Genomic DNA, 122,062 nt, shown 5'->3' on the forward strand with positions numbered 1-122,062 from the left:
GGATGAGATGAGGAGGAAATCAGCTGAAAAGGGACTTAAAACAACAGGTGAAGGACTTGAATGGGGTGTTTTGTTTGGTTTTGGACCAGGACTTACCATCGAGACCGTCGTTCTCCACAGTGTCGCAATATAACACCCACACCATGCTCTACCCTATTGTTTCCGCATTGAGATTTTATTTTTGACTTTTTTATCAGATTAATAATTGTATTTATAATACAGAGAGTTATAATATTATAAAAAAATAATTTGTTTTATTGATTTGAAAATTACTTGTGTTCTTACGGGGAAACTTTTTCGTTTTTATCTTGAAACGAACTTTTCGATCTCTAGCTAACAACTTGAATTTTTAGTTACTCGATCAGTTGACTTGAACTATTATTTGGTTATATGGGTTTTGACTCACTTTCATCTATTAGACGTGGATTCACTCTCGGCTGCTCTGGATTTGGGCTTACTTTCGACGGTTGGATTTGGGCTTATTCTCAACCGTTGGATTTAGGCTCACTCTTGACTGCTGGATTTGGGCTTACTCCTGGTTGGGTGGATGTACCTGCAAGGTGCTCCGATGATAAAGTCAGAATCAGTTTGCTTAGGTAATATAAAAAACACTCTACTTACCCAATTAAACAAATCAACTATTTATAATGCTCATTATTGAGTTTTATTAATTTAATTGGGTTTTTACTTTTCACACTTTGCATTTACTAAATATATTTTTAGTGTTTTGGGCTTATTCACTAGGTGTTGATATATTGTTAACTATTTTATTATTTCTTTATAATATTCTAACTTTATTCATCTTTTAATATGTTAACGGTCTTTCGACCTAGTCAGTACAACTTGTGTAAGAAAGCATGTTCCAAATATTTTGTGTGATAGAAAGATTTTATAACTCTAAGGATCACTTACCATTGTAAATGAACTTGGGACAATTTTTGTGTTTTTTTGGTAGACTTTGTTGTAACTAGTTGTTGTTGTGAGTTTATTCTTTTGGAAATTACTACCCTAACTAACTCTAACTAACTTTTTTTTGTATAGAGGTTAAAACATTCCTTAAATGTTTCATATCTTTTTTTCATTGGCAAAGAATAAAATGAATAAAAAATTCCTTAAATGTTTCATATCTTTTTTTCATTGACAATGAATAAAATGAATAAAAAGAGATATTTAAGAGATATCCTAATCCTTATAAAAAAATATTCACAAAGCTTCCAAAACACAATCTAATAAAGAATTGTTACATGAGAACCCGAAAAACAGAATCAACAAGAGCATAGTCCTATCCACAACCTATAACAAAAAAAACCCTTATAGAAGCTTATAAATATCTTCCAAAAAAAATGGCACTCTGAATATACCCAGTCTAATGTTTAAAACACTAAACAAAGACAAATCAAATAACAAAAATACACAAGACTTGTTTCTTTTGGATGTATAATCGTACAAGCGAAACCATCTTTTGGTTCTTCCACAAAACAAACAAATACCTAACCTCCAACACTACAACAAAAAACAAAACATAAGCAGTGACAACACCAACAGAGATAAGGCTTCCGAACTTCATATATGAGCGTCATCCACAAGCTTCATATCTGTTTTTTTTTATCTTTTGTAAAGACATATGCTCCAATTAATTTATTTAATCTTTACCAATAAAGAAAATAACAACCTTGTTACAGCTGCAGATAAAACGGATGTTGATGCATCTAAAAGCATCAACCACTAAGCATCAACCACTAAGCATCAACCACTAGACCAGACAAGTTTTATGATTATATTATCATTTTTATTATACTTATTATTATTAATATAATTTATACATATTAATAATAATAAAAATAAAATAAATTATATTCATATTATTAATATTATATTCATATTATTAATATTATATTAATATTATTGATATTATTAATATTTATTAATATTATTCATATTATTAATATTATTAATAATAATATTATTATTAATATTAATATTAGTAGTATTAATATTCATAATATTCATATTATTAATACTAGCGGGAACACAAGCACTCATGTGCATGTGTATCCGCATTTTTCATTTTTACTATTTTTATATTCATTAATTTTAATAAATATTAAATTATATGAGAAGACATGTAAATGATCTAAATGCACCACTGATAATAGTTTTATTAAGATTTTACATTAATTTTTTTATATTTTTATTTTATTATTTTTTAATATTAAATTTTGATTTAACTTGGGTGTAATGTTAAACTTTGTAAGGTTATCAAGATTAAAATTAAGGTTTAAAAAAATGGAGCAGCAAATAATGTCAAAACATAATGCAAATGGTAATGTTATTCAAGATCTTCCCATTTCAAGTTTAGAATAGTAACTTTCATGTTCATCAAACGTCTTATGCAAGGGTTGTATGTTGGGAAGTTGTAGAATCTATCACCATATCAATTGAATCCACGTCTTCCATGGCAAAGAAGTTGAAAAAAATAAAATAATAAACTAAATACAAATTACCAAACTTTCAACTTATGTAATATCTAATAGATCAAAACATCAATAGACATAAAAACTTTGCCCGCAAAGCTGGGCTTAGGATTCATACAAAAATATAAAAAAAATTAAGAAAGCAATAGAAACAAAAATGTTCAAATCCTATAACAATGAGATGCGTCTCTGCTTCAAACGCTTTGGGAAGTGTGAGAAGGAGGAAGCAATGGTGGTTATTGTTGTACAGTGGTGATTGAAGAGAGACTAAGATGGGTGAGAGTAAGAGAAGAACATGGAGCGTGAAGGAAGAGGGTTCAAGATGTGTCAAAATTTATGAGCATTTTTTTTCTTTGGATGCAACTAGTGAAAACTACTCCTTATAAGGAAGTGAATATAACTGGTGAAAACTACTCATTCGTAAGAAAGTAGATGTAAACGGTGAAAACTATGGAAGAAAGTGATAACCGTTCAACTACTCATTATAAGGGAGTGGATGTAACTTGTGAAAACTACTCATTCATAAGAAAGTGGATGTAAACGGTGGAAACTACTGAAGAAAGTGGTAACCGCTCAGTAATAATAAAATTGTTCATGTTTGGACACTACTCACGTTTCCTAATATTTATTTCTCTCTCATACAATAGACACTCCCTCTCATTATGCAATTAATTTTCAAAATAAATGAGCTCTTTCCATTCAAGACGGTTGCTCCATTTATTTCAAATATTTTATTAAATTTATTTCTCTCTCATAAAACAGACACTCTCTCATTATGCAATTAATTTTCAAAATAAATCATCTTTTTCAATTCATAACCACTCATTCACCTCTCTTTCAATTCATAATCACTCATCCACCCCTCTTTCAATTCATAACTGTTCCTCCACATCTCTTTCAATCCAAAACGCCTCCACTACGTATACCAAATACTGTAGACAAAAATAAGAAATGACACAATGATCATACTACAATAATAAAATTAAATATCAATATAAGGATAAAATGAGAAAAAAAATTAAGAGCAGTTAAGAGGGGAATAAGAAATGACACAATGACCATCATACAATAATAAAATTAAATATTAATATAAGAATAAAATAAGAAACAAAATTAAGAGCAGTTAAGATGAGAATCCCCTTTATATATAGGTATAAATTATATTTATATTATTAATATTATATTAATATTATATTCATATATTGTTAATATTATATTCATATATTGTTAATATTATATTCATATATTGTTAATATTATATTCATATATTGTTAATATTATATTCATATTGTTAATATTATTAATAATAATAAGTATAATAAAAATCATAATAATACTAAAGAATTTGTTTGGTGTAGTGGTTAATTTTTTTTGGTTACTGAAGGAACCTGGGTTCGAATTTCATTCACCGTTTACATACGAAATGTCTACACAATCCCAAAACACCCTGTGCAGAGAGGTAGTAACTAATTATGCGGTTACTAACTCCCTAAGACCCCAAATAAAAGTAAGCATATTTCATTTAATTTACACTACACTCATATTTTTATGCTCTCATTGACTTGACCGTCGTAGTCTTGTCAACAGGTGGAGCTTCTCTCATTGTGATCTTCAAGCATATCGAAACGACAATCTTGAAAGGTTGACCCAGAATCCACCTTCAAGATCCGACTCAGGTTTGTCGATGAGAACATTTGGTGTCCACCGTGGGACAGATAAAATTGATCCCGCTAATACTTATACACTGAATAGTCAGACGATATGAGAAAAACAACACAAGGAAGGCATACACAGATTCATTCCCTGGATACACTTCATTAAGGGAAAGTCCACAATCGACAAAGAAAAAAAAATCTTTTAAACCCTCCTTCAATGATTCCTATATGAGGAAACGTGTCAAACACGACCACCACTACAAAGGATAGAAAGATAAGAGAACAACAAAGGAAGAGGGCAAAAACAAAAGTGTTTTACTTCTTATGTTCAATTTTAACATCCTCATTTTCATTGAGAGTGTTGATCTTGTTGCATATGTGGTCACAGTAACTAAGATAAGAGTGTGTATCCAAATAAAAAATTACATAATAAAATATTAATACAAATAAATTTAATCTTTTAAAAAACAAATTTAAATAAATTACACCGCCAAATATAGTTTTGAAAAACTATTTTTTTTTAAATAACTTTAATTTCTAACATTTTTAATTGTTAATGTTTTTTTCATCAATATCTTTAATTTGATTACTTTATTTAGAACCTGTATATCCAAATAAATAACAGATAACAAGTATATCAAGTGTATATCCAAATATAAATTATAAATAAATAATAGATAACAAGTAAATACTATTGCTTTTAGTTAGTAAGGACATAATTAAAATAATTGTACATATTATTAAGGTGTATGTATTATAGGTATATGATTTCTTTATACTCTAGTTACTTTTGAAAAGCATATTTCTTATTCATTTAGATAAAATGCACTTGAGATGTTTAGGTGATACTCTTATTATCCAGTAAGATCAACAAATATAAAAGAATGTTATCTAAAACTTATATTATAAAGAGAAGATCATCAAGCAAACTACAGATGCTTTAATGGTAGAAAATGGGTAGGTAGCTCCTCAACCTTGACTGTTAAAGAAACAACTTCTTTATTTGAAATATAAGTTACAATATTCAGTTGCCACACTTTTTTATGGGTTTATAATGCTCATTGATGCTTGACCATGACCTGCAATGTAACCAAGTAGAAAACATAAAGTCAAATATAGGAAGAGGTAGTGGTGTGCCATCCAAAACACTGGATAGTCATACACCATGACATGGCGCAACTCTACACATAGATTTTAGTTTCATTTGTTTGTGGCCGTTGATGTAATTTAAGATGCTACCTACCACCACAAGAGCTATACTTTTCTTGCTGCGCTACCAAGGTTGACTCAAACATCACAAACACACAAAAAGATCCAACCAAATAGCTCTGATAGACTAATTTAATAGGGTATAGAGATGCATAAAATATCACCAATGACCAATGAGTTATACGGTGGCTGAGATGGTCTTCTATAACATGCCACCAAACTGATAAAAATGTTTTCAACTAAGATGGCTTTCCTTTTTGCACGTGATACTCACCCACACCCTACTTCCTATCCACTCTTCCATTCATATAAAACGCTAACTCCTCCAACATCTTCAAACACACAACTTCAGCAACCAAACCAACAACCCTCTCTACCATCGAAAACATCACCACTTCATTACTTCTATTCAAGAAAACTGAGATGGTGAGTGTATCCGAGATCCGCCAGGCTCAAAGGGCAGAAGGCCCAGCAACCATCCTTGCCATTGGAACTGCAACCCCATCGAACTGTGTTGATCAGAGCACATATCCTGATTACTACTTCAGAATCACAAACAGTGAGCACATGACCGACCTCAAAGAGAAGTTCCAGCGCATGTGTAAGTCCTCTCATCTTCTCATATCTACAAAAATCAGAAATCTAACAAGTTTATGATGTTGAATGAAGGTGATGATTAACATTGATATTGGTTTACAATGTTTCAGGTGATAAGTCGATGATAAAGAAGAGATATATGCACCTCAACGAGGAGATACTGAAGGAGAATCCTAACATGTGTGCTTACATGGCACCTTCTTTAGATGCGAGGCAAGACATAGTTGTGGTAGAGGTACCAAAGCTAGGGAAAGAGGCTGCAGTGAAGGCCATAAAGGAGTGGGGACAGCCAAAGTCAAAGATTACACACTTGATATTTTGCACCACTAGTGGCGTGGACATGCCTGGTGCTGATTACCAGCTCACAAAACTCTTGGGACTTCGACCCTATGTGAAGAGGTACATGATGTACCAACAAGGGTGCTTTGCAGGAGGCACGGTTCTTCGAATGGCCAAGGATTTGGCTGAGAACAACAAGGGTGCCCGTGTGCTTGTGGTGTGTTCTGAGATCACTGCAGTGACTTTCCGTGGGCCAAGTGACACCCACCTAGACAGTCTTGTGGGACAGGCATTGTTTGGAGATGGAGCAGCTGCAGTGATTGTTGGTTCTGACCCAATTCCACAGATTGAGAAGCCTTTGTTTGAGCTGGTTTGGACTGCACAGACCATTGCTCCAGACAGTGATGGTGCTATTGATGGCCACCTTCGTGAAGTTGGACTCACGTTTCACCTCCTTAAGGATGTTCCTGGGATTGTCTCAAAGAACATTGGAAAGGCACTTTTTGAGGCCTTCAACCCATTGAACATCTCTGATTACAACTCCATCTTCTGGATCGCACACCCTGGTGGACCTGCAATTCTGGACCAAGTTGAGCAAAAGTTGGGTCTGAAACCTGAAAAGATGAAGGCGACTAGAGATGTGCTGAGTGATTATGGGAACATGTCAAGTGCATGTGTGCTATTCATCTTGGATGAGATGAGGAGAAAATCAGCTGAAAAGGGACTTAAAACAACAGGTGAAGGACTTGAATGGGGTGTTTTGTTTGGTTTTGGACCCGGACTTACTATCGAAACAGTCGTTCTCCACAGTGTCGCAATATAACACTCACACCATGCCTTACCATGTTGTTTCCGCATTCAGATTTTATTTTTAACTTTTTTTATGTATTTTTTGAAAATTTTATTTATAATATTGAGAATAATAATTATAAAAATTAAGAATGTATAATTTTTATTTTATTGATTCCAAAATTAATAAAAGATATATGTATTAAAAAAATTATGTCTCTTTTAAGGATTTATAATAATTTAAGGAGATATTCATGGTTTGAAATAAGGGATGCGAACGAAATGAGGAAGAGTGAATTCGTGAAGTGATTTCTCTCCACCTTCCAAGATGCAAAGATTGAAAGGGAAAGTCACTTAGAATGATGATGTTTTTTTGTTTTGACTTTCATGCAATAATATATAATAATACCTTTTGTTTTTATTATTTTCCATTATATTGTATGATATTTCATACTTTGTTTTATATATGTTCTTTTCATTATATTTGTTGGGGATAATTTGGGGTCATCTGACAACAATTATACTATTATCTTTCTGACGTTAGACGGTCTAGTACTAGTTAGACGATTTACATTGGAATAATTTTAATTTGACAGAAAAACTACAACTATTAGACACCTCTATTGCTTAGATTTTCCAATATTGGGATTCTACCTATGATTACTTTCCAAGCAATATGGTGTGTAGATGGTTGAGCCTTTGTTCTCCAAAATAGTTTAAAAAAAATCATTATACTCCCCAATATAAACTCTCACTTACTTTTTGTATGCTGATTTTATTGTGTACTCATCCACCTCATCATCCTTCCACACCAAATCATCACATCCTTCCTTGTGAATGTTGAGTTTGTTTATGTCTTGGATAAACTCTATGCATTATACTTTTTCTCATTCAAACCAAACTCTTATCCATTGTATACTTCATTCTCATTTATTCCTTGTCCATCTCCCAACCTCCTTAATTGTTGCACTTTTGACAACTGCATCCCCATATATTCTAGGATATTTGTGCATAAGGAAGAATTCTCCACACCATCTATCTTCCCAAAAAATATATTAACTCTATCAAACCATTCCACATGCCATTTTTCCACACACCTCTCTCAAGTCTTTCCACCATCATGACTATGCCCTTTTTTCCACACTAATTCAAATTTCTCCACAAGCCATATTTTAATTTTGGAATACTTTTCCAAAGCCCATTATGGTTCGTAGATCCTAACCTCCATTTCCATTTGGCTAATAGTGCTTTATTAAATAATTTTGTCTCTAACTCCTAGACCCCCTTCCTTTGGCTCGCATACATCATCCCACTTGACCCAAACTATCTTTTTGGTATCATATACTCAATCCTATGAAAAATCCTTTCTATGGTTTTAATTCGATTCCTGGTATTTTTTGGAATTTTGAAGAAGGAAATGTAATATAATGGTAGTTAAGAGATTACAGATTTTAACAGACTCACTCTTCCTTCCTGTAAAAGACAAAACTCTCCCTTTCCATCTCCTCAGTCTATTCTTAATTTTATTAACTAGCCCTTGCCATAGACCTGTTTTTCTAGGGTTTCACCCTACAACCATTCCCAAGTATATAAATGGAATATTCATATGACTACAATTTAAATGATTTGAAAAATAATTCATAAAATTGATCTTTAACCCTAAGTGCAAGTTCAAAACATCTTAAAATAACCTTGATAAAAAATATATTCTTAAAATCATCCTTTACCATGAAAATTGTGCCATCAACTGTAATATATATCCTTCTTTCCAATTTTTATCCCTTCTAACATATTCCTCCTAATTTTTTTGTCTAATTATCTCATTTAATCCTTCAGCTGCAATTAAGAATAAGAATTGTAGGCTTAAATTTTGTGGTGGGACTTTCATTGACCATAATTGAAATGGTTGTTGATTCCCAACACCCCTTTCATCCAATTGATCAATGTATCTTGCAATCATAATCGTCTCATCATATCTTAGATAGATTCCCATCTTACAGTATTATATGCATTTTCAAAATCTACTTTAATAATTACGCAACTACCACACTGCTGTGTATCCTTCCTCCTCCCTCAATAAAAGTTGCATGAGATGAATTATGACCTTGTTTAAAATTGCCTTTAACTTGAAGGATAACTCCTTGGCTATAATTTTATGCAAACTTCAAACTAATGAGATTGACTTATATTCATTTAAACCAAAGGGGTTTTTGGTACGAGTGTTAAAAATGTTGCATTTGTTTCCCTTGAAAATATCTCATTATTTTAGAAGAATTGGACCCCTCCATTATTTCATATTTCATAATTTCCCTAAATTTCTTTTAATGAAAGCAAAATTGAATCATTGGGGCTAGAGCTCTTTGTGCTTTCGCACATGTTTCCCTTCATTTTGGATTAAGTCCCTAGATATATATTTATTGTTTCCCTTAATTCTCTTATATATATTTAATGGTATTAACTTTCATTTGTGACATTGGTTCTCCTCTCTTCCGTATTTGTTTTAAGTGTTTTATCCTTCTTCTTTTTTATCACCAATAAGCCAAAATCAAGTGTTCCTTAGTTCCATATTTTCTATTTCTTTAATGACATCTTGTTCCTCCCCGATACATTAAATGTTTTATCTCTTAGTCTCATAGTTTCGATTTCTTTAATGACATCTTGCTGCTCCCATACATGTAAATCCTATTTTTTTACCCAACTCTCATAACTTTGCAAATACTGTTTTTAGGCAACTCTTTGTTCTCATGTATTCTTTTGTTATCTTCCAAATCTGAAATATCTAATTATCTTATTATTATTTTGCTAGATTTAAATAAATAAAAAAACAATTTATTTGTCAACAAACAATTTATTTGTCAACAAACAATTTTTTTAAACCACGTGTATCATTTTAATGCAAATTACAACCTTCAACAAGTTTTAAAATTGGTACATAATAAAACAATAGAATAGGGTACGGTGTGGGTGTTAGACTGCAACACTGTGGAGAACAACAGTCTCGATGGTAAGACCAGGTCCAAAACCAAACAAAACACCCCATTCAAGTCCTTCACCTGTTGTTTTAAGTCCATTTTCAACTGATTTCCTCCTCATCTCATCCAAGATGAAAAGCACACATGCACTTGACATGTTCCCATAATCACTAAGCACATCTCTAGTGGCCTTCATCTTTTCAGGTTTCAGACCCAACTTTTGCTCAACTTGGTCCAGAATTGCAGGTCCACCAGGGTGTGCAATCCAGAAGATGGAGTTGTAATCAGAGATGTTCAATGGGTTGAAGGCCTCAAAAAGTGCCTTTCCAATGTTCTTTGAGACAATCCCAGGAACATCCTTAAGGAGGTGAAACGTGAGTCCAACTTCACGAAGGTGGCCATCAATAGCACCATCACTGTCTGGAGCAATGGTCTGTGCAGTCCAAACCAACTCAAACAAAGGCTTCTCAATCTGTGGAATTGGGTCAGAACCAACAATCACTGCAGCTGCTCCATCTCCAAACAATGCCTGTCCCACAAGACTGTCTAGGTGGGTGTCACTTGGCCCACGGAAGGTCACTGCAGTGATCTCAGAACACACCACAAGCACACGGGCACCCTTGTTGTTCTCAGCCAAATCCTTGGCCATTCGAAGAACCGTGCCTCCTGCAAAGCACCCTTGTTGGTACATCATGTACCTCTTCACATAGGGTCGAAGTCCCAAGAGTTTTGTGAGCTGGTAATCAGCACCAGGCATGTCCACGCCACTAGTGGTGCAAAATATCAAGTGTGTAATCTTTGACTTTGGCTGCCCCCACTCCTTTATGGCCTTGACTGCAGCCTCTTTCCCTAGCTTTGGTACCTCTACCACAACTATGTCTTGCCTCGCATCCAAAGAAGGTGCCATGTAAGCACACATGTTAGGATTCTCCTTCAGTATCTCCTCGTCCAGGTGCATATATCTCTTCTTTATCATCGACTTGTCACCTGAAACATTGTAAACCAATATGAATGTTAATCATCTTCATTCAACATCGTAAACTTGTTAAATTTTGGACTTTGGTAGATATCAAAAGATGAGAGGGACTTACACATGCGCTGGAACTTCTCTTTGAGGTCGGTCATGTGTTCACTGTTTGTGATTCTGAAGTAGTAATCAGGATATGTGCTCTGATCAACACAGTTAGATGGGGTTGCAGTTCCAATGGCAAGGATGGTTGCTGGGCCTTCTGCCCTTTGAGCCTGACGAATCTCGGATACACTCACCATCTCAGTTTTCTTGAATAGAAGTAATGAAGTGGTGATGTTGAGATGGTAGAGAGGGTTCTTTGGTTTGGTTGCTGAAGTTGTGTGTTTGAAGATGTTGGAGGAGTTAGCATTTTATATGCATGCAGGGTGGATGGGAAGAAGAGTAGGTGAGCATCACGTGCAAAAAGAAAGCCATCTTAAGTCGCAACGAGGTAGCGCAGGAAGATATTGGAAGCAACAACGTTGGTAGGTTGCATTTGAAGTCATATGAACGGCCACAATGAAATGCAAATAAAATCAGAAACCACTAAGTTTTCTTATTATTTATTGTATATGAAAACTACTTGGTTACTTCGTTTTGTCGTGTGAAGCAACATTAAGTTCCGTGAACCCATATAAGATTGTGTCCACTGAATATTTAAAATAAAATTCAAAGTGATTATATCTTTCTTTAACGGTCAACCTAATGGAGCTACCTACCCATTGCCAAAGAACCATTTTTAAAATATATACACAGTTTGTGCACGTTGGTGGACGTTAGTTATCGGAGTGAAGAATATCGTATTTGGAATTTTATTCAAACAAATAAGATGATTTTTCTCACAAGTTTGTCTTGTCATTTTATGTATGGTTATTATAAAAAATTTATTAAATAATAATTAAATTTAGAGATAATAAATAATTATTCATTGGGTTGACTAAATTATATATTAATTTAAAGACTAAAAAATTATTGATATCTAATGTAATTTTTATTATTAATAAAATATTATAAAATAGTTTTTAAAATTGGTATTTAAATTAGTTATCAAAATTTTAGTTACTAATATTTTATATTATAAATTAGCCTCTAAAAAAGAGAATAAAAATTAATGTAGAAGATAAGTAGTTAGTAGTTAAAATCTTAGTAACTAACATATCAATTTAGAAATTACTTTATAAATTTTTATTGATAATAGAATATTAATAATTTTTTAGTTTATAAAATTATTTATAATTTAATTAATATAGTAACTAATTATTTTAATTTTTAAAGTTAGTTTTTATTTAATAATTTTTTTTAGTAGCTTTAATATAGGTGTTTCTGCTAATAATAAAAATAGAAATAATAGTAATTGATATTGACTAAATATATAAATAGGTTATTATGAGACCTATTTAGTAATATTTTGAGTTTTTTATTTGTTAAGTTATAAAGTTTATATATAAAAGTGGATTGGAAATAACCTAAGAAAACTTCAGATTACAAGAATAAAATAATAATAAGTCTTGATAAAGTGTTTGGTATACTTACTCAGTTGGGATTTTATAATATGATAATATTATTTAAAACTGATTCACTATTTTGTGTTTCTCGTGTCTCTGAAACTCAGAAGCAGACATCAATGGCGGCCACGAAGAACTGAGATGAAGTTATACGGTGGTGGATCAACTAGTCTACAGAGAAAACATTTTGCAATTTTTTAAAGATTTTTTTAGATATTTAAAACATATACTTAAATTTAAGATTATTAAATAAATCCTGATGCAAAGTAAGTTGTAATAAAGATAATAAGGAACTCAAAGTGACATTTTAACAAACTCAAAGTAACATGTGGGCTTGAACAAGTTCTAAATGGTAATAAGAACAAAAAATTAGGGGAGAGAAATTATTAGTTTGCTGTATTTTGTTAGGGTTATAATACTTTTCAAGACTTTTATTTATTATAATAATATAGAATAATTTCAACCCCTAAATTAAAAGTATTAAAATTTATTTATTTTATTTTACATTTAAATTGTTTTTAATTTTAAAACATATAGATGCATTTTGTTTTTAAGTTATAGATGTATAGTAAAATGAACTAATTTTGACTTTGGTTCATATAAAAAGAGTTAGGTGTTTTCACTCCTTTTGAAATCATTTTTTGTCCCTATAATATCATAAATTTTGGTTTTAATTATTGTAAAATATTATTTTAAAAAGACTTATTTATCTATAATAGGGACTTATATCATTTTTATCCTATGAAGTAACTTTTATTTTCGTTATGAATTTTGTCATATTATTAAACATATTTCCCACTCAAATATGATTTTTATATCTATTTTGCTATTTTACCATGTTACTATGTTACAATATTACTCTTATTTCTAGTAACTATTACCTTAGTTTTTTAGTAACTTTTAAAGCTTATTGTTTTTAGTGTTAAAAATTAAGTGTGAATCTAAGTTTTACAATGAATAAAAAAATATATAAGGAACAAAATACATCAACTTATTGTTTTATATTAATTTCTTATATGAATTTAACTTAATTTAGATCTCATTATGGCTGAATATAGTCTTATATCAATTTCTTATATGAATTTAACTTACTCAAATTTCATTATTGTTAAATATTTCTCGTGAATCTCCCATTTAAAGACCCATCGATGATGATAAGGTATTGATGGAAATAATTATAGTAAGGATAGTCATGGTGAAAGTTAAGTCAACCAAAAGAGTTATCATGATAGTTAGAAAATATCTCGCTAAAACTCATCAGTGTCTCAAGTTCTTTAACAAAGATTTGTCATCAACAAAATCAATAAATACTGCATATCAATAACATGATTAATAAAGCAGTGTAAACATGTATTGAGCAACCAAAAACAAGTTATTTAACCTATTTTTATTCGTACTCTTGAAGCCTTGTCACTTATTTGTAATACGAAGTTGCAATCATAAGCATTAGCTCAAACAGCAATAGCACAGACAAGTTCTTATGCGTGCTTGTAAAATTGAAGTGAACGGTTGTTTTTATGGACTCAAATCATTCACTAGTGTCCCTCGGAGGTATAGAGATGTAAATTGAATTTAGTTGTCAGATCTAGCAGCATCCCAATAGTAGTGTATGCAAGCTTAGGAAAACAAATCGAAAAACAATTTTGTTATGCCTAGAGTCAGAACATTGTGCCGATTATGTGCTACACTTATTATAAGCATGTATTTAACTAGATATACCCTTACCCAATACATACGAGTAATACACATTTGATAACTGAGTTTCATTCATTGGCTAAAAGTGTAATGCTTTAGAAACATTTATTTTCATCGGTAAAACAAGTCTGTCCCTTCTGGAATAAACCTCAAACATTGATGAGACACCCCCACTTTAAAGGGGAAATGATATGCCTCAAACAATAAATCCAAACTTTCTGATCAAAAGGTATGTTTGTTTAAAGCTAATATAAGCGTACAATCCACAGAAGAAAAAGAAAATAAACCAAAATAAATCATTTTTAAGGGGCACTAAGCATTTACAAGATTAGTATCATCACGAATGGCAGTCACATTAAAGCAATGCTGTGATTTTTGTGTTCTCTTCTTCCTATATCTACATTTGACAGTCTCCTCCTGGCATAAACCAGAAATAAACAGCCAACTTATGCTTTTCCATCTTGAATCTCCTCAATATAACCACGAGCAGATCCAGATGAGCAAACGATACTCTTGCCTCTGCTATCTGATGAAGATGTGCCCTCGTCTACACTTCTGTCAGACCTTGTCTTCTGCAGAATCTCAAGCTGATTTTGCAGAATCTGTGGGGGGGACGGGGGGATATGTGTTACAACTACTAATTTCATCTTTCGTTAAGATAATGAAAACCTAATCTTATATCAAACAATTTAAGTACACAGTGATCGAAATCATGTGCATGCAAACTATTTGTATGCATTCATTTGTTACTCAGTTCTTACAATATCAGTATTTTGTGAAAGTTATTTATAACAATAATATCAGTAAAGGCCCCCATTATGGTGGAGCAGAATTTAGTATGCATACAGAAGAAGGGACTATTCATTTGGTGGTCACCATAACTATCAAATGTGACCTTTTATATTTAGGTAAACCTAAGATGACATACCACTTACTGTGCTGGTAAAGAAAAAAGAGAACGCATCATACCTGAATCTGGCATTGAAGGAGTTTTCTATGAGCTTCTAGATGAGAGCTTGGAATATTTGGATCATTTTCAAACCCCTTTCCATAATTCACAAGGGCTGCAGGTGGTTGGGAAGGTAGAAAATGGAAATGTTGCATTTGAGGAAAAGATTCATTTGTTGGTCCACCAGCTGTAAGAAACTGACTTTGTGTATGTTCGCCAGAAGTCTGCCCTCCACTACTATTAGTAGATTCAGCCACCGGAGGGTGAAGAGTGTACCCAGGAGAACTGTCAGTTTAAGAACAGGCCTTATCAATTTAACATTTTTAGACTAGTTCAGTATTATCATTTTTTTTAATGAAGCTAAATATGAATAAGATCACAAAATGGGTACTTTGTCTTGTTAATCAGTCATCTTATAGCAAACGAACTACGAGGAACAATAATGTAATACAACAAACTTCATAGAGAACAATATGATAATTAAACAAATCAGATCTGGAAATACAATTTCTTATACCAGTGATGCAATATATTTCAAACACATTTAGTCAATAATTGCACAGATCACACCTCAATCTCAAAGCAGAAACTCAATTTTTAGAGTCTATATTTTCCAAAATCAGATCAATATTGAATTGGATTCAAGCACAAACCAAGCTATTAAGGGCATGATTGATTATCATTCTTGAAATAGTTTTTTATCCAATTATTTGGCAAACATGTTCTCCATAGTCCGTTTTTTAGAACATAAAATTGAAGACTCGTCTTAGTTATATTCGTTTTCTTGTTTTCTTCAACTAGTTTTCACGAACTCTCTACTCTCACTTCAAGCTAGTCACTTTGGGGATAGCATGGACAATTTTGAAAGAAATCAGAATTCGTATGGAAGTACTCAAACTGTAGCCTTGTCAAAGCAGAACAAAGTTGTCCATGTCCCAGTCTCTCATTCAAAGAATAGCTAAATAACAACCACCATTTTTTCCCTACTATCGGGGTAAATTAAATGATAAAAAGCATTACCATCATTATCATGCCCTGTCAAAGTAATAATTCAGGGCAGTCACTTAGGTCAATGCAAGGAATGGTTCACCTAAAAGATTTCAGGCCCAGCATTCCTTCTTAGTGGAATTAATTTACCTTACAACTTAATATACAATTTTTAGTGCCTAAAAGTGACAACTGGTTTTCATGAAATATTTTGAAGTGTGATCAAACCAACTAAGAAAATGCAATTGGCTTTCATTAGTATGGAGGAGAATGCAATAAATTGGTTCAAATTCTTACGTTAAACAACTAAAGAATTGGAAATGGGGAGGTTTACAGATTTGGAAGATAAAGTTTAGAAAAGTATATCACTATATCAAAAAAGTTTTGAAGAAGAATATATTCAATATTTTCAGGAATTGGTGGCAGAAAGCTCGTCAACTACTGGGGAGAAACCACTAGGATAGTTTTTGAGTGGTTTGTAAGATGTGAAATACAGAGTTAGAACTCCTGATCCCAAAGAGGATTTTAGAGCAATAGGTTCAGAAAGGGATATCAAAGAGGAGTTGACGACTGAGAGCAATTTGTGGCTTTACACCCCCAACAAGGCATTGGTGTGGGTTCAACAAAACTATTGAAGGAAATGGTTCTGCTAGATGTAGCACACTCTCAACTATTGGTTGAAATTGATTGGAAATCATGCAGTTTTGGGCATCCCACATCTTATTTGATGAACCCCACTCATAAATTGGCAGTTCCGACAATTTTAACCATTAGAAAGTTTTAGAGTGTGTTGCTAGAACCCCTCATAATATTAATAACGAGCAAGATACACAGCATAAATGACAAATTGCCTAATTGTCCAAGCAGAAATGCCATACCATACAAAAGAATTTCCAGAAGGGTAGACATAAGACTTCTCATATATGGCAGCAGCAGCAGCAGCAGCTTGGAGTCTGGCTTGATGTCGACTCAAATTATCCGAAGCCCCATTTTGAGCTGTGCTTTCACTGCCTGGCCCAGTTCCTGTTCAAGGTGAAAATAAGCAACATTAAATAATACACAAACATATATGCAGAGTCACAATGTTTACAATTATAGGTGTTACTATGCTTATTTAATCTTACAAATATTACATTCAAAAGAGAAAAAAATGTTTAAGAAAATATAATGCACTGACAATGAAAAATGTTTTTACACCATCTCAATATCATCCAATCACAAACCTGTGTATGATACATTTTTTTTACTTTGATAATAACTACTTTAAAAGTCATACTAAATATGAGTTCTAATTGGTTGACAGATAGTGTACATATACCCATTACACTCATTTTAAATAGTCTAAATTGTATTGGACTCAGGCAGGCAACATAACCACACAAAATTAAAAGAAAACAGGGTTTTAAAAGTTGGCTATTGAGAGGATCTTTACAGGTGAATAAAAAAAATTACACATTACAAAAGTAAACGGTAAAATTAAAATGATTGTAAAAAAATACATTGGAGGATGCAGATGGAAAAGGAAAAGGTGCTGATTAGTCAGAATCATGCTTCCAACTCTACTTTTCCATTTTGGTTTCCAAAGACACTGTACTTCTGGAAATAAGATCAGTACATTTCTGGCCTCACGTACATCACTAAAATGTTTAACAAACAATTTTTAACAATAGTGAGTGATTATCATATGATTACCCTGCCGTTGACCATCTGCCTGTGATCCTTGCGACCCTACAGTTGTTCCATTTTCTGGTGGTACAACCAAGGCTCTGCATGTGGGGCATGTATGCTGCCGCTCCAGCCATGATCGGAGACAATGAACATGAAAAAGATGTCCACATATAAGTTTCTTGGCTGTAGTCATCTCTTCACGACAGATAATGCAGGTTGCATCACTTCTGCATAGCCATTTAAACTATTATATTTAATATGCATAAATATTAAAATAATAAGAGAGATACCACAGCAAGTTTATAACTCACGCATTAAGCTCTTCAGGGGTTGCATCTGGAAATCGATCATTCATATTAGAAGTGATTTTACGATAACGTATGTAATCTGCAACACGGACTTTGAAGTTCCTAAACGTCTCATACAGCTCCCGTATAAGGTGCAAGGGAATACCATAGTTTCTAATAGATCAGCTAAATGTTAGTACAGGAGAAAATATAACCAGTGAAAGTTAATTGGATAATCTAACCAAAATGGCATGACCATGAAAAGCAAATAAATCAAATGTATGCATGTTAATGAAACAGAAACTATAAGTATCATTGTCCTATATGATTGAATCTGTTTCTAAATGCATGAGTGTCAATGAGAGGCATAAAAAAACAGAGTATGACTAGTGACTTGTGTAGTGCATGCATATGAAGACTCCTGTAAATGTATAAAAGAGTTGATTGATCACTTACACAAAAATTACAAGAAAGAAGCACATATACATAGACAAGTGAAGCAAGTCCCTAATGAGTTCCAGATAAAAAGTGAAGACTGGTTTCTTTTCCCATTGTCCCTCCATAAGCATGTCACTAACATAGAAAATATATTTTACAAAAATTGACACAGTGGTGGTTGCCAGTATCATGTACCTGAGATAGAAACAGATAATCAGTCAGATGAATACCCAAGTTTTTACCATTATAAGATAACTATATATATGACTTCTCACCAATCCTTTAGTTATCTTTGTCCAACAAGAAATTCGATTTTTGAGAATTTAACCAAAATGGGAACTTTCATATATCAACATAGACTAATCGGGTTTACGCATGACTGAATCAAATCGAAGTCAAACATAAAAAAACTAAATAAACAGCATTCTCAAATTCATGACTTATCCAACTAGAAGTTCAGCTGCAGAACTCAAAAAAGGAAGAAGAAGACTTACTCGAAACAAAAGAATAGTGAAACTGAAGCCTGCCAAGTTTCTATCAAATGCTTCAAAGAACTGTATAAGAAAAGGCTATCTAAGAGAAGAAGGAACCCCATAAAAGACACAATTCGAACATGCGACAACATGGGCACCGAAGGAGTGGTCTCGATGTACTCGACTCTCTTTTGAGCCAACCAATGCAAAGCCTTAATCAACAACAATGCCGTGACCATTGCAAGAAATGTGACAGAGAAGTCTTGCCTAAAAATGGTGATTGCAAATAGGATTTCCATGACCTCCCTCCACGATTGCTCGTTTAGCCTCTCAACCTCCGCCTCACGGAGGGAACCCAAGAAAATCTTCTTAGTTAATTGCCATAGAATACACATTAGGACCAAACCCATGTTGAGAAGAAGCACCAAGCTGATCTTGGAAGTTGAGAGATACACCATTGCCGGATAAAACTGACCCCTACTGTTAAATGCATGATAGATAATAGCCAGAGTTGCAATGAAACTAAGACCAGCGTATGTTTTCAGCTTCATGATTTTTATCTGCATAAAGCCAATGTAATAATTGAATCATCATCTGAAAACCCCAGTTATCAATTGCACGTCTAATTAATTTAATCTACCCTACATATAATGCATTTGGGACGAAGCAGAAGAATCAAACATCAAAGCTAAAACAATTTACAGAGAGCATGTTGAAAATGAAACCCCAATCAAAGATAAGCCCTAACTTGGAATCAGATCAAGGAGAATTGAAAAAATTAGAGCCAAAAGTAAAAGAAAACACGGAAATGGAATCGCAGAGGAAGAACTAGGGTACCGATTGGGATTGAAGGGTCTGAATTGAAACGGCAAGAATAATCGTCGCTTCCTTCTTCTTCCTAAATTCTTCCTTTTTGCTCTTCCACAGAGCTTCCAAGTTTTGTCTTAAATATTAAATATTAAATAAAAAAGTCACGAAGTAATCTTGGAACAAAATGATGTAACGCTATCCAATCACATTTCGCCACGTCCACTTCTTGTAGATTTTAAATTTTTTATTGCATTAACTATTTTTAATCCTTAGGTTAAAAATTCGTTTTAGTGCTTCTATTAAACAATTTTTTTTATTTTAAATCATTAAAGTGTGGAATTAAGTTTTAATCTCCATCATTTTTTCAATAAAATCACTAGTTTTGATCTTTAAAATTAATTAATATAAATAAATAACAAATTTTAAAAATTAACCTTTTTAAAGACATTATATTGTTGGGATTAGAGATAAAAAATAATGATTTTTATCTAAAAAATAAATAAATTAAATAAACTTACTAGGAAGAAAATCAAAATATACTTATTTTACGTAAACTCAAAACATATTTAAATCTAGCATAGTTTTTTTCGAACATAAGCTCAAATTTTGTAAATAGACTTTTTTTAAAATAAGCAATTTTTATTATTTTGAAAAAATTGTAGTTCCCGATTATTTTTTTAATAAATTGTTTTAGCATCATACACAATTTTTTAATAAAATACTTGTTTTTATTTTAAATGAAAAAACGATTAGTTATTTTTTAAATAAATTTTGAACAAATTGACCAAACTAGAAAACTTATTTAATTGTAATAATAATTATATTACGAGTAAAAAATAGTAACCTTTATTGAAACCAAATAAAAATAGATTGATTTTGCATAAACTCAACAACATATTTAAATCCAAAATCATTTTTTTTTTCGGAAATAAGCTCAAATTTTGTTAATAGCTTCTTTTTTTTTTTATCAAAATAAACTATTTTTATGGTTTTGAAAAATCTGTAGTTTATGATTGTTTTTTAATTACACTTTTAGCTTTACAAATGTTTTTGTACGTAAAAAATATATTTTATTTTAAATAAAAAACAAAAATAACTATTTTTAAACAACTTTTTTACCTTTTTAACAAATTTACACTAGAAAAACTAATTTCATTACAATAATCTATATAATCGATTATTAAAATGATTATATTTTTACCCAGAACTTAAACATGGTTTCTTCCCTGTCAAATGAATTCATCTCAATTTCCTTTCTTATATATTTTTTACTCAAACTTATTTTCATTCAACGTATTTTTATCATCTCTATTAAACAAACATAAATTGATAAATAAATAATTTAGAATATGAAAGTTATAATTATAAGAAATTAATATTTTGAGTGTAAAAATATATTTAAATTTATTTTTAAAATGTTGAAATTCAGTTTAAAATAAAAAATTAGAAAACAAATGTTCTAAACCTTAAAAACTGTTATGATCTATTTCTTAAATAACATGTCCGGATATCGACACTTGTATGACACGTATAGGTGAAGTGTCCAATTAAAAAATATTTATTAGATTTATGACAATTTTAGCATGAGTATAACACAAATTTTTTTAAAAAAAATACATTAGTTTTCTAAAAACTCAAACTTATTATATTAAATTTTATTATGATTATAAAAATAAGAAACAAATTCTTTTAAACCACTCAAAAAAAACATTTAAAAAAAAACTAAAACATATTTAGTGCACATAACTCTTTATTGTCAATTTATATAATAATTTATAATTATATAATGGTTTTTTTTATCATCATGGGGTTATTTTTTTTTATTTTTACCAAAATGGGGTCCGTTTAAAAAAAATTACAAATTTAGGCAAGTCGTGCCAATTCGGCACGACTTCATATGCACAAATCGTCCCAATTAGACACGACTCTGTCATGTCATACTGAAGTCGTGCCAACTTGACATGACTTCTGCCCTGTCATACTGAAGTCGTGCCAAGTTGGCACGACTTCTGCCACGTCATAATTTATTTTATTTTATTATTTATATATTGGGTAGTAAGTTATGTAATGTTAAAAATTAACTTGATACGTAATTTTCTAAGAGTGTTAGTTTTAAGGAATAAAAAATTGGATAATCGTGTATGAATCATGTTTGAATTGAATGAATAAATACATAGATAAAGAAAATGAATGTTTTAAGAGTGTTATGAATAAATACATAGATAAAGAAAATGAACTTTCTCCTTCCGGTACTTTTTTAATTCCACCAAATATATTTGGAACTTCGGCATTCACCCCTCTTTTTGCATATAATTCAACATCATCCATGCACTGTCGACCCACAATGCCCTCACCAGCATCTCATAATGAAGCCAATAACAATGAATGATGAACATGTCGTTGATGATCCTCTTCCACAAAGACCTCGACGAAAAATACGAAGACCACATTGTGGCACGTCTTTCCATAAATAATTTACTTGTAATTTAACTTTATACTTTTTTATTTTATTTATTGTAATGAATCTTACTAATTTGTTTAGTTCTAATTAATCTCTTATCATCATTACGTTTACTTTTCAAGCTATTTATTTTGCAAATTCACAACAATAATTCTCTATTTATTTTCCAAATACAATAAATTTTCATTTATCTATTTATTTTCAAATTCAATAACAATTTTCTTCATTTTTTAATTAATCAAATAATCAAGTTATTGTATTACATTACCGTCAAACATGATCCATACACGATGTATCAAATTAATTTTTAACATTACATAACTTACTACCCAATATATAAACAATAAAATTAAAAAAAATAAAATAAATTATGATGTGGCAGAAGTCGTGCCAAGTTGGCACGACTTCAGCATGACAGGAAATAAGTCGTGTCAAGTTGGCACGACTTCAATATGACAGGACAGAAGTTGTGTCAAGTTGGCACGATTTCAATATGACATGGTAGAGTCGTGTCTAATTGGGACGATTTATGCATATGAAGTCGTGCCGAATTGACACGATTTACCTAAATTTGTAATTTTTTTTTTAAACAGACCCCATTTTGATAAAAAGCAAAAAAAATAACTCCATCATAATCAAAAACCCGTATATAATATATTACTTAAAAAAATATACATATACATATATTTTTATCCGTTTTTTTTGTGTTAGTATATATGCCACATAGGTTATAGGTTATGATTAAGAAAAGTTATAAAATATTATTATTGAAAATAATTCTTAAAAATATTTTCATGTTCTAAATTATATTCTTAGAGGGTTTCTCATGCTATCCCTCCACACAATTCCATCTCTGAATTGGATTTCCATAATTCTCAAAATATCCACAATAATAAAAAACAACGTCAATTTTACAATTTAACAAAAAAAATGTTTTTGTTTGGTAATAACTTTTAATTTATTGATTAAATAATCAAATTATTATTATTATTATTTTTTTTAACCGAGCGAAGATTTGTTTTTTTCTTTCATCTAGATTCTGGGTTGTTTATAGCTTCTCTTTTCTTAGGCGTGATTTATATGTTAATTGTATTTTGGTGTTACCAAACGCAGCCTTAGCAATAGCCCAAGAGGAGGAAGAAGAGCGTGATGGCGTCGGTGGTGAAGAACGTTCTGAAATCGATCAGAGAAAAGGGTTTCGGTACTTTCCTCAGAGAGCTCAAGGATGAAGGCTACCTGTTTGTTCCTTTCTCTTTCGCTTTCAAATTTCCCCAAACATTCGATATGTTACCAATCTCATCGTTTTTTCACTTCCAATTCCGATAATTTGGCTCATATTTCTGTTATTCAACCTTTTTTTTTTCCGCTTCTTGTTAATTTGCCACTGCCTTTCGATTTCTCTTTCTCAGGAAAAAGCAATTTAGGAGATGAAATGAAACTGCGATTTGATTTAATAGCTTTTTGTTAATTTAGTGTTGCGATTGTCAAAGAAACTCTGTAGTGTATTTGTGCCACGCTGATGTTTTTTTACATTATTGAGGGTTTCTTTGATTCCGTGAGCAATGTGGACGTGTGTATTGATGCTGAAGATTGTGCATTTGTACTGTGCTGATATTTTTTACGTTATGGTTTGAATTTTCAGGAGATGCCTTCCGGATGGAAATCTCTTGTAAGTCAGTTGCTTTGCTTGATCTTTTTATTTTTCGTTCCATTTCTGACTCTCTTTGAAAGCCAAATTATTACTTCTCATTTGATGATTGGATGTCTTTCACTGTGTTTTTGGGTCCTGGCCTTTTCTATTGCTTGATGTATATATAAGGTGTAGAAAGACATAGTTGGGTAGTGGATGCAATTGAAGGAGCATTTCCTATTATTCAGGGTGGAGTATGAGAAGGACAAGCATGTGTGAAGAAACATATATACATTAGCTTTGTATCTTCAAATGGCCCTCTTAGAGATAAAAGTAGAAGAGCTTTAGATATAGACGGTTTTACTCTAGGTCGAATTGAGTGGGCTATATATTGTTCGGGGTAGATTTAGATTTATTTTAATTGTATCTTCAAATGGCCCTCTTTGTATTGGTATTTTTTACCGTGAGATCTTAACTCCCTTGCGCTACTAATATTTCTCCTCTTCCAATCTAATTACGTTTTCAATTTTATGCAGGCAAACCAAGATCCACAATATTGGGGCAACGCTTGTTGGTGTTGATAAATTCGGTAACAAGTATTATGAGAAGCTTGGAGAGACACAGTATGGTAAGTGTGTTTCTCATTCTGCATGTATGTGTGGTTTATCTAACAAATTACTCATGGCTAAAAACAGAAAATATAACCCATCCACACGGAAAGCTACCATTAACATCAATCAAGCATTCCAATTATTGCACATGGATATCTCAATATTGACATAATTAATAAGAATTTGATAATGTGAAATGTTATGGCTTTTAAAATGCTGCCACATAACAGTTGCTTATGGGTAGACTACTATGATGTGAATATCTTGCAAGTAAACAATCAAATTTGGAGTTACTACAAGCCTTGCAAGTAAACAATCAACAGACCATACCAACAAACAACATGACGAGAAAGATAAATATTAACATAGCTCTCTATCTGTGCAATTAGGCAAGAGAGTAAAGATCATAGAAGCCAAAATATCAGTAAAGAAAAATAACAAATATAACTACAGTCAAATTGTGAGGATTGTGTGTGTGCGCACACCACACCTGGCCAGGGATGGTCTTGGACAATAAAGGTGCCTGTGGGTATGGTTATGAGTGGAACAGAATGCGACGTTGGATCTGGGTAGGTTAGATGTGCTCATCCTTACTTCTACAAGATGGTGGCTATTTCCAGGACTTGGACCTGTGGCCTCTAGGCTGTAAGGTAGCAGCCTTACTGTTATGGGCTTGCCTGCTTGTTATTGGGTATAATTCTTGCAGGAAAAAGAAACAGCATAAGGAACTGGGGAAGAGTGGAGTTAAATTGGAACATGAAATAATGTGATTTGTTGACAGATTTTAGGGGTTTGGGTAGAAGAGTAAAACTTAACAACTTGACATGCATGTGACATGTGTATATTCAAGTCTATTTTATCACTCAGAGTTCAAATTGGCATAAAAAATATATTATGTCCGTGAAGTTGGTCCGTTTTACCAAAGTTCAACCATGTAGTATACTGTTATAAAACAAATTTTGGGCATTGAATATAAAAAGAATGTGGACGGTGTAAGATCTATTTTACCCTTTAAAATTATTGAAATAAAACCAATTTATTCTAATTTTTCTTTCCTTTTCCCCCATTTGTTTGAATGTATTTGCTTCACTGATTGTGAACATTCAATGTGCTTTTGACATGTACGAATTATATATATTTTTTTATTGATTGATGGTGTCAAGTATCATTCCCTATTATATAAACTTGTAAGTGAGCTATAAGATTCAAACATTGATATTCAGTAATGTGTTTGGATAGAAAATTTTAAGGGAATCCATACTTAAAGAGGCAATTAAATTTTTTAACCAAAGTCCTCATTTGGTTTGGCTATTTAATTTTAAGGTTTAGCAAGTTTTTTCATTCCTAAAAATGAGGAATTTGAAATATGAAATTATGTCGATAGATGGAATTTTAAAATTCCTTAGATCTGTGTCTCTATTCTGTTATAAAGTACCTAGTGCTAGCTTGTAATCCGTTTCTTCTTCTGTAAACATAACACTCCTTATTTTCGAGAGAAATGATCAGCTTTCTGGGAGTGTCGTTTATCCTTTCTTTCTACAATCACTTTCAGTTGTCAAAGTTCCACTGGTTTTTTCTTCATTCTTGCGTTTGATATCTTTCGGGCGTTTCTTTTAAAGCATCTTTGTGTAATTATTTTCATCCAATAGATTGTTTTTCTGAATTTGGGCGAAGTTGATGGATGATTCAAGGGCAATGTCTATAGTCTTTGTTAAAGATCTCACATCGACTAGAAATAAAGTCAATGGTATATAATAAGTATACGAATCGATTTTATAAGGTTGAGTTAGATTTAAAGTCCTCTTTTTAAGATGATATCAGAGTCATTTAGAGTCTATCATAATGAAAGTTCGTTGGGTCTATCGTACCACTCGTTATTAGACTACTATCAAAATATCCATAAATATATAATCACACGTACGAGTTGACTAGTCTCAATGTGAAGAAGATGAGTTAGAGATCACATATCAACTAGAGATAAAGTCAGTTCATAGTATATAAATGGGTACAAACCTCACCTTACAAGCCGATTTTGTAAGTTGAGTTAACCTTAAAGTCCACTGTTTTGGTAAAAATCAATGATATCTTGCAGTAAATAGGGGATTATTACCTTTTAAATTTGGAAATGATTTCCTTTTTACCCTACATTTTAAATTATTATAAATTTGAAAATGCTTTATCCAAACATGAGGTTATCAAATTTGTTAATGTAATGATTTTCTTACTATTTGGCAGGAAGACACAGGTGGGTTGAATATGCAGAGAAAACTAGGTACAATGCCTCCCAGGTTCCGGCTGAATGGCATGGCTGGCTCCACTTCATAACTGATCACACAGGAGATGAGGTAATTATTTTATTTTCCTATTTCCTTCCTTTGTAAAGTCATACAAGAAGAAAATCTCAAGCCCCAAGATGTTAATAATAATAATAATTATGGAATGAAATTGTTGCAGCTTCTTCTACTGAAACCGAAAAGGTATGGTGTTGAACACAAAGAAAATTTGTCTGGAGAAGGTGAACAGTATATCTATCATTCCAAAGGACATGCCCTTAATCCAGGGCAGAGAGATTGGACCAGGTACCAACCATGGGAGTCCAAGCCCAAGGCCTGAGCCGTCAATATGGGGCAGCTGAGTTGCAGATGCCCAGGATGTTTGTTTTTTTAATCCTCAACAATTGTTTTGCCTTCAGTTAATGAGGTGGAAAGCTGGTTTTTTTCTTTTTAACAATTAACAATAAAACGAATTATTTCTGGTGAAAACAAACAAATTCGCATTGACTTTAAAATCTTTTAGTGTAATGTATGCGATCGTGTTAAAAAGGGACTTATTCTTATTTGCAACCATCTTTTACCTAGTCTATTATTTGTAAGTGTATTTTTTTTTTAATTAAACTAACTGATTCTGAGTTTGTAATTGATTATTAAACCAAACACCTTAATGGGAAAGTATGCACACATATTTTTATTTATTTAAGTTTAATAATTGGCTAATTTATCTCAGTAAAATTATATTTTCAAAATAAGGGATCTCTTAATTTTGGTACAGTAGGGCGCAGGCTGGGTAGACCATTTCTCTAAGGCAATTTCTCGTTGCACTAAATCATTTAAAACATGCACCCAACATAAAATTTAAAACTGAAAATAGGAATCCATTTATATTTGCTCTTCAATGTAAAAAGATGATGCACAAGTGCTTAATAAACAATTGCTTTTTCACTCCCATTGGTTACTGCACCTCCAATTACAGAAAATAACTTTTCAAAACCTTAATATTTTCTGAAAACTATTATCCAAAATATATTTGAGATTCAAGGTAATAGGAAATTAAATGTTAACAAGTGATAAAGCAAATACGAGATCAAATGATAATAAGTGATAAATCAAATGGGTCACTTCCTTTAATATTACTTTGTATATATAAAGTCTTCGAATCTTTATATTTAAAAATAAATAAAGAAAAAAAGTATTAAAGATATTTTATTATCTTATTTGTTATTGTATACGTAACTGATTAATTATTATTCCCAACATTACCGCGGGACAGACTTGAGAATACATTTCTCTTCTAAAAACATAGTATCGTAAAGGAATATGTTTTTAACACCCAAAAAGTAAAATACCTACACCTAACAAATTATTATAATAATATAATATTTTTAATTAAAAAATAAATAAAATATAATTAAAATATTAGTTTATTGATATGTGAAGTGTATGTATTTTATAGCAGTATTAACATATCATAACCCCATCGCAAAAGGGAAAAAATAGACCGTAGAACGTTGTGAAAACTGTGTATAAGAACAGTGATCATCCACACTTAAATAAACCGATCTTTTTACAACAATTTCTATAAATAACAAATTGAATTAACCCAATATTATCCCAATTCTTTACCCATTTAAGGTTCAATAGAGTGATGGGAGAAATGAGATGAAAATAAAAAAGAATGAGGGAGAAACAACTAAAAAATTAATAAAATTATTTGGATGAAGAAAGGTAGAAATATAGGAAAACGAGTAAAGAATAATACAATAAATTCTAACATTTTTAAATTATAACTTTTTTTCATCAAACAACTCAAATTAATTTCTGTTTCTCTCTCCCCTTTATTTCTTCAAAACTGAACAAGCCGTCAGAAATAATGTTAGAAGGCCGAAAATTTAAAACAAATTAATGGAGCTAGATGACAATTACTAACTCACCAAAGAAGTTCACAAATAGAAGTTGACAAATAAATTTTCAAATCCTCACTATCATTTTTCATTCTACAGTCACGGTACAATTCACCATTGTGCAGGATAATAAATTTTAATTAGTGAATGATCTCTACATATGAATTTATGTCATCTCACACCAAATTTAATGCTGTAGACTGAATAATAATCTATATGTCAACTTAAGGAATGCTGAATTTGTTATTTTTGTAACTACATACTCTACCAATTGTAAGAGTTACCGGAAAAACATAACAAAATTAAGTTATTAGGAGTTCGTTAAAAAAAAATATGCATACAAGTGTGAATAATTCACCAGCAGCAATAAATTAAGCATAAATAATGTGCAATTGATACATGAATGTTATGATTTTGGGTTTAAAAAGATACACCTTGAAATTAAACTTCACAGATTGTCTTGAATCTTCCCATCCTTCGTAATTATCTCCTATACATACCCGAATGTTGAAGTGTTCTACAATACTCTAATATCGTCGGGGAGTTTTTTACCTGTTCCCATATCTTGGCAGAGTTCTTTAACCATTCCCGCTCTGACACTGATCTCGTGAAAGATGGTGACTTCATGGATAAAATCTGACACGGGAAAACGTATCACGTGTCTTAAATTTTGTTTATTATTAAAACTAAAGGGTCTACAAGAAAGGAAGAAATGTAACAGCAGCAACTAGCAAAGTAAAGAAACTTGACAAATTCTGTACTGTAGTATTTGTGAGGCATTCTTTCGTGTGCATGTTTGTGTATATATATAGAGAGAGAGAAAGAGAGCGGGAGAGAACCTGATCTCGCAATTTCCATAGTGCAGAAACGTAACTTTCATGTTGAGCTCTTGGATTTTCATCTATTTTCTTTAGAGGGATGGCATACAACTTTAACAAGTTAGACTCCATTTGACTGCCACGAACAGTAGAAGATAAAACATGTTCTTCAGGTTTGTTTCCAGCGTGTTGTCTCACAAAAGAAGATGGTCTGAAATATTGCATCAGTGCCTTTTTCAACTGCACAAATTTATTAGGAGAAAAGTCTTGATCTTGCAACCTACAAAAATCAAAATAGCAGACCGATGAGTTCTTCACTATGGAGCAAACTGTTCCAATAAAGGAAAGGAAGCGGATACAAGAAATAACTCTGTCAAACGCACCCTAAAATTATATTTGTGTAGATGGACAATATATTTAAGTCAGCCAAATTTTCTTATATTTTCAAACAATCAATGACACACATGCGGTAGGTGACACAGACCTTGATTTTAAGGGATACTTGAAGGAAATGTAGAGAGAAAATAATAAAAGTCCAGCCAAGATGAAAAATGGCTAGTAGCAAGACTAATAAAGTCAAACATGTTAACCGTTCATCAATTCTCATTCACCAGTTCCCTCTAGATCTAGCCTTGGCTTTTCTTTTTCAAGAACTCTCCTTTGTTTATGATACATTTTAGATTTCATTATTTTGGCTGCATACAATAATTGTAGCATTAAGTAATACTAATAATTTCCTGCCAACATGTTGAGGCAGAAAGATGTTTCTTACTTCGTGTGTACAAACACAGGAGTAGCGACGTATTCTTTATGTTCAGGATGTTTATCTTTCTCAAGCCCTGAACTAGAGCTTTGCGATAGGGATGCTGCCATCAAGGACGGGTCTGAAATGCCGTGCTTCAACAAGTCAACCTACACTATTCAAATATAGTACGATCAGTTTTCAATATATCAGTAGTCTTTACAGAGTAAGTTAACAAAATAATAAAGAGTCTGCACATGGTGTACAAAGACTTTAAAATAAAGAAGGAAGCCTAAAACAAATTTGTTCAATTTGTAGAAATAGGATTTTACAAGAATATGATATTTCTCTTTTATCAATCAATACAATCACGTACTTGTCCTTATAATTGACTGTCATCTTAAATCTACAAAAACACAAATCATTTTATCAAATGATCTCATTATCTGAACTGATGAGCAAAGTTGGAAGTCACATGCTTGAAAAGCATACAAAATTTGAGAGTTCTGGTATTTTGTTAATAATAGCCAAATGTGAACCAAGAAGAGGCTATAATATAAATGTTGAAATTAGTTTAAGTGGTGTCTTGCTTTCTCAAACCAGAATGCATAGAAGAGTTTTTATTCAAAAATAGGAGCCAGTACCATATTAAAATTAAGCAATGCCAATTGCTTCCACAAACAACACAAAATACTTACAGCACACTATCGGATTGCAACTATTCACCATAATGATCATTTGAAACATAATGGTTGCTATAAAACAATGGCCACACAGTGCATATTAGCCGCTGGATTTTATAGCAAAAAACTGAGCTAAGAAAAGGTCCTGCATTCATGTAAGTGACAATAACAGATGGAATCAACGGGAACCACTGCTTCAAATGACTACTTAATTTTGCATAAACACGAAATAGTCATTGATTTATTGAACAGGACTTGAAGCATCTTCTAATAAAAACACACATACCGTCAACATCAATTGCCACATGCTATCATCACGAACTCCCTCTGACACCACCAGCACAATATGACATATGGATGCAAGAAGAACAGCAAGCTAAAAGGATTTCCTTGCAGCAAACCAACATAGTCAAGATAATCAGATATAGGAACAGTTCAAGGAAGAAAAATGACACCGACAACTATCAAGCTAATAAATAATATTTAACTGAAAAGACATTCTCTAATTGGAAGTTACTGTTTACCTGAATACCCATAAGTTCATGAGCTAATTCAGCCGGCATGGTTTCTCCACCTATCACTGAAATCGTTGAAGAGCCATCTGGTCTCATCATCTCAGCTAAAACAGAAGCACTAAATACAGGCTACAGGTAAAAAAGCACAAATAAAACTCAAAATCCCACAAAAATTCAGGGAAAAAAGTCAAACGCAGAAAGCAATAGAAAAGAAACAAAACCTCAAATGAAAAATGAAGCACATGAATGAATGAATATAAAACATGAAAGAGAGGGAAAAAAATGAAGATATTATGGGTAGTGGTACCTGGGTATCGAGAAGAATAATGCGTTCAGTTGAAATCCTTGGTTCAACGCCCGGGGAACAATGCCTTGCCATAGCTCTAGTTTCTTCAGACTGTACGGCAAAAGGTGGTAGCATCCCTGCAGGCTTAGAGATCAAAAGTCAAAATAAAACAAAAAAACATAGTAAAGAAAGAAACTAAGTTTTCTGTTAAATGGTAAAACGAATTTAACTTATGAGTTAAAATCATTTATGCCCTCAACTTCTGTAAAATTGTAGAAATTCCTCCATTATAACTTCTCCAAAAACTGGTGTTTTTATGCTTGTTTAAACATACAGAAGAAGTTTGAAGTGATTTACTTTCTCATTTTCTTCACTAGTGAGAGTTTATGAAAAAAAAAAAATCATCCAAAGAGGACCTAAAATACATGGTGCGAATAAACTGACCAGGGGAACTTGAATCAAAACCATAAAGTTCATTCATAATAGTGGACTTGCCCACTCCAGGTGGCCCAATCACTCCAATCACAGTAAAGTCCGTATTCTCAGTCAAAAACTGCAACATTTTCAAAATCCAATGGCAATCACAGTCAGCATACTTCAGATACAGATAAACGTCTAACCTAATTGCAAACATTTTGGCGGTAAAAAGGAAGGCAGAGAGGTAAAGAGAGATTTAGGTTACGTACGGGGAGAAAGCGATCGATGTGGAAATCCCAGGAATCGGAGAGAAGGTTGAGGGACGCGACGGAAGGGAAACGAGAACGGAGCTGAACGGAATCGTCATCGCCGGCGCCTCCGCGGCCAAATTTACCGGCAACGGGACCTCCGGTGACGAGTCCGGGCTTTGCTAGAAGGATTTTTGGAGAAGGAGAAGGTTCAGAACCCGCCATTGTTTGGTCTGCGCGTGTGAGCGTCAACTTCGGAATTTTGAATCGTTTCACGGAATAGTAATTGGGCTCTTTCTTTTGAAACTTCCTCCAAACACTTTTTTTTATGATTTTTTGACAAAAATACTTTTATAGCAAATTAATTTAATTTGTGTATCTTCATAAGAATTTATCTAGATAACTAATAAAAAATATTTTTTTATTGTATGACTTGTCTTATTATATTCACCTAAAATTTGCTTTTGGATTAGTTTCTACAAATGTTTTTTTTTTTAAAATTCAGATAATGTAAAGGTTAATTCTTTCGGTACTAGACCAATTGTGATTTGCACCCATCATTTTTTTAAAAACTTCAAATTGCTTTTGTCATCATTTCTGAATTTTCGCATCCAGAATAAAAAAAAAACTTCTAAATCTTAACGTCAAGAAGACATTCATGTGTTGTGGATGGTTATATCAGGAAGACATTTCAATTCTAAATTTATATATTTAAAACTGTCTTATTTTGTGTTATAAATAAATATTTTCTGTACTGGCATTGAGTGTAAGGATGCAAATATGATATGATACTTGAAGAATTAGCCTATTATATCGGTGCGATATGCATGAAAATAAAAACAAAATAATATTTTTATATTTTATATATGAAACTAAATAACATACTGATATAATATACTGTTAATTTGAGTAAAATTAGACTTAGCTCTCAAATAAAATCTTTACCTACAATATTGTGACAAGAAAAAGTATAGTTAAAAATCTGTTAAAATGATTTGTTGATTTTTTACCAGATAATCCATTATTAAAATAAATTAATAGCATAATAAATAAATATTAATACTAAAACAGTGTTACTCTACTCAACTTTTGCCAAGTATCACCACTTGAATGGTCTATGTTACAAGCTTATAAAGATAGTAAAATCAAATTGTTTTTTAGGAATAAAAAATTATAGTATCAGCGACAAGAAACATATTTGTCTAGAAAGAGGAAGGAGTTAGTTGCGGCAATATACGATATCTTACTAGTTTTTCCTTTTCACAACACAAAAACCATTATTTATAGTTAACTGATAACTATAATTGCTAAATAGTAGTGTTAGTTACTGTAGCAACTTCTGTTTAATCAATATTCACCACACAACAATGACTGCTGCTTCTTGGATATATTTTGGTACTGCCTCAATACAAATATATTTTTATCTTTTTTTTACCACCTCCATAAGTTTATAAAATCTAAAAACAATTTAAAAAAAAAAATATATTCTAGATCACATATTCTGAAATCTAATATCACATGCAAAATAACTTACAATTATATAATTTAAAACATATTTTAGAAAAATATCTTCCAAATTTCATAATATTATATAATTCAAAAACTAATTACACATTTAAAAAGAAAGCTTTAAATTACATAAAATCTAATTATGTAATCCAAAAACTAATCACGCATTTAAAAAATAACTTTCAAATTACATAACACAGATTCGGAAAAAGACTTTTGAATTAAATAATCCGAAACATTACAGAATAATGCTTTTGAAATACAAAAATTCATGAAGAAAGAGAAAAATATATGGAGGTGCACGAAGCAGTCCACAACAATATATCCTCCAGGGTCATACCCTTTAGAGATTTTTTTCCACGTATCTAAGATTAAATTACAAATTCACGGTACATTTTTTAGATAAATATTCTACATTATTAATGCAAAAATTGAAAAGAAAAAGAAGCCTGGACAATGGAATCAGAGGATGGATGAAAGAATGATTTCACAAAATTTGAGCAGTTAAAAGAATTTCGCACTAACTATTCTGAAAATAAAATTATAAAATAATTTACTTTTCATTCTGTCACTAATAGAGACTTTTATACTCAGTCCATTTTAGAGATTCATCCTCACTGTCATCAGATTTCTCTGGACTCTCAGCTGCCACAGAATCTTCCTGTGCTTTAACATCAGCATCATGCTTAATTGTTGTTGCAACCTCCACAACCTCCTCCTTCATTTAGATAAAACAATTTATGAAAACCAGCAGGGCCAATAAGGAAAATAGAACACTAGAGTATCTTTTTAAGGGTTAAGTTTTCCATAGAGGAACATTTATCCCATTTGTAATAAATATATAATATAATAAATTTTAAAATAAAAGAAATAAACGAGATGGAAATAAATTTAACGTGTAAATATTTTTATATACTTTTGTAGGCATTATACAACTATTTTAATTTTAAAATATTTCCCCTCCCTTCCATTTTCCTCTAAAACCTAACTTCCAAACATATCCTTAGACTTTATAAGGCTACCACTACTAATTGAGGATATTCTCGATGAATAATTGAAAAGTGGAAACTGACAGTTATAATTGCCTTTATCATTCATGTTTCTACTACACCTGTGTTTCTTCCTTTTGCATTTAATCACTCCCACCGAAGATTCATGAACACTACCAAACTTTTTTATTTCTGGTGAATCTGGGATGTGCTGGCAGTTAAGAACTAATTCCTCGAGAAACTATGACTCAATTAAGGGACTGACCTTCCCCAATGTAAATTTTCTATACACACGGCCTGAACTTGATCCTTTGATCATATGCTCAAGGAACAACATTTTCTACCAACCATGTCACAGCATGTAGATGAACACTACCAAACTTGCTAATTGCACAAATAGAGCTAAATTTACTTTATCTTTAAAAAGAAAATAATCAAGGCAAGTTATCTTTCACCCTAGCAGCAATATACTCACGTAACTTGGTCATCTGAGTTTTAAAGCTAACAATATCAGAGTATGGATCTAATGACTTAGGGAAAGAAAAAGATTTAACCCTCACAGACACTTATTTAGGAAATCAATGCCAGAACCAAGTAAAAATGTTCAGTTTTGTTGATGGACTTGCTATGTTCCCCCTTCCCACAGGAAAACATGCTTGTAAGAATATTTCTCTGATAAATAAGCCACTGAAATCATAAACTACGTGCACCAAAAAAGAGATATCAGAAGATAAATTGGAGAGGCAAAAAATGCATACATTAGTTCCCTCTGTTAGGTCCACAACCTCCTCTTCCTTGGTGGAAGCTTGTTGCAGTCGTTCAATCAACAATTTATAATGAGAATGATCTACAAGAAAGAGTATGAGGTTAACCATTTTAAACTTATATTTGTCATGACAAGTTAAAGAAGTCATAGAAGTAATCTTGAGGACCATTACTAAACTGCTTAAACAATAAACACGATCAGTCTATCAGAGAACAGCACAGAGCAATAGCAATTAAAGGGTAAAAACCTTTTGAACGGTTATGTATAGCATCTCTTAACCGTAAATAATGTTCCCGCTCTTCCTTCTTGTATTTCAACTTAATTTGACGGCGAGTTTTATCAGGGAAAAGCTGTTGTATCATAGAAAAATCGGTACCCAACTCCCTAATAGCCTATCTCAAAATAATAATAAATGAATTAGGTAATTTCATGTAATGCTTAAGAGAAATAATAATGTCAGACATCTTGTGCAAATTACACAAATACCTCATAAAACACTTCAGTATCTTGTTTTGACCATTTACCCCTCCTAGGTCTCTTTTCCATTAATGTCTGGTAATTGTATAGAATGGAAGTTGATTCAATCCTTTCATTGTCTTGATCATCATCATATGGGTCTCTACCATCTTCTGAACCTGAGAACTCCTGTTCATTATACGCACCAGCCTCATGAAGAAAATCTCCAGCACTGCAGATAAATATTATGCATACTGAAATTCATTTACTAGTCCTCATGTGACTCAAGATGCAGTAATAACAGCCAGTGGCCTAACAGAATCTCCATCCACTTCAGATAAATATTATGCAAGGTGAAATTCATTTACTAGTCCACAAGGCATCAAGAGACAGTAAAGAGTAACAAAGGCCAGTGGATAATATGAGGTGCAATTTTTATTCAATGTTTGACTTTTCCCTTTTGTCCTCAAATACTGAATGTGAGCCAAAACCACGAAGTACTTTGATGAATACACCATTATATAAAAAAAAATATAAAGTACCTCCCCTTATTTCCCTATATTTACTCAACCTCCAGTACATCCTCAAATCATCATGGACTAGTGGAAAAAGGTACACAATCACATCTACCACCCTCCATGACTCATGCCCTTGGCCCAACAGTAGCCGACAAAAGTAACAATAGAAATAAAGCAGTTTATTGATGGAATGAAAATCCATTCAGTCAACTCATTAGGACAAAATGGTGAAGCAATTCATATAATCATTGAAAGAGAAAAGATATAATTCACATTATGTGATGGATTTTCTGCAGGACTCTCATATGTCTCTAAGGAACATGAAAAACCTTTATTGAACAAGTTTCTCCACTTTTTCAAATATCCCTTAACTCAATAGGATAATACTGTGTAAGAATTAGAGAGACATTGTGTGGTAAAAGGATGTTTGCATCAGTTTACTTTTCAAACTAAGTTGATTTAACAATATAATTATATTATACTATGTTAAAAAAGAACAATATTGACGAGAAAATTAAGTAAAATGTAAACTCTCTTACTTATACTATGTTAAAAAAAGAACAATAATGACGAGAAAATTAAGTAAAATGCAAAATCTTACTAGAGGTGAGTACCTTTGATTCGAGGGAGTCGTATTTGAAGCCATTGCCTCTTTTTTCTACACAGGAAAACAAATGGAACAGCCGGTGAAAATTCAAGTCATAGTGCCATACTAACAACAACTACGAAACTAACAATTGTGAGGAATTGAAATAGAATAAAGTATACACACCGCTTGCCGCTCCCTATGTTCTGCAAGTAAAATAATATCCTTAATAGGCAATGTTCGAGGATCAAGTTCGTCCTCAGGAATTTCCAGCAGAGCCTTGTCCACTGTGAAATAGGAAAAACTTTAGCATAGGTATATCCCTAACAATGAAAATTAAACACAAGCAATAAAGCAATTTTTACCGCATCTTTTCTTTCGTCGGGTTGAATGAGAGAACTTTTTAGGTGGTTCCTTAGTTTTTTGTACATCATCATCAGCCTTCTTACGCTTTTGAGACGTTTTTCCACTTTTAGGCACAGATTTCTTCTGTGAACTCTTTGATCCTCTCTTCTTCTTGGATGAATGATCGACTTCACAGTCATCATCATTTTCTTCAAGTTCGTGTTCATTAGAATGATAAGGAGGGTCAAGGTCATTATCATCTTCAACATCCTCATTCAATGAGCTGTTTGCAGGTTTAGAAGCTGCTAGTTTTCTCCGTTGCCTTAAGGTTTTACCACCATTATCCTCCTCACCAGCAATAGATGATCTTTTGTTCTTCCTCAGAGAACATGAGTCTGTGCCATCCTTTTTTCTCTGATTAGCATCCTGACAAGCATGATAAAAGGAATTAGACAAATTAAAACTTTTATACAATCAGATTTACAAATTAGAAAAATGAAAAAAAAGGAGAAAGAAGTCAAAGTAACCAATATTTACTTCTTTTTCCCTTGAATCATTTGCATGCAAAAAGTCAGCCAATGTGGAACTGTCAGCAGCATTTGTCAAGTCTTCATGCACCAGAATTCCAGAAGTTGGATCTTCACCAGATTTCATGGATTGATAATCAAAGACATCATCTCTTGTATAGGTGGGATTCAAGTCCACAATTTCCTGATACCAATAATAATGATAATCAATATTATTAAATAAAAAAATAAATTAGTTATTTAGCACATACAGACAATTATCATATGCTTGCAATCACATAATCTTCACCTCTGTTTCCGACATTCTATTGTTTGTGTGAGTATCATTCTCATTGAGAATGGTAGCTTCATTGAAGGTTACTGGATCTTGAGGTGTATGATACTCGGGACATCTTTGAACTTGGGTAGTATCACATTCCCCAAAAGAGTTAATAGAACTACAAGCAGGTGCGACAAAATTTTCCTCTGCACCCTTCTCATTGAAAGAATGAAGAGCTGGTTTTCCTACACAAGTTTTCCAATCACCACTGAATAAACCCATGGTCACATACTTGCAAAGTACAGTTGGCTGGGAGCCATTCAACCATAACAGTGAGATATAAAGGCAACAGTACAATACAAGTGATGCTCTTGAAAGCTATAGTGAAGAAGAATGAAGAGAGAGTTGATGCAATTTGGTAAATCAAAAGGAATGTAGTAAGTCACCTGTATCAGTAGTAGCTTGGGCGAGAAAGTCATCAAGGGATTCCAGCCCACAAAAAATGTCTGTAGCCTGTATGTACAAAATCTATCAATATTTAGCAACTTAATGAAATATAAAAACAACAGATACTAATTCTTTCATTACCTCTCCAGATGATTTACCGAAGGCAGAAGGCCAATCTCTAGTACCATTATGAACTGCATCCCCTAAAAGCATAGCATTTAGGGAATCCAATTGGGAAGGAGTTGCTGCTGCCAAGCTCTTACTGTCTTCAGATATTGGAACATTTGAGCTTGTGTCACCAAAATTACTGGGCAAATAATTTGTCGTAAGAATCTCTGAGGTTGGCAAAGGTAAACTGGTTGTTTGGTTTAGTATACCACTAGACTGAAAAGATTGAAAGTCTGTTGTTGAAAAAGTAGGCAACTCAACAGATTTTTCCATCATAACATTTGCTGAAGCAGAAGCCGGCATATTGCCTACTCTAGGTCGTGGCTTAATCTTGGGTTTAAATTTATGAACTACAATAAAAAAAACAAATACAGATAGCTCATCTTTTCCGTGATAGGAAGCATATTTAACTATTTACAAAATCATCAGTATCACTAACCATTCCTAGTGGGAAGATCAGGCAGGATATCGCTGAAAGGATCCAATTCAATCTCTGCAGATACTAACTGAAAAGTATTTTCCCCATAAGTTGATCAAACCCATCTTATAGAGTAGAATTAAACCGAAAAAAAGACACAAAAAAGAAATCCACCTCTGGTTCTTTTCCGAAGTTCGAATTTGAATCAACGGTCTGAACTATTGCAACCTTATTATCTGAAGCACTTTTGAAGCCCAATTCCGTGCCAACTTGCAATGAGTTGTCAATAAGTTCCAAACATTTGTTGCTATCAAGAAATGAACCTTCCCCATTTTTAGGTGGTTCCTTCATCCTATCAATGTTTGAGCAAGTTGTAAATGGAGCAGTCACATTATTCAATTTGGTTTCTACAGCATTGGCAGGGTGAACTGGTTGTGTTATGCCTAAACCACACGATAGACAGAAAAATGAATCATACCAAATTGAATTCAAGTGATGGCTCACACGATGAAGAAAAGTGGTTTCACACAGACAAGCAATGAGAACACATAGCTTACCATTATTGAGGTTGGTCTCAGAAAAGAAGTTAGTGACTGAGTCCCCGTCAAATTCTGTTGGATCAGCCTTAAATTGAAATACAATTTAAAGAAAATGAGATTACATATCATAATAGATAATATTGAATCAATAAAAATGACATTTACCTCACATGCTGATTCTAAAAAGTATGTAGAATTCTGATCAGCATCTGTGAACGTGGAATCGTGCACCGAGGCTGCACCATCTCCCTCAACACTAATTTGTTTAGGAACTTCCCTTTCAGAATTTGGAAATTCTAACTGCGTATGATGAATGGATCCCATAGATTCTTCCGCTGGCACGCTTAGCGTCGAAGCAACTACATTTTGACATTCATTCCCAGTAAGTCCATCTCTAGATGAGGTGGCCTTTTCCGATGAAGGTACTTCCTTTCGCCGCTGTTTCGGTTTGGCCTTCGGAACAAACTTCGCACCCGGCCGAACTACAAAAGAAAATAACAAACCCACTTGACATAAGCACGGCGAATTAAAAAAAAACAGAAAACTTTCCCAGAATCATTGAACTGCAGAACTTACTGCGTTCAACAGAAGCCACAGGTAGAAGATCATCAAAAGGATCCATGAGGCAAACAAAAGCTTACGCTCCCTTGAATGCAACAAACCCAAATCTGGAACCGAATAAGAAATTCCCTGAAAGCAGAAGATTAAGAATTTAGATTATGCTACCGATTAACATTACCCAGGAATTACACTTGGGTGGTCAACAATATACAGTTCACAATTTATATCAATGTAATATTGCGCGTTAATCGCATACCACGGAAAATTTTCGATTAAAGTTGGAGCAATCTATATCTTCTATATAATCTATGATAGAACAAACTTGGTAGAGAGAAAGAGCATGAAAGCTAGCACTGCTCTGAATGTAGAACACAAGAAAAAAAAGAAAGAACCAACAATTTGAGAAAAAGTGTGATATTTATATGCTCGCAAGAGTGCATTTGTAACTGTCAACTCGTGGCTACCAGTGGGACGATCACGACCGGGAATTGGGCCACACCCCATTCAGGCCCAGTCCAACTACAATTTGAAATCAAACGACGCCGTAGGAACTGTTTCGATATTAAAAACCATAACATTTTATAGCCTAAAAAATTAAAAGAGAAAAATAAATTTAAACTTGAAAAAAATAAAAATAAAGATATCTTCTTTGTTTTCTAAAAAAAAAACAGAAAATAAAAATATTTCTAATAATCATCCTATTATTCAGTATCTTCTTTTAATTTTTCTTTTCTATATCTGAAAATAAATTTTAACAATAATAAAATATATCGTAATCTTACATTATATAACACACACATTAAAATATAACATAAAATATGATACAAGATACATGTAATCTTTAAAATAACGGAAATAAAAATTTATATATTATATAATTATATAAATTAACAATAAGAATTATGTATAATTATATTTTAATATTTTTTAGTATAAAGATATTTTTCAGTTTTTAAAAAATTAACATATATATTTTTTAAATTATATTAAAATCATATCAGAATTATCAAAAATTTAATAAATATTTTCTGAATATTATTTCGTTCAATATATATTTAAGTATTTAAGAGACTATTTTCATAACCCTTCGAAGATAATTTCATAAACTGTGATAACAACACTAATTTCCCTCCTTTCTCCACATTCAGCAAATGCAGAGAACTCAAACTAAACTCTTTTCATAACAGTGTCACTCCACAAATTAATCATGTGTTCTAAAGATTTCGTTACACTGTTCATTCAACGATCACAGATCAACCATCAAAAACGATATTCTCGAAGAAAAATCGAGTAAAAAACCAGAAATAAACGATAAAATGCATCACCTGCGGTGTTAATTTTGAAGTGCGGGTTTCGGCGCCGCCGGCGACGGTGCTCTGGTCTCTCGGCGGTGGCAGCACCGTTTCTTAGGGCAAGTGTTGAGAGTCAGAAAACATATCTTAATCTATTTTCGCTTACGCTTCGGATTCGATAAAAATATATTGCTATTTAAAAAAAATTCTCGTGGTTTTTTTTTTACAATGGACCGGTTTACTGAACCGGACCGGGAAGTTTTAGAGCACGTTAAAACCTAAGCATGCTCATATCCTTTGTTCTTTCTCTCGCGCACACGCAAACTTTGTTCCGGTGGTTCCTTTCTCTTTGGTTTCATCTTCAACTTTAGGTTTTCTCTGACTCTGAGGAACACTGTTCAACTCTTTGGTTAGTGTTCGTAGCTTCAATTTGTGAAACTTTTCTATTCATCTGATTGCTTCGGTTTTGATAAGTGGCGTCTACGAGCGCCTAATTTCTCAATTTTATTTTCCTCGTTTTATCGATTATGGATTCTTATATTTCTCAGATTTGTTCTCTTATCATATAACGCTTTAACAAATTGAGAATTGGACAGGTTTGAATCAGTGCATGATTCACGCATTAGGTCTTAGAAAAATTGTCGAGTTTTATTACTTACGATACTTTTTGTTGTGCTAGTGTTTAATTCTAGTCTCTCTTTGCAGTGTCGTCTTATCCAACACTTTTATTGTTGAGCTTTTTCTTTGCTGTACAAATCAATTGAACAAATGCAACTTCTCATTGTTTATGTTTACATTTGGAATAATTAGTTTGCAGTGTGTGTGTTTGTGGAATCGGTTAATGGTTTGTGTACGTTTTGTGCTTGCAATTTGGTGGATGCTGGATTAACTTCTTTTACCCCTGTTATTGCTACACAGTATCTTATGCTGATCTGAAAACACGATTGGTTTGTTCAGAGAGTTGCACTGAGAAGCTCGGCTTCACCTCGAAACTCTTGTTCAATTGAATTCAGTTTCCATTGGTGAGATTTATTTCCAGGCCTTGAGGTAAGCAAATTACCAACATGGGAATACAAACCCAGAAAACATTTCGAGAGGAAGAGGAGGAAGAGCTGCCATGCCGTGGAACTACTATCTCAGGTCAATCAATGTCAACTAGCAGAAGTGTTGGGTCACCGTCCAGCCGGAGTGAGCAGACAATGGCAACACCGGCTAGTGATAACACCTTTCTTAGGTTGAATAATCTTGACATACATGGTGATGACGCTGGATCACAGGGTGCAGTTGCGTGAGTTCTCATTGTCCTTTGAGCTTGGAGAAATGTATAATTATGTGATGTGCTGAGAAGCAGATGCCATTTGACTTGTGAATTTTCTTTTGAAGTTTGTGGGTTTGACATTTCACATGAATGTACCATTTCAAATAAACATTGATTTGGATAATTTTCAACAAACAATTTCTTAAATATTTAGAAAAGGAAAATAGTTAAAACAATCACTCATTTGTTAGATAATCATGAAATATCTTTTGAATCCCAATGAGGGATAAGAGTGGGCCAAATGTTGTCAAACTTTCTCTTTAATTGCAATCTATAAATAATTAGAGTATTTTCTTTTATGTCCTAATAATTTCATCTGCTTCTTTCATTTTTCATTTATGCCCTACAAGCATTCTCATGTAATTTTGTTTTTCTGTCTGTATCTATGACCCATCTAGAGACTTGTTTTCCTCTACAATTGCATTTTGAAGAGCAACCCTGTATGAGCTCAATGTTTTTTTGCAGTAGTCTTAGATGTATAAGTGTGAGGAAATGTTCTGATGTAGTCCTTGATTCTTGATGCATTTCGTGTCTCAATGTGTAGTTTTATTTTGTGACACTCAATTGCCATCACTTTTTTTGTTTGTTTGTTAGTTATTTGCCAAATACGACATGCTGTAGAGTCACCCAAAATTGATTGAGGATTTCTGTTGTTGGCGCAATTTAGAATACGAATGCAGTGGTGGTATAGTATGTATTGTTGTATTGTGATCCTGGCTTTCACAGTTTTTTCTGTACTTTTTCGTTGCTTATTTCTCCTGATATGAGGGGGTTTTTCTTTTATGTCTTATCCTGAGTATGACTGTGAAATCATCTTGGGTTTGTTCAGAGTTATGTAGAGGAATATGAAAGTGTATTTATGCTTAACTTAGAGCTTTTTGGGCAGTAGGAAATATTAATACCTTATGTTTTGTACTTTCTTTTGTAAAATTATCCACTTACTACTTTTTTGAATGATATATGCATGAAGTTCTATCTACTACTTGCTTGTGTCTGTGGTTTCAGAATACCATTATATACTGTATATGATATATATACTGTTATTCTTACCTATTGTGACCTTTTAACCAGTAGCAAGAAGAAAAAGAGGGGCCAACGCACTGTTGGTGGTGATAAGAGTGGAAGAGGTCTCCGCCAATTTAGTATGAAAGGTCTTTAACCTAATCCAATATGACATTTTCTCTTTAACGAAAAGGTTTTTTTACCTTTTCTTGTTAATAGCTTTGGCCTTTCAAAGTTGCATATAGCATGCTGTGCAGATTATGATGTGTTCTGTTTAATTTATTTGAAAAATAGCTGCTCTTTAGCAGCTTTTTCAGTGAACTTTTGTAATATAAATAATATTCTCCCAGAAATAATCTCTTTCCAACGATGTACTGACTCAATCTGCATCTGTGGTATTTAGTTCCTTGTGTTCCTAAGATTGTCATATTTTTGAGGATGTCGTGATTATATATTCCTTACTGTTTTTTTTTTCTCTTTTACTGGCTGTTCAGTCTGTGAGAAGGTAGAAAGCAAGGGAAGAACAACTTACAATGAGGTTAGCTAGCTACTCTAAGTCAGTTTGTGCTAAACTGGAATTAAATTTTAGATTCAATTTTATATGCCATATGCACGTATAATGCATGTATACTACAGCTTCTGCATTTTTTCAATTAATTTTTTAATATATTTTTGTCAATGCATTTGCATGTCCACATGCATGTTTCTAGTTCTAATGTGTTGTACTTCATTTAAATTCTATGCATTGAAAAATTACTTTTGGGTTTGAATAGCGCTTCTCCTCATGCTTTCGTAGTTTTTATCTTCATATTTTCTTGGTTATCCAGCGTAATCATGATCTATATGAGTAGCCTTTGACTTCTTAGATGCCTATATGATGTTAATGAGAATTCTTCAAGAACTATATGGTGTTTTCATGTCACTTTTGTAATTCAACTTGTCAGAAATGCTGCTTTGAATTTCTTAAATGAACCTATTCTTTATTTTTATAGATTTCACATGGACTGTGCTTTTATTCAGGTAGCTGATGAACTTGTAGCTGAATTTGCTGATCCAAGCAATGGTGCCTCAACTCCTGATCAGGTTTTTTCTTTTGTATAAATTGTTACAGACTGAGTGTAAAGATAAATATTATGGACTTAATTTTTGTGGTTAACATTTGACAGCAACAATATGATGAGAAAAACATTCGTCGAAGGGTGTATGATGCTTTGAATGTTCTCATGGCAATGGATATTATTTCTAAGGATAAAAAGGAAATACAATGGAAGGGTCTTCCTCGCACAAGTCTAAGTGATATTGAAGATCTAAAGGTTTGTAAACAGTATTCAGTTGTATTTTTTTGGTACATTATTTCCGTGATGCTCTCTGTTATTCTAAATAATACAATAAAAATGATAATTTTAACTCATAATCAATTCAACAGACGGAACGTCAGGGGCTAAGGAATAGAATTGAAAAGAAAGCATCCTATTTGCAAGAGCTGGAGGACCAAGTAAGGACCACTATCAATATTGGATTTATTCAGAGTTTGAACTCCTGTGCCTAGTTTACGCTTTGAAATTTACAACTGTTTTGTAAGGACCTATGGATTTTTTTCCATAATGATTGATTTCTGTTTGCTAACTTTTGTATTAATTTATGAAGTACATAGGTCTTCAGAAACTTATACAACGAAATGAGCAATTATATAGCTCCGGGAATGCTCCCAATGGAGGTGTATCTTTACCCTTCATTCTGGTGCAGGTGTGCTATGATATACTGTTTTTTGGTTATTTTGTCCACTAGAAATGGTTTCTAATTTTTTGCCCCTTTGGATCTTTGATTTGTTAGATAATGCTTATATCTCCTTGGTCTTAAGTCTGATATAACTAGTCACCATTTACCTAATCTGTTGGCTTAAAGCCTAAAGTTTATATCACAAGTGATCTATATCAATGAGACCTCACTCCTGCTTCTTGGGTAAATTAACTAGAATATTTTTTTCTTCACCATTGTTATGAACATTCTTGGGTAAATTAACTAGAATAATTTTTTCTTCACCATTGTTATGAACATTTGTTAGAATTTGTCAACTGAAAATAAATGTAGTTGGGTATGGTTACTAATAATATTTACACTATTTAGTTCGCTTTTCTCGGGTTAAGTTAGTCACTTTTTTTTTCTCTAGGCTTATGAATGTCCATAGAGGATTTATTATGATAGTTGTAGACTACGAAGGGTTAGGAAGAACCAGCTCACCCTTAAGCAAGAAAGGAACTAACTAAAGGAATATATATAGAGCACCCAATTGCAAATTGCTATGGTGTAGCTTTTCATGGTATTACTTTTAGTTTTTAGTGGGTGTGTGGAAGAACTAATTTGAGCTTATGAACTTCTTATAAGCACTCTTTAACTTGTTAAGTTTCAAGGAAAAACTTTAATATAATATTTTCGTTTTGCTTAAGTTTATGAATAAGTATTCAATTAAGTTGTTTACTCAAGCGTGTTCTTAATTAATGTTATTTCGGACTTGTAGACACGCCCCCATGCAACTGTTGAAGTGGAAATATCAGAAGATATGCAGCTTGTGCATTTTGATTTCAATAGGTAAGTAGGCTTTTATTACACGACTTTGAGTAATGTTTTCATTTTACCCACTTGCTGTCCTGAATGCGATCCTAATTCTCTTGTATTATGCATTCAATCATCCGTGGATACTATTATGGTCCAACAGAGGCTGCATTGGGAAATACATGTCATTTTTATATTTATAAATCCATGAGCCATTTCTCTATCATCATCATTTTGTTATTATAACCTTCTATAATTCAAAATCTTTTTGATGTATGCTTACTTTCTATTTGCTCATTCTCTCTGTATAGCACTCCCTTTGAGTTGCATGATGATAACTATGTTCTCAAGGCAATGAAATTTTGTGAGAGATCTCAGAATGATGACAAACCAGACAATCCTACAGATGGCGGGGAAGGTTCTAGCATGTCAAGTTTGTATCCTGCACAGGTTCCTAGTTCAGTTTCAAACCCTCCGACTAGACCTCCTTCATCTCCACCACTCCCTGGAATATTGAAGGCAAGAGTTAAGAACGAGCATTGATCTGCAATTTTGTACTGCATTGCCTTGTTTAAGCATGTTTGTATATTTTGTAAAGTAATTTGTCGGTAATCGTCCTTCATAATAGTTAATTAGTACAGCCAAGTCACTTAGTGGGTTAGAAGCGAACTGCTCTGCTTGAGTCTATATTCTTCTGAGTTGATTTTGGCAAATTCTTTCCTAACCATATCCGTTATTTACTACCTTTGACCTTAACTGATTTTTCCCCATATTTTTTGTATTTGCCCTTTTTGTACTTATAATAGAAGAATTGGTTTATACTAGTCCATACCGATCATGGAATGCAATACATCAGTGTAGGATTAATTTTGGAACTCAGATTTTTTTGTGTAAATTCTCCCTTCATATGTCAATCTTGATATTTGAGCAAATGCATTGTATGATATCTTGTTGGTCTGTGTTACTTGGGTGACCTTCATGGCCATAATACCTTCATCATGCAAAAATACTCAAACCTATCAGTAAATCTGTAATTGTAATATGAAAAGGATTGAACATATGCATTTTTGTTGATGAATAATTCCTTTTAAAACTTATTCCAACTAAAGGGTTTTTCTTTATCGTGGAAGAGAGGTTTTAGTTATATGGTATTGCATTTTAATTTAACTGTTTTTTAACCATAAATTCCTATGACCGAAAACTGCGCCGATGTATGGGAGAACATGATTATAGGGTTTACAGCATTACTGTTTTCATACTTTCTTTGGTACGGAGATAAAAAAAAAATCTTTGTTGAACCATATATCACACTAATATCCACTTTTTAAAATTATTTTGTAGTGAGAATTTTAGATGTACTGATCTATGTAGCACATACTGATATGTATAGTCTCTACATATCTCTAAAATGTAAGATGTAGATACAAATAAAATGTAGGATACAAAAATTTATATATTATATAATTATAAATTGACAATAAAAATTTATACGTATAAGTGTATGTATCAGTTTTTTTAGTAGAAAAATATTTATCATTGTTTATTCACAAGGATTTGTTCTTTATTTTTGTTGTCATAATAAAAATTTATACAATAAATTTGGGTTTTTAAAAAATTAATGTATTTTTAAAAAAAATGTGTTTAAACTATGCTAGAATTGTTACAAATTCAACAAATATTTTTTGAATTATATATTTCACTGATACGTATTATACAAGTGTTGATATTCAATACGTGTGTCTAACACGGACACACCACTTAAGATATTTTACTATGATTGATGGAAAGGATAGAAAAAAAAGGGCAAAGTGCAATAGTTGCAACAAAATATATGTAACTGGTGAAAGAAAATATGAGACTTCTCATTTAAATCGTCATATTATGAAATGTGTTAAATGAAAAACTAAAGATGTGGGTCAAATGATTTTGGATATGAAGAGAAAGTTAAAGGCAAAAAAAATAGATCAAGTTGTATATCTGACATTGTTGTCTAGTCTAGTTATTAACCACAATTTACCTTAAAAATTTGTTGAGTATCCCGAACTTAGGACTTTGATAAACTACTTGTGTCATGATGCAATTATGATTTCTAGAATACTTTAAAAATACTTTCTGCTAAATATGTTCTCCAAAATACTTTAAAAAGTCAACTTATTTTGCAAAATGGTTTGATATGTGACGGTGAATTCTTTCATGTTCATTGTTGTGCACACATTGAATTTAATTGTTCAAGAAGGATTAAAAATGTTTGGTGATGCAAATATGGGGTTCAAAAAGTAGAATGATGAAATTTAAACAAGTCAACTTGAAACGTTTAGTGATATTGATGCATCAACTAGGTTGTGTCTTGATGTCCCTACAAGATGGAACTCCACTTATTTGATGATTAAAAGTGCTCTTAAATATCAACGTGTTTTTAGAAGTTTGCATTTGGTTGATGAATCTTATAAGTATTGCCCTACAGAAGAATAGTGAGAGAGCTGGAAAAATTTGCATGTTCTTATTACCCTTTTTAAGATATCATTAACTTTCAACTTGTATTTTTTACACGTTTGGAAAATTCAGTGTTTGTTAGATAGAAAATGTGAAGGATGAAGATATAGTAATTAAGAACATAGCTAAATTGATAATAGTAAAATTTGAGAAATACTAGGATGAATATGATGTTGTACTTGCATTTGGTGCAATTTAAGATCCAAGGAAGAAGTTATAAACATTGAGATTTTGCTTTCAAAAAATTGATTCACTTACTTAGGAACCAAAATTGGAAAAGAACAAGGAAATATTATACAAACTTTTTGCTAAAAATTCTATCAGAGGTTTCACAACATCATTAAGTGTTCAAAAGCAAAATCAAGGACAATCTTCATTCTCATTATCTATGTCTAAACCAAGTTTTTTTTATGTAAATTATTTATTTTAATAATATATATTAATGCACTTTAAATTTTTTTTAATTTTTTTTACAGCAGTCCATTATACTAACTTATAACATCATTATAGGAATTAAAAATAGGCAGGCTTTAAGTAGCTACTAAAGTTGAAAGATCACAACTTGACATATATTTGGATGAACCAACTTCGAATATTGACAAGTTAGAGGAGATGGATGTGTTAGATTGATGGAAAAATAATAGTCAACGTTTTTTTATCTTCCTTTAATGGATAGAGATGTTTTAGGGGCAGGCCTATGCGGGGCGGGGAGACCGCTTTGCCACCCCTACCATATATTGATGGCAGGAGCCACCGGAAGAAGCCCACTTTAGTTTCTCCTTTCGATCTACTTGTTGAGTACTCAACTAACTTGTTCCACAGATCCCCAACTGTCCATCCCTGTGACAAAATCCATTGAGCAACCTGCCACAACATCAATCAAAGTACCTAATAAGAAATTTTCAATGCATGGGGGATCGATAGTGTTACTACAAAAAGAAAATCAAATTACCTCATCTAGGCTCTGTAATACCTTCAAGCGAAATGAGTAGTATGCTATGAAAGGTCTTAGAGCCTGTTAGGAAAGAACCAAGAAAAAATTGGTTTTCGAGCATGATAATTCAAAGGTAAACAGAATTACAGAGAATGATTAATCCACCACATGTTTGACCCAATTCCTCACCACCTCATCTTAACCATCACATTCCCACTACACAAAACCATCAATAGTTTGAGTAATCCACCACACCATATCTATGTTGGTGAGCAAGCAAACCACAAAGACAAACCTCCATACCCAACCACCCTCTTGTCTGTCTGCATTTCATACTCTGTTTCCTTTCTTTTGAGAAATAAGTTTAAAACTATTTATGAAATAGATAGAAAATATCTGACCGTTAATATCTATATTATCCTCTCTTCTGTTATTATCTCTTAGGATTTGCTACTGTATTTCCTAATGTTATATTTTAGCTTTAGTTATCGCATTTCCTTATATCATGATCTGTTTCCCTAATTAGCTGGATTCAAATCAGTATATATAAGGGTTAGTATTCTAGGCTTTGTGAACATATCAAACAAAATAATACATCGATACATCCCAATTAATATCAATACAGTTTTTCATTCTCTTCAATCTTTCCTCCCAAGCCTAAAATCACATAATTTCATGTATCAACACAAATGGTTAGCATAATTAATCACAACCTTTTGTCAATATGGTGATTTTAGTGATCCTCCGGTGATCAAAATTTCAACACTACAATCGTGTTATTGATCATCCAAAAAAGAGAAAAAAACAAAAATACGGAAAGTATTTGAATCAAACATAAGCTGCATGGCCACAACATTTACAACAAGAACTTATAACAAATTTACCACAAAAAAGGGCCCAAAACGGTGGTATAAAATTGAGCATGGATAACTAAGGGTAGAGGGATTCCAAAATGTCAACTCTAGCCTAGCAAATATTTCAACTCTTACTGAAAAATAAGAGGGAAAATAAGTAGTTTTCCATAATATAAGGGTAAACACACAAGAATTTATAATGCATTCAGAACACTCACAGTTATAACTGTCTCATTCTCATACAAAAATATAAAATTACCTGAGAAGTTGCAAGCCACTGAATTATGGTCTTTATTTCAGGATCTCCTCCAAAGACGCCACATCCCCAGTTTCCAGTTGCAACCCCAATATTATTACCCTGGTCCATCCTCTGGTAATCGTTTTGAGAATTTGTAGTTTTATGATTTGAAAATTTTCCTTCACTTGTTTCCATAGATGTTGAGGTGGCAGCTTCAGACTGTGAATAAAAGAGTGTTCAAAGAAGATAAATGAAAAAAGAGTAATGGATACCTGAATCCTAATAAATAAATAAAGTTGGTTAACCTAAATACACTAATACAGTATCATTGTTTACATAAAAACATTGGACAAGACTAACCAGTGCAGATGAACATCCATACTCTTGCAACTTTTTCTGATATAGTTGATATTCACATTGGTACAGAAAACCACAGAATGCCTTATTGATCTCACTGCAGAAATGAACGAGTTAAGTTTAGATTTTATTTTACAAAACCACCATGAACAGTGTTAAATAATTAAAAGGGTAAATTAATACTAAATTAGGAATAATTTTCCCAGTAATTCCTTTTTCAAAGTCTCTAAATTTTAGGGTATAAAACTGAACAAACATAAAAAAAAGAGCTTTGTTTTCATGAATGAACAAATATTACGGATACTATAATAGCTACTCTATGTAGTAAAACAGGCACATTGTTCAAAAGGATGGAGAAAAAGAAACCAAAGGCAATTCTCAAAAGTGTTTCCACCTTCCAGGGAATGCATGCGAGTAAAACACACCTTTTACAAAGGTTTTATGCCGTTTATAAACAATCGCAAATTTCAAAGTCTAAACATCAAACATACTGAATTCAAGATTATATTCTCATAGTCCATAAATAACTGTCATTTTGCATCCATAAAAGCAGTAGCCACATAAACCAATATTAACATACCGGAGGAGAAATTCTGCCCTGAACTGTCTCGTCCCTGCTTTACGTAATGCATCGATTGCAACAATCCTGGTTTTCTGTCTTCCAAGAGTGTCTACTCCCCTTTTATCCACATAATCACCAGAAAATCGAAATGATGAATTGTACCTAAAGAATCAGAAAATACTATCACCATTAGAATATGAAGAAAGCAACCAGCAATTAAAGCAATGAGTAAAGTAAACAGCTGAAAAACATATTAAGTGACATCATATCAGAATAAGTATTCTTTTAAATTTCCCCGTCATATGCATACTGTATAAACATCATCACAAATTTAAAGTAAAATGTCCAATATTTATATTCTTGGGATGATATAAACTTAAGTATTAAAAATGGGTCATACACAAGTGTGCAAACAAACAAGGAGAAGAAAAATAAACACAAAACTTGAATCTTTCAGGCTACAGCAAACTATTGGCCATCATATCATAGACAGATAAAAAACGAGAAAATTCACCATGCAAAGCATAACAATCAATAAACATGTTTTTCTTCCTCCATATTCAAATAGAAATTGAAAAAATTTATCCAATCACAATTTTTAAGTAAATAAATCTAGTAGTAGGCATCAACAATTACAATTTCTTATACAAGTTCATATCCATTAAGTAGCACTAACCCTTTATAACTTGAGAACCTTTCCACCCCAACAACTTCTATAGCCTCGTTATCTGCCATGGCTGGCAAGAAAAGCATCCCAACAATCAATTCTGGACAGATCAGGAAGCGGATTTCCTCCTACACGTTACATTTACGACCAAATTTATCAAACATCATCAATATAACAAATGTTCACGTGACAATAATATCTCAACTTAAGAATCTAAAAAATAAAGAAAGGTGATAAATACAATATGTACACAAAGACTACACGAATATGCTTATACCAGGAACTATGGTATAAAAGCTATTATAATCACCAAAAGGTTATAGAAGGTGGAAATAAAAGCATCTTGTACCTGTACACACCCCCAACCAAGAGTTAATCCCCCAAGATATTGATCTGCAAAATCGACTTCAACAGCTTCATTTGATTGATTTTCTATGAGCCCTGAACTGTGAACCTATTTAAAATGCCAAAGGATTACCTATTACAAACCAAATGGATAATTTAAAAAAATACTAAAATATATTAATTTTCTAAAGTTACAAATACATTTCCTTCAATTACCTTAAATCTGCACAAAGGTACAGAAGACGTGCTCCAAAAGTTGGCATCTGGACAAGAAATCTGAGTAGAATGATTTTTTAAGTGAAGTACTTTTCGCTCAAATGAGACAATTCCCTTGGGCATTTTATCACTTATCCTTTGAAAATAGTGAACGATGCACCAAATCTTATTTTCCTGTTTTTGATTGTAATCTTCATACAGAATCCTGAAAACATAAAAAACAGATCCTTGGATTTCAAAAAATAATAATAACGACATATGAAACAAGAAAATAACTCTTTCATACAGAATAGGCCAATATCAATTCTAGCACAGGCACTCTCACACACAAGCACGCGTCTAAGATATATCAAGTGCCACAGCATCTTGACACCGCTAGGATATCTAAATTACTACTAAAACAAGCAACCGAATAGGTGGATACGAATACTTGGAGGTAAAAAAAACAAATGACCAAAGTTTCTTACGAAAACAATTGATCAAAGTTGATCTTCTTCGGAAAATGCTTCACAAGTCTGCCTTGGACTGGGAATACACAAAATAATGAGCAGCAGAGAAGAGCAGCAATCAACTCCTGAAAAGCCAGAAATTGGTGATATAATATTAACCATAACCATCTTCATCATGTATGAATGCATGTTAAAATCATGCATCGTACCATAAGATCGCTGGCAGTAGAAATTGACAGTGTTAACCATCTCGAGCATGCATGCACGCATGTGACAATCAAGAGTAACATTCAAGAAAGTAACCTGGCTAAGGAAGATTATTCCCGGCTGCTGTGTATCCAATAAGCGAAGAGCAGTTGTTGTAAGCATAGCATTGTTAGGGTTTTTATAATGCGTTTCCAACAAAGAGGGCAATCTCAAGAGTAAATTGGCCAACACAGGAACCACCTCCTGAAACCACTTCTTAGATTCCTCTCCAGACATAACCTGAAACAAATCCTTGCAACTCACGCAATTGAAATGGTGAAATTGAAAAGTGAGGGAGAAAAAGTAGCGTTACCTCGTCGAAGAAGAGTGCGTAACCAAGCGAAGTGGAAAGGGATAAGGGTTTGGAAGAGATGGAAAGAGCCTTTCTGAGGTCAGTAATTGCTTGGAAGAAGAGGTGGCCCGAGTCAACTCGGCCTCCGGCGAGTTCTTTGAGCGTCTCCGCCGCTTGGGAGGGCCAAACCAGTGAAGAGGAACGCAAGAGCAGTGGTAGGTATGGCAGAATCGATCGCAACTCTTCGCTTTTTTCCATTTTCTGCACTCAAATCCTAAACCAAAGAAACAACACCGTCTTTCAAATCAAAACAATGTATAAGACAAAGAGAGAGAATAGTATGAAACATTTTCATTCCATTATATAAAATATCTAAAAGAATTCTTAGTTATAACCATTTTTTTTTTATTCTCCATAAATCTTTCTCGATACTATCTTTATTTATTATATTTTATTTTATTAATATAATTAAATATTTTGTTATTTTATATAAATTATTTAATATTTTTACACATTTTTTGCTACACAAATTTTTTTATTCTATCTTTATTTAATATATATTATTTTATTAGAAGTATTTTGTCAATTCATATGAATTACTTAAAAAATAAAAAATTTAATTTTTTAAATTAATATTAATGAACAGTTTTTATATGACTCTCACTCTTTTCTTAGTTCCTTATTTTTAGGCGAGGATAGAACATACTCTCACACATTCTCACTCCATTATATAAAAGGAATTCTCCATTATAACCGTTTTATGGTGTACACAAATCTTTTTTTTATTTATTTAATTTAATATATATCATTTTATTAATACAATGAAGTATTTTGTCATTTCATATTAATTATTTAAAAAATAAAATTATTTTATAATTTTTTAAATTAATATTAATGTACAATTTTTATATTTCTATCACCCTTCCCTTAGTTTCTTATTTTAAGAAAAAACATACTCTCACACATTTTCACTCTGTTATATAAAGGGAAATCTTCATTATAACTGTTTTTTGGTGTACACAATTTTTTTTATTCTATCTTTATTTAATATATCTCATTTTATTATTACAATGGAATATTTTGTCATTTCATATTAATTACTTAAAAAATAAAATTATTTTTTATTTTTTAAATTAATATTAATGTACAGTTTTGGATATGTAAGGAGAGTTAAAGGGAAAAAAATATATTAAGTTGTACATTGGGAATTGTTATCCAATCTAGTTATTAGCCACAATTTGCCTTACAAATTTTTTAAGTATCCCTAACTTAAGACTTGGATATGCAATTATGATTTCTAGAAACACGATTAAGGCTGATATTGGAAGAATGTATATGAAAGAAAAAAAATAATGTTTAAGGAATTGCTTGCTTCCATTCCTAGTAGGATATGCTTAACTTCTTATTTATGACATCTATTAATACTGAGGGTTTCATATCATTGACTGCACATTTTGTTGACTAGAATTGGAAGTCAAATTCCAAGCTACTAAACTTTTGTCATATGTCTCCCCCTTACACAGGTTTTGAGTTATCTAAGAAAATTAATGAATTTTTACAAGATTGGGAACTAGAGAAAAATGTGTTTTCTATGACTTTGGATAATGCTTCTATTAATTATGTTCTCTAAAATACTTTAAAAAGTCAACTTATTTTGCAAAATGGTTTGATATGTGGTGGGTGAATTCTTTCACGTTCGTTGTTGTGCACACATGTTGAATTTAATTGTTCAAGAAGGATTAAAGGTGTTTGGTGATGCTTTGGACCAAATTAGAAATAACATCAAATATGTGAGGGGTTCGAAAAGTAGAATGGTGAAATTTAAACAAGTCAACTTGAAACGTTTAGTGATATTGATGCATCATAAGGATTGTGTCTTGATGTCCCTACAAGATGGAACTCCACTTATTTGGTGATTAATAGTACTCTTAAATATCAACGTGTTTTTGGAAGCTTGCATTTGGTTGATGAATCTTATAAATATTGTCCTACAGAGGAAGAGTGTGAGAGAGCTGAAAAAATTTGCAAGTTCTTGTTACCCTTTTATGATATCACTAACTTGATTCTGCCACAAGTTATCCTACTTCCAACTTGTATCTTTTACAAGTTTGGAAAATTCAATGTTTGTTGATGGAAAATGTGAAAGATGAAGATGTACTAATTAAGAACATGACTAAATTGATGATAGTAAAGTTTGAGAAATATTGGGATGAATATAGTGTTGTACTTGCATTTGGTGAAAGTTTAGACTCAATGATGAAGTTAGAAACATTGAGATTTTGCTTTGAAAAAATTGATTCATTTACATGGGAACCAAAATTAGAAAAGATCAAGAAAAAAATATACAAACTTTTTGCTAAATATTCTACCAAAGGTTTGACAACACCATCAAGTGTTCAAAAGCAAAAGCAAGGACAATTTTCATTCTCATCATCTATGTCTAAACCAAGTCTTTTTATGCAAGTTACTTACTTTAATAACATTTATTAAAGCACTTTAATTCATTTTTAATTTTTTTTTGCAACAGTCCATCATATTAACTTATTACATCAATATAGAAATTAAAAATGCACAAGCTTCAAGTAGCTAATAAAGTTGGAAGGTCACAACTTAGACACTTATTTGAATTAACCAACTTTGGATTTTGACTATTTAGAGCATATGGATGTGTTGAATTGGTAGAAAAATAATAGTCAATGTTTTTCTAATCTTGCTTTAATGGCTAGAGATTTGTTGAGCATCCCTATAATCAGAGTCGCATCAAAATATGCATTTAGCATTGGTTCTCGAATTCTTAACAAGTATAGGAATTGACTTTTGTCTGAAAACATGAAAGCAATAATTTGTACTTCTAGTTGGAAACATGGATTTTCTAAGGATAATTCAATTATTTTAATTTATCTTATTTTTATTGCATTACTTTTATGAAAAAATAATTAATTCATTATCATTGTTTTAATATATGTAGATGACGGAAAAGATTATAATTATGAAAAAATTGATGAAAGTTCTTCAAAAAGTCGCATCCAATTTTATTATTGAAATGGGAAGAAAACAAATTTCATAAAAAAAAATATCAAAAATGAATGCGGCGGGCGCCAGCCTTTATGCGGGGCAGGATGGAAATTCTAGATTGCGATAACTCTGCAGGGCGGGCCAAGTGCGGAGCAGGCGGGACGGGCTGACCCGCTTTGCCAACCCTATCATATATTGATGGCCGGAGCCATTGGAAGAAGCCCACATTGGTTTCTCCTTTCGATCTCCTTGTTGAGTACTTAACTAACTTGTTCCATAGATCCCCAACTGTCCATCTCTGTGACAAAGTCCATTGAGCAACCTGCCACAACATCAATCAAAGTACCTAGTAAGAAATTTTCAAATGCATGGGGATCGATAGTGTTGCTACAAAAGGAAGATCAAATTACCTCATCTAGGCTCTGTAATGCCTTCAAGTCAAATGTGTAGTATGCTACGGAAGGTCTTAGACCCTGTTAGGAAAGAACCAAGAAAAAATTGGTTTTCAAGCATGATAATTCAAAGGTAAACAGAATTACAGAGAATGATTAATCCACCACGTGTTTGACCCAATTCCTCACCACCTCATCTTAACCATCACATTCCCACTACACAAAACCATCAATAGTTTGAGTAATCCACCACACCATATCTATGTTGGTGAGCAAGCAAACCACAAGGACAAACCTCCATACCCAACCACCCTCTTGTCTGTCTGCATTTCATACTCTGTTTCCTTTTCTTTTGAGAAATAAGTTTAAAACTATTTATGAAATAGATAGAATACATCCCAATTAATATCAATACAGTTTTTCATTCTCTTCAATCTTTCTTCCCCCTCCCAAGCCTAAAATCACATAATTTCATGTATCAACAAATGGTTAGCATAATTAATCACAACCTTTTGTCAATATGGTGATTTTAGTGATCCTCCGGTGATCAAAATTTCAACACTACAATCATGTTATTGATCATCCAAAAAAGAGAAAAAAATCAAATACGGAAACTATTTGAATCAAACATAAGCGGTATGGCCACAACATTTACAACAAGAACTTTAACAAAATTTACCACAAAAAAGGGCCCAAAACGGTGGTATATAATTGAGCATGGATAACTAAGGGTAGAGGGATTCCAAAATGTCAACTCTAGCCTAGCAAATATTTCAACTCTTACTGAAAAATAAGAGGGAAAATAAGTAGTTTTCCATAATATAAGGGTAAACACACAAGAATTTATAATGCATTCAGAACACTCACAGTTATAACTGTCTCTTTCTCATACAATGATGGCTAAAAGTATAAAATTACCTGAGAAGCTGCAAGCCACTGAATTATGGTCTTTACTTCAGGATCTCCTCCAAAGACACCACATCCCCAGTTTCCAGTTGCAACCCCAATATTATTACCCTGGTCCATCCTCTGGTAATCGTTTTGAGAATTTGTAGTTTTATGATTTGAAAATTTTCCTTCACTTGTTTCCATAGATGTTGAGGTGGCAGCTTCAGACTGTGAATAAAAGAGTGTTCAAAGAAGATAAATGAAAAAAGAGTAATGGATACCTGAATCCTAATAAATAAATAAAGTTGGTTAACCTAAATACACTAATACAGTATCATTGTTTACATAAAAACATTGGACAAGACTAACCAGTGCAGATGAACATCCATACTCTTGCAACTTTTTCTGATATAGTTGATATTCACATTGGTACAGAAAACCACAGAATGCCTTATTGATCTCACTGCAGAAATGAACGAGTTAAGTTTAGATTTTATTTTATAAAACCACCAAGAACAGTGTTAAATACTTAAAAGGGTAAATTAATACTAAATTAGGAATAATTTTCCCAGTAATTCCTTTTTCAAAGTCTCTAAATTTTAGGGTATAAAACTGAACAAACATAAAAAAAAAGAGCTTTGTTTTCGGGAATGCATAAGAGTTTATAAAGGTTTTATGCCTTTTATAAACAATCGCAAATTTCAAAGTCTAAATAAACATCAAACATAATGAATTCAAGATTATGTTCTCATAGTCCATAAATAACTGTGATTTTGCATCCATAAAAGCAGTAGCCACATAAACCAATATTAACATACCGGAGGAGAAAATCTGCCCTGTACTGTCTCATCCCTGGTTTACGCAATGCATCGATTGCAACAATCCTGGTTTTCCGTCTTCCAAGAGTGTCTACTTCCCTTTCATCCACATAATCACCAGAAAATCGAAATGATGTATTGTACCTAAAGAATCAGAAAATATTATCACCATTAGAATATGAAGAAAGCAACCAGCAATTAAAGCAATGAGTAAAGTAAGTAAACAGCTGAAAAACATATTAAGTGACATCATATCAGAATAAGTATTCTTTTAAATTTCCCCGTCATATGCATACTGTATAAACATCATCACAAATTCAAAGTAAAATGTTCAATATTTATATTCTTGGGATGATATAAACTTAAGTATTAAAAATGGGTCATACACAAGTGTGCAAACAAACAAGGAGAAGAAAAATAAACACAAAACTTGAATCTTTCAGGCTACAGCAAACTATTGGCCATCATATCATAGACAGATAAAAAACGAGAAAAACCACCATGCAAAGCATAACAATCCATAAACATGTTTTTCTTCCTCCATATTCAAATAGAAATTGAAAAAAATTATACTATCACAATTTTTAAGTAAATAAATCTAGTAGTAGGCATCAACAATTACAATTTCTTATACAAGTTCATATCCATTAAGCAGCACTAACCCTGTGTAACTTGAGAACCTTTCCACCCCAACAACTTCTATAGCCTCGTTATCTGCCATGACTGGCAAGAAAAGCATCCCAACAATCAATTCTGGACAGATCGCGAAGCGGATTTCCTCCTATACGGTACATTTAGGACCAAATTTATCAAACATCAATACAACAAATGTTCATGTGACAATAAATATTTCAACTTAAGAATCTAAAAAATAAAGAAAGGTGATAAATACAATATGTACACAAAGACTACACGAATATGCTTATACCAGGAACTCTAGTATAAAAGCTATTATAATCACCAAAAGGTTATAGAAGGTGGAAATAAAAGCATATTGTACCTGTACAACCCCAAAACCAAGAATTAATCCCCCAAGATATGGATCTGCAAAATCGACTTCAAGAGCTTCAGTTGTTGTATCCTCTATGAGCCCTGAACTGTGAACCTATTTAAAATGCCAAAGGATTACCTATTACAAACCAAATGGATAATTTAAAAAAATACTAAAATATATTAATTTTCTAAAGTTACAAATACATTTCCTTCAATTACCTCAAATCTGCACAGAGGTACAGAAGAAGTGCTCCAAAAGTTGGCATCTGGGCAAGAAATCTGAGTAGAATGATTTTTTAAGTGAAGTACTTTTCGCTCAAATGAGACAATTCCCTTGGGCATTTTATCACTTATCCTTTGAAAATAGTGAATGATGCACCGAATCTTATTTTCCATTTTTTTAGTGTATTTTGTATGCAGAATCCTGAAAACATAAAGAACTGATCTTTGGATTTCAAAAAATAATAATAACGACTTATGAAACAAGAAAATAACTCTTTCATACAGAATAGGCCAATATCAATTCTAGCTCTCTCACTCCCACAGGCTCTCTCGCACACAAGCACGCGTCTAAGATATATCAAGTGCCACAGCATCTTGACACCGCTAGGATATCTAAATTACTACTAAAACAAGCAACCGAATAGGTGGATACGAATACTTGGAGGTAAAAAAAAACATAAATATATATAGCTAAAGTTTCTTACGAAAACAATTTATCAAAGTTGATCGGCTTCGGAAGATGCTTCGCATATCTGCCTTGGACTGGGAATACACAAAATAATGAGCAGCAGAGAAGAGCAGCAATCAACTCCTGAAAAGCCAGAAATTGGTGATATAATATTAACAATAACCATCTTCATCATGCATGAATGCATGTTAAAATCATGCATCATACAATAAGATCGCTGGCAGTAGAAATTGACAGTGTTAACCATCTCGAGCATGCATGCACGCATGTGACAATCAAATATCATACAATAAATCGGCATCCCAGGAGAAGCAGCCTTAGTCATGCAAGCAACAGTTATGACAGCGGTGGCCGCCTCAAATCAATGGCAATAGCAATATCAGTATATTGTGTGAGTGATTTGATAACTGTTACTTTTTTAAAGTGAAAAACACAAAAGAGTAACATTCAAGAAAGTAACCTGGCTAAGGAAGACTATTCCCGTCTCCTGTGTATCCAATAAGCGAAGAGCAGTTGTTGTGGGCATAGCATTGTTAGGGTTTTGATAATGCGTTTCCAACAAAGAGGGCAATCTCAAGAGCAAATTGGCCAACACAGGAACCACCTCCTGAAACCACTTCCTAGATTCCTCTGGAGACATAACCTGAAACAAATCCATGCAATTCACGCAATTGAAATGGAGAAATTGAAAAATGAGGGAGAAAAGTAGCGTTACCTCGTCGAAGAAGACTGCGTAACCAAGCGAAGTGGAGGGGGAAAAGGGTTCGGAAGAGAGAGAAAGAGCGCTTCTGAGACGAGAAATTGCTTGGAAGAACTGGTGGCCCGAGTCAACTCGGCCTCCGGCGAGTTCACTGAGCGTCTCCGCCGCTTGGGAGGGCCAAAACAGAGAAGAGGAAAGCAAGCGCAGTGGTAGGTATGGCAGAATCGATCGCAACTCTTTGCTTTCTTCCATTTTCTGCACTCAAACCCTCAACCAAACAAACAACACCGTTTCAAATCAAAACAAACTTACAAGAAGAAGAGAGTATATAGTGTCACACATTTTCAAGGAATTGTCCATATCTTTTTGGATTTTATCTTTAACTCAATTTTATTTTAACTCAATTTTATTAATATGATGGATTATTTTGTAATTTTATACATATTACTTAAAAAATAATTTTTTTTTTAATTTCTTTAATTAACATTAATGTACAGTTTTTATATGACTCTTTGTTCTTTTCTTAGTTTCTTATTTTAAGGTAAAGAGAGATAGAGCATACTCTCATCCATTTTCACTGCATTATATAAAGGGAAATTCGCATTGTAACTGCTTTTTGTTGTACACAAATCATTTTTTATTCTATCTTTATTTAATTTAATATATCTCATTTTATTAATATAATGGAGTATTTCGTCACTTATCCCTTAGTTCCTTATTTTAAGACAAAGAGAGGCATACTCACACATTTTCACTACATTATATAAAGGGAATTTTCTATTATAACCGTATGGTGTACACAAATCTTTTTTTATTCTATCTTTATTTCATATATCTCATTTGATTAATGCAGTGAAATATTTTGTCATTTCATATGAATTACTTAATAAATAAAATTATTTTTTAATTTTTTAAATTAATATTAATGTGTCGTTTTTATATGACTTCTCACTCTTCTCTCGAATATTTATTTTAAGATAAAGAGACAGCCTACTCTCACACATTTCCATATCAAATCTCACTATGAAATAAAATAACCTCCATTTTTAATCACTCTCTACACTTTATATTTGACTTTTCAATTTCGACTTATCCAAAAATATTTTAGTATATATTATTTATGTATATATATATATATATTACATTTTTATCATCGTAAAAATTGAGTAAAAGATGAAAATGTGGATATACAGATGCAATTGCGCCGATATAAAAATTATTTTTGTAATTAAATAATATAAAATATATTAGAATTATAATATTGTTAATGTACTCTTTCCTTAAATATCACCAAATGTAACTAATATTCGTTTACAAATATATTTAAATTCATTTTTTTCTATACTCATTTTATCATTCTTAATATTATTATTTTAATTATTTTTCATATTATTTAATTATAAATTTGTTTTTTATTATACATTATTTTGTTAAAACTGTCACATTAAAATTATATATAATTCCCTTGTTGTCAAATCACAATTTTTTTAACTTTTTTTTATACTTTTGTTTATTCCAAATTAGGTAACCATGAGGGTGGAGAGTGTATTTTCTTGTGCAGGCCTTTCCAAACAAAGTCCAGAAATAGCCAATAAAAAAAAGTGGAAATTGAAAAGTACAATACAACAACAATTTGAATGGTTTTCTAAAAGTAGGGTAATCAACTAACACTAATTAAGCATCATATAATTTTTTTTAATGATCTCTCATTTTGTTAAATACCAAACATTTTATTTGATTTTTTAATTAAAAATATTATTATATTATTATAAATAAAATCAAATGTATATTATTTAATGTTTACAGTGTTAACAAAACTCTTTTTTTTTCCTAGATGAGTAGTTTCCTTCCTCTGATAGGAAAGTTAAGGATATTTTTTTGGATGGACAACAGGTCGTCGGTAACTAACTACCCGAGTCAAATAACATTTACAACTAAATAAATAAACAGTTACAAATAATGTTGAATGAGTTAAATGAACACTCCGAAATATCAGGGAAATATCCCAATTGACAAAACCGAAATATACACTTCCTCCATGAAATCAGAAAATCATTATGTATGTTAGTTGTTAACTGATTATCCAGCTCACATAGGTAAAAGTCCATGAGTAAACATTATAAATAGAACTTTTTGTGAGTAAATGAATTAAATTTTTATATTATAGAAGAACACACTTAAATTATAGCGTCGATGATTTAAGCATCGAAGTATAATCACAGGTACCCGACCGGCAGAACACCAGAAAAAACACATACCCTCTACTCATTAAGTTACAAGATCTAACAAAGAAGTTAACCATTTGAATACCTGAAGTTTCCATTTTTTTTATTTTCTAATGATATATTTATAATTCATATTTTCTATACAACCGTAATATAATTCTAAATATTATTATTTTAATATTTTTGTTACATTATTTAATTATAATTTATTTTTTACTATATATTTTTTTATAAAAATTCATAAAATAAATTATAGACATCTTTAAAGATTCTCAAAACATCATTTTCATAAAAAAAACAGAACGCTTTCCCAGAATCATTGGAGTGCAGGACTTACTGCGTTCAACAGAAGCACACGTACAAGTTTGTTTTATCCAACTATAATTTTCCCTAAAATCACGGACAGAATAGACACTGCCCTTATGACAAATTTGTTGATGTGGAAAGAATAATTTAGTAAATATAATAATGTAAACTTTGAAAATTAAATTTATGAATAAGATAATGTGGCATACGAAGAATGAAATGGAATGGAATAAGGTCCATGTAATTTTAGGTAATTTATATTTTCATAAATTTCTGAATAAGACCACGTGATATATTTTTGAGATAAAAGTTATAGATACATTGACCTCTGATATGTGATGTTTATCGAAAGCTATTTGACTTGTTTACCAAAGTCAAAATAAATTATCCTATTTTAATTATAAATTAAAAATAATAATATAATATATAATGTATTTATGTGGATGACGAGACCTAACTAATATTGATTCTTTCAATACATAATTTGTCGTCGTAGTAATAGTACGTGAATTATTAAAAAAAATTCGTACATACAGAATAACTGCACCATAAATATTCTAAAATGGAAATAAATAACTAATATTTTTTATGTACAATTACTTGTGTATCATAGGCTTATATATAATTTAGAGTTGAGGTTTTATATGAAAGTGTAAGAGAAAATAAAATAAATATAACATATGATTTAATTTATATAAGTTTTAGTATGAGAATAATAAATTTAAACTAAATTGTGAGTTGTAGATGGTGTGATTTATGATGGGTAGGAGAAGAAAATGGGAAAATGTGATAGCAGAAATAATATAATATTGATCTAAAATTACAATACCCGGAGAAGCTCAGGCAATGGACATAAGAATACAGTGATTCAAGCATTGACACGTGAGTTACACGTGTTAACCCAGTAATAATTTAAATAAAAAATCTGGAGAAAAAAAAGAGGAGGTTCTGGCGTGCTGGCCTTAAGGCGTGGGAGTGGCGGCGGCGGCGGCGGCGGCTTCCAGCTTTGCTCTCAGGTCTTTCCTTAATATCTTTCCTGATGGAGACTTGGGAATGGCATGAACAAAATAAACTTTGTGCAGTCTTTTGTAAAACACTACCTGTTCAGAACAAATTCAATTACACTAATCAAAACCCTCTTCAAGATTAAGCTCTCATGAAATTTCTCAAACACTTGATGAGACATAAATGAAGTTAGATTTATCGTCACACTCATACCTGTTTAGCTATAAACTCTTTTACAGCCTCTTCTGTCAGATCAAAGCCGTTTGATCTCACAACGAAAGCAACGGGAAGTTCACCAGCAACAACATCCTTTTGTCTGTTCAAATCGATCAAATTAATGGTCAGTTATATACATACATACATACATATATATATATATATGCACAATGTAAGTCATTCAAATTCAGAAGATTAAGAAGCTTACGGGACAACTGCTGCGTCTGCAATGGAGGGATGGCTTACAAGAAGCCCTTCAAGTTCTGCAGGGGGCACCTGGCAAAAACAAAATCACTTGTCATTGTCACAATTTTTTTTTCTCTGAAACTTTTAGGCAAATTTAACTTAGATGTTTATATATGTGTGTGTATATATATATATACCTGGAAGCCTTTAAATTTGATGAGTTCTTTGACCCTGTCAACGATGAAAATTTCATCGTCATCGTCTACATAGCCAACATCACCGGTGTGAAGCCAACCCTCTGCATCGATGGTGGATGCTGTGGCTTGATCATCGTTCAGATATCCTTTCATGATCTGTAGCCCTCGGATGCAAATTTCACCGGGCTGATTGTAGCCGAGAGAACGACCAGTTTCAGGGTCAACAACCTTTAGTTCTGCATTTCTCACAACAGTTCCACAAGATCCCGATTTTGTTGGAAATGGTTGCTTTGCAAACCCCAAACACATGGAAAGCACTGGTCCTGCTTCTGTCATCCCGTAACCCTGTAACATACATGCATTTTAAAGTCAACAACATAAGATCCATAAATTATTTTAAATTAATCATGAGAAATATTATTTTCCTAAAAAAAATTGAAATATATTTATATAATTTATTATTAATTTATAATTATATAATATATAAACTTATATTTATATTGAGATTTCATATATCATGTATCTGTGTGCTACTTGATTTTTTAAAAAAATATTTAAAATGAAAGGAATTAGGTTGCAGAGGGAGGTGCAGTGAATTGTTGACTGGTCCACTGTTAGTTTGGCTTACGTCACGTGTGCCAAATGGCAATGAAAATGAAGGTGTCAAGTTGTACACGTCACTAAAAGTCTTGTTTGGATGCTTGTGCTTCTATTTCACCGTTTTGGTTTCGGTGTTTGGTGTGGGGTGGTTGGTGAGCTAACTACCATAAAAACTTGCATGCACACACTCAAGTAAAGATTTTAATATTTTTTTAACAGCTATAATGAAATATTTTAATGATTTATTTAGACGTATATTCTTAAAAGTCTGCACCTATATATAAAGAAAATATGTTTATATTCTTAATTAGTAACAGTCAGTGGAGGAGAAGGTGACACGTGTCCATGGTATTCTTAATTAATATACAACTTCATATATGCCCATTATCGCATGCAAAAGGTTGATGAGAAATAAATAATGAAAACGACCATTTGTATTCTTATAAATTTTCCCCTAACGTAATATTAAATAATTTTAACTATATTAATAAAAATAAACTTTAAATTTAATTTAATCTCATAAAATTACTAAATTCCCATCTACTTATATATCATAAAATATTTTAACTTTTAATTAATATTATTTTTTAATGGTTCTTATATGCTATAATTTCTAATTGATATTATTTTTTAATAGTATAGTGATAATTTTTAATTATTATTTTTATCATTTAAATTAGAGTTTTACGTAGATAATAATAATAATAATTAGTTTTGGTGTAATTATTTACCTGTCCCAAAACAGCGTGAGGCACCCTGCTGTGGAGAGCCTCTTCGAGTTCCTTACCCAAGGGAGCGGCGCCGGAGAGAACTAACCGTATTGAACTGAGGTCAAAGTTCGCCACCATCGGATTCTTGGCCAGCGCCAGCACCAGCGGCGGCACCACCATCGCCACCGACACGCGGTAGCGCTGTATAAGCTCCAGCAGCGTCCCAATCTCGAACTTCTGCATAAGCAAAACGCCGCTCCCGGCTCTAAGCGCGCATAACAGCACGCTGTTGAGCGAGAATATGTGAAACAGCGGAAGCACGCAGAGGAGCACGTCCTCAGTGGTGAGGTAGAGATTAGGATTCTCCCCGTCAACCTGCTGCGCCACGCTCGTGGTCAAACTCTTGTGCGTGAGGATCACTCCCTTCGGCAGGCCCGTGGTGCCGGAGGAAAACGGCAGCGCCACGGCGTCGTCCGGATGAATCTCCACCTCGGGAGCGTCGCTCTCGTTCGCCTCAGAGAGCACGGAGAAGTGGAGGCAATTCTCCGGCGGATCGTCGACGGTCACGACCTTGAAGTCCTCGCCGAGGCTCCATCCGGCGTCGTGGCTGCGGAGCTTTTCCACGTACATTGCCTGCGTTATGATCAGCTTCGCCTTGGAGGCGGTGAACTGCTTGAAGATCTCGGCGGCGGTGTAGAACGGGTTGGCGGTGGTGGCTACAGCTCCGACCATGGAGGCGGCGAGGAAGGAGAGGACGAACTCGGCGGAGTTCTGGAGGAGGATCATGACGACGTCGCCCTTGCGGATTCCGAGATTCGAGAATCCGGCAGCGATCTTGCGCGAAATAAGGTACGTCTGTGCGTAGGTGTAGGTTTTGGAGGCGGAGCCGACGATGAGGCAGGGACGGTCTGCAAATTGGGAGAGGTTTTGGAAGCAGTAATCATGGAGGGATAGGTGGTTGGAGATTGGTATGTCTGGTAATTTAGACTTGAAAACATGGGTAGTTTGGGGAATTTGAGTTTGGTCTGTTTTGGTGTTGGTATCAAGAGAAGGAGCAACACTTAGCATGGTGAATGGGGTGTGTTAGTTAGAGTGGAATGAAGAGTTTAAGGAGAGAGAGAGAGAGAGAGAGAGTGAGGAGAGGGAAACATGTGAAGAAGGTAATATAGAGAAGGGAAGGGAAAGGGTGTTAGGTGAGAATGAGTGAGTGAGTGAATGAATGATGGAGAAGGAGCAGCCACACATTGGATCACGTTTTCAGAACAAGCGTTCTTCTTTCAGCCACTCTTACTTACCTACCTACCCCCAACTCTAACATTTTCTTTCAGCCTACCTTTGTGGATTATCTACAAAAACTATTCTATTCAATTCCAACCTCACCCAACCCAAACTAAATAATTAATTACTCCAATTACACTCTCTTTTATTATTCTATTTTTTCCATCTACAATTTCAATCCAAATATTTCAATATTTCTCTATCTTTTTAAATACTTCAATTACACTCTTTTTTTTTATATATCTAACTCTTTTTTTTTATATATCTAACATTATAAATTGTGTTCATGTGAGGAAGATAACCTAAAATATTATTGAAGTCTTCGTCTTCCTTCTTCGGTCGGACAGGTTGCTAGGATTTCACTGGGCTTAATTGGACAGGTTGCTATGACGTACATTTCTCCTTAAAAATTGCGTTATTTATATTATTTTAATAGACTTGTCTTGTTGGACCTGATTAGTGGAATGAATCACACTTGTGATTATATTACCTAATCCTTAATGACAAATTAACTTCACTGACCTTGATTTGAGCATTAATGAATATTTATGTCCCGTCCGTAATGGTTTCCCTTGTCTCGGCCAAGTTTCTCTGATCTGGAAGATCGAATCTACCATTACATGAACTTATTAGATCATGCTTATAATAGGGTTAATTGGTATTCTAGAGATGGATTGTGTTTACTTTGATGAGTTATATAATGAATAATATTTATATATTTTATAGTACATACTAATGTTTTGTGCCATTTTTTTAATAACAATTGTTCATAGTTACTTGCTTAGAATTGGTACATCAAACTTAAATTATAGGTTAAATTTGATAGTGAAGTGTGTTAATGTGTTTGGAGGCATGAGAATTGGGAATGAGCTGTTAGTATTTATTTATAATTGACAAAGGAAATAGGGATAGATGGTCCTATGTCCAAGTGGATATTGCCTTTAATTCTCGTCACTGTCCTTACTTGCTGTGTATTTAGTTACCCTGCATTTTTTTAATGCATTCAAATCAAATTATAGTTACATTGCTTCTTTCATTTTTATGTGTAAAACATTTTCATTTCTCTCATCCACCTATTATTTCAATCCCTTTTTTACTTCTTGGGTGGAAGATTAAAAGTAATTAAAAATAGTGTGTATAAAAGACTAACAATATTTTTAGAGTATATAAACAAAAAAGGGATAATTTTGCAACTTATAGGTATATTTTAAAAACATCTCATTCTCTCAACGTTTTCACTACTACCAATGAAAATGCAACTAAAATAATAAAAATCAAAATTATAACTTTTTTAGAAAATAAACAACACCCAGAAGTATTTTACCAAAACTTTTAATTTTACATTCTGAAAAGTAGATTTTTTATCGATAAAAAGAAACATATTCTCCCTTCTTAAGTTAGATTGTCAAATAAAATAAAACATGGTTTGTTTGACTTCAACACTACCGTTAGTCCTCAATTAATAATTCATGATTATTTTCAAACAAAAGGTGTAAATTGTTTATGTGAATTCTACTCAATTTTATTTTTTTAAGAGAAAACTATCAATTTAATATTTAAAATTGTAACGGTTAATCAGTTTAGTCAGTGAAATAAACAAAAATGACAAAGGTAAATCCTGAAACAGTTCATCGTCAACTATTTAATTGTTATTAAAATTATAATGATTGACTGTATCCATTCCTAAAGTAAATAAAATAGCAAAATTATGCATGAAATTTAAAATTATTAATAATTTAGTTATTGAAATTACAATAATAGAACTATGAAAAAAAGTACTTGAAGTATGAATTAAATTCATACTGTAGTTAGTTTTTATACATATTAAAAATAAAAAATATAATTTATTGAGTCTAAGTTAAGAAAAAATAAATTTATAGACGACCTGGTCAACGAACACATGACCAGATGGTGGCGAATTATCTTTTTTTCTTTATTTAAGAAAATTAATAAATACTTAAAATAAAATGTTGACCAGATGGTTCATCTGGTTTCCGGCAGTTTCTGAGGTTCAGTCTCTTCTTAATCTGTTTTAAGATATTAATTTTTTTTTTTCTGAAAAAAGTAAAATTAAGAATACTAAGTAGGTATAAGTTTTGAATAAATATTTATAAAATGATTGATTTTTGAAAATATAAATTGTTCTAACCTACTGTTCAAAAGATATGTATTATCTATTTTGTTTTTAAAAGGTATCTTAACTTATGTAGACTGACATGGAAATTGACATAAATTGTGTTAGAACCGTATTTGAACAATTTATGGATAGGTGTTCTACATGTGTCATAAGTATAACATTGGATGAGGAACGAGTATATAAATTGTTTTTAATTTTGATTCATAAGTTATGTGAAACTATATTGACAGTACCATGAAATAGAATTATATTAACGATACCGCGATATGAAATTATATTGACAGTACCGAAACAAGGAAAAAATTATGATGGAACACCAATCTCCAAAACGGACAATACCTTAAATGTGTTGATTGACCCTAACGATTGTGGCACTATAAATAATTATATTTTTTTGTTTTTTCTATAACAAAAAATGGTTGTTTTAGAATAAAAAAGATAATATAAACCAAAGAGTGATTATGAGTTGGACGGCACACCAACCAATCACGAGTATTTCATTTTAAATGGATGGTCAACTCTGTTTGATTTTTTAATAAAAAATTCTCCAAATAACTAAAACTGTAAATTCATTATTTAATAGCTTGGGATTTGTGTAGCATATACAATGAATTTTAAAATTATGAATGTTAATTTATTATATTATATTTCGTTATTTAAATGTTCATTAAATTTTAAATTAATTTTTTCATCAGAATGATTTAGTGTGGATTTGACTAACCTTGAAGACAATAATATTTAAAATAAATATTTTATAATTCTAAATAAAGAGTCATGTATTTAGTTATATTTTAATATTTTACAAGTACAAAACACTTTACCATTATTTCTTCTTCTTCAATACATATAAAAAACGAATGAATAATTAGAGAAAATAAAATAAATTAAGTCGAATCAAAATATAAATTTCATTAAAGAATAATTAGAAAATGTCCATTTTTTATTTTGTGGAGGTTGACTTCTTCCTTAATAAGAAAAAAGACTTCCTTTTCAGTAGAAGAAAGACTTTTATCTTGTTGAGGAAAGAAAAGTAATAGAAATATATATATATATATATATATAATTTTGTAAGAGATAAATTATGAATTCTCATTGATGTAAACTACTTTTACACAATTTTATAGTATATAAAAGTAGCATTGTATAAATCGATATTAATTTAAATAAGTATTAAAAAATTATACTATTATAAATTAAATTAATGCGAATTTAAATAAATATTAAAAAGATAAGATTAAGATAAGTTTAATCGACACTAAACTATATAAATATAAATATTAAAAATAACTAAAATGAATATCGAGACTTAAACTAATTTTAATAATTATGAAAATATATTAAATTAATGTCAATCTAATTTCTCATAACTTAAGAATCTTCAAATAAAATGCAACAAATATTTATTATCTGAACTATGTATAGTGTGTACTTGTCAATTTTAATCTGATTTAATGGAAAAAAAAGTGCACGAACCTAACATTAGTGTTTTTTTATAGATGCTTATCTATTTGAATATGTCCTTTTTTATTTTAGTTTAAATTAATTTTAATATGGATTTTAAAAGAGCTTCTACAGTTAACATAACCTAACATTACAAAATAAATTATTTATGAAAACCCTAAAATATAATTTGTATAACTTTGAAATATTTATTTATTACGAATTTTAATGTACCCCCGTATAATTCATCCAAATTAAAAATACAGAAGAATAATTTTTAAAATAAGAGCAATTTGTGTATTTCTTATAATATTTTTTACTAAAAAAATATTAAATAAAAACTAATTTTAAAGATAAAAACAATTACTATAGTGATTAAATTAAAAATTATTTTAGAGACTAAATAAATTATTAATTTTTAAATTAATTTAAATAATTATTAAATTGTTATCGTATTAGGTTTTAACTACAAATTATTTAGATTATAAATTTAGTAGAAAAAATTTGATAGCTAATTATATACTAATTTAAAAACTATTTATTAATAATAGAAACTAATTTAAAATTAATAATTTTTTAGTATATAAAATAATTTTAATTTAATTAATATAATAATTATTTATTTTTATTTTAAAATTGATTTTTATTTAATGATGTATTTAATGAATTTTTATAGTATTAAAAAAGAGTATATTTATCCCATACGTTTGGAAGAACTAGGTTATCACAACTATATTCTCTTAGTTTCTGACATTCAATTATAAACGGCTACGTAATTATTTGGACCATCTTTTAAGAACTCAATATCATTTATGATTTAAATTAGCAATAATAAAAAGGGTTGTTATTGAGTTTATTCTTTATTGTATTTTACTTTTTCTTAATTCTTTTTACAGGTAAAAAAAATTATTTCACTTCATAAACACAATTTGTAGGACTATTTGTAATATTTTTTTTATTACACGTCTATGTGTGCTGGTCGTTGGTGTTAGATTTCTATCTTTTGTGAGTATTTTATAAGTGTTTTCATTATTTTTTATAAGACCTAAATTATATTTTAATAATATATTTTAAAAATAAATATAAAATAAAGTCTATAAATAGAAGTTAGAATTTGTTTATTAGTTCACTACAAAAATTTAAATTTTTTAAAATATATTTCGCTCTTCAACAAAATATATGTCTAACCATCAAATCTTTATTATATGAGGAGTTGGTGAAGAACAAATTTATTTTAATCGATCAAATATTATTTTTTATGAGCATAATAAATCTTATATAAGTTTTAGTCATTTTTTCTTCTCTTTTTAGAATATGTTAAAGGAGATGTTATTGATGTTGGACTAAACTTCTGGAGACTTACCTGCATTGGTAGAGTATATTTGAAAACTACGAAAAGATTGTTGGCTAAGAATCATAAAAGATGGTAGTTATTTTATTGAATGGAAAACATGAGATTGAATGATAGATGAACTATATACGTGAATATTTGATTCAAGTTGAGAGTGATTATTAATATATTTGATGTCATAATTGTTGGTGGACCTAGGAAGAGAATGAATCATTTTAAGTTATGAGAAATTTGTGAAAACAATTTGTTTTAGTGGTTTGATGTGATCCTAAATATGGTTAAAGTACGTTAATTACACTAATCGTCTTACATCTCTCAAGTGATAAGTTGGTCGTTTTGTTGATCATTAAGTGAATTCTTGCAAAATCATATGACTTGTGGTTCATTATTAAACCCTAAATCCTAAATTCAAAGTGGTTCATTATTAAACCCTAAATCCTAAATTCAAAACGCTTAAGCACAATGTGAGGCAATATACATATAACAGATTTATTTCACAGATAGGGAGAGAAAGCGAGCAAGCTTTTAAATAATTTATTAGTTTTATTTTATTTTAAGTTAATTAATGCATGTTATTCTAAAGATCTGTATGTCCTAAATCAATTAATTACTTAATTCAGTATAATAAATTAAAATGGAATAGCTTTGACCAGATCAATTCATACATTTTAAAAAATATTAGTTTTAATTTTAAAATAATTTATTTTTATTAAACTATATATTTGAGATTTTCTCAAAATTAAACACATTATAGTGTAACACACATGCATTTAACAATTAAAACCAATAACGGGTGCATAATTAAAAGCGAACGTTACCAAATCATTAAAATATTAAAATACCGTAGATATGGTTCAGTTTATATGGTTTTTATACACAATTTATGCAGCCATAATTTAATTATTCATTTTTTGTTATCTAGTCCCAATTTGATTTCTTCTGAACAAAAAATTAAAATAGCTACGGTGAATTTAAACTTTTTTTAAATGGTTATGGTGCAGTTAAACTAGGGAGAGTACCAAAAAATTAAAAAAAAATAAATAATTTTTTACTAAATATACTAAAAATGCTGTTTGATAAAATAAAAGAGTAGAAATTATTATCTTGTGAAAATATTAATTGGAGCTGAATCAATTAATTAGAAGAGTGTTAAGATAAATTAAGGGTTGTTTCTTCTTCTACTTTCATACCTTCTTGTGTCATCTCTATATGTTTTTTTATTCCAAAAATACCTTTTTTTAATATTCTGAATTACATAATCCAGAAGTCTTTTTCTATATCCAAAATCAACTTTCGGATTATGTAATTCGGAAGCCTTTTGTAATTAACTTCCATATTACATAATCCAGAAGTCTATTTTATCCATACGATTAGTTTCTGGATTTTGTAATCTGGAAGTCTTTTTCAAATGTGTGATTAGCTTCCGGATTACCTAATCCGGAAGTCTTTTCTAAATATGAAATTGACTTTTGAATTATGTAAACCGGGATATATCCAGATTACATAATTCATAGGCTTATTTCAAAATTCAAGGGGTGGTGCAAAAAAAAAGACAAAACGGTATTTTCACATTTAATATGGGGTGGCACAAGAAGATATGAAAGTGTAGGAAGAAAGAGTCTAAATTAAATTGAATGGGTTAGTGTTAAATTAGATTGAGATAAAAAAATAGACTTTTTCTTCTTGCATCTCCATAATTTTTAATTGGACCTCCATAATATTTAAAATGGTCATTTTATCCTTCATAAAATGACTTTCCGATTTGTAATTTGACTTTAAACTTTTCAGATAACTCTTATTCCTTTTTCTCTATTATTTTATGCTGTTAGTTCTTGAATAGGACAATGGAAGTCTTCTTTCACAGTTATAAATAGTTTTATATCGTTTAGAAGTTAAAACACACTTTAAATTTTAAAACGAACAATATCTCAAATACAATAATTAATCATAATGACATTATCTCAACAAGTTGGAAATATCTTTCTTATTTTTCAATTAAAATTTAAAAATTGGATATAACTCTCATGCAAAAATTAAATAAATATAAACTTTTAATATTTTTCCTTTTTCCTTATCTCTCATTTAATGTACTTCCAACATTTTACTTTTGACATTTTTGAAAATTAAGACCTTTAAAAATAATATATCCATTTTTCAATAAACTTGACTTTCCACAAATTACAATCTGATATTAAAAAATAATTAAAAAAACATAACAATGTTTATTTAAATAATTTAGAATTAACATTTAAAAAAATATATGTTTTAAACCTTTCTAGAAATGTCAAATTGTGTCGATAAATTTTATAAATTTAAATTACAGATTCTGAAAAATACATTTCTAATTCCTTGTTCTAGAATCAATATTTCTAAACTGTTTTTGGAATAAGTAATTAGGAAGTTTTTTTAATATATTATGTATAAGGATTTTGGAATTTTCACTCTAAACATAAAGTGAGCTTTTTGAACAATGCATTATTTTGCATGCAAAATACCCTAACAAATAACAACTTAATATCTTTTTCTTACATTCTATTTGGATAAGAAGTTGAGTAGAAGAAAAAAGAAAGAGTGAAATCACAATCATAGAAATATAAAAAATATTATGAAAATGAATATTGTTTGAGCAAACAGAAGTGAAAAGTAAAATAGAAAAATTTATTTTCAACTGACAGGATGAGTGAAAAATAGATTGACAAAAATTACATAAAAATATTTGTACATTAATTAAAAAATACTCTATTTTTTGAAAGATTACTTGTTATTGTTAAAATTGTGTTAATTTTAAAAGAATTAAAATAAACTAATTATCTCCATCTAATCAAAAGTATTCAAACACAGCATGAATAATTTCCTTCAAGAATAATATATAAAACAAGAAATGTATATTAACTTCAATATCATAAATGTATCTATCTCTAAACAAAAAGATGGCATGATTATCCCTTTCTTGAACTTCAAACAATCATTGGTTGATAAAGGGGTGATGAGAATGCATTGTTTTCAGAAATAATCAGAAAATGAGGCCAATCACTTAATTGTTTAAGAACAAAGGAAAAACAAAAGTCAGTGACAGCCAAATATGATCACATTTCTGGAAATAAGTTCTAAACAAAATTCATAAGCATAATAGACTGCATAATTAAGTCCATTCATTAGTAAATATGTAGAATGAAGTGTGTATATATATATACACACACATTTCTGGAATTATGTTCTAAGCAAAAGTCAGTGACAGCCAAATATGATCACATTTCTGGAATTTTGTTCTAAACAAAATTCATAAGCATAACAGACTGCATAATTTAAGTCCATTCATTAGTAAATATGTAGAATGAAATGTGTATATATATATATATATATAGTGAGAGAGAGAGAGAGAGAGAAACTAATTTAAATAAAGAAATTGGTGACAGATTCATGTGATGTGACAAAAAGAATGAGCTATCAAGGGAACTGGAATGAACCACCAATTTGGTTAGAACCAGCAGGGGGGTTGATGGCCACCCAAAGGAGAGAAATTGTGATTGCAATGAGGCCTGACCATACAAAAACTATGGTAGGTGTTCTTCCTCTTCTTCCCATCAAGCCTTTTGCAAAGGGATAGAGATGAGCCAAGACCCAAAAACTGAAGAAAACACCACCTAGTAGACGGCTCCACTGTGGTATGACACTGTATATGGTTCTGCTAACTCCAACTGCTATTGCTATCAAGTTAACCATCATGATTGTGATAGGTGGTATCATAAGGGATGTCCATTTCACAATATACAGATCAGCAAATTCATCATCTACATCATCACCACCTGACTTTGAAGTCAAAGTGAATGAGATTTCAATCCCTGCTATCACTTTCAGCAAACCTTGAAGCACAGCAGCAAGATGAGCACTTGTCCCTCCAATCAGCCAGAACTGCTCATTTCTCCACCATTCTTCCAGCTCAATGCCAGACCACTTGATTTCAAGCACTGCAAGTATGCACAGAGTCACAGTGATTCCCAAGAGGTAAGAAAGAAAAGTGACATTGAGGGTCTGCACAATGAACTGCCCAGAGAAAAGGGACAGTGCAGGAAGGAAGCAGTAGACGATTAGGAATATGGATGTGAAAGGGTAGATTCCAACATTCAGATATGCAATTCTTTGAAGAATTTTCATTCTTGGGCTAGCCAGAAGAGCATTGTTTCTTGAGAAGAAGATTTCAACTGAGCCAGTAGCCCATCTAAGGACCTGATGCAACCTGTCAGTGAGATTTATGGGAGCTGTTCCACGGAAGGCATCACGCTTGGTCACACAGTAAACTGATTTCCATCCCCTGTTGTGCATCCTATACCCAGTGACCACATCCTCTGTCACAGATCCATAGATCCACCCGACACGGTTTCCCCACTCGGTCTTGTCCTCGTACCAACAGGAGATGACGCTGATGGCCTCTGCCACGGTCGATGCATCGAGAAGATCACGGGGTATGGTGAGAGCACCCGGTGGACGTCCATTTTTCACGGCTGAGTGATCAGCCAGTGGTCGGCCTTGGAACTCAGCCACAGGAATCGAGTCGATGAGGAAAGTTGAGTTTCCAAACTTCTTAGGGAAGAGTGATAGATTCATTTCCTCCTCGTCAGAATCACCCATCCTCAGTGCCCGGTTCTCTTCTGGGGTGCTTGCCATTGATGCATGCTTCTTCTGACGACCAAAGCAACAATTACAACAACCGGTGGCGTGCTCTTTGGAACGTGGCGGGTCAAAACCATATAGTGCAATCCGTCTGAAAAGGCACCCTGTTCCCACATACACTGGCCCTTGAAGTCCATCCAGGGCTCGCATGTTGACATCAAAGAAGACAGTATTATGATTGGCATATCTATCAGAGGGGTCAATCCCTTCAAACCTCTGGGGGAACTGGACATAACAAAGGCGGTCACCTCCACGATCCATCATAAAGCACATGCCTTCCCTCATTGCCTTTGAGTTGTAGATATAGTGGTCACAGTCAAGATTGAGTATAAATGGACCATTAGACATGATTGCTGAGGCTCGAACCAAGGCATTCATGGCACCGGCTTTTTTGTTGTGATCATAGCCTGGGCGCTTCTCTCGAGAAACATAAACAAGAAGGGGAAGACGGATATCAACATCAGTCTGGTCAATGAGACTTGTATCATCAGCACTTCCTGGAAGAGGTTCATCGCTGGGAGGTTTCAACATCACCTACACATTAACGAAAAACAAATTATTAATCATACTTAAAACTCAGTAAGACTATGACACTTGTATAAAACACTACGAGGACCTATTTAGTACCTGAATTATACCAGCATGGTCACCCTTAGAATGCTCAGATGTAGGATTCAACCAAGTTCCTGGCCAGTGAGTTCCATCAGCCATCCATGTTGCTTTAGGGATCTTTGCAGTTTCTAAAGGTTCATCTTCCCTGTTTTGTCTCTGAACTTTCATGGCCTTGATTTCCTCTCTAGCATGATAGGCATCTGATCGACGACGAATAGAATCAGGGAGACTATTGATCCTAACCTTGAATTCATCATACTCACGCTTTACTCGTCTGCGATCCTTGACAAAATCAGGCCGCACTTTGTTTTTGTAAGGATCTCTTTTTAAGCTGAAGTATGATTCAGGATTCCTGGGCTCTATATCATGTTTACGGCAGAAGTGAACCCATGCATTAGCAAAGCTGGCAGCTTCAGCCATTGCCTCAAAAGTTAGAAGTGCACCTCCATCATCAGAAACATAACAAGAAAGCTTCTCAACAGGGTAATCAGCGGCTAAAATAGACAAGATAGTGTTCGCGGTCACGAGAGGAGGTTCTTTCTCAGGATCAGCAGTAGAAACAAAGATATCTATTCCTGGAAGATCAGATTTTCCAGTTGGATTGTTAGGGGTGGGAGTTTCAAATTTCTCCTTCAGAACATTAAGATCTGTCGAACGATTCACCGGGCAGAGTTTGGGCAGTTGATCCAGAAGCCAGGAAAAAGCAAACCATATCTCACAAACAACAGACATGCCCCACAGCCATACTGCATCAGTATTTTGGTGTTTGACCCTCCATGCCAAGAACAGTGCCAAGACAACCAAACGAATAAAAATGATAAGACTGCAAACAAACACAGAGAAGAATGAATTATTCAGGACGAGTATAGGTCATACAATCGTAGAATAAACACAAGAATAAAAAATTTAAGCGAACATCAGTTTTAAAAGTCTAGCAAAACACCAAAGCAGACAATATAAAGAAGAAAAAAATTGTGCAATTAAATAATCATCACAAATCTCCCATGTATTCTGAATTTATGCGTTAGGATGCTTGAACAAAGGAATACCACCAAGTCAATATTGCTCAATTGACATACCATATGCAGAACCAAATTCATTAATCCATCAATATTTAAATCCCAAACATATTAATATAAACTATTTATCTATGTTTTACATGGATATAGCTATACATAATAATGTTAATAGACACTCAGAATAATTGGGAACTGCATTTTTTTTTAGATCAGTAAATATTGTTAATATGTTAGTTCTTTGCTGTGGGGAGCTATCCCTTCCTCTTTTCGGCTTTTACCACCAAACCAACCTTTTATACATGATGGAAGTGCATTGTTTAAGTTAGTATACTTAGAAAACATACAAAGAGAGACATTTTACAAGGAAAAAGATATTTAAGAGTAAAGACTCCATACCGATATGGACTCAAAATAGCAGCAGGTATCTTCAGTTTCCTGGTAAGTGGTCTCCAGGGTCTGTTCATCAATTCAGTAGGCTCAACAACATCATTCTCTATTTCATTTCCAAAACCACCTTGCTTTGGCCATATAGCATTACCATAGCCATAGGTCCCCTTTGTTTCAAAGAGCCACCTGTTATGATCAAAGTCCCCAGTTTGGCTCCTCATTAAAACCGACTTCGTTGACTTCATCAAGGACAATCTCCTCTCCATTTTAGACATTCCACCTGGTGGAGGAAGTTGAAGAGGATGACCATTATCTGCAGCCACTTCATCTAGCTCTGTGTTCTTATACGACTCCTTGCATCCTGGGCACGTTCCACCTCCTGTTTTTACTGCATCGATATAACAATCTCTACATATCTTAAAATCACACTCACAGGGAAGAATATCGGCACCACGTTCATCACTCATCACCTTAGAATCACAACCAGGAACAGCACATGAAGACCCTTTTGCACCAGCCATCTGTGGATGACTTGCTTCAGATTCTATCACCTTATCCATTAGATGGGCTCGAGTAACACTGTTGAATCCACCTGTGAAAAGTGAATTTGACACATACTGCTCCTCAACTTTCTGTGAGATTGATGGATCCATAGGTTGGTTATCTGGGGTAGCTGGTATATGCACCGTATAGTTCATGAAGTCAGTACTCCCTATCTCACTGTCAAGATCATCTCTAGAGTAACTCACATAGCGGCCTGAGGAAGTTCTCCTTCCAAATTGTACACTTGGAGGTAATGGAGGCTTCTGACCATCAGGTGCACCATCAGATGATGTTGATATAGATGATCGACTTGCTCTAAACATTTTTGATGCCATAGTTGACTGCAGAACTGATTATAATATGCTGAAACTCAGAAATTTACAAAATAAGAACTTCATCAAAAACCATAGTTAATTCAATTCACTACAAACACTGAGACCAAATATCAAAGGATGAGTCTTAATCCATAGCTAATAAGAGTGCTGTTAAAGAGAAAAACTGAGAAAAAAGTATACCCTATGAAGGCACATTATTCAAGTATCAAACAAACAACTGAAACAAGCAAACCGATGGCTGGATCTCAGTAAAATCTTGAAGATTGCTCAGATAATTTCGACAGGTCCACAGAATATCAGGAAAAAAAAAAAGCGAAAAGCGAAAAGTGTAAACTTTCATGAGGGCGTAGAAAAGAAGTTGAAAAGAGAAGAGACCACATATTCACTGGAATCTACACAAAGATGCAGACCCATGGGCATTTTTTCCATAACCCCTACTTGAAGATCCAAAAATATCCCTTTTTTTTCACTCAAAACAAAACCAACCCCAAGAACTCACAAGCTCCGAATAGTACTAGACTCTAATAAAAAAAAAATGCACAGAACCCATCTTCACACAAAAGCAAAAACACGAACCCTTTGACTTCCCTGCTCTGATGTTCCTAACCAGCAGCAGCAACGACATTAACAAGTCAGCCAAAGTTGGCAAACCCCTTTGACTTCGCTGCTTTGAGGAACCCACAAACAATCATAAATCTAAAAAAGCTCAGATTTTTTTTGCAAAAAAAATGTCCAATTCACAGTTTCCCTGCTTTTTCACCTTTTTAACCTCACCCCATCACTCGTACAGAAAAATTCTTCAGATAAAGCTTGAAACTTGGAGTAGAAAAACAAGCATGAATGCACGTTAGACAAAAGGGTGGTGCAAGGGATGAAAAATGAAGATTACCTCTTTACTTTGTTTCAGATCTGTGAATGGTGAATATATCAGAAAGCCATGAGAGGAGAGGAGAAGAGAAGAGATGGGTTTGAATTTGAATCTGATGGAAAAGCTCAAAAGTTAAAGTGTTGAACTTGCTCTACAACTGTCACCTTGTAGACTTCAAAATACAAACAAAACAAACAAACGCGCATACACGACACTGTCACACGCAATTTAGACAGAACAAAGACAAGTACCAAAACATTTTTTTTATCTTCTATTTTGTTCTTTCCAATTTTAATTTTAAAATATATTTTGTGTAATTAATAACATTCATATTGCAAAAAGAGAAAAGTTTTCTTCACACTGTCAACAAAATACATTTGATACTGTTTATAGTAATATAATAATAATTTTAAATTAAAAAATAAATAAAATATTAATTTAGTAAAATATAGAGTGTATGTTTATCAGTACCTCATAAAAGGTTATCACTCTCACTTGAGTCGCATTTAATTTTTTTGATTATTTTTAGTATATTAGAATGGAATATAATTAATTATACTTAATTGCTTAAATTATACTTAATTACTTAAATTGATTTAATTGTATTTAACAATTTGAATTAATTTTAATTCAGTGCATTATACGTACATTTTAATGAACTTTTCCTCTGATACGTTCTCTTCATAAATATGTACAGTTTTTCTTAATTTATGTAGCAAAATAATATGGGTTTTTTTTTAGCATAAAGTTTTAAAAACAATGACCCATTGATAGGATAGGAATTTCAGTTAGTAAGCATATATAGGGGTAGTGATGTAAGTGTAATCAAATATTCCAAAGATATAAAAATGATTGAATTGTACAACTCTAACACTTTGTAGGGACCATTGTGTATGAATTTAAGGAACTTGAAAAGAAATCTCAATTATGAAATAAGGTTTGGAAGAAAATTTGGTATGTTGGATGAACAATATTTAAAAAAAAAAATAAAAAAATACTATTAATCATTCATGTTCATGGAAATTATTTAGGATTTAGGGTTTAAATTGTTCCTTAAATATTATATTGTATAACTAGAAGTGATGATCAGCAATTTTTATTAAGGAAATTTTTGAACTTCGATGAGATGTTTTTCTTAATCATCGTGGTTTAATATGAATCTGAGGTTTATCGTGATCGATAATTTATCGAATTAATTCAAGTTTATTCAGATAATTTTTCTTGTAAATACATTATTAAAAATAAATAAATACATTTTTTTAGTAAATTTTATTATTTTTAATCATTTAATATTAATTATTGAATATATAAATATTTTTTTACAGATATTTTTCCTATTACTAAGAACAAAGCTAATTGTAAGACAAGAAACCCAAGCCAACTAGTGCCAAAAATTCGAATTATGTAGAAAAGACCTTTCCAATCCATATAATAACAATGAATTAAATTATATTAAAAAAAGGAAAGTATTCATTGTCTATGTTTAGATTTTTAACTATGTTTAATGTTATATTAGATTATTAATAATATGTATCAATGTCAAGCTTTATTCTCTTAATTATGTAATTTTTTTCATTAAAATAAAGTGCATAATTTGATCTCTCAGTAGTTTTATTTTAAGTTGTTTACATTTGAAACTACAGAATCAGTGGTGGGTGTTTTATTAATAGATTTCCTCATTGTCTGTTAAAAAGCAACATTTCAACAGAAAAACAATTTTATTTTAATGTAAAAAAGTAGTCAGAATATGAGACAATTAGACAAAATATCGTACCTCTCAGAAACTCATTATCAAGTGTATACTTTTATAATATCAAATTATTTTCTTTTAAATAAAATATTTTTTTTTTCAAAATAAATTTACTTTTTCATAAAGTTGCAGACATAAGAAGTGGGGGACCTTCACCAAACAGAATTATTGCCATGGAAATTGGTGAACTTTTGTTGTAAAAATTGTTAAGAAAGAAATATGAATACATCATTGCTGGCTCAAAACACAACATTAATTATTTCATTTATTAAAAACTGGAAAAGAGTTTCCCTTCAAAATTAATTCTAGTGGAACTAATGAGTTCTTACAATCTCATAATTTTTAAGGATGAAAGTTAACAGCAATTTAAATATATATATATATATATATTTTTTTTTTTTCTTAATTTTATGATGTATTTTTAGGGATAAAATTATGGTTAAATTTCAACCTTATCAAACTTAAAGATACAAAAAATGACGTTGTTGATAAGAATAAAAAAAGTTGATTACCTTAAAAAATAAAAAATCATCTAGTTTAATGACAATAATTTGTTTCTTTTTAATTTTTTAAAACACTTTTTAACATTTGTGATAAAGTTTTAAGGTGAACAATATCTTTGATTAATTTAAATATGTTTTTATAAGTCGAATTAAAACTGGAAAATTAACTATTATTATATAGGTAAATTTCAAGGTTAAACTATTAGGATGTAGTATATATATGAATTAAAAATTTGAGATAATCAATGATATTGTATTTTTTTTTTCTTGAATTATTAGTCTTGTTGATATATGATATAATTAGATATAAATTAAATTATAGCATGTAAATAGTGTACGTCTTATTCTTACTAACTAATTTTATTAAGTTGAGTTATATCTAAAATTAATTTTTGTAAAAATTTAGTAATTTTTATTCTCAATTATATTTTTTATTATTAAATCTTGTATGAATTCAATTTTTTAACATCAATTAAATTTATTGAATGAACATCGATTCCAAAATAACTTGCTCTAACGCTTGTGTTGAAAATTGCTCTTTGTTTAAGTTTAAAATCAAAGTAGTTGGTAAGAATGTAATTCACTGAAAACTTGATTTTGAATAAAAAAAAGAGTCAATAGTGTAAGCACCAAGAAAATTGTTTTGACCGAAAAAGCAACGTTTTTAAGTGTTTGCGTGCTTTTGATACCCAATGCCTCTGTCATAATTGTAACGTGCTTTTCTTACTAACATTATATTAAGCACGCCGTCTCAGATCCTTCAAAACGCAACATTCTTTCTTATTTTGTATATTATCTGAATGAATGTGTTACACAACATGAACTTAGTCACATGTTCACATGCTATGTCTATCCAAAGTTTTTTTTTTTTTTCTTTTTCTTTCTAACTAAAAGAATGATTGGATTGTAATCAAGAGAACAATTGTCTCATTTTTTGGTCGATCGGCTTTCCATTCCCTTTATGGAAAGACTTTCTAACTCTCCCTTCATTCCTTTGTTTCTCGTCTACTCTAAAACTCAGATAGTATCAGCAGAAAGACACTATGATGCTCAAATCTCAATATTCGGTGCAATTAATGTGATATATGATGATGTATTTTATTCTCAAAATGAAATCTGTAATTATTTATATGATTATAACAGACCATTTGTTATTAGATCAAATTAGAATTTTAAACTTTGATTAAGAATGTATTGACTAATATTTGATTACTAGTTAATTTTGTTAACCTTCTGTTAGATATAATGCATTTGGTCATCCTTTGTTATTAGAATTTTAAATTATGATTAAGAATGTATTAGAATTTTAAATTATGATTAAGAATGTATTAGCTAATGGTTTATTACTAGTTAATTTTGTTAATCTTCGGTTAGATATAATGCATTTGGTCGTCTGAGACTTCTACTTATCGTATGGTATTTTATGGACCCAACCGAATTAATCCAAAATGAAAGTTTTAAGATGCAAAGCATAAAGAGTAGATTGATACTGTTAAAGTGCAGAAAAAAATAGCCTTTCTGTTATCTGAGTGAATTCTGATGTGGTGTTACCATCATTAATCAAGCAAGAAAAAATCATTGTTATCTGGGTAACACAGATTCCAAGCACTGAATGAAACCTGGTTGAAATTATCCAGTTTTTCTCATGTATATCTTGTCTGTCAAGAACTTATATACCATGGTTCAAACATAAATTGCACATAAAGTGCAAATAAAAAATAATGGACCAACCGAGCAATCTGAATTCTGAACAAAGTTCACAATCAACATCTAGATATAAAAGTAACATGACATCAAAAGCACTCTGATCTATATTCAGCTTAGAATTAGTATTGCAGCTCAGAAAGAGATGAGATCATCTTTCGATGATTGCTGCTTCTTTTTATCTTGTCCCCCATCTGATGCTTCCCCTCCTTTTTTCCCAAAAATCATCTCATCAAGATCATCCATCATGTCATCACTGCTCCCTCCCTGAGGAGGTGTTCTTGATGCAGCTGGTTTTCTAATCAAGGCATCTTCTTTAGTGTGGCGCGGTGACTCATCTGGCTCAACAGCAACTGGGATCATGGCTGGTTCAGGCTGAAGTGGAACAGCTGCAGGCTGCTTCAACTCTTCGTACTTGGTGAGAACCTTCTGAATCTCATCGTTAACATTCAAGGCCTCAAAAAGAAGAGCTTCATTGTCCCCAGCAGTTTCAACAATTCTCTGGACAGTAGATTGAGACAGACGACACTGATGTACAAGCGTGGACGTCAAATCATCCTACAAATGGAAGAAATGGTCACATTTCATTTTCGCTATGTAACACAGATACTGACACGAACATTGATACGACATGGACACCAATATGACGAACATTAATACGATACGGACACGAAGATACGTATAATCTCTAAAATATAAAACACAGGAACACGGATCTATATATTATATAAATTGACAATGTTCACGAGTATGTTTCAAAAAAATTTTGTAACAGAAAGATGTTTCTCATGGTTGGTTTAAAAGGGTTTGTTCCTTAGTTTTGTAATCATAATAAAAATTTATAGAATAAGTTTGAGTTTTTAAAAAATTAATGTATTTCTCCTTTTTAAAATTGTATTAGAATCGTGCTAGAATTGTCAGAAATCAAACAAATATTTTTTGAATTGGACACTTTACCGATACATGTCCTACGAGTATCGGTGTCCAATACGTGTGTGCGACACAGACACGTCATTTAAGAGGAATTTTTGAACCTCATAGCATTTCCATCTTGGCAATTCACCAATGCCTGATTCAATTCGCTTCTTCTCTAGCAAGGAACATCACATGGCTAAAACTGACGTTTTTTATTTGGGGAACTTACAAGGGAAGTTTAGGATAAGTTAGGATAAGTTCTTGAGTGGGTGCTGCTTAGTTAGGTAAATGGATACATATCATATTAGGCATAATTAAGGACTAATTGAGTAAATGACATCTCTCTTTTCAGTACCCATCATCCTAATAAACCAGTAATTCAAAATTTCAGATAAACAATACCCATCATCACTGAATTATCATGGCAAAGGGGGTGATAAATCTCGTTACTAGAAGCTATACAAGCTTTGATTTATGTAAAAAAAATCTAAATAAACTATACCAAGCATCAGCAGTTCAATTTTTTCTTGGAAAGAGAATATCATCATCACTATTATCACTGAAAAGTAAATAAAAGTTTTGTATCGACAAACACCACTAACATATTTTTATGACTATATCTGTATAGTGTAACACACAATTGTAGACCAATTTCAAAAGAACAAATACTTACACAGTAAAGTAGTTCAAGATAAAACATCATGGGTCAGAGTAAAATACGGAGATGCACTGGACAAAACTTTGTGAAGATCATAACCAAGGGAAGGGGTTTACAGAAGATAACATTTCCATAACCACAGTATCTACACTTTTTCCATCACCAGCCACAGCAAACTGACAAGCTTTTTAGATTTGACACAATTGTCCCCTTTCTTATTGTGAAATGTGAAGTATCAAACTTACACAGGAAACTTAACTGCATAGGTTATGTAATCTCTTCTAAGTACATATACTATAGAAGCACAAAACAGTATGCAAAATAGAGGCCATAACAACACAGGGTAAATTTTGAAGACAGAAAAGGTCATGCACCAGACATAACAAGCTATTTAGTTACAAAACCAACTGAAGTTCTATCCATATTCCATCCACATATACAACACATGGGTCCTAATCCAAACATACATTACTTATAGAGCAACAAAACAGCACATTCAAAAAATAGCAACTGATAATAACATCATACCACCACAACCACAGTATACCTGTAAAGCATCCTGTTGCGGCGAAGACGACAACACAGTGGAAAGAAGCTCAATGCTATTTCTCGCAACATCAAAGGCTTCCTTAGTCTGTTCAGGAGAAAAACTCTGAACAGGAACATCATGCTCAAATTGCTCAGGAATGTCTTGCTCAAACTGCTGTTGAAGATTAACATCAGCTTCTGGAGCAGAAACTGAACGAGGCGGAGTGAAAATCGGTGCCAAGCTTTCATTGTCACGACCTGGAAACCTTATTCCCCTCGATTTCAGACTCTGAAAAACAAAAAAAAAAACATTTTTTTTTAAAAACTCCTAAATATAACCAAAAATAAATTCTGATTGAACTACCCCAGATGGGGTTTGATTGAAAATCTCACACCAGTTAATTGTTACATAAAAAGTTATTTTTCTGGGTTTTATCATTAATTCACAGGCTCTGGTCTTAAACTGTTTGAATTTAAACAGAGTGAAGAGAGAGACAGAAAAAGAACCTTGTAAGTTTCTTCAAAGACAGGGAGATACCGCAACTCGCCGGTGGACTCACCCCAGGCTTCGACCATCATGAGGGCCTTGTTGCGGTTGTTGACGACGGTCTGGGGGTCGTCGATGAGTCTGACGATCTCGTCGAGAACGCGCTCGGCGGCGACCTCGGAGAAGGCTTTCTCGCAGTTTTTGACGCAGGTTTCGAGGAGGACGAGGGCGAGGTACTGAATCCTAGGGCTCTTGACCATGATCCGCTTCTTGATTCCCCTGATGAGCTCGACGCAGGAGAGCTTGTCGGTGTTGATGAGGTCGCAGAGATCGAGGTTGAGGGCCCAATCGGGCTCGTCTAGGGCCTCGGAGGTGGCGTCCTCGACGAGCTTTTCGGCCTGATTGGGCCCCTGGAAGAACTCTCTGACCTTGAAGCTCATGGAAGTCATTCCCTCAGTCATCTTCCGACCCACTTCCACTCCTCCGATTTTGAGACGCTCTCCCAGTGCACTCACTTTCTCCATCAGATTATCGCTCATCTTCTTCTGATTCTGATCCAAAGAAGATCAACGCAAAAGGGTTTTCACAGTGAAGTGTTGGGTGGTTGCAGAGAACGCGTGAGGACTGGGCAAAGTCTTCCCTTCGCAACGCAACGCAACAGAACACTCTGTTTTCTTCCCTTTCCCTTTCTCTCTGTTTTCTTTTAATAGGAACAAGACTATTTTAACTTCTTTTTAAAAATTATATATTTAGGTAGATTTTTCCTTTTAGCCTCTTTTAATTTATATGTGTAATAAGTATATTATATTTTTTTTTATAGTAGAAAGATGATTTTTTTTTATAGTGGATTTGATTTTTTTATTTTTATAATTATAATAAAAATTTATATAAAATAAATTTAAATTTTTAATTTTTTTTTAATTATGTTAAATTCATGTTAAAAATCTCAAAAAATTTAACAAATATTATTAATGTTGTACAAGTGTGTTCGTTTATCCGAACATAGACTGTCACACATTATTTAATTATAAATTTTAATCATACACATTATTTAATTATAAATTTTAATCATACACATTATTTAATTATAAATTTTAATCATACACATTATTTAATTATAAATTTTAATCATAATATAATTAAGTGTTATTAAAGCAAAAGGTTGTGGATAAGAAAGTTCCAACTTTTCCGTTACCCATTTTCATAAAAAAACAAAAATTTACTTATTTCGATAAATCTAAAAAAAAAAATTACACCAAAATCTATAAAAAAAAACCTACTATTTTTTTTAAACTTCTTTCTCACTCCCAAATTCATTATTCCACTTCACACTTATTTTTCACAACTATTTTATTTTTTCAAATACCTTTTATTCTAAAATTATCACTTTTCTGGTCAATTTGTCAGTCAAATTAACTCAGATTTTACACTTAATGCAATTAAGGTGTAAATGAGTTTATTTCTCCACCAATTCTTTAATTATATAATACGTTAAATGTGAATCACCCTTTTACTTTTTAGTTAATTAATTAGTTAAATAAATTCAATTAAACACTGGATATGCGTGAATATTTGCATTATTTATACGTATTCAGTATTCCATTTCATACAAATTTGATGAAAAAATATAGTTTTTTTTTATAAAAATAACTACCCTCTTAAAAAATTAATTTTTATTTAACTTGAAGAATTAGTTGAACAAATGCTTATCCACCTGCTCCATTTTCGTATTTGTTTACAATTTTTATTATTATATTTTAAAATGAGTGGTTGCATAAGTTCATCCCTCATAATTGTGATAGTTAATGAAATATCAGTCATTTACAAATTTTATTATACCAATTTGCTGTGTTTTTTTAGTGTGTTTGCATTATCCTGGTGTGAAGTATACTGAGATATAAACTATACTTTTGTAAATATAACAGATTTTTTGTAGTTCTTTTTATTAATTTATTTGTTGTATATTTTAATTTATAATAAGATTTTGTTATAGATAATAAATGTTGTGAAGAAAAAAATTATTATGTATTTAATTTACTACAAAAAAAGTATTCTGTGACTAAATTTCCTTCTATTCATATAAATCGTTTCCCTATTATATGTACATAGAAATAAATGAATAAATCAGTTACATAACAATAAGCAAACAATGAAACTAAACACGATATAAGTACGAGAAAATAATGACAATATTTACAAATAATTTATTTTTCCTTCTATCCAAATAAGGGAAAACTCTTAATTTTTTTATATCTACTTTTATTTCGTCAAGAACAAGAAATGAAAAGTGTGCATATTTAAAGATGGATAAAATTCATTTCAAGAACCCCTTTTATAAGTAGAGTACAGAAAGATAGGAAAGAATCACATACTCTCAAGTGAAAACAGCAACGTGTAGAAATTCCATTTGTATACAAACTGAAAAAAAAATATCCATAAATGGCTGAAGGTGCAATCCTAAAACATTCCTATTTTCTTTCATCGAACTTTCTTATCCTTTTCTTTTGATTAAAATAACTAATTGATCTCCCTATCTAAAGCTAAAAAGGTGGAAAAGATTTGCATGTTTGAGAATAATGACTATTAGCAATAAGTTCTGTAAAGCAAGTGAGTTCCATTCTTACAAATCAAAGTCCGTGAGCAGAAGTGATGGTACAAGGACGAACAAAAACACAATCTTCCATCACCGCTTCTTGAGCAGAAGTGATGGTACAAGGACGAACAAAAACACAATCATTGGTTACTTCCATCACCGCTTCTCAAGACCCAAACAGAACCTTTTGACACGCATAACTCACTCATCACCTGAAATTGTTTCAAAAACGAACAAACACACAACCCTTAGGATAATAAGCAGGGAAAACATGATCAAGCTTGAGAATGATCTTGATCATGATTTTGCAATATACGTTTGCGTTCCCTCCATGTTAAGATCATTATCTACTTTCTAATTAATATGGCTACACAGGTGATATTCATTCTACTATTTTATCATGTCTAGATCTATTGATCAAAATTTCAAGTAACTACTCATTTTAGATTGTGCGAAGTTTCGTTTCCTTGTGTCTATCTCATTTATTTACATCGTATCCATGTTCCAGTACTCAATACTCTATTGTAAACTACAAATAAATAAATAGTATACCATAGCCAACTCATGAAAAAAAAAATCAAATTACCTTGTTATATTCATTGTTAGGGACCTCCCTACCAAGTTTTCTCCTTGCAGCTTCAACTATCTCAGCCTTCTTCAGCTTGGCATTGGGTCCACTTCCACGAAGCATATCAATTACAACATCTCTGCAGAGAGCAATGATTCCTTAGCATTTATATAACATATGGAATATGCTACTTGTTTTCAAAATTCTCAGACCTCCCATGGAATGAAAACAATTTTCCTTTTGGAGGTGAGGGTGAGGTGAGGAAGAGAAAAACAACCTGAACGGATCATCTTGTGATGATTTCAACACATAATAACCGTGGATTTCACATGCAACTTCGTTTATGACTGCCATTAACTCATTATGTGGACCGTCAAGACTGTGAGCCGCATCCACGGCAATTTTAGAATCTCCCTTAGAAAGCATAGCTTTGGAAACTGCCATTTCGCGCAATCCTTGGCATATTACTTTGAAACTGCCAAGACAAATAGAAGCAGCACAAGACAACTGTCAAACAACAAAATAAAAAAATAGAACTTCTGTAGAGCCCAATGAGTGTTGTGAGCACAGCTTGTGATCTTAGTGCCTTTCCATATTAAATCTCGAAAACATGTATACAATCCAGAACACGGGGATACAACATTTTAAAAATTATGTGCACAATACGACTATAATACAACATATGTCAACAAAAAACACAAATCTTATATAACAAAAGAAAAAATTGATATATAAAGCACACATGTGTTTAAATATGAAAGCCTTTTAAAGTGGTATGAAGTTAACTACAACTATCGTGCTTCCAAATATTATCACAACAATAATTTGAACATGGGAAATCACCAAAGCAAAGGATAGATGTCTCGATAACCGTACCTGCAAACTTTGTTAGTCTGAAAAAGCTTCTTGAGAGCAATTGGTAGAGCATGTCGGGTTTCATTTGACATGGTCATTTTCCCAGTAGATACTCCAGCCAGACTTGTTGGCCGTTGATCAGAACTTACAGATTTAAGAGCGTCATTGTTTACACCTTGGGTTGCTACAGCACTTTTACCAATTTTACGTTTTCCAACATTAGAAACAAGTCCAGGTAAATGCTGTTCCAAACCTTTGAAAAGTTTTTCCTGTTTTTCAACAATATCTGGATAGAGTTTTTTGAATGACTCATCAGGAAGCTCTTTGAATTTCCAGTAAGGTTTTGGTTCTCCAGCAGATTTATCAAGATTAGCTGTTTCCAAGCCGAATTGCTTAAGGAAGTCCTTCACATGAGTAGCAAGTTCACCTCGAACATTCAAATCAGAAGACTGAACTTTCAAATTCTTGCTAAACATTAGTAAGACATAATCTCTGGCCAAAGATGCCGCACCACCATTAGGATATAGCAATGAACTTTTTGCAGTCCATAGTCCCCACAACAATAATGCATGTTGCTGCAGGAATTTTAGGAGTTCCTCCTCAGAGTATTCAGGAGCAAAGTGTTTTATAGCACTGAAACGCTGTGGTGGGTATGTCTATCATAAAGAGCTGCGTTAGACAAGTTATAAAACGTAGCACAGAGAAAATAAATAGAAGATTACAGCATTATTTGATCTTTGTAGCCTATCCCACCTCGAAGGAAAAGGCAAGGTAGTGATGGTTGTTATACTACTGTGTTCAGTTGAGACCATAGTTGAGATAATTAGATCAGATTGACCAGTTCAACTAGGCCCCCGCCCCAACCCTTTAACTGGTGATCAGGAAACCAGTCGGTAAAGTAAATCATGAAATCGGGCACACACTGGCAAGAACTAACTGATTCAATTCACAAACAGATGAATTTTTACTGGGGAAAAATTAAAATCCCCTACCTATAATATTCATAACCTCTTTCGAAACCATTGTTACTTTTGATATGTATTATACAAAATCTAACTACTCATCATACTTTTGATTGCATTTTGGTAAATGTTTATTTATTTTTATTAGTAATATATGTTTATTTATCAATTTAACTTGTAATCTTTTATTTTGTAAGACTATGCAATCCATTGATGTTAATTCAAATTTTAGCATTAATGTATTTTGATTTTGCACTAATTTATAACTAAAGGAAATATATATATATATATATATATATATATATATATATATTGAAAGCAGAAAATGTTTGCAATCTTATCAATGAGCAATTTTGGTGCACATGTCCAGGTTATTTGATATAGATATCCACTAATAACTTAACAGTTAACACACATAAAACACCAGTAGTGAATTGGGAATACAGAATATCTTTAAAAAAAAAGAATGTAGCCAACTATGAACAAGCATAGGAAGTAAGATGAAGAATGCTGTTAGACCTCAATGCCCCTATAACATAATCAAAAGCAAATAATGTTACAAACCTCTAGCATTTTCTTAAGTCGCTCTTCCACAGGTAATGATAGTAGATCCCTAAATTTAAATACACACGATAAAATTATAAGCCAATAGCAAAAGTATAAACCAATAAAGATAAATAATGTAGAACTATAGGCACAACAAACATGATATGAAGAAGTCAACAGAAAAAACGACAGAAAGCATATAACAACAAATATACAGACAAGGACAGAATTGCAGATACGGAAGGATAAAGAATGAGAGTCCTACATACAGCTAATGGAAAACCTTTAATCAGAATGAAGGACCAAAATTAAATAAACTTGATATTCAAGGAAGACGCACCTTTTAGAAGGACCCTTTGGTAAATTGTTGCTAGCTCCAGGACACAGTGCAGTAACATAATCATACCTAGAATCAAAGATTTACAGATTTCAAATATTTAGTAGTCGTTAACATATCACATAAGAGTGGGAAAAGGACAATAGGACATCTTCTTACGCTCTCATTGTGAAGTTTATAGGAGAACTTTCTTGTGCCACCATTTGCTCCAAATATCTAGAGGAGATATCACTCTTGCAGCTATGATACTTAAGAGGAAGCCAGTTCTTCACATGATGCAGAAAAAGAAAAACTGATTAGAACAGGAATGGAAAAGAAACAAAATGAAAAAAATCACCATTAAGAAATTCGTTTTGACAGAAAATGCATATATATGGAACTAATTAATACTTTATTTAAGAGGAGAACATGTTATTTATCCATGTATCACAAGTACATTACAGTCCGTTTCATGCAGAAAACACCAAAATAACCATCCTCCTAATCCTGCATTCATTCTTCACAGTCATAACCATAACCTTTTATTGAAGTTGTTAGAATATATGAAAATATTTTATCATATCTTAGAATGTCTTATATTATCCTCTAGGATAATCGTCCTATTTCCTTACTGTCTCTTATCTTAGGATTGTCATCATAAAATAAGAGAAAATGGTTATTGAACAATTAAGAGTGGAGGTCAACTTATTAGTAGAAACTAAATTAAATGAACTGTAACAAATTACAAGAACGTAATCTAAATTTCATGAAAAAAGGTAGACTTGACTGAAGCCACTAGCTTAACATTATAGCTGGACATAACGAAATATAGAGATTTAGTGGAGATAATTTATAGAAAGGGAAGGATTAGAGATGATGTGGTCAGGAGCTCCAGAGTACATAATCCAGGATCCAGAAGGAAATGATAGAGAGAAGTAAGCATAAAAATTACTAGATTAAGAGACTGAGGAAGTGGTAGTTCTTGATGGACCCTTTAGTTAAGAATACTCTTTGTAATCATTGCCTTATAAGAAAAACTTATTCTCTTAATAACTTCATCCTTTCTCTTGAAATCCAACACCTACACTTCTGCAAATGTTAAAAAACATAAACTGGGAGAGGAGGGAATAGAAATTGCACACGTAGTTGTGGAGACAAAACTTTGAATCAAACAAGGATTAAAACGAACAAACTGACAAATTACTAGATTATGAGACAGTTAGAGGTGGTTCTTGATGGACAGCCTTTAGTTGAAATACTCTCTGTAGCGTGATAAGAAAAACTTATTCTCTTGAGAAAGAGATCCATCCTTTCTCTCGAAATCCAACACTAATTTGCAAATGTTAAAAGGTATGAACTGTGGGAGGAGCAAATGGAAAATGCACTCAGAAAGAATAGGCAGACAAACAAACTTTTAACAGTTTAGGGTTTTCATCCATTATACAGACCAAGGAGAAGGGAGGGGACCCTCAGAACAGACCAAAAAGGGCAACAAGCAGAATGCAGGCCCAAGTAGTGATTTCCTGACATTGAGAAGAGGATCCACTTGACAAGGGCAAAAAATGGTAGCATCATGAAGCGGCTTTCCCAGCAACAGGACTACATGGTCTGGCCAAAACCTCTGCATGGAGACAATAGACAGGCCAAGTCTGAGGAGCAATTCTTGGTGCAAAAACTCAACCTTGCAGAGGCAGGGCAGATCCACTGCAGGGACAGGATTGATCCACACTTATGCTAACTTATGATTTGAGGCAGGAGAGAATATTTATGTAAAAATGCTTCACTGAAAAACACACTTTGCTTAAGGATCTACATACAGAATATAGATCGATAAATGAATGCAAAAATGCAATACAGACAAATAATTAGGCTAGTAGTTCTGTGTCCATTTAAGAATAATATAACCCTTGTTATAACCAAAAAAAATCACATGTAAATCACACGGCAGTATTAACTACTAGAATACCTCATCACCATCATTTTTTTGCTCAATAATAGATGGCTCAGTCGGCTTATTCTGCAACAGAGAAGAAAAACATATTAGCTAGAAGGAAATGAACTAACAAGCCTTAACAGAATACAAGCACCAGAAAAAAAATTACAAGATGGATTGATATTGCAACAAGACAGCTTTTGAACTAAACTTACGAAATAACCAAATCTGTGTCTAATTTCAAGCATAGTTGGCACAAATGGAGCCAAGGTGCTAGTTGCTAAATATTAAATTTAACAATTTATGAACAACAAAGCCAATGTTCCTGTAAGTATGCAGCAGCAACCAAACATTTGTCACTTAAACACATGCCTGTTATGGGTTTCTAAATCCTACGTTTAGTTGAGATCCAGATTAGCAACAAAAACTTTGGTCCAACTTAAAATAAACAACCTAATCATCTAAAAAAGTGCATGTAAAAATATTTCAAGATTGCCAATGCCATTCTATGAAAACTATAATTCCTGCACCCTGCTTTTGTGAAGTCAAATTTAAATTACTACAATAAAATAACAAAGATGCATGAATAAAAGAAATACATGATACCTGCTTCTTTGATGTAGCAACAGACTTTTCTTCATTTGAGCCCTCAATTTTGACGGTAGCATTTGCTCCACCAGATGTAACATTCTTCCTTTTTGAAGTACCAGAATTAAGATGCTTTAATTTTGGTCGGAGTTGCACAACTGCCTGAGTTGGATGTACGTGTAACTGTAACCAAGAAAAAGGTAGGAAAAATTACATTTTTTTTTCTAAAATAAACAATCAACTTGAATAACTTGAAACAGACATCTGTAAGTAAATGTAAAGCATATCAATTTTGCTGGGTTAATCATGTATGATTCTAACCTGACAAGTCTTTACAAGAGAATGTTCAATTATTTTTCTTTTAAGGTAGGTAGTAATCCAAGGTTTTTCCATTTATGGAAAAGGAGGAGCCAAGCTCATTTCAGGGCATGCTTTTTATTCCTTGTTCCCCCCTTTTCACTGTTGATTAAAGCATACCTTAAAAAGTATGCCAAACTGCATTAGCTTTTCAATGAACTTTATCATTAACAAACACATTACTTAATTGTTATAATTTCCTTCTAGACCTGTGTAAGATGTCTCGTGTTAAACCAATAACAAACTCATCTTGAGAAATATTTTTGGCTAAATACACTCATCATCCTAATTCATCAGAAGTATTAAATGTTCAATTATAGGACAATAATCTCCCAAGTTGCAATGGCAAACATGATACAATGTTCATGTCATATATCACCTTCAAGCTAAATTAGAATCATAAAACAGAATGGGAGAAATAATTACCTTATCTCCCATAAGAAGCCCAACAGCAGTTGCAGCTCGTCCATCTGCACGAGATGGCTTCCACGAAGTTCCATAAGTCTGAAGAGAATTAAAACAATTGCATCATACTTACAGGCTATAACGATTTTCTAATGCAAGTAACAAGTGCAAAAATAAAGTACTCAACTGCAAGCATCAACTTCCAATATTCTTGTGCTAAAAGTTTATAGGGGAATTTGACAAACAAAAGGGTTTAGCATACCAAGGAATAAAAAAAATACATCAACACCAATCAAGCATTATAGCACTAGTTGAAACCAGCTGCACGGATCAAAGTTCAAACAATGTATTGGGGTCTACAAAATTAGAACAATTGTACCATTGGTTCATTTCATAAAGGTTTGACGATGTTTTATGCTCATACGTTGGTTGCCAAACACAACCTTTTAAAAACATAGAAAAGGTACTTCTGGTGAGTTTTAGAACTTCTTTGCAATATTTCACAAAAACAATATGCTTTTTGGAAAAAAATGCAACACTACATTTGACAGGCTAAAGTTTCATTGTACTTCCAGTCAATATATGATTAGAAGCATAAAATAACTGTCTCTCTAACAATGCCATATTAACATGTTGAAAATGAAGTGTAGCAGTTCTCATGCACCAGTAACATGGGGTAATTTAATGTCATTCCCGCCCCATCCTTTAACCCTCCTTTATTCACTAATGGGCATCTAGAAGAGTTTATGCGGGCTTAGACAATGGCTTATAACTCCGATAAACTCTTTGAACTTAATTAAAAATTAAAACAGATTTAGGGCAAATCAAAACTTATAGAAATATAAGCTATTTTTAATTCATTTTTAAAACTTTTATTGACAAAATTATAACATAACTTCAGATATCCAATAAATGTTTAACTAAGTCATTTATCAAAACACGTCCTAACTGTCCTAAGGAAAACTAACAAAAGTAACCAGGTTTTGACCAATTTCACACTCGCATAGCACATGCAAGTGGAACCAACAAATAAGCATTTTGATGGATGCTAATTTCAAAACATGTAGCGAAGATATTATAAAGGAGCACTGATATATCTAGTGAATCATGGATTCTAAATTGCCAAGCCCACATCAAAACGACTTGAATCTTTGTCGATAAAATATATAACAGAATACACCATTACAGCCAAGAAGCCCTGGAACCTTCGTCATCACTTATTTAACCAAACATCTTGGTTATTTTACTTTACTCATTACTTTACTTATTGTAGTTTGTAAGACTCACTAGGAATGCAAAAATGCTGTATAGCTCATCTTAGAGATAATCGCAGAGATAAAGAAGCAAACCTGCTTCGTGACGTTGTATTTGCTGGCAAACTCTGTGTCAATATTATTTGACTCGAGATCAATGGGCAAATCAAGCTCCACTTCTGAACTCTCGGGATTCAACCTTACCTACACAATTATAATTAAAGAGAAAATTAACATGATTGATTTCCTATTTTCCTCCAGAAAGAAACAATTCAACAAACATACCTCTTGGCATCGGTCGTCTATGTCGTACGGTCGCCAATTAGGCCTCAAAGGATACTGAAAAACGAACAACTAAAAAGCGACAAGGAAAATTACTCCGAAATTATTGTAAAAAAAATGCAGAATCGAACAAGCAATGGGGTGAGCGAAACGCGAACCTGAGACTCGGCATCAATAGAAGATGTGAAGAAGACGTCAATTTCGCGCACAACTGTATCTTCGGGAGTATCTTCGTCCATGGGATCATCTCGTCGTGGTTCTTCTCCGTCTTCCGGTTCCGACTTGGGTTCCGTTTCCATTTGCACATTGGTGTTGAGTTTGGGCTTTGTATGAATTGGCGACACTGTTTCCACGCCATCTTCGCTCTTTTTCACAGTCGCAACGAATTCCTGAGGCTCTGGTTTGGAGATGGATGGTTCAGGTTGGGGTTGAGGTTCAGTTTTGGGGCCAGGTTCCGCTTTTGGTTTAGGTTTGAGCTTCGACGATTTTGGCGCGAACTTGGAGACTCGAGAAGTGGCCTTGACCGGCGCTTCTTCCAAGTCGTCTAAGTCCATACCGTGGAATGCTTGGTTGCGTTACGGTGGGTGCGAGCAGTTACGGCGGGTCACGTCGCCGAGGGAGGCGGCGCGCGGCGGAGAAACGGCAGTGGCAGTGCTTTTGCGCCTTCTGATACTCGTAAGCAATTTTTTATGAATACTGAAATTTAATTTTGTTAACCTAATATTTCAGAAAAAATTATTCACCTTCTATCTCGAAGAGAATTTTTATTTATTTATAGGAAAATATAAGATTAAATTTATATATTATATAATTGTGAATTATTTATATGTATAATATATTTTAATTTTTTAAAAAAACAGAAATATATATCTTTATTTAAATACTTTATTTTTTATTTTTATTATTATAATAAAAAATTATATAATAAATTTAAAATTATTAATATATTTTTTAAATTATATTAAATTCGTATTAGAATGTTACAAATTCAATAATTATTTTTTTGAATTATTATAATCAAAACAAATTTCTGATTACACTTTCTACATATTCTGAGGGATTTCTTTGTGATAATAATAGAAATTACTTCTAATTCCTTGAATAAACAGAAGAAAATAATGATGCAGATGAAAATAAACGGTTACACAAATATGAGAGTACTACTTTTTTAAAAACATATCAATAGTTAAAATAAAATGTATAGATTAAAAATATTAATTTATTTTCAAACTTAATGATATTTTTTTCATATATATATTAATAATATTTACCTATGTTATATTCGAATTTAGTTAATATAAATGGTTTCCTTGTTTTACTTTTTAAAATATATAAATATTTTATTTTTCAGTCATGGAAAAAAAATATTACATTTAAATTTAGGTTAAGGTTTCCGTTATAAATATTCTAATATTAAACAATATTTATTCAATAGAACATAATTTTAGAGATAATAATATCTAAGTTTATTTTATTTTTTAACATAATGATGTTTTTCATGTAGATATAATTTTTTAGGATCATTTTAGATAGTTTTTTTTCTTTGATAATTGAAATTGTTTTTATTTTAAAAGTTATAAATGATTGCAGTTGGTATCAAATAACTTTAATAGTTTTTTATTGTACTGCTTATATAAAAACTGATTTCAGAATTAAAATTTATCTACTTACTCTGTTAAAATAATAAATTTATCATAAATTTTAATATAATGATTGAAAATTTTATTTTTGAGACAAATATTTTTTGTTCTAGTTACAATTATTAATATTGATGAATATACATCTGTCTACAAATAATTTTTGTTCCATTACCATTATTAATACTAAAAAACACATGTCTCTAGATTTAGAGTATGTGGATCATTTTTTTTTCTTATAATAATAAAAAACTGATTATCACAGCAAAAAGATTTTTCAAAATTTATATTAAAATTTTAAATAATTTTCACACTTCACTAGGGAGATATTTTGAAATTTATTCTTTAAAATTTGAGATGAATTCTGTTTAGTTTTCAAAATTGATTTTAATCTATAAAAATAATATCTCCCTTATTTGGTTTTACTATTAGCAGCTAAACAAGTTTTTTACTTTTAAAACTTATAAAAAGAGTATTATTTATAATTTAAACCAATTTGTGCTTATAAAAGCCTAAATCTAATATACTTCATCAAAAAGTCTAAAAATTGATTTGATATAGTATACACTGAAAACTATTTTTAAGACTAAAATAATTAGTCATTGTATTAACTAAACTAAAAACTGTTTTATAAACTAAAAAATTATTCATATATAAAATAATTTCTATTATTAACAAAAATTTATAAAGTAATTTTTAAATTAGTATCTAACTATTAGTTATCAATATTTTAGCTACTAATTATTTATATTCTAAATTAGTCTCTAATAGTCTTTTAGAGACTAATTTTAAATCTAAAATATTAATAGCTAAGACTTTCGTAACTAATTTAGATACTAATTTAAAAATTATTTTATAATATTTTCTTAATAATAGAAACCACATTAAATATCAACACTTTTTTTATTAGTATTTAAATTAGTATTTAATTTAGGCAATATAATAACTAATTATTATTTTTCTTTAAATTTGATTACTATTTAATTATTTTCTTATAGTATATCATAGGATTATGTTGATTTCAACCCTAACATGCTTAGTAGTAATTCAGCAGCAATGCAAGAGTTAATAAAAGTATTGTACTGTTCTGAAGGGTAGAGAGAAGCAGCAGCAAACTAGTATTGGAAAGTGGTGGCACAATTGCCAAAACTCAAAATACAGGGATATATATATGAAGTTTTGTATCTTGTGTTTTTAAGCCCCTAATCAAAACCAAAGCACACTACAATAGAAGCAGGTAAAAAAGCACTGATCAGTTGTTGGATGATATCTGTCAGCTTTCTTTATGTATACATGTAAGATGACTTTGTCTGCTCAGCAGAAAGGACCTAAACCTGTGTAGGAATCATGAACAAAAAAGAGTTGGAAACTAAAACATTACACTGTCCAACTTCATCTCATTTTCCTCAAACCGACCCATTTAACTGAGACACACAAATGCATTTATATGTTAAGAACAAAGAAAGGACTCATACAATTTGCCATGTCGATACAATTAGGATTGTAGATTGTACCACAATATGGAAGTACATATGTAGCAATTTTCATACTGCATCAGACTGGGATATTCACTGTAATTGTTTTAAACATTCCGGATTTAGTGCTGTATTTTCTATTTTTGGAGACACGGCAATTGAGCATGATGGAGATTTTACACTTGTTTTAGTCAGAGGGAACTACAAGAACCAGTATGCTTATAATGATGTATAAGTGAGATGCTCCAGTCTAAAAAAATTACCTTCAGTTGCAAGAAACATATCTACACAATTAAGACTTTGAAGCAAGAAGTCCCATCTGTTTAGTAAGCTTGTCAACATGCTGCATCTTATCAACATTTTTCTTCTCATTTTCCCTTTCCAAAGGCAAACCATGGTCTTCAGTCAGACCACATCCTAGAGAGCTAAATTTAATTTCCTCTGTGTCTCCTGTAAGTGGGCTTGGCCTGAAAAACAACTCCCAGAACTCATCATCGATATCCGGGAGTTGGGAAATTCCGTCTGCATCGGGTGAAGAATAACCGGCTTCTACAGTGTGCGGCCCATCCGAAACAGATGGCACATCTATCTCCCCCATGTTCCTGCTACCAGCCCCCACATCATTCAGATTATGATTCACTAAACTGCTTTCTGTCTCCACCCCTTGACTTTGACAAAAATCCAATGGAGATTGCACCTCGGATATACTGGGCATACAATTGACAGGAAACTGGGAGTCTACTTCCATGCTTGTCAGCTCAGAAACAGAAGGAACCGTAGAAAGGGTCACATTAGAAACCTGAGTGGATGAACTGCTGCTATCTGATGCAATGGCAGAAGGAATATCATCAATGAGAAAAACATCAGGGTTCTTAATTGATGATTGTGTTGCTGTAGAATTGTTTATTTGCAGTATCTGGCGAAATAAAGATTTAGCAGCGTCATTTATGGAACTCTGGTACTTGACTACGTGTCCATCAAGACCACTATGGAGACTGTTGGTGGCTAAATTATCCTTTTCTTGCCTGTGGAGCCTCCTCTTTTTACTACCCCCAGTGATATGTTTATTACTTTCATTCTGCTGCTGTACAAATTGAGCTAAGAAGCCAGGGCTCTGCATGGCCTTTGCTAGGAATGACATCATTTGCTGCTGGCGCTGCTCCATTGACTGCACACGTTGCCCAACATTCTGCAATTGGTTATCAGTCACTTGCTGTTTCTGTCTCAACCTAACTAGTTCCTGCATAAGAACGTTCTTGTCCCTTTTTAGTATTTCCACCTCTTCCTCGAGCCCAAATTTCCCCACTTCGACGCATGCTCTAACAGATGATTTTTGCACTTGAGATGGTTGTTGACTACCATTTACTTGAGCAGATTTACGCCTACTGATACTTTTTAAAAGTTGTTTTTCCCCTCTTAAAAATCCTTCATTTGCAAATTCCCATTGATCTGGATCAACCTTCCTAAAACCCTGTTTGTCAATCAAAAGGAAATCATTGAATAATATAGATTAAGAGAAGCAAATGTGTGTAAACTGTACAAGTAATCAAGCTTAATTAAAACTACAAGTAATACCAATAATAACTTGTGAAGAGGAGATGGCATGTGAAACAATATTCTCGAGTGTGTGAGATACAAGTAAATTTTCTTATATAGCAGTAGAATCAATTTTGTAATAATTAACTAAATTAATTGAAGAGTGCAAACCAAGGACCTATATTTCACATAAACTATGTCCTTATTACATCATTGTAATATATTTCTACAGCACATAACCAAAGGTTGTCTTCAATCACAATTTTTCTAAATTATATTCTGTGATCCCTTTTCAATCAACCTACCCTAAAGCTACCACAATCACAATTATAATTTTTGTACACTCGTATCACCACCTAATGTATCCATGTTTTTGGCAATCTTTGAATCGGACCATATCATTGTTCAAGTGCATTAATAACAAAACTTAGATATGGTATGGACTCTTACTAATTACATAATTGTTCCTAGTATCATAAGATTTTCAACTTAAGCAGTCAGTCTTGCAACCAAACACCAAGCAGGGGCAATTTCAATCATGGTAGTCAAGACAAAATTATGGGCAATATCTTCAATGAAGGGTATTAAGAAGTGTACTTTAAGCCTAACTCAACCTCAGGTTTGAGTCCAATTATATACTATAAAATGTCTTAATCTCTAGTGTCACAGTAGTTTTAATCACAATTTACACTTGTAGTTTTCTCATGATTTACAGAACTTAACACCTAGACAACGAAAACCTAGTTCAGAACAGGGGAAAAAACAAAGAAAGAAATGAAAACAGACTGACAGCATCCTTAATCAAGTGTGTCATCAAACTCGGTTTCCTCATACACAAATTGGCATATTTTAACCTATAACAAGAGGCAAAAAGAAAAAAGTAAAAGAAAAATTGAGCTCACTTTGCTAACTTACTATGCAAACTCAGATCTACGCAAAATTTTGCCAAGCTAAGCCAAATTTACAAAAGTCGAGCATACCCAATGAAGGTGTAATACTGACCTGCAAATTCGAGATTCATACCAATCAATGAGACCACGCCACAGTATTCAAAGATAGAATGTGCTACATGGAACGAAATAAAAAAAAAAATAATCCCATAAACCACAAATATAAAAAAAAAAAACAATAGAAAACAACAAAACCCTTCAATCCATCGACCCCACAACAACAACAACAAACCACGATCCCTCTGAACCCGAAACAGAAAAACAAAACAAAAGAGAAAATTAGCAACAGAGCTAAGAACAACACTGAAGGAATAATTGGAGAAAAAGCTATGCGATGCCCACATAAGTATTCAACTGCCTGACGAAGCTGGAGAAGTTGTTGTGCTTGAAATGTTTGGGCAAGATGTCTGTGGCGAATTGGGGGACGTTCCAGACAACAAAGGTGTTGTTGTTTTCGCCCCAGGACACGACCGAATCGGTTGATGGGTCATCGACCATGTCGTAGGTTTTGCTGAGAAACGGAGCGACAGAAACAGTGGTGTTCCAGGATGCTCCCTCCATGGCAGATCAACACTGATTCCTATGCCTAAACCAAACTTTAGGTTTTGGCTTTATTGCAGAGAGAAGGAAGAAGAAGAAGAAAAAAAGAAGATAAACGGAAAGTATCACACCTCAAACCAACTCTTACTCCTTTCACTTCAATTTCCCTCCTCATCATTTATTTATTTCCTTAACTTGTTATTTTAGTGTTTTTTTTTCTAATTCTTTTTGTCTCTCTTCTTACTTTCTTCTATTTTCTTCTTTTCATTTTACTCTTAACTTCTTTTTTATATATAAAAGTTATTGGGTTAGACATCGTAGGAGTCTTTGACATCTTAAATATGACTCTTAATTTTTTTTTTATATATAAAAGTTATTGGGTTAGACATCGGAGTCTTCACATCTGAAATATGAATTTTTAAAATTTCAATTATACTGACATTTCAAGTAACAACAATCATCTATCATTATATAAAAAAATTGTTATTAAAAAAATTAAAAATATAAGTAAGTATAGAATTTTAGATCAAAATTTTTATATTAACAAAATTAATATATAAATAATTTATATCTATTTATAAATAACTCTAAAAATAGTAAATAAAAATCTATTATATTAATGAAATAATTTTTTTTTAATAAACTCTAAGTTAATAACTACTCTTCATTTTTTAAATATTCAAAAGGTATCCTTTGATGTTCCTCACACCCTATAAGTGTAACTCATTATATCGATGGTTTTCAATGTAAAATGAGTTTAATTTAGTACAAATATATTGTCAGGAAAAAAGGAAAATGATAAAACAAATAACCATTTTAATAATATATTAATATTTTAAATTAAAATATAATAATTAAAATATTAGTATTTTGAGTTATGATTGTTTTTGTTTATGATTTTCAGATGTAACCACTCGAGAAAACAAATGAAAAAATTCTTGTGATTACGTACTCAAAATCACGTTGGGTTGTAACACTAATAATCTTAATAATAATAAATAAATAATCATTCGAATTAAACTTTAGCATTAATGTGTGTTTCCTGATATACTCTAACAACTTTATCATTAAACTTTAAATATAATTTTTATATGATTATGACTCTCACACTCAATTTTTAAAATTTTCTATAAACATCTCTTATATTTTTGCGGGTATGGTAAAAAAATATAGTACATTTATCTATATAAACACACTCACATAGACTTAGACATTAAAGTATCATTCAGTCTTTTAGTATAATTATTTATGTTTATGAGAGTATTATCTGCGTTTATGTAAACACAACTACAATTTTATGATTGAACACAATTATTTTATCTCTCACACTTTTTTTAATGTAACCACAATAATGTGATTGAACCTCTTTGACATATTTTTTAATATAAAAAACATATTTATCACATCTATGCAAACGCAATCATAATTATGTGGTAAAATAAATAGCACAATTTCTTCATATAAGCGTAATTTGCCAAACAAATATGATTCAATTGCACCTATAATCGAATATCAGATACAACTATAAGGGTGTGTTTTGATAGGTATGTCAACTCAATTTTAACTTTGTACTCAATCTATAGTACAAAATTTCATATGAACGTGCTTCTCACAATCATGAGAACGTAACTACAACTATGATTGAACCTCTAAAATATTTTTTTTGTACGAGCGTGTCTCTCACATTGTTGGAGATCCCACATCGACTAGAGATTAAAGCCTTTTCATTGTATATAAGTGAGTGCAAACCTCAACCCTATGAGTTGGTTTTATGGGGTTGAGTTAGGCTTAAAGTCCACTTCGTAGTATGGTATTAGGCCACCTCCTATCGGAATGTAGTTACATCCTTGCAGTTCAAATTTTTACTCAATTTTTTGCTGCAACCACGTCCAAATTGTTTTAGAGAAAATAAGAGTTGGACAAAAATTAAAAGAAAAACTTTTAATAAATTGTAGTATAATTTAAAACAATTAAACCTTTAGTAAAAATACTTTAATAAAAATGGTTGTATAACTTTTATCATAATTTAAAGGGATTAAACTTTTACTATAGATGATGTACAACTTTTAGTACAACATAGGGCTGTTAGACTTTTTAATAAAATTTCTCGTGCAATTTTTAGCATAATTAAAGATGATTAAACTCTTAACATAATTTAAAGTACAAATTTTAGTATAGTAGAGAATAATTAAGTTCTTGCATGGATGGATGTAGAAGAAGAGAGTTTTTAATATAACTTTTTTTTACAACTTTGAGGGATTAAACTCTTAATTTATATTGTTGTACGACTCTTACAACAAAATAAACTTTTAACATAAATTGGCATATAATTTTTAATATAAACAAAGAGAAATTAAAGTTTTCATGTTAATACAAATTGAAAGCATAAGACGAATACACAAAAAGCCTAAAAGGCTTCAACACGTACTGAAAATTATAAGGCAAGTTCATATAAAAAGCTCAAATAATGTCATCCAAAACAATCAAAATATCATAAACACACCTAAATATACGAGAAAATATTTATTATTTAGTTGGTAATTTTATTAATTATAGTAACATATCCATAAAATTTTAACATGTAAAATTTAAGTTAAATGAAGTATAATATGATAACTATTTTTTTTTCTTTCACATTATAACTATTCCGCATATTTAATACTTCACATTGTTTAGAAGTTAAGTTTAAAAATAATTTATATACACTTTTCTTTCTTAATTCTAAAAACGTCTTTTATAAATAAAATAATGACAAATTATAACTATAAAATCGTAAATGCTATGGTTCAATTTTAAATAATAACAATTTTGTATACTTAAAATTTCACATCATTTAGAGTTGAACTTAAAAACAATTTATATACATTTTTATCATTATTACTATATTATATTTATATAAAGCAAATTAATTCAAAATTTGACCAAACTTAAAAATTTATTTTTTGCATAGTAGCAACATAAAAATGAATGAATTTCAAGCACTTAACGTTATTATACACTAAAGTTTATCAGTTAAAACATTATCATCATCGAATTCTATTGAGAATCTAAATTATTAATTTGCATTATACTTTTTTTCTTCTAAAATGCTCAAAATAAATCAATTTTAATAAATCTACATTTTCTGTTTTTTATTATTATAATTATATTTCATTATATGTATTATTGTATACTAATTATTTTAGATAGTTTCTTCTTCCCCTTCATTCACAGTCACACAGAAAAGAAAGAGAGAGATGGTTATGGTGGTTCCTCTTCACTGCTTCTCTTTCCGTCACTGTCTTCGCAATCACACGACCCAGTTGCCCCTTTCCTCCAGATCCATCACCACCTCCACTCTCTGCTTCCACTCTCCCATAATTCAAGCAAAGTTGCCCTTTTTCACCAACTCCGATTCCTTCCAAGTGGGTCGACCCATTGGCACCTATGGCTTCATCAACATCACCAGGTTCCTACTTCTCCATTAGCATTTCAATGAAAGCAAATAATGCAATCAGTTTTTTTTTTTCACCATGAAGTTGAAATTTTTAATTATGCACAGCTCTTTCAGAATTAGCTTATTCAAAGGTGATTTTTTACCTTTTTTTTTTATGTGATTTTTCCCAGCTACTCTGCCTTTCCCTCTGGGCCTGGAACTGACTATTCACTTGAGGACTTGGGAGGACTGAAAACTCAAGATGTTGGAGAAGGCAATGTCAAAATCAGGTAGAGAATGCCAAAAAATTAACGTTGTTCCATGTTTTTGTTTTTCCTTGCTTTCACACATTCTACAACATGGAACTGTTTGATGAAGATTGAACCGCTCATTTTCTGAGTAAATGAGAGTTAAAAGAAGCATTATTGATCTCAACTGGTTGATGGTATGGTTGCAAATGCGATTAACCATGTTCTTCTTCTTGTGAGAAGAATTGGACTACTTACTCCTTTATATATTCTTTAAAAGAAATAACATGACACCTAGTATTTGTCATAGTAATCTCCTTCTTCCCTCAAGAAACTTCTCAATTTACAAAGAAGAGGAAACTAAATTTGGGATATTGCAGGAGATGACTTCTCAGACAATGGAATTCTGGATATTGTTAGCTTATGAACCAGAATTAGAAGTTGTATTGTTAAATGAAGATGAATAAATGTAAAAGTTAAACATCATGGTTTACATAAGTACATATTTTTTAAAACTATTTTTATAAATGTTTGTTGATTTTTTCATATAACAAAATAGATTATTACATTTTAATTTATATATATAGCTGTGTCCTATAATTTTCAATTTAGCCGTATCTCCGTATCTATGTCCGTGTTGTATCTGTGTCTATGCTTCATAGGTGTGAATGCGTGAAGAAGGCGACTACACTGAATCCAATTGGGATGTGGTGTGCCCTTTTTGAATACTACAATGATAATACACACTCATGGCAGTCTGGTTGTGTTGCAGGCTTTATGAAGGGAGGGTTTCTCGGGGTCCACTATCTGGAACTCCGGTTACTTTTAAGGTAGTGAGTAGTATCATAATCTACCTCTTCACTTGTTCGTGTTAATGTCGTAGAAACTCTTAACAAATGGCAATGAAGGTTTATCCTGGAAGGCGAGCTGGGGGAGTTATGGCTGATGCACTCGCTGCAAATGAGTTGAATACACACTTGTTTCTTCAGGTGAGGGATTTGGATACATGGATTAGTTTTTACATAATTTAATTCTTTGATGTCAATTCATAGTACTGTTTTTCTCTCTTTTTCTGTTAATCCTTCTTCCTGGTTTGTACTTTTTCTTGCAGAGCAGTTCTAAAGGTATTGCTGAGCATCTTGTGCTGCTCGTAGGTGGGTTTGAAACAGCCACTGGAGAGCAGGTTTGTTCAATGAAATTAACATAAATTCTTTAACTTCACATGCAGTGCTCTGATTCTGTTAACCATGTGAGGGTAATATGTTTGATCCAGTGGCTTGCATTTCGTGATGATGGGAAATATAGCGTTGCAGACTATGCAAAAATTGTAAGCGAGAGGGTATCGAAAAACCGAGAAGTGTCATCCTGGAATCCCTTTGAACAAGGACTAACAATCAAAAGGAGGCAAAGTTTTATTACAAAGCTGTTCCAAGGTGTCATGAAGGGTGTAGCTTATCTGCATGACCATGATAGATTGCACCAAAGTCTAGGGCCATTTTCTGTGGTTCTTAAGTATGGAACTATCAAGCATTTAATTGGTTCAAGATTTTTCATTTGGCTTATACCTTTCACCCTAACTTTTAAGTGTTTTTTGTATGATTGCAGCACAATTTCAGAAAAAGAAGGTTCTTATTTGATTCCTAGACTCCGGGATCTAGCCTTTTCTGTTAATGTCAGGTAAGGTAATGGCTTGTCGAGCTCTTTTGTCTTGAATTTACCTTTTAGTAATAGGTTGGCAAAACATACACATCTCTTGAGAAAGTGTTATATTTTGTTCCCTTTTTGTTATCATTTACGTCAACTTTGATTTTGTGTGGGTGTAATGTGTTGCACTGCTTATTAGTATAATTGGTGTAATCTGCATGACTTTTCTTTCTTTATAGGATATAGTTTTGTCTATTGTGTATTTTGTATTTCTGGATTTCCTAGTCCATTTTTTAAGGTTTGGCTTCACTGAGGCTAGTGTTCAATTTGTTGCTTTATTTTTTTTATATAAAAACTTTCATGTTAAGCATTACTATGCAACTTGACATCAATTTGTTGCTTTATTTATTCTACCTACAAGCTGAAGTAGTTTACAATACAAATAACACTACATATATTTACATCACTGTAGGTACACGGAACTAGATGATTCAGGAAAGCTTGCAGAGGGGCTTTGGAGACGAGCAACAGTTGCTGGTGCATTCACACAAATGGAGAAAAGAGCTTTTGGAATAGCTGATGACATGTAATGTAACTGTCAGAACTTGGGTCAATGCAGAAGTTTGTTTCAGCATATTTTTTCAGATTATCTATTTCTCTTGAGTTTCAATGCAGATATGAAGCAGGTCTTCTTTTCGCATACTTGGCTTTTGTTCCATTTTGTGAGGCTGGTGTAATGGATAGCCTATCCTTGCAAGTAAGCTATGCTGCCAATACAACTTCATCTTTGGTAGCTGATCATTCTTTTCCTTCTTGTAAGACAATATCTTCACTGATTTTTGTTGGTCATGAACTTTAGAGGCTTTTGGAGAACACCTTTCAACTAGATCTTGAAGCAACACGAGAGTATGCCATCTTCCTAGTTTAATTTATGGTTTAATCTTGCATGGAGACTCAGAGTCAACATTTGTTATAGTGTTATTGATAATCTTATCTTCCCTTGGTTACCTGTTATGATAAGAGTTATTCATAACAACAAACACATAGCTGAGAATTTTGAAAAACTAGTTTATAATAATCCTACATGATGGTAACAATTATGTAAGTCCATATCTAGCAGACCCATTCAAATTGGGCTTAGTTTGTTCCAAAACTCATTTTAATACTTAATTTTTTATATAAGTCTGATGAGTCAATTTATCCATATTCTAAAACTTGGCTTATTTAATGCTTGTGTTCATGGGATGAACAAATAGTTCCTACAGTTATGTCTCATCTAAAATATCTAGTCACTACCTTAAATCTAGTTTTTGGAGGTAAAGGAGAATGGAAAGGAAAAAAACCAACTTTTAGATTAATGTTTTAGAACTAATAATACTCATGATTGTGCCAGTAAGTAACTACATAGATGAAAAGTTTTATCCACAAATTGGTTTGCAAAATAATCACTAAACTAGATAGTTTCCTGGTATTTAAGACTCATCTGCCTGCATTTTGATATGTACTTATTAAGACTTCTTTCCCCAAATAACACTCTTTCCAATACTAAATCCCCAAACAACACCCTTTCTCTTTTAATTCCCCAACTAGCACTATTTTTTCTCATGGTGAGAATTCGGTTTAGGGTTTAGGGTCTGAATTCCCACCTTCATTTTCTATTTGCAGAAAAAAACCTCTCTAAAAATTTGGTTTTCGGGAAACGAATTTTAAGAGTTTTTTTTTTTCTGATAATAATGAACACGAGCGGAAAATAGTTGTTCGGAGAATGACAGAAATCCAGTTTGTGAAAAATATAATTTCAACTTTGGCATATAAATGTTCATCCGAAATTAATTATACGATAACTAAATGTTCCTAGGAATTGGTTACTGTGGACTAACATTTAATTTGTCCACAGTAAATTCCCAGAAACATTTAGTTATCGTATAATTAATTTCGGATATACATTCATAAGTTAAAGTCGAAATTATATTTTTCACAAAATAGATTTCGATCATCTTCCGAACAACTATTTATCGCTAAGTGTTCATTATCATAAAAAAAAACACTCTTAGAATTTGGTTCCCTGGAAGTCATATTCTAAGAGGGATTTTTTTCCGCAAATAGAAAATGAAGGTGAGAATTCGGTTTCCGGGTAACCGAATTCTCAACATGGTATAAAAGAGTGCTAGTTGGAGAATTAAAAGGAAAAGGATGTTGGTTGGGGATTTAATATTGGAAAGAGTGTTATTTGAGGAAAAAACTCACTTTTTAAAGGTTCACAAACAAAATTTGCAATTTACTCAGGTTGCCTAAACTCTGAAGAATAAACTGTTCTGAAAGTCTGTAATTACGTTTCATTCTTTTATTCTTCCTTTGCAGGTATTGTCTAGCTGATGACAAATTGGTAAATGCTGTTGAGTTCCTGGATCTAGGAAATGGTGCTGGTTGGGAGTTACTTCAGGTATTTTTGTCTGTTGTGCTGACAACTATCTGTGAATAGCTTTGAGGGAATGTGTGTTACTGTATTTGACTGATTTGCAAAAGTGTCTTTTAGATTGATTTCCATTTAGTTTTGGTTAGAAAGGTGCTTTCTCATAACAAAAGTTTATGCTTTAAAAAAATGAATTTAGTTTAAATACATGAATAGTGGACAAGTTTTTTTAGGATGATCCAATCATAGATTACTATGTATATGATGATATTTTAAACTTTTATAATGACTATTTTGGAAGTCATTTTCTTGTTGATTCCCAATGGGTTCACTGCCAACTCCTTTTTGGTACACAACATGTTTTCATTACTTCAAAACAAGCTTCTAAAGTTTTGTTTGCATAAACTTTATAAGTTTTCATAAACAAAAAGAAAAAAATTGAATTTGTTTTTAACTTTTCCAGAAACCAACATTCTCAAGGATTTATTTGAATAAATCTCTTTGTCAAATCTTGAGAAGAAAATAAAAGAGACAAGTGAATTTCTTTGTATGATGAATTGAAGTTCATGCTGTTTATCTTGAATTTCAGAAACCAACATGCTCAAGGATTTATTTGAATAAATCTCTTTGTCAAATCTTGAGAAGAAAATAAAAGAGACAAAAGAGTTTCTTTCTATGAAGCTCGGATACTTCTCTTAAATGGTATTTCCGTGTCGAACACACGTATTGGACACCGATACTCGTAGGACACGTATCGGTGAAGTGTCCAATTCCAAAAAATATTTGTTGGATTTCTAACAATTATAGCACAGGTCTTACACAATTTTAAAATGAGAAATAAATTAATTTTCTAAAAACTTAAACTTATTGTATAAATTTTTATTATGATTATAAAAATAAGGAACAAATCCTTTTGAACCAACCATGGAAAACATTTTTCTATTCCAAAAAAAAAACTGAAACATACTCGGTGCACATAGATCTTTATTGTCAATTTATATAATATATAGATTCGTGTCTCCGTGTTCTATATTTTAGAGATTATCTGTATCTTCGTGTCTGTGGTACATAGATTTCTTTGTATAATGAATTGAAGTTGATGCTGTTTATCTTGAATTTCAGACAATGCTTAATGCTGACTTCAGAAAAAGACCAACTGCTGAGGCTGTGCTCAATCATAGGTTTTTGACTGGAGCAGTCATTTGAATGCACATGACTTATTACACAATGTAATTGTAAATGTGTTTATCAGTTTCCTTTGTTTCTACAAATTTATCTGCAGAATTTTACATTCTGTTGGTCAATAAATAGACCTTAAATGTATATATTTCAGTCTTTCTACTATTTTTTTACTTCTTTCTTTTTATATTCTTTCATTCATTCTTGTTACCCTTTCACTTTCCATCATATTATCAAAATGAACAAACTTTTTGTGTCAATTGGTTAAATTTAGTTTTGTAATGGAATTATTAAGGCACCAAACATGGTTATTTAATTTAAATAACAAGATAATATTAGTATTAATCAAATTAGTAATACATGTGCTAAAAATATTAATACAAAGAAGAATTAATTGTGCTTTAGTTTTAAAAAAATCTTTTTTAACTTGAGAGATTACAATGTTATTTTTAAGAATTTGAAAATTAAAATTAAATCCATTCGAAATCTTTACTTGATTGAAGAAATATCAACTTCAAATAAGAATTACAGGATAAATTTTAAAAAATAATTGTAATATATAATTTAATCAATATTAATTACAGTTAAAAAAAGTACTGTATGAAAATAATATTATTTTAAAATATATCAATTATAGCCTTTTATTTATATGAATTCAATCCACCATTCTTTTTTGACTGATTTGGGCATTATTAAGGATAATTTTAAATATCATATACCTTTTTTTTTATAATTTTAAGAAAAGAAAATATATAAATAAAAATAAATTTATGAGGACCAATAAAGTTATACAATTTTTACATGGGCCTATACCAATGTTTTTATCATTTCCTCTCTTCCTCTTATATCTTATTATTTACTAACCATTTGTTATTTAATTTGTAAAACAAAAAACAGAGTTCATAAATTATATAAATATAAATGAATATATTTAAACAACTACTAATAAATAAGATGTTTATAAATATAAAATAACTATATATATATATATGTATATACACATGTATACCTTTTCATATATTATAATATACAATTAAGAAGTGAGAAATTTATTAACAAAGAGATCTAGCATATAGATAATAAATTATAAATACAATTTTTTATTTATTTCACTTGATCCTTTTAAGATATAAATAAATTAGAGAGATAGAGAAGAATGATATGTTCTAAAATAGTTGTAAATGCAATTTTATTTTAATTAAGATTAGAATAATATACAAATTTGTCCAACTTATAATTTACTACAAGTAAATTAGTAATATGATAATTACTAAATATATCTATGGGTAGGATTGAATTTATTTAACTTAGTAAGTGGAGTTTGATTGCATTATTGGGTATATTACAAAATAAAAAAAATGTTTTACAATTGATTTTATTTCACAATTTCTTTTTATAATTTTGAAAGATTTATATTATATATGTATTTTGATTACATAAATCCTTAAAATTTTAAAAAATAATACAGATGTGAGAAAACTTCATATGATCTTTGTCATATATTTAAATTTGTTATTGGAGTTATTTCATACAAAAAAAGATATAACTTTTTTTAATAAAAACCAACAATTATAGAAAAAATTAATTTATAATGAGTTTATTATTGAAAGAAGAAAAAAACTTAGATGTAACATATAAGTATAGAATTTTCTAAAAACTCACATAATAAATTCTCTCCATAAATATTTAAATAAATTAATTTATTGTTATAAATTAATATTAAATATGCAAGCTATTAACTCTATTCCATTTAGCATAAGTTAACATGTCATGGAAGATCCTATTAACACATTCTACAATAAAAAATATACATTTTACATCTTAATAAATTAATATTTTATTTTTTAATTTAAAAACATTATTATATTATGATAAACAATATTAAATATATATTATTTTCTATTTATAGTCTCAACAAAACTTTTCTCGAAGATACTAAAACAAGATCATGAAAGAAGAATGGAATGAATACCATGTCAAACACTACAAATAAAATCAATTTAAAAATAAAAAAATAAAAAATATATATATATTGAAGAAAGAGAAGAAGGGGTGAAGGTTAGGATAGGTTGTTAGATAGATTCATTTCCATGTTATGAGTTTAAGGGTGAAAGGAATTGAATTGGAAGCATAAACATAGCATAAAGTCTTCAAAAGCAATGATTGTGTTAAGGTGATGCTACCAATATACCAATCTCAATATTTCATCAAACCTTTGCAGAATAAATCTACCCAGTTTCTCCTTCGGATTCAAAATCTCATCTTTGTTCTTGCCTCGATCATTCCGCCTCCCTGATTTTTCTAGCAAGCAATATTAATATCATGGTCCTCTTCAACTAAGGTGGTTACGATCACTGTTCAACTTTTACATTATGAATTTTAGTTTTTTATGTTCTTCCAATTTTTGTGTTGTGGGTTACTGTACTTTGATTGGCTGTTGAATCTTTTGACCTTAAGAAAGGGAGTTGTGATATGGGATCATGACTAGGATGTTCTTGTTGTCTGAAAAACTGTTTTTTGATATGTGGGAAACTTTCAAAAAGATGTTTTTTTGAAGGAAGTTGCTTGGGTTGAGAGCAATTGGAGGTCAACCCAGTTAAGTTGTTTGAGGAATTGAAAACAGTTGAAGGGCAAAATCCAGGTTTAGAAGGGCTGAAGAGGGAGATGGTAGTTTTAACTTCTTTCATATGGGAAGTTTAGATGTATGTCTCTTGCTAGGAGATGGGTAAGGCGTGTTGGATCTTTTTCAAGATCAGTGGACAGGAATTTCATAATCAATGTTGTACTTGGCTCTTAATCTCTGACTCAGTGAACAGAATCAAATTGAGTTGTTTTCACTCTAATTATGGTAGTGGTAGAGTTTGGACTTTTGGGTTCTTCTAGAGTACTTTTTTTTGTTAATATTTCTTCACATGTTTTGTTTGCTGCTGTAATTCATGAATAACTGCTGTTGCTTTGTAAGGCTATTAATTTCTTATGACTATTTTGTTTGGAGTGCTTGGTTAGTACTGAACGGTGAGTCTGAAGAACTTCTGCTTTGGAGTCATTTCTGCTGTTAGTTTAAAGATTTTGGTAAAAATATGAGCAGAGAGAAATACTCTTATATTTTAGGTTAGGTTTCTTAAGGCCATGCAGCTTATTTTGGGCTAGGATTGTGTATATGCCCTTTTTGTAGTGCCAGTAGTTACTTTATGGGATTCATCTTGTCTGACTTAGATTGGATAGACAGTGTTGTTTTGCTGCATTTATTGTGATTTTGTACTTTTCTTTGTCTTGCCTAGGTGGATTCTCTTTAATGATATTTCTTTTTCTATCCAAAAGATAAAAACTTTTGGCATCTATTTGGCACAAAGAAACTTAAATTGGTTTTGAATCATTGTTCTAAATTGGTGCAATGAGTCATGAAATTTCAAATTCATGGGTTTTGAGAAGTGCCGCGAGCGAAACCTCACAAATGCAACCAAAATGAGGTGGGAAAAGTTTGGAGACAAAAGGAATTGGTCTTGGTTGGGTTTGGACTTAGCGAGAGTTGTGCGAAACATTTGAGAGTAGAACTATAATTTTAAGTCAAATTACAATACCATTTTGAGCCTCTAGTTAGGGTAGTCATGGAAGAACTTACATTAGTGCCTGCCGCAGCGGTTGGTGCCAAGTTGGTGATTGCGATGACAGCGCGACACTGGTTGATTGCAATGATGACAATATTAGTGGCAACAATGATCAAGTTGAGAGTAGTTATAAAAACAATGGTGATAGTAAGAGTAACAAAATTAAGGAGAGAGGTTGTGAAATGTGGAGGTGAAGTTTTGAATTGAGTTATAAACTAATAAATTAGGAATAATTAGTTTTAGTTGTATTATAATTCTATGAAGTTTGAAACATGAAATTGTGATTAGAATTCTGAAAGAACTCATGAACGTCATAAGTAAAACTCCTAGGTCAAATTCAAATTCCATGCCTAATTCTGTGTGCCAAATGGACACTTATAGAAAAGGAAAGCTCCATTAGCATTTGAGCCAAAATTTCCATACATAAAACAAATACTAGTTTTACTCTTCATTTCAGTATTTATAATGCATATGAAAAGTTTTGACGCTATTGTTTAATTTACAGTAATTGCAACTATTCAATGGCTCTATTCACTGTTGCTGTGTAAATGGAAGCAGTTGCTATTGCACGACTTTTCCAAGTATATCAGATATTTGCTGGGGATTAAGTGAAAAAGACTCGATGGTAAACCCGAAAGTGTCTAGTCAACCAAAAATATGCTATAGGCCTATTCGACCTTCTGATCTTGACATTTTAGAGCATATCCATGGCAGATTATTTCCTATCAGGTGAGATCATCTGTTGTTTTGTTGACTTCAACTTGAGGTTTGGAAATTGTGTTTACTCAAATATATCTACAATGCTCAGGTATGAATCTACTTTTTTCCATGATGTGGTGAATGGACGTGACATTGTGTCATGGGGAGCTGTTGACAGCAATCGCGCCGATGGCCGAAGTGACGAACTCATTGGATTTGTAACAGCACGGATTGTTCTTGCAAAAGAAAGCGAGGTGACCCTATTTATGTACAGTTTATGCCTTTTGTCTAATTATTTGAAGCATACTAAGAAAATGTTATCTTTCCATCATAGCTAAAGCCTAAAATTTGTGCTGAAAAGAGAGCATGTGTTGCATTTCTACTACTCTTAATACATCTTTCGCGTGGAAAGTGTGGCTATTTAATGTTTTGTGATTTGTTTATTGGCTATAAGGGGATATGTTTTGTAGCAAGTTCTTGTTGGAAAATTCATTTGAATTGAAATGTGTTTAATCAATCTTCTTGGCCCAAAGATAATGGAAAATTGCCTTTCAATACCCTAAACCCAAACCCAAAGATAAATGTCTAAATGTACAACCCATGGACACACACCAAGACAAAACTCTTAACATTGGTAGTCTGGTTCAATCAACATTTTGATCTCAAGATAACAGAGACAAACTTTGTCTAAATTTATGTGGCTTGACTATTTTATTAGTTTTCTGTTGCTAACATTTAATTAATGACTTACTAAAACTTAATGCATGATTGGATTGAAGTATTCATTAAAATTAAGTTTGCAAACTGAGTTTGCTGAAGTAACCCAAATTTTGCTTTTACAAAACTAAGTTTCCTTGCAAAACTTTAATGTGTAAGCATACTTTTGAAAGTAATCAAACATGTCATGAAGCTGAGCTTGGAACCCCAAACTGAATACCAAACATAGCCTTAGTCTGCTTGTAATAAACCTGTTCAAACTGTCCCATAGGGTATAATTAAAGTGTAAATGTTTTTGAAAGCTTAATTTGTTTGCTTGCTGATGATTTGTGAATTTGATTGCATGAATGTTATTCTTGTAGATAGTGGATATGCTTGGATATGACTCAGCTAAATCCGACCAAACTTTAGTCTATGTTCTGACGCTCGGAGTCGTGGAAGCATATAGAAGCTTTGGAATAGGTAGGAGTCTTGCAATTCAAGTGTTTTGAAGTCCTCAATTGTATAATTGGCAGTGTATTTTGTGCTTTATATGCAGCTTCTTCTCTGATTCGGGAGGTCATAAAATATGCTTCAAGTATTCCGACCTGCCGAGCCGTCTACTTGCATGTAATCTCTTACAATAACCCTGCAATCAATTTGTACAAGAAAATGTCTTTCAAATGTGTGAGAAGGTTGCAGGGATTTTATTTGATCAATGGCCAACATTATGATTCCTTCTTATTCTTGTATTATGTAAATGGGGGTCGGTCTCCTTGCTCACCATTGTAAGTACCAAATTCCATTCATATTTTATCTCTGATATGTTCAGACTGGTCTTATATCACTACAAGAAAATCATTAAATAAAAATTAGTTTTAGAGACAAAAAAATAACTAGTTGCTATATTGACAAAATTACATATTATTTTAGAGACTTAAAAAATATTGATATCTAAATTAGTTTCTATTATTGATAAATAATTTTTAAATTGATATCTAATTAGATAACAATGTTTTAGATACCAACTTTAAAATCTAAATAGTTGGTAGATAAAACATAGGTAGCTAATTAGATACCAATTTAGAAACTATTTATCAATAATAAAAACTAATTTTGATATCAATAACTTTTTTAGTCTCTAAAATAATATCTAATTTTGTCAATATAGCAACTAATGATTTTGGTCTCTAAAATTGGTTTCTATATAATGATTTTCTTGTAGCGTATGTTGATGCTTTAAAAGAGTCCTGTTCTATGTTCTAGATAGTGTAGAAAATTTTGCAGTATTACTCTTAACTGAAGATAAGTTTCTGAACCTTGATAAGGTTGTCCTTGAACCTACAAGGGTGTCCCTATTCTTTGCACACATTTGAACTTGATATGTGAAAAATATTTCATTTCTTTGTTCTAAGTTGTTCTAGAATTGTAATTTCAATTTCACATTTCAGAGAGATTCTCACTGCAATAGTAAGCTTCATGAGGAGTGGCTTTAAGTCAGTGGCTGCAAGGCTATGCAGGAATGGAAGCAGGAAGATCTCAAGGAGGGCAAAGTGTAAAGAAAGTCATTCTCTTGTGTCAGCAACACCCAACAAAAGAAACGTAGCAGTGGAATGTTCTGGTTATGAGTGTGTTTAACTTTGTTTAATTTTTTTAAGTTTTCTGTATCAATCAACCTCACTATTGTTGTTTCCCTCTAGAAAGGTCATATTCAAGCCCAAAATTATTTCTTACTATGATGTTATAATAAACTTCCTCGATCCAGTGAATTCACATATACTGTTAGAAGGTGACAATAACAATGTTTAAGTGTATGAGAACAATGAAACTTGTGATTCTGTTCATTGTTACAGTTGCAGGATTAAAAGGACATGCAGATTTGATACAGTAGTTCATTTGTTAGCTTCATTGAGAAAGCAACTGTGATGGGGGAGCATGAAAGAGAACGCACTTGAATGCTGATTCTTGATTTTCAGTCGTTAAACTTTAAATCTTAAATCTTAAATATCAAATATAATCCGTAGATCTGTGATTATCAGGACTGTTTCTGTTCTTGTCCTGACTAATTTTATTTTATTTTTATCAGAAAAAATGAAATTAAATTAAGGGAATACAAAAGGGGAATCCCAATCCTTTTACATAAACCAAACCACATTAATAATCTTCAAGAATCTTCTCCTGAGCAGCAATGAAGCAAGAATAAAATCTCGAGGTCAGAATGAACCACTGCAATATTCAGTGAAAAATATTATGATGTTTGCATATTATAATTTAATCGAATTAAAAGAATGATATTTTATTAAAAGGTAAGGATGAATAAACATTGTTACTACAAATACCAGTTGTTGTTGCAAAATACTGATGTAGGGACGAATCTTTAGTTCTGTTTTTTTTTTTTCATTTCGACTGCACTTCGATACACAAGTCAGTTTTAAGAATAAAAGTGTTTATGTCACACCGATACACAAGTCAATTTTAAGAATAAGAGTGTTTAGGTTTTAGGATAAGAGTTTCATTATCTTATTTTCGAAGAATGACTTTCTATATATGATTTTAGACCTTAGGGTCTATGTGCTAAGACGATCAATGTAAGTTCAATTTGTCTGTTAATTATAATTTTAGTGTGATTATCACGTAATATCTACTTAATGACGTTACTAATTAATATGAAATGTGGAATAGGGTGACTAGGAGGCCGATTGGTCACATGTTTACATGTATGTAGGTATTCGGCCTCCAATAGTACACTAGCCATGCATATACAAAAAAATTTCTCTTTGCAAGTGAATTTGGTCAAGTCTTATATTTTTTGTATGCACAAATTTAAAGGTTGATTTAATGTTTTGTAATAATAATTATAATCAATACCTATATATAATAAGAATTTTTCTGTTTTTTGTTATAATTTTTTTTATTCTATTCTTATTAGTAAAATGAAATATTTTG

General features: G+C 31.9%; 17 protein-coding genes across 40 annotated transcripts in view; 6 read left to right on the forward strand and 11 right to left on the reverse strand.

Moving 5' to 3' along the window:
• The window catches only part of LOC137810315 (chalcone synthase 17-like), a 1,577-nt gene extending 1,308 nt beyond the window's left edge, over nucleotides 1–269 (forward strand). Inside the window, exon 2 of the mRNA XM_090298102.1 lies at nucleotides 1–269. This exon is cut by the window's left edge and continues 859 nt beyond it. Within this exon, the coding sequence (XP_090154228.1) occupies nucleotides 1–133 (133 nt within the window). The 3' untranslated portion in view covers nucleotides 134–269.
• Nucleotides 270–5,570: 5,301 nt separating this feature from the next.
• Nucleotides 5,571–7,146, forward strand: LOC137810317 (chalcone synthase 17). Its single transcript, XM_068611511.2, has 2 exons — nucleotides 5,571–5,939; nucleotides 6,046–7,146. The coding sequence occupies exons 1-2, from the start codon at nucleotides 5,762–5,764 to the stop codon at nucleotides 7,035–7,037; spliced, it is 1,170 nt and encodes a 389-aa protein (XP_068467612.2). The 5' UTR covers nucleotides 5,571–5,761; the 3' UTR covers nucleotides 7,038–7,146.
• A 2,704-nt stretch (nucleotides 7,147–9,850) lies between these two features.
• Nucleotides 9,851–11,563, reverse strand: LOC137810318 (chalcone synthase 17). The gene is made up of 2 exons (XM_068611512.2): nucleotides 11,067–11,563; nucleotides 9,851–10,962 (listed from the first exon to the last, which is right to left on the reverse strand). The coding sequence occupies exons 1-2, from the start codon at nucleotides 11,242–11,244 to the stop codon at nucleotides 9,971–9,973; spliced, it is 1,170 nt and encodes a 389-aa protein (XP_068467613.2). The 5' UTR covers nucleotides 11,245–11,563; the 3' UTR covers nucleotides 9,851–9,970.
• A 2,674-nt stretch (nucleotides 11,564–14,237) lies between these two features.
• On the reverse strand, nucleotides 14,238–19,997 carry LOC137810316 (ERAD-associated E3 ubiquitin-protein ligase HRD1B). The gene is made up of 8 exons (XM_068611510.2): nucleotides 19,824–19,997; nucleotides 19,008–19,546; nucleotides 18,532–18,708; nucleotides 18,100–18,249; nucleotides 17,813–18,015; nucleotides 16,999–17,143; nucleotides 15,154–15,418; nucleotides 14,238–14,786 (listed from the first exon to the last, which is right to left on the reverse strand). The coding sequence occupies exons 2-8, from the start codon at nucleotides 19,535–19,537 to the stop codon at nucleotides 14,631–14,633; spliced, it is 1,626 nt and encodes a 541-aa protein (XP_068467611.2). The 5' UTR covers nucleotides 19,538–19,546; nucleotides 19,824–19,997; the 3' UTR covers nucleotides 14,238–14,630.
• A 3,244-nt stretch (nucleotides 19,998–23,241) lies between these two features.
• Nucleotides 23,242–27,341, forward strand: LOC137810319 (NADH:ubiquinone oxidoreductase, 17.2kDa subunit). The gene is made up of 5 exons (XM_068611514.1): nucleotides 23,242–23,495; nucleotides 23,900–23,926; nucleotides 24,424–24,515; nucleotides 26,734–26,843; nucleotides 26,953–27,341. Exons 1-5 carry the CDS (start codon nucleotides 23,407–23,409, stop codon nucleotides 27,109–27,111), a joined length of 477 nt encoding a protein of 158 aa, XP_068467615.1. The 5' UTR covers nucleotides 23,242–23,406; the 3' UTR covers nucleotides 27,112–27,341.
• A 1,678-nt stretch (nucleotides 27,342–29,019) lies between these two features.
• On the reverse strand, nucleotides 29,020–32,673 carry LOC137810320 (uncharacterized). 4 transcript variants are annotated; one of them, XR_016518366.1, is made up of 8 exons: nucleotides 32,406–32,673; nucleotides 32,164–32,272; nucleotides 31,741–31,856; nucleotides 31,443–31,562; nucleotides 31,205–31,294; nucleotides 30,266–30,410; nucleotides 29,515–29,773; nucleotides 29,020–29,311 (listed from the first exon to the last, which is right to left on the reverse strand). XR_016518366.1 is itself a non-coding variant. In XM_068611515.2 (8 exons), the coding sequence occupies exons 1-8, from the start codon at nucleotides 32,607–32,609 to the stop codon at nucleotides 29,159–29,161; spliced, it is 1,191 nt and encodes a 396-aa protein (XP_068467616.1). In that variant the 5' UTR covers nucleotides 32,610–32,671; the 3' UTR covers nucleotides 29,020–29,158. The 4 variants fall into 4 exon arrangements, 1 of the variants encoding a protein (XP_068467616.1); XR_016518367.1 differs by having other exon boundaries at nucleotides 30,266–30,405; nucleotides 31,205–31,307; XR_016518368.1 differs by having other exon boundaries at nucleotides 31,205–31,307.
• Nucleotides 32,674–34,213: 1,540 nt separating this feature from the next.
• LOC137810321 (Homeodomain-like superfamily protein) lies at nucleotides 34,214–41,927 on the reverse strand. Of its 4 annotated transcripts, none has more exons than XR_011080878.2 (17): nucleotides 41,798–41,927; nucleotides 40,488–40,601; nucleotides 40,077–40,393; nucleotides 39,930–39,996; nucleotides 39,547–39,815; nucleotides 39,394–39,460; nucleotides 38,928–39,304; nucleotides 38,786–38,852; nucleotides 38,370–38,584; nucleotides 38,091–38,264; nucleotides 37,574–37,979; nucleotides 37,395–37,495; nucleotides 37,237–37,280; nucleotides 36,135–36,293; nucleotides 35,896–36,040; nucleotides 35,641–35,729; nucleotides 34,214–34,611 (listed from the first exon to the last, which is right to left on the reverse strand). XR_011080878.2 is itself a non-coding variant. In XM_068611516.2 (17 exons), the coding sequence occupies exons 2-17, from the start codon at nucleotides 40,531–40,533 to the stop codon at nucleotides 34,465–34,467; spliced, it is 2,733 nt and encodes a 910-aa protein (XP_068467617.1). In that variant the 5' UTR covers nucleotides 40,534–40,601; nucleotides 41,798–41,927; the 3' UTR covers nucleotides 34,214–34,464. The 4 variants fall into 4 exon arrangements, 2 of the variants coding, with proteins under 2 accessions (XP_068467617.1, XP_068467618.1); XR_011080879.2 differs by lacking the exon at nucleotides 41,798–41,927 and adding an exon at nucleotides 40,729–40,908; XM_068611516.2 differs by having other exon boundaries at nucleotides 36,135–36,336.
• On the forward strand, nucleotides 41,907–47,516 carry DPB (Transcription factor DP). 6 transcript variants are annotated; one of them, XM_068611519.2, is made up of 10 exons: nucleotides 41,907–42,173; nucleotides 42,683–43,052; nucleotides 44,154–44,233; nucleotides 44,579–44,622; nucleotides 45,105–45,167; nucleotides 45,251–45,397; nucleotides 45,511–45,579; nucleotides 45,732–45,830; nucleotides 46,603–46,673; nucleotides 46,949–47,516. In XM_068611519.2, the coding sequence occupies exons 2-10, from the start codon at nucleotides 42,829–42,831 to the stop codon at nucleotides 47,178–47,180; spliced, it is 1,029 nt and encodes a 342-aa protein (XP_068467620.1). In that variant the 5' UTR covers nucleotides 41,907–42,173; nucleotides 42,683–42,828; the 3' UTR covers nucleotides 47,181–47,516. The 6 variants fall into 6 exon arrangements, with proteins under 6 accessions (XP_068467620.1, XP_090154230.1, XP_068467622.1 ...); XM_068611521.2 differs by having other exon boundaries at nucleotides 42,035–42,173; nucleotides 44,157–44,233; XM_068611520.2 differs by having other exon boundaries at nucleotides 42,064–42,173; nucleotides 42,722–43,052.
• A 2,143-nt stretch (nucleotides 47,517–49,659) lies between these two features.
• LOC137810324 (poly(ADP-ribose) glycohydrolase 1) lies at nucleotides 49,660–54,655 on the reverse strand. 2 transcript variants are annotated; one of them, XR_011080880.2, is made up of 12 exons: nucleotides 54,312–54,624; nucleotides 54,056–54,238; nucleotides 53,771–53,877; nucleotides 53,304–53,508; nucleotides 53,092–53,196; nucleotides 52,752–52,870; nucleotides 52,094–52,237; nucleotides 51,517–51,610; nucleotides 51,178–51,375; nucleotides 50,949–51,052; nucleotides 50,083–50,145; nucleotides 49,660–49,994 (listed from the first exon to the last, which is right to left on the reverse strand). XR_011080880.2 is itself a non-coding variant. In XM_068611523.2 (11 exons), exons 1-11 carry the CDS (start codon nucleotides 54,546–54,548, stop codon nucleotides 49,752–49,754), a joined length of 1,698 nt encoding a protein of 565 aa, XP_068467624.2. In that variant the 5' UTR covers nucleotides 54,549–54,655; the 3' UTR covers nucleotides 49,660–49,751. The 2 variants fall into 2 exon arrangements, 1 of the variants encoding a protein (XP_068467624.2); XM_068611523.2 differs by lacking the exon at nucleotides 50,949–51,052 and having other exon boundaries at nucleotides 54,312–54,655.
• Nucleotides 54,656–57,259: 2,604 nt separating this feature from the next.
• LOC137810325 (putative poly(ADP-ribose) glycohydrolase 2) lies at nucleotides 57,260–62,112 on the reverse strand. Of its 3 annotated transcripts, none has more exons than XM_068611526.2 (11): nucleotides 61,803–62,112; nucleotides 61,548–61,730; nucleotides 61,104–61,210; nucleotides 60,616–60,820; nucleotides 60,404–60,508; nucleotides 60,066–60,184; nucleotides 59,404–59,547; nucleotides 58,955–59,048; nucleotides 58,616–58,813; nucleotides 57,716–57,778; nucleotides 57,260–57,627 (listed from the first exon to the last, which is right to left on the reverse strand). In XM_068611526.2, exons 1-11 carry the CDS (start codon nucleotides 62,037–62,039, stop codon nucleotides 57,367–57,369), a joined length of 1,716 nt encoding a protein of 571 aa, XP_068467627.1. In that variant the 5' UTR covers nucleotides 62,040–62,112; the 3' UTR covers nucleotides 57,260–57,366. The 3 variants fall into 3 exon arrangements, with proteins under 3 accessions (XP_068467627.1, XP_090154232.1, XP_090154233.1); XM_090298106.1 differs by having other exon boundaries at nucleotides 60,616–60,836; nucleotides 61,803–62,086; XM_090298107.1 differs by having other exon boundaries at nucleotides 61,295–61,730; nucleotides 61,803–62,086.
• A 2,991-nt stretch (nucleotides 62,113–65,103) lies between these two features.
• 4CL3 (4-coumarate:CoA ligase 3) lies at nucleotides 65,104–68,598 on the reverse strand. Its single transcript, XM_068611527.1, has 5 exons — nucleotides 67,254–68,598; nucleotides 65,923–66,267; nucleotides 65,748–65,815; nucleotides 65,537–65,639; nucleotides 65,104–65,418 (listed from the first exon to the last, which is right to left on the reverse strand). Exons 1-5 carry the CDS (start codon nucleotides 68,298–68,300, stop codon nucleotides 65,281–65,283), a joined length of 1,701 nt encoding a protein of 566 aa, XP_068467628.1. The 5' UTR covers nucleotides 68,301–68,598; the 3' UTR covers nucleotides 65,104–65,280.
• An 8,062-nt stretch (nucleotides 68,599–76,660) lies between these two features.
• LOC137810327 (cellulose synthase-like protein D2) lies at nucleotides 76,661–82,096 on the reverse strand. 4 transcript variants are annotated; one of them, XM_068611528.2, is made up of 4 exons: nucleotides 81,895–82,096; nucleotides 80,137–81,033; nucleotides 78,737–79,544; nucleotides 76,661–78,643 (listed from the first exon to the last, which is right to left on the reverse strand). In XM_068611528.2, exons 2-4 carry the CDS (start codon nucleotides 81,003–81,005, stop codon nucleotides 76,886–76,888), a joined length of 3,435 nt encoding a protein of 1,144 aa, XP_068467629.1. In that variant the 5' UTR covers nucleotides 81,006–81,033; nucleotides 81,895–82,096; the 3' UTR covers nucleotides 76,661–76,885. The 4 variants fall into 4 exon arrangements, with proteins under 4 accessions (XP_068467629.1, XP_068467631.1, XP_068467630.1 ...); XM_068611530.2 differs by having other exon boundaries at nucleotides 81,766–81,905; XM_068611529.2 differs by having other exon boundaries at nucleotides 81,582–81,900.
• A 3,639-nt stretch (nucleotides 82,097–85,735) lies between these two features.
• On the reverse strand, nucleotides 85,736–89,132 carry LOC137810328 (Target of Myb protein 1). The gene is made up of 3 exons (XM_068611531.2): nucleotides 88,439–89,132; nucleotides 87,951–88,220; nucleotides 85,736–86,388 (listed from the first exon to the last, which is right to left on the reverse strand). The coding sequence occupies exons 1-3, from the start codon at nucleotides 88,955–88,957 to the stop codon at nucleotides 85,966–85,968; spliced, it is 1,212 nt and encodes a 403-aa protein (XP_068467632.1). The 5' UTR covers nucleotides 88,958–89,132; the 3' UTR covers nucleotides 85,736–85,965.
• Nucleotides 89,133–90,762: 1,630 nt separating this feature from the next.
• Nucleotides 90,763–99,824, reverse strand: LOC137810331 (SIN-like family protein). The gene is made up of 13 exons (XM_068611533.2): nucleotides 99,235–99,824; nucleotides 99,080–99,148; nucleotides 98,891–98,998; nucleotides 97,563–97,640; nucleotides 96,798–96,962; nucleotides 96,225–96,275; nucleotides 94,439–94,545; nucleotides 94,283–94,348; nucleotides 93,961–94,009; nucleotides 92,456–93,090; nucleotides 91,857–92,054; nucleotides 91,598–91,718; nucleotides 90,763–91,223 (listed from the first exon to the last, which is right to left on the reverse strand). The coding sequence occupies exons 1-13, from the start codon at nucleotides 99,628–99,630 to the stop codon at nucleotides 91,152–91,154; spliced, it is 2,115 nt and encodes a 704-aa protein (XP_068467634.1). The 5' UTR covers nucleotides 99,631–99,824; the 3' UTR covers nucleotides 90,763–91,151.
• Nucleotides 99,825–101,808: 1,984 nt separating this feature from the next.
• On the reverse strand, nucleotides 101,809–105,466 carry LOC137810332 (heat stress transcription factor A-1e). 5 transcript variants are annotated; one of them, XM_090298109.1, is made up of 4 exons: nucleotides 105,017–105,387; nucleotides 104,640–104,726; nucleotides 102,452–103,659; nucleotides 101,809–102,047 (listed from the first exon to the last, which is right to left on the reverse strand). In XM_090298109.1, exon 3 carries the CDS (start codon nucleotides 103,432–103,434, stop codon nucleotides 102,481–102,483), a length of 954 nt encoding a protein of 317 aa, XP_090154235.1. In that variant the 5' UTR covers nucleotides 103,435–103,659; nucleotides 104,640–104,726; nucleotides 105,017–105,387; the 3' UTR covers nucleotides 101,809–102,047; nucleotides 102,452–102,480. The 5 variants fall into 5 exon arrangements, with proteins under 5 accessions (XP_090154235.1, XP_090154236.1, XP_090154238.1 ...); XM_090298110.1 differs by lacking the exon at nucleotides 104,640–104,726 and adding an exon at nucleotides 104,727–104,789 and having other exon boundaries at nucleotides 105,017–105,369; XM_090298112.1 differs by having other exon boundaries at nucleotides 104,627–104,726; nucleotides 105,017–105,360.
• Nucleotides 105,467–108,239: 2,773 nt separating this feature from the next.
• LOC137810333 (Protein kinase superfamily protein) lies at nucleotides 108,240–114,278 on the forward strand. Of its 2 annotated transcripts, none has more exons than XM_068611536.2 (12): nucleotides 108,240–108,662; nucleotides 108,821–108,919; nucleotides 109,650–109,707; nucleotides 109,786–109,866; nucleotides 109,989–110,060; nucleotides 110,151–110,389; nucleotides 110,483–110,554; nucleotides 110,994–111,107; nucleotides 111,197–111,278; nucleotides 111,381–111,427; nucleotides 112,883–112,964; nucleotides 114,057–114,278. In XM_068611536.2, exons 1-12 carry the CDS (start codon nucleotides 108,451–108,453, stop codon nucleotides 114,138–114,140), a joined length of 1,242 nt encoding a protein of 413 aa, XP_068467637.1. In that variant the 5' UTR covers nucleotides 108,240–108,450; the 3' UTR covers nucleotides 114,141–114,278. The 2 variants fall into 2 exon arrangements, 1 of the variants encoding a protein (XP_068467637.1); XR_016518369.1 differs by having other exon boundaries at nucleotides 108,387–108,662; nucleotides 110,483–110,559.
• Nucleotides 114,279–116,077: 1,799 nt separating this feature from the next.
• LOC137810334 (Acyl-CoA N-acyltransferases (NAT) superfamily protein) lies at nucleotides 116,078–120,960 on the forward strand. Of its 2 annotated transcripts, XM_068611539.1 has the most exons (6): nucleotides 116,078–116,454; nucleotides 118,227–118,450; nucleotides 118,530–118,674; nucleotides 119,500–119,599; nucleotides 119,676–119,904; nucleotides 120,568–120,960. In XM_068611539.1, the coding sequence occupies exons 2-6, from the start codon at nucleotides 118,344–118,346 to the stop codon at nucleotides 120,752–120,754; spliced, it is 768 nt and encodes a 255-aa protein (XP_068467640.1). In that variant the 5' UTR covers nucleotides 116,078–116,454; nucleotides 118,227–118,343; the 3' UTR covers nucleotides 120,755–120,960. The 2 variants fall into 2 exon arrangements, with proteins under 2 accessions (XP_068467640.1, XP_090154239.1); XM_090298113.1 differs by lacking the exon at nucleotides 119,676–119,904.
• The last annotated feature ends 1,102 nt before the right edge of the window (nucleotides 120,961–122,062 follow it).

This window comes from Phaseolus vulgaris, chromosome 2 (genome assembly GCF_051622355.1).
Source record: "Phaseolus vulgaris cultivar YP4 chromosome 2, ASM5162235v1, whole genome shotgun sequence".
Classification (NCBI taxonomy): domain Eukaryota; kingdom Viridiplantae; phylum Streptophyta; class Magnoliopsida; order Fabales; family Fabaceae; genus Phaseolus; species Phaseolus vulgaris.

Coding starts and splice junctions, on each gene's coding strand:
- LOC137810317 (XM_068611511.2), top strand. CDS start 5,762: ATGGTGAGTGTATCCGAGATCCGCCAGGCTCAAAGGGCAGAAGGCCCA. Junction 5,940..6,045: donor AGAGAAGTTCCAGCGCATGT/GTAAGTCCTCTC, acceptor ACAATGTTTCAG/GTGATAAGTCGATGATAAAG.
- LOC137810318 (XM_068611512.2), bottom strand. CDS start 11,244: ATGGTGAGTGTATCCGAGATTCGTCAGGCTCAAAGGGCAGAAGGCCCA. Junction 10,963..11,066: donor AGAGAAGTTCCAGCGCATGT/GTAAGTCCCTCT, acceptor ACAATGTTTCAG/GTGACAAGTCGATGATAAAG.
- LOC137810316 (XM_068611510.2), bottom strand. CDS start 19,537: ATGAAGCTGAAAACATACGCTGGTCTTAGTTTCATTGCAACTCTGGCT. Junction 18,250..18,531: donor TTCTTTCTTGTAATTTTTGT/GTAAGTGATCAA, acceptor CTGATCTATTAG/AAACTATGGTATTCCCTTGC. Junction 17,144..17,812: donor GGCAGATGGTCAACGGCAGG/GTAATCATATGA, acceptor CACCTTGAACAG/GAACTGGGCCAGGCAGTGAA.
- LOC137810319 (XM_068611514.1), top strand. CDS start 23,407: ATGGCGTCGGTGGTGAAGAACGTTCTGAAATCGATCAGAGAAAAGGGT. Junction 23,927..24,423: donor CTTCCGGATGGAAATCTCTT/GTAAGTCAGTTG, acceptor AATTTTATGCAG/GCAAACCAAGATCCACAATA. Junction 26,844..26,952: donor CTGATCACACAGGAGATGAG/GTAATTATTTTA, acceptor AAATTGTTGCAG/CTTCTTCTACTGAAACCGAA.
- LOC137810320 (XM_068611515.2), bottom strand. CDS start 32,609: ATGGCGGGTTCTGAACCTTCTCCTTCTCCAAAAATCCTTCTAGCAAAG. Junction 31,563..31,740: donor TTATTCTTCTCGATACCCAG/GTACCACTACCC, acceptor TTTTACCTGTAG/CCTGTATTTAGTGCTTCTGT. Junction 30,406..31,204: donor TGTGGCAATTGATGTTGACG/GTATGTGTGTTT, acceptor TGAATAGTGTAG/GTTGACTTGTTGAAGCACGG.
- LOC137810321 (XM_068611516.2), bottom strand. CDS start 40,533: ATGGATCCTTTTGATGATCTTCTACCTGTGGCTTCTGTTGAACGCA. Junction 38,265..38,369: donor ATAGAATGTCGGAAACAGAG/GTGAAGATTATG, acceptor TATTGGTATCAG/GAAATTGTGGACTTGAATCC. Junction 34,612..35,640: donor ACCTAACAGAGGGAACTAAT/GTATGCATTTTT, acceptor ATCTAAATGAAG/GAGGAGGTTGTGGAGGTTGC.
- DPB (XM_068611519.2), top strand. CDS start 42,829: ATGGGAATACAAACCCAGAAAACATTTCGAGAGGAAGAGGAGGAAGAG. Junction 44,623..45,104: donor GAAGAACAACTTACAATGAG/GTTAGCTAGCTA, acceptor GCTTTTATTCAG/GTAGCTGATGAACTTGTAGC. Junction 45,168..45,250: donor GTGCCTCAACTCCTGATCAG/GTTTTTTCTTTT, acceptor AACATTTGACAG/CAACAATATGATGAGAAAAA.
- LOC137810324 (XM_068611523.2), bottom strand. CDS start 54,548: ATGGAAAAAAGCGAAGAGTTGCGATCGATTCTGCCATACCTACCACTG. Junction 54,239..54,311: donor ACGCACTCTTCTTCGACGAG/GTAACGCTACTT, acceptor GATTTGTTTCAG/GTTATGTCTGGAGAGGAATC. Junction 52,871..53,091: donor TTGGTTGGGGGTGTGTACAG/GTACAAGATGCT, acceptor TGTAACGTGTAG/GAGGAAATCCGCTTCCTGAT.
- LOC137810325 (XM_068611526.2), bottom strand. CDS start 62,039: ATGGAAGAAAGCAAAGAGTTGCGATCGATTCTGCCATACCTACCACTG. Junction 61,731..61,802: donor ACGCAGTCTTCTTCGACGAG/GTAACGCTACTT, acceptor GATTTGTTTCAG/GTTATGTCTCCAGAGGAATC. Junction 59,049..59,403: donor AGGGCAGATTTTCTCCTCCG/GTATGTTAATAT, acceptor TCATTTCTGCAG/TGAGATCAATAAGGCATTCT.
- 4CL3 (XM_068611527.1), bottom strand. CDS start 68,300: ATGCTAAGTGTTGCTCCTTCTCTTGATACCAACACCAAAACAGACCAA. Junction 65,640..65,747: donor GCAGACGCAGCAGTTGTCCC/GTAAGCTTCTTA, acceptor CGATTTGAACAG/ACAAAAGGATGTTGTTGCTG. Junction 65,419..65,536: donor AAGAGTTTATAGCTAAACAG/GTATGAGTGTGA, acceptor TGTTCTGAACAG/GTAGTGTTTTACAAAAGACT.
- LOC137810327 (XM_068611528.2), bottom strand. CDS start 81,005: ATGGCATCAAAAATGTTTAGAGCAAGTCGATCATCTATATCAACATCA. Junction 79,545..80,136: donor GCTATTTTGAGTCCATATCG/GTATGGAGTCTT, acceptor GTTTGTTTGCAG/TCTTATCATTTTTATTCGTT. Junction 78,644..78,736: donor ACCATGCTGGTATAATTCAG/GTACTAAATAGG, acceptor GTTAATGTGTAG/GTGATGTTGAAACCTCCCAG.
- LOC137810328 (XM_068611531.2), bottom strand. CDS start 88,957: ATGAGCGATAATCTGATGGAGAAAGTGAGTGCACTGGGAGAGCGTCTC. Junction 88,221..88,438: donor TCTTTGAAGAAACTTACAAG/GTTCTTTTTCTG, acceptor TTTGTTTTTCAG/AGTCTGAAATCGAGGGGAAT. Junction 86,389..87,950: donor CGCAACAGGATGCTTTACAG/GTATACTGTGGT, acceptor TTCCATTTGTAG/GATGATTTGACGTCCACGCT.
- LOC137810331 (XM_068611533.2), bottom strand. CDS start 99,630: ATGGACTTAGACGACTTGGAAGAAGCGCCGGTCAAGGCCACTTCTCGA. Junction 97,641..98,890: donor AATACAACGTCACGAAGCAG/GTTTGCTTCTTT, acceptor AATTCTCTTCAG/ACTTATGGAACTTCGTGGAA. Junction 94,010..94,282: donor CCAAAGGGTCCTTCTAAAAG/GTGCGTCTTCCT, acceptor ATTTAAATTTAG/GGATCTACTATCATTACCTG.
- LOC137810332 (XM_068611534.1), bottom strand. CDS start 105,235: ATGGAGGGAGCATCCTGGAACACCACTGTTTCTGTCGCTCCGTTTCTC. Junction 103,660..105,016: donor TCAGGCAGTTGAATACTTAT/GTGGGCATCGCA, acceptor ATTGACAAACAG/GGTTTTAGGAAGGTTGATCC.
- LOC137810333 (XM_068611536.2), top strand. CDS start 108,451: ATGGTTATGGTGGTTCCTCTTCACTGCTTCTCTTTCCGTCACTGTCTT. Junction 110,061..110,150: donor AAACAGCCACTGGAGAGCAG/GTTTGTTCAATG, acceptor TGTTTGATCCAG/TGGCTTGCATTTCGTGATGA. Junction 110,390..110,482: donor CCATTTTCTGTGGTTCTTAA/GTATGGAACTAT, acceptor GTATGATTGCAG/CACAATTTCAGAAAAAGAAG.
- LOC137810334 (XM_068611539.1), top strand. CDS start 118,344: ATGGTAAACCCGAAAGTGTCTAGTCAACCAAAAATATGCTATAGGCCT. Junction 118,675..119,499: donor TTCTTGCAAAAGAAAGCGAG/GTGACCCTATTT, acceptor TTATTCTTGTAG/ATAGTGGATATGCTTGGATA. Junction 119,905..120,567: donor CGGTCTCCTTGCTCACCATT/GTAAGTACCAAA, acceptor TTCACATTTCAG/AGAGATTCTCACTGCAATAG.